At 34.7% G+C, this 144179-nt stretch overlaps 5 long non-coding RNA genes across 12 annotated transcripts; 3 read left to right on the forward strand and 2 right to left on the reverse strand.

The window, feature by feature from the left end:
- The first annotated feature begins 6060 nt into the window (after positions 1-6060).
- Positions 6061-83457, forward strand: LOC135301945 (uncharacterized). 6 transcript variants are annotated; one of them, XR_010363674.1, is made up of 9 exons: positions 6061-6601; positions 34265-34366; positions 37723-37797; positions 61947-62081; positions 63815-63901; positions 64475-64573; positions 66597-66667; positions 73372-75172; positions 79060-83457. It is a non-coding gene; the product is annotated as an uncharacterized LOC135301945 (long non-coding RNA). The 6 variants fall into 6 exon arrangements; XR_010363670.1 differs by having other exon boundaries at positions 37723-37789; XR_010363672.1 differs by lacking the exon at positions 63815-63901 and having other exon boundaries at positions 37723-37789.
- On the reverse strand, positions 47961-51755 carry LOC135301946 (uncharacterized). 2 transcript variants are annotated; one of them, XR_010363678.1, is made up of 3 exons: positions 51624-51755; positions 48944-48997; positions 47961-48119 (listed from the first exon to the last, which is right to left on the reverse strand). It is a non-coding gene; the product is annotated as an uncharacterized LOC135301946 (long non-coding RNA). The 2 variants fall into 2 exon arrangements; XR_010363677.1 differs by having other exon boundaries at positions 48089-48145.
- Positions 83458-84651: 1194 nt separating the features above from the next.
- LOC135301313 (uncharacterized) lies at positions 84652-101298 on the forward strand. 2 transcript variants are annotated; one of them, XR_010363064.1, is made up of 3 exons: positions 84652-89171; positions 89893-90103; positions 101021-101298. It is a non-coding gene; the product is annotated as an uncharacterized LOC135301313 (long non-coding RNA). The 2 variants fall into 2 exon arrangements; XR_010363063.1 differs by lacking the exon at positions 101021-101298 and adding an exon at positions 92482-92619.
- A 3167-nt stretch (positions 101299-104465) lies between these two features.
- On the reverse strand, positions 104466-106254 carry LOC135301314 (uncharacterized). The gene is made up of 3 exons (XR_010363065.1): positions 106198-106254; positions 105925-106087; positions 104466-104816 (listed from the first exon to the last, which is right to left on the reverse strand). It is a non-coding gene; the product is annotated as an uncharacterized LOC135301314 (long non-coding RNA).
- Positions 106255-108555: 2301 nt separating this feature from the next.
- On the forward strand, positions 108556-115544 carry LOC135301315 (uncharacterized). The gene is made up of 3 exons (XR_010363066.1): positions 108556-108639; positions 110447-110589; positions 115304-115544. It is a non-coding gene; the product is annotated as an uncharacterized LOC135301315 (long non-coding RNA).
- Positions 115545-144179: the final 28635 nt, after the last annotated feature.

Consider the following 144179-nt stretch of genomic DNA (forward strand, 5'->3'; position numbering starts at 1 on the left):
CCATGAACAATTAATTCATTATAATTTTTAGAGAACTGTGTAATATAATATCCTAAATTGCTGAACAACCTCTTAATATTTTTTCCTTTATAAAAAGGATTTCAAGTATGATTCGTCTCCTGATTTGTCAATATAGAGAAGGTTCTTCCTTCTCTCTCACTGGAATTGCCAGCAGTTGTGACTATCTGGCAAGTAATATGGACACTAGTGACCACACATGTAGAGATTACACTGAAAGGGGGTGGAAGGTAACAAGAGAGCTACAGCTCCACCTATAGCACCTGAGTATGTCCCACACACTCACCATCACATGGCAGCTGCTGCCAGTTTTTAAAAAAAAAAATCTGAAGGTCATGTTTTCTTCTTGGTCTGTATTTTGAAAATACTTTTATAGCAATACTTATCTTTTTTAACAGTAGAGAATGCTTTGGAAGCTCTAGACATTTGAGACTCCAAGAAAAGGAAAATATTTAATTTCTCATTGAATATTTCTATTACTTTCATTTCCGTTTCATTTCCCTATTGGATTTTGTTTTGCAAAGTTCTTTGTATGTTCATGGGTTTGCCCAGATCAAAATGGAAAAACTTTACTGAAATCTCAACTTGTGTTTATGTTTGCAAAGCTTTCCCATTTTGGAGTCTCTCCTTTAGTGTCATCTCAATTTTGGCATTTGCACCTGCCCTGGAATATTGTTATGAAATATTTATGAATCAGAAAACTTTTCTGCAAGCAATAAGAGGATGTAGACCTGCATTACAATGCATAAAAAATCTGCAAAAGGCTGCAATACTTAAAACTCAGGGTAATCATAATGAAATCAGGTGTATAAAACCTAATTATAGTCCACTTGGTCACCAATACAGTAGTTTCTAAATAATACAACACAAGATATATCCTCTGGCTGAGATAGAGAATAACTGACGATGAATAGCCTGTGAATGTTGGCTTAATACTGTTATTATTGGGTTGTTGCATTATGAAACTTCAATCAGTGCTATTTTCAAAAGCACATTTTCACATTTCACTAATGACATTAAGCAAGCAATAAAATTATTTTCTGTTCCTGAAAATAGTGACTAAAAGTATTTAAATAAGTTTGGAACTTTTTTGTTTTATCCTATTATGCTGTATGGTATTCAACATTTATTTAACTTTAATATTTTAAATTAATATACCATTAAAAGTTGTGGTTATCTCAAAAAAGATATGATAGAATCAACTTTGAATATTCATTGTTAATCTTATTGCAGTTTCTTTGGTAATTATGCTCACACAGTAAACACAGCCAAGATTATTTTAGTGGCAATAATTACTATTATAAAATACTCTGCTTTCATTTCAGATATATTTATTTTTAAAATGAATTTATATGTCTGAAAATGGTATATGTACTTAAATGAGTAAAAAAATCTAAACAAAGTAGGTTTATAGCTATCTTTTTAAAACAAATCCAATACATTATTTATTATGTCGTAAGTGACACGCAGAAACTTACATTTTAGTTGCACGCTGTAGTTTTCATCTTATTTCACTACTCTCTTACACTTACCTAGTAATACTAAATTTTTGATTCTCACCCAGAAATTTACAAGCAAACTGGTGGTATGATACACAAATGCCTGTAGAATTCTTTTAATGAGTAATAGAACTCAAATATTTCAGAAAATTTGATTATGTTTTATAGTGAAATTAACATGATGTGGCCTTCAGAAAATTTTTTTTTGTGAATAAGTGACTTAAGAGCTACTAGAGTCAGATTTAGGTATGTTCATGATAATGATAATAAACAAGAAAAATTAGATTATGTTTAGAGCAAATTTGGATTGCAAAAAAGTTTTCTGCAGCATAAGAGGAAAATAAGACTCCAGGTGAAATTCTTCACAAAACAATTTTATTTTTCCAATTAAAAAAATAGAATACCAGAAGACATTTCTTGGAGACCTGTACAGGGAGGCTGCAGTTCATATAACTGAGTCAGCTATGTCTATTTGGGACCATGCTGGTAAGTGGTAATATTCATAAAGTCTCATAATTCCAGTGTTTGATTCAGGCATTGTCTATTTCAGAAGGACAATGGAAACAATGTCAATACATGAACAAAGATATATCATTTATTACGAAGTTGCTTAGAGAGCATAATTTATGAAGCAAGAGATAAAAATTTTCTATTGAAAAACTTATTTCATCTAAGAGCTGAATCATGTTTTGGAGTGTACATTTCTAATTATAGAAAGCTTATCATATGGAGAACTATCATGTTGCTAATTTAGCTGCTAACTGAGTTAAGCTAGTGCAATCAATCAGAATTTCTGTGCCAAAATCTTCCTTATTGATAGCAAAAAATCCTTTCTAGACCACAATGACTTTAAGAGAATTTAGATTTAGCACAGTGAGGCTGGACAGCAATCTGGTTTTCTTTTGACAAAACTGGGCTCTGATATCTTGCATATTGATAAATTATGTGGGAATAGATATGAAGGAATTACCCACAGTAATGTATCACACATCCTTTTTAATTTTTTTGCTACATATATATATATATATATGTTGCTTGTGATTAAACATTTAGACAACATCTAAAATTGATAAACTTTTTCATTCCAATCTTGACTCCAATAAAACATGTGAAGGAGAGCAAATTCTTGGGTATTGCTGCTTTTCAGCTGGACCACGAATAGTTGGCTGTTCTTTAAATTTAATCTTGTTAAGTTTTCTTATTATTCTTAGAGTAATATTCACTGCTTTACATAGACTCTCAAAACTTTTTATCCTCCAGAGAACAATAAGCAACTTAAGCAGTCTTCTTGCTCTGAAAGCAAACCCTTTTGCTTACCACAAATGTAAAAGAAAAAGTATTTGGACTGCTTCTGTGGGCAGGCAAAAGGAGGTAAAAAAATTAATCTGATCGTCATATTCTAATTATGTGGGAGAATTCTGCTGGTTGTATTTTATGGTTTCATTATAATTCAGTGGTTTAGAAAGAAAATTACAGTATTTGATGTGAAAACAACTTTCACATGAATTTGCAGGAAGGCAAGTTTTGCCCTTGGACAGCTTTAACACTATTTCATAAAGACTGAACAAGTGTTACTCTGCTTTTCTATGATCCTTTAATTGTCAATTTTCCTAAAGTTGCTTTAATACCTTTAAGAATTTTTTAGATATGTGTATTTGATTTAAACAGTCTTTCTTCTGCCAAGAATACACCTGCCATCTTAGTGAAGTTGTCTGAACCCAGGTTACATTTAGCTGCTTTTTGAGTGGCATTTTCCTTTGTCAATGGTGAGACTGTACAGATAATTTTATCTCACAGGGTTAAAACACAGGGTATATTTCATCAGTTAAAGAGGTTGAGACTATCACCCCACCCTTTTCATAAAATCCTCTGTTTAATACCATGTCCAAATAAACTTTGACATCTACAGTTGATTTGTTTAACAAACTGAGTAGCAAATTCAGGGGGAAGAATACCAGTCTGACTCTTCAGATGGTCTTGGTGTTTTATGCGCTGTATCCTCTGATATGAGTGTCTGGAATAGGCCTTATTTGGATGACACAGGAAGCTGCTTTGCCCCATCTGCTTTTTATCTTCTGAAGCAGCATGCTCTGTCAGCACAGAGAATGCCATTGCAAAATGCCTTCTTCTCATGGATTTCAGTGGCTGGACTGGCAGCTGCACACTAAAGCAGACTGAGCACCTGCATGAACACAAGTGGGTATCCCCCACATTATAGAGAGAGCATATTATAGAGCTCTAATCCAAGCACTGCATAAATAAAGAATCCTGTAACCTGTCCTAAAATAAATTGCTGTAGCCTCTCTTAAAATACCACATGTATGCAGTGGCAAAGCCAATTGAATGCAACATAGCTGTAGCTTTATTAACTCCCCCATATTCCAAGCCATGATTATCTTTATGTGGTTTAAATGGATGTGGTAGAGAGTTGGATTGAATAAAATGCAAATATTATTTAGGTTACAGAACGAGTGCAGGCAACTCAGAAAGTGTTTAAGGATGTTGTTAGATCATGCAGAAAGAAAATTAGAGAGGCAAAAGCTCAATTAGAACTTAACCTGGCCACTTCTGTAAAGTATAATAAAAATTCCTATTAATATATTAATGGCAAAAGGAGGGTCAAGGAAAATGTCCATTATTTATTGGACATGGAGGGGACTATATTTACTGAAGACGAAGTGTTTACTGAAGATGAGGTATTTAACAACTTCCTTGTCTCAGCTGTCAAGAGTAAGATAGGTCATCCTCATGACAATTTACCTCCTAAGCTGGCAGACAGGGACAGGGAGCAGAATGGGCTCCCATATCCAGGAGGAATTTATTAGTGACCTGCTGAGCCACTTAGATGCCACAAGTCTATGGAATGTGTGCTACAGTGATGAAGGAATAGGCAGGCCAGATTGCCAAGCCACTGCCTGTCATTTGTCATCAGTCCTGGCTCACTGGGGTGATCCCAGATGACTGGAAGATGGCCAGTGTGATGCCTATCACACTGGAAGGGTCAGTGCCATCATAAGAAGGGGTCAAAAGCAGGATCTGGGAACCTCCACGTCCTCCTATCTATCTTTAATTGAGAAAATGTCAACACACTGCAAATTCTAACTCCTGTTTAATTATACTGCCAGGAGAGAAGTGACAGTATAAGTGGTATTTATTTAGACTGCCTCTACAGATGTTCTCTGGTTTTGCTTCCATGTATATGTTATCGCCATATGTATATGGCGATAACAATTCAGTTTGGCTGATACACAAACAGAACACCAGTTCTATATTTGTAAGCAACTATTCTGTATCCAGAAGCACTCCAAATCATTCAACAAACAGTGTAGATCTCAGAACTCTGATATGCAAATCACACTGTCCATAGGGGCAGAATTGTAATGAAAGTTCTCTGTTATGCTTTCTTGACCAAAATGGATTCATTGAACATCAACAGTGAGTTCTGCCAATAGCTTTCACTCTTCTGTAATCCAATCACATAGGCAAAGACTTCAGTTTTCTTGGATTTTGCTAAACAGCATCTCACCAAATGTTAGATATGTTTCTGGGGAACTGAAAAAAGAGTGCATTTTTGTTGGGATATTTCAATAAACATTTCAGGGAACCCCCGTACTCTGAGATAAAGTGAAGCATCCAAATATATATTTTCAAAAACCTCAGAGAGGAATTGAGCACAGAAAAGGGAAAAAAATCAATAAAAAATCCTCAATCCTTATTTTAACCCTCCTAGATTTGGGGCACAGGGCAGACTAATGAAATGTTCCTTTATGGGCAATGAACTTCTAGCATTTTTACATTATATGGTGTGAACCTTTTCTAAACTGCATTTAGGTTTTTCAGGTATCCAAGTCTGAGACCGACACTCTGCAATCTGGTGGAAATAATTCATTTCCTACATATATTTCTACCTAGATTATTTAAGGTCCATGAATTGTTGCTTTTCAGCAGATTATCAGCATGATCTTCTCTTAACAAGGTCTTGTTGGCTTTCTGGATACACCAAAACTGGACTTTGGACTGTAATGCTGAGCGGACAAACACATCAACCATATTATTCATTTCATGCTGCTTTCTATCAGGAATACCAATAGAGAAGGAAAGTGTGTAGGCAGATTTAGAAATCCAAAAATATGCATTTCAAAATAAAAAACATCTTCACAAGAGTATGTGTATATGTATTCCATATATTTCATAATGGCTGAAAACTATGATTTAAAGAAGTGTTCAACAGATGTATTACAATGACATCTGGTTAATTCTGAACATTAAGTATCTATCCAATATTCCATTGGGTAAAAAAATTTCCAAACACTTTCCATTTGCCTTTCATTTGGGAACTTCTCCCTATCTCTGAATCTTATAATTTATTCCCTCTCAGGTCTACAGGAGTAATGTTTCCAGTCTCCCTCCTGCATGCTGACCATCGTGCAATGTTGTATTGTGTTCATCAAGCGTTATTTTATTAAGTTGTATATTGGTTCGTTCTATGTACCCCCTCAGTTGTTGTGGTTCTGCCCTGGCTCTCTCTCTCTTGATCGCCCCGTCCATCTTGTCTTTCTCCTCCCCGTTGCCCTTAGCAACAAATGTATCCAGCCCTCAGTCCCTCCCTGGTTCCCTGTCCCTCACTCGGTGGCCCAACCCTTCTATCCAGAACCTTCCATCCTAGGCATCGAGTGATTGGATCAGGGGCCAGGGCTCCTCCCTTGGTCTTCCCCCATTGGATACCCTACACTGTCTGTTATCCTCTCTACACTCCTACCTTATTTCTGATTTGCTGCTCTGTCTATACCCACCTTCCCTTATAAACCCATGTCGGGACTCAGTCTTTGTGTTCAGATGTGGGTTCTGCGTGGAGTGCCTCTGGACTGTATCCCAGCTGGAGTCCGGCTCTTTTCTACCTCCTGCTGGACTGCAGTTCTCTCTCCCCTTCAGAATTCTCGTCCCGCAAGGCTAAAGCCTTAGGCGCTTTCTAGACCCGGCCCGGGATCAGGAGAGTGCCCCTGTGCTGCTGGCGGTGCTGGCCGCAGCTAGCTGGGATTCACCTTCGAGGTCAGCTGCTGCTGCAGTGCAATACCATGGAAGAGGTACAAAACATTTTTTTCATGTATTATCTGAGACCTGACTATCATACTTGAGCATTTCATTCAGCATGTGGATGCTCCCAATACAATATGGAGCTCCCAATACAATATGGAGCAATAAACATCTGCCTTACTATGCTCTAAGCACAGAGTCTGCACAGCTGGTAACTTGTGGAGAAAAATGTTCCCAAGAAAAACGTTGTTTCAGTAGGAATTTACATGCAAAGCAGCATCCCATATATTACACATATATGTTGCGTATATGAACATCTTCTGTGCAGCAGACTGTTTTAGTGTAGATATTTATCATTCAATTAATATGGAATTTGTTTGGTTTGCACAACCTACCTCGACCATCACATTAGTGACATGAAAGGAACATTAAAAAAGTAATAGTCAGTTAGTTTTGTACATCACTTTATTTATGGCAGATGTGTAGATCTGAACCCTGAGGGGAAAAGGTGCTGAAGGACAAATATCGGGGCACAGCCCATTTGCTCAGACCAGAGCAATGGGTTTTGAATAATTTCCACCATCCAGTTTTGGAGACTAACTGAGGAGAGTATTGTATTAATTTCCTCAAAGAATGTTTAGCATATGGAAATACGGAGTATTGCTTCTGACTTGGCCTCATTCACCAGAAACAGATTGAATTTTTTTATTGATTTTAATTGTACACAATACTGCTGTTACAAGAGAGAGCTCAAAGCAGTAGCATCTTAATAAGCAATGTCCTAATGCAACAAGCAGTATGCTCAAACTGCACATGCTTCTTTCACTTCTCCAATTGTATAATTCTGATCCAAATCTGTAAAATCTTAATTGATTTGAGCCTCAGCTATTTAGGGACCATTTATCTAACTATAGTATTTCACATCATTTGCTTTCACTGAGAAATCACATTCCCCTCTCTTTCTTCCAGCCGTATCATGTGATTCTCAGCTGCTCATTTTAAACTAAATTCCAGAATAAATATTAGCCTGCTGTATCAAAATTTAAGACACAACTTTGCAGATTCTCTTCCAAATACATTAAATTACAGCAAGAAAACTTTTAATCATGTACCAGAGAACAGAAAGAGTAACATTTTGATTTTATTTGGCTTTCTTCTCACTGGAGAAATCCAGGCAAAAAATATCAATGTTTAAGCATTCACAAGTCTTCCCTCAACTTCAGAATAATCCCACAAGAAACTGAATCTCTTTGTGTTTGCATTTCTGCTCTGGGCATGCATTCAGCTGCCTGAGGCTGTGGTTACATGGGCAGCCAAGCTCTTCTAATGGCTTGTGGCTGCCAAGAAAGGAAGCTTTGCACTTCTCTTGCTTTCTCTCAATTGCTTTTACTGTCTCTCCTTCTTTTACTTTCTTATTGCTAAAATAGACAAACAAGAGTTGTGAAACTGAGTTTATCATTTTCCAATGATATCTGCTTGGAAGACAAATGTCTGTTCCTCCTTCCTCACATCTAAAGGAGATTGTTATTCTCATAGTACCTGCAAGCCAGTTTCCACATACAAAGTACTAGTGGTGACAGTGAGTCAAAGTTGAGTGTGGCTGCTTTGTCTTGGACCTTAGTGAGGATAACTCTAAATTATGTCTAGCAAAAATACTCAGAAATGTGTGGGACACTTAGTGTATTTGGTGTTTCAAAATACCTGAATTCAGACAAATATAAACCAGAGTTTTTTATCAGGGGTATTTGCATTCCAAATATCTTCACTAATCCAAAATTGAACCAGTGTTTTTTACCTTCTCTACTTTAAGGCAGATCTAGTGAATCCATATCTAATATGATGCAGTCAATACTCCTCACCATTTAACTGTTTTGTTACTTTTTCCTCACATTCTTATAATTAACATGGATCTCAGTGTGTTGACAGGACTTGCAATTATTTCATTCCCTTTGGAAAAATTACATCCTTCTGTAGTTCTCGTTATCACTTTTTACTTTCACAGTTAAATTAAAAAATATATTGTTTCTTTTTCTTCTTGTTTCCTAACTTACTGGTATCTCTATATATTGACCATATGTTCCTATCAGGGGAATAAGAAGAACCAATATGTAAATTAATGGATTCACTAAGCATACACTACCTACAACCTATCTCTGAGGTTAGCCTACTATTTCTGTGAAGCAGTTAAGGCTTGTAAAATTTTGAGTATAGAGTTTACTTCGTGATCATAAATCTCAATCATTTCAAGTAAATTGAAAACTGTAGTTGTAATGATTTTATTGGTTTTTTAGAGAAGGCAGAGATTTGCATTTACAGGTAAGTGATTTTGGTTTTTTTGTAACATTTCTTTTAATTGAAAAATTTTAATATTGTTTGTACTCAAGTTATCTACAAGTTTAAAGTGGCCAAAAAGTTGTGAATTTAAAAAAAGGGTTCAAGGCCAGGTTGGCTAAGGTTCCGAACAACTTTGTGCACTGAAAGGGGTCCCTGGCCATAATAGGGGATTGGAACTAGCCATCTTTCCAGCCATACCATATAATGATCCCATTACAAAGGCAGGTGGACAGAAAGTGCGTGTTGGATTTAGTAGTTCAGAAAGCTCAGAATGTGGCAAAAAGGGATCCTCGTACTTTGTACTAGTTGTGGGATTTTGATCTACTGTGTGATGGCAAAATACCTTAATACTAAATTAAGCCAAATGGTAGCTGTCATCCTTATTCCTCCTCTTTACTCTGGTCTCCTTTGTATAAAATTCTTCCCGTAGCCATCGACTAGAGGATGAAATTTATCTGTTAGAAAAAGTGTATGACAGTCATCTGCCCTGCACTTTTAACCCCTGTCGTTCTTCCATCAGGTAGTCAGACAAGAGCAGTGGTCATTGTAACACCGGCACCCAGCCCCAGATTATGGCCCTGCTTCACATCTCAAAATTTTATTCCTTAATAGTCACCAGCAACTGGAAAACGAAGTTGAGTCTTCCCAGACACTGAAGGAGATAAAATCTCAATGATATCCCCATAATAATTTTGCTGTTCTAAATAACAGAATTACCTTTTAGCCTTTCTTGCAAATAGGGAAAATGAAATACACTTATAGCAAAGTACATACAAAAAAATGTTACATAGTTCAGAATAACTTCATTTTTTCAAACTGAATACAAAACCTAACAAAAAAGCTCCACAAAAAAAACCCCAATCAAACAAACAGAAAACCATATCACAAAACAAGACACCCAATTCACCCTGCATTTTAATTTATGTTATCAGTACCCAAAATTCTTATTATAAGCCACAGACTGAACAGATGAAGCTATATTCTAACTGGCCTTATTTACTATAAATAATTCAAATGTTCTAAAAGGTAAATAAATAAAATAATTTCAAATTAAATATTCTCTCCTTCCAGTTCTGCCAGGTAGCTGTTCATGGGTGTACATAATCATAAAAGACCTACCCAAATTTTTTAATTACTTGATTCATTGCATTCAGAAAGGAACATTGCAGGAAAATATCTATCCTAATATCTATCATGTGTTGTAAATATAGTCAAAATTGAAACTTGTTAGATTTATTAATAACATATAACTAACCACCAGTTTGTGAATTATGCATTCATGAAGTCAAAATGTAATATTTCATACTTAAAACACCTAGACATTTCTAAACCACCTTCTTGAAAATTCCAACATTCACACAGGCACACATGCACTCCCTTCAGAGTCCACCCGAAAAACACTCCCCTGACCTCTTTGACGATTTTTTTATTTCTGTACTCTTCTGCTGGAGGTGTAAGTTTTAGGCTTATGTGTGCTCATGAGTCTCTACAAAACAACAAAACATTCTCCTATGAAACCACTACCTCAACTTCAGACAGTAGTCCAGAAGTGTGGATTCTTATTTTGTGCACCCAAACTGTCATTGCTCAAGTTAGATATACACACCCATGATGGAAGGATTCTCAGTAAGGTCAAGGTATAGATTGCAGTGTCAGCAGGGTGATTTCTGACAGTGTCAAAAAAAGTTTTGACTCTTCTCTGCTGCTTTCTTTTCTCTTCCCACTATCACAAACTTACAAGCTTTTCTTGAAGTTCTTCTCAAGCTGTTGTCTTTAGTCTTAAACTGTTTATTGTGGCTAAGGGATGTCTTCTTAACCATTGTCAGTTTGGGGCAAACTCTCTCTCAGACAGTTTTGGATGTTCTGTTGACACTCACCTCTGTTGGCATCCTGGACAGCTGCCAAGAGGAGGCTGAGGAGGCACCCCCACAAACATTGTTAGAAGCACAAGATGTTCTCTCTCCTGTTACTACTTCTTCTCATTATCCATCATGTGTAAAGTTTGCCTTGCAGTGAAAATAATCACAAGGGATTACACTGCATAATTTGTGAGTAATGTTAGGATTTTAGTGGTCTTCCAAATTCATTAGTTATAAATAGTCCCCGGAAAACTGGCTTTTTGGAACAAGATGGAGAATTCAAAGCAATTGGATTATTTGAAAGTCTCAGTTAATTAAAGTAGTCAAACTTTACTCTAGTATTCCAAGTAATGAATGCAAGAACTTACATAGACATTAATAATGCTTTTCTCATTAATCTCATCACCATCTTGTGGAATTCTCAGGGTCTTTTCCCAGCAGGAATTTTCCCAGAGCCCTCCCCTGGAGAGACTTACCACAACATCCCGCTTAACTGTAAGGGCATATGCCATACTAGCACACAAGAACTAACCTTGTTCACTAAAGATATCTTTCTCACCATTTTCCCTTTCTTTGATTCTATTTTCTTTCTTTTTATTAAATATATTTTACTATTTTTCCACCTCATGAGTAGAAATTGCTTGTTTTCATCTTTTCTTCAGAAAAAACAAGAATAGACATTTTACTTCTAAAATAAAGAATTAACTTGGTTAGTTCAACATCCAAGATTAAACAAAACTATAATATTTTCTGCATGATTTTTTTTTATTCATTCATATTTTAATTTGGAGTCATTTTTATACAAAAAACCCCTATTTTTCAGCTAGTGACTTATTTTAAACACTTTTCCTATGTCTCATGTTGGAATCCTATTCTGCTTCTTAAAACGAGATGCAAATTTTCATATTGATTACCCTTGGAAATAATTTTCCTTCAATCTCTAGGAATTTTTATTAATCCAGGAAGTGGAGTAAGGAACTGGATTAATATAATTAATGTTGAAGAGAGTGATTCTAGTAATTTGTGAGAAACTCAAAAAATTTGTTCTTAGGTTCTGCTGACAGCATTTTGTAAACTACTAATTCTTTGAGTACTACTACTCTTTCATTTTCTTTATTCTCAATGTGATGAAATATGGTTGCTTATGAAATATATTAATTTTTCAGTTATATGACAAATCAGACACCAAGTTGGGCCAGAGTGTTTATCTGTTGGAGGGTAGGAGGATGCTGTAGAGGGATGTGGACAGGCTGGATCACTGGACCAAGGCCAAGAGTATGAGGTTCAGTAAGGCAAAGGTCCAAGTCCTGCATATGGGTCACAACAACCCCAGGCACTGGTACAGGCTGGAGTGGCTGGAAAGCTGCTCAGTGGAAAAAGACCTGGGGGTGCTGGCCAACAGCACCTGAACATGAATTATCAGTGTCCCCAGGTGGCCAAAAAGGCCAAAAGCATCCTGGCCTGTGTCAGCAATAGTGTGGCCAGCAGGACTGTGGTCGTGATTTCCCTCTGGTGAGGCCACACCTTAAGTGCTGTGCTCAGCTCTGGGCCCCTCACTACAAGGAGACTGAAGCACTGGAGCGAGTCCAGAGAAGAGCAAGTGCAACAAAGCTGGTGAAGGGTCTAGAAAGTAAATCACATGATTTGAAGAGTGACTGAGAGTTGTAGGTGTCCAACCTGGAGAAAAGGAGGCGCAGGGAGACTGTACTGTCCTCTATCTCCTGCCTACCTAATGGGAGGTTGTAGCAAGGCAGGGGTCAGCCTCTTCTGACAGGCAGCTGGTGTTGGTATGAGATGACAGAGCCTCAAGCTGTGTGAGGGGAGGTTCAGGCTGTACAGCAGGAAGAATTTCTTCATGACCAGGTTAACCAGGAAGGTGGGTTTGGCATCCCTGGAGGGATATGGCACACAGTGCTATGGTTTAGTTGATAGGGCATTGTGTGGTCAAAGGTTAGATAGAATCCATGGTCTTGGAGATATTTTCCAACCTTAAGGATTCTGTGATATATATACTGTAAGAAAGCAACTTTCTTAAAATAATTGACCTTTTTTACAGTTTTGAACAAGGGTGGGATATAAACTGTAATATCATATGAACTATAAGCATGATTCATGACTCATGATGAGTGAACTCATCAAGAAGTGTTGATAAGTGTCAAGTGTTTCTTCTGCAAACTCAGTGAATTAATTCTTTTCCAATATGATGATCATAGTTTAGGCAAACATTCCTCCACCCTCAAAAGCACTCTGACTTGAAGATATATCTTGTCTTATTTAATATTCATGTGAGATCAGTCTTGGATAATGCATGCAAGACTGGATACTCCTTTTACCATGTTTAAACAACAGATTAAATTTCTTCAAACCAGAGAGTAATAAAATAGAAACTTGAAAAAATTAGAAGTATTACTCTTACAGCAGTGGAACTTACAAGAGGAAATAACCTGCTGAAGAAAATTAAAAATGCTGTAGACATCACTTTTTCCTTTGTTTACAGTTACAGTAGAAGTAGTAGTTTGGGAAGAATAATGATTTTATGAATTATGCATGTTTGATAATGCCTAGAAGTTGAAGTAAGTTAAAGTGCAAGAAATTTACCTTATGTCGGTAATCTGTTAGTAGTACATTAACAATCAATATAGATGAAGACATCTGACAAACAGAAATATTAGGTTGGACAGGTGTTTGGCAGATCAAGAGCACAGACAGAGACCTGTGAGTCACAAAATGCTAGTAGGAGGCAGTTACATAATAAGGCAGACAATTTCATAAGAAATTATTTCACAGGAATACAGAGATGGAGGGAGATGCAGCATCTATTGATACTTCTTTTAAAAGGGAGAAAGAAAATAAATGGCAGGAATAAAAAAGAGAAATGAATAACATAGAGGTAATAGAGTGATAAGTGAGGTCCAAAATCAATAGTAACTGACATGCCATTTGCTCTGAATTTGACCACAAATTTTGATCAGAAGCATTAGTGTGGCTTTCATGATGACTGCTGCTTCTATCTAAATGGCCAGCTCCAAAACTGTGGAATCCTAACCCTAATCTGCAGCTTCATGCCATTGCCTCAGGTTCGGTCACTGGTCACCAGAGAGGAGAGATCAATGCCTGCCCCTCTGCTAACATTCCAATCTTGAGCCAATGTCTGAGTCCATGCCCTTTTTACTAGCTTAGATGCAGACCCTGTTTCACAGGATTGTTGGCACAGAAGACACTTAGTAAAGGTCTTGTCTGCAACTGGAAAATAAAAATTCAGCATAATATGTGTAGTTGAATTTTCATTTCCATGGAGATAAAAGGCTAAAGTGATAGCTGAAGGAAGATGAACATCTGTAAAAAATGCATAAATGGAAAAAAAGGCCTAAAGTAGATGCAAATTAAAAAAAAAGTTACTGAGAAGAACAGAACAAGTAGAAAAAATATATTTTTCTGCAGATAAACTGGTTTAATTAGATCATCCAAAGCAATAGAAATGTATTTTGACAACTGGAACTGGTATTTTCTTTATAGTATAGTCTTGTACCTTTTTTAATATTTTTTTACATGTCCTAATACTGTGTAGAATTTGTCCTCTCTTCATTCTTCCAAATCCCATGCATGTTTGAAATCCTTACTCTTATCATCCATATACCATATTGAAATATGGTTAAATGTGATTTGACTTAAGCTTCAAACCTAACACTCAGCACTATGTTGCTCAGTGGTTACTGGCTCATTTGCTCTAAGATATATTTATTTGAAAATTCAAGTTTGTGAGGAAAGCAAACTTGAACTGTTGGACATTGGTCAATAGGCTGCAGTTGCCTGAGCATGCTGGCAGTCATCCACAAAATTAGCCACGATATCCTGTTGACCCAGTTTGAATCCTGTGTTGAGATTATACATACCCTATTATTTGGTTTCAGCCTTGGTTTGGGGAACACCATTTCCAATTTATGCAAGGTTTAATTCTATTTTCACAGCTGTTGACTAGCTGTCTTCCTACTGCCTTTATCTTGAGGATTTTATCATGTTCTAGTCCCTTCTGATGCTTTTATTTGGCATTAGGAATAGGTTTACATCTCTTTGCCAATACTACATTTTAAGCCTCTTAAAAAATCCTCTCATAGGCCTTGTGAGAGCACAGCAGTGAGACTACTGAGAAATTTTAGGATCACATCAATCCTCCTTCTAATACAGTAGGGTTGAAGTTTTTCCCTATGTTCTTTAGTATCTATTTTATTCAGGTTTTTTTGGGGTTTTGGTTTTTTTTTTTTCTTTACTAGTCTAAACACCTTCTCAGTTAGTCCTGGTGTAAGTCAACTGCAATTTAAAACAGCAACAGTGTCTAATATTCCATGAGACAGTGTATGAAGAAAGTGTATATTCTGCTCTTCAGCTTCCTCAGTATCTGTTTAAAATCCACTGTCAATTAAGCCCTGGAAGGTATACAGAAGAATCTGGTAATTTTTTTGATAGACACAGCTTAATCATTTCACATGTCTACTCCCTTCTATAATCATTCAGGCAAGTGATTCCACAGAGGTCCAAGCAGAATGTTCAAGAACTCCAGCAGATTTGTAATTATTCTCTTCTTCAGAGCTGGTATCCATAAGCAATTTATACCAGCTGTTTATTGGCTACATTGTCAAGAGGAAGATTAGCTATTCCAAACTGCTTAGTCTTAAAAAGAAAAACCCACAGGGGAGGACCAAACCTTATAATTCTTTCTATAAGTAATAAAACTGCTGCCTTTTTCCTATAGATTTCTGACATATTTCCTTCTAATATTCTAGGCAAGTTATTTAAAAAAAAAAGCAACTTCTTTATATAAAATATTTATATATAAATGCGGACTATGGAAATAATAGTATTCTATTTGTTAGTCAAGGAATTCAAACAATTCCTTTGGTATAAAGATTTAATTTAATTCTACTTGGCATGCACATCATTAAATTCAATAAATCTTTTATAATATGAAATAAATTAAAATTTATCTGGAAGTTTTATATGCCTACTTCGAAGTCAGTTAACTTAACAGTGGTACTGTAGTACTAGACAACCAAAAAATTGCAGTAAGGGATTATTGCTGCCTAAAACCACCTCAAAGTCACTGAATAAAAACAATGAAATCATTCAATTAGTGATTGTTCTACTATCACAGTCAAACTCTAGCTGATTCAACTGTCACTTTTTCCTTATAACAGCTATTTATAAAAAATTCAGGAGAAAAAACTGAAGGCTAAACATTAACTTCAATGGACTAAGCATGTGCTTAACTGCTTTTCTAAATAGGTGTAGATTTAAAAACACATTCAGAAAGAAGCTGGAGACATCCTTGGCTGTTTCTCAGTTGAGGCTTTAATTATTAAATTTGCTTACATGTAACAGAAATTTGTTTCGTACATTTGCTTATATGTAACTACTACACTTCTGTTATTATGTAAGCATAGCTTTCCAGGAATCTAAAGTTCAACCAGTTTTAAGATGAAAATTACCTTCTTTACATAGAAAGAACCACTAATTTACTTAATTAAAGTGTGGACTAGGTGTTTTCTCTTCATAAGTCCGATCTGTAAATCAAATCTGCAACAGGTGCCCCAGATTTTTTAACAGTTGAGGACGAAGTATGTAAAATAAAAAAGTTTTGTTCATTATTCTAGCAATGTGTTATAATAGAAACTGTGGGAACACAGAATTTCTGTTCTGACTATCGTATTCTACCTCAGAATATTTCTGCTCTTCTGCATTTTCATGACCAAAGTCCCTGACCTTTCTGTCTTGCTGATTAATTTCAAATATGTTAAAATCTGGTCTAGAATTTTCTGGAATTGAGAAAATACCTGGACCCACTGGGACAGAGAATTACTTATATTTCAGTTGTGTTTCTCATTGGCATATCTATGACATTACATTTTTCTGTGCCAACAGTAATGAAAAAATGCTAGAATATTTACCAGCAGAAAAGTAACTGAAATAATAATTATCAAAACCTTAATTACAGCAATCAGTTGCTAGTAACATAATTTTTCAATTTGACAATAACTGAATATTGAATTGACAAGTGTGTAAATGTGTGTGTGCCAGTGTGTAAAAGGTGTTAATACCACCTTTGTCTGACATAGAACAGCATTACTCTTACAAATACAGATGTAATTTATATCACACCAAACTTGTTTCTGAGACTTGTCAGGAGATACCATATAACCAATGTTATTATTTCTTGGACCAATTTTCAGCAGATGTGACTACTTTCAAATTTGTTCATCAAAATGCATTTGGGTGTGCATGAATATTTTTTTCTCCAATGTTATTTGAAAAATATTTCAGAAACAATGACTGCTGATGTGGTCTTCTGCTGTCTTATGATGCTTGTTTGACAGGGAATGAATGTAAATAATTAATTGAACTCCTTTTTGGTATCAGATAAAAATACATGACTAACAAATAGAAGACTGTTTCAATAGTGAGCATTTATACATGAATATTTTTTATAAAGACCTTTTTTTTAATTACAATGCCTGGAATCTTAGGGGGAAATATATCAGAAATCCATAGGAAAGATGCAGTCATTTTATTACTTATAGAAAGAATTATGGAGTTTGGTCCTGCCCTGTATTGCTGATATTGTCCAGTGAAGATCTCCAAGAAAATAAATAGATGAACAAAATTACTATAAAATAGGGAGCTTTACAGCTTTATATGCAAAGCAAATAATGGAAATAGCATTCTTGATGATTTCATAAATCGACACACTCAGATAGTTTTGAAAATGTTCAGTGTTTCACCTATGTAACCAGTGACACACTGGAAACTTTGTGACATTTGGCTAAATAATTAAATAGCAATGTAAGATGAGTCTTAGGACACTGGACAAAGTAAAAAAAAAAGTTATGCCACCACTATGCAAGTAAGACAATTATTAGGGAAAGACTCTCTAATTTCACTAAGTAACAAGGTGAATTAGCAGTAATCAGCAAGTTAAAAATTACCAAGTCCATAATCAAAAATAAGCAGTGAGGAAATCTGAAAAATTTAGAGAAAATAAAAATTTTAAAAAAACCTCTAAATACTTTCCTCATTTTATATAAATTATTCACAGAATCTGATTTCAAGCAAGATTAATGGCTAACATTTAAAATAATTTCTGAAGTTTTATATTTATAATTTCCAGCAAGCCTTGAGACGTTAGCTACGAAGATCTCATCTCTATGAGTTTGAAATGCCTAAAATCACAGAGGCAATTTGAAATGTCCATTCATAAATAAATATGAAGTTAAATAAACAAATATAAGTTGTTTGACAAGCAGGAAAAATACCTGCTAAACCTCTTTCGTTGTTCATTTGTGTCCCGTATGGTTCATGCTCTGCTTTGTTTGTGACAACCCTTCCAAGGTAACAGCCATCCTAATGGCCAGTCAATAGCTCGGACATTACACACCTATTGATTTATGGGAAATCAACAGTCAAAATGGATTGCATGATTCTGGCATTTACTATCTTTTCACTACAGCCCCATATTTTCATAAAGCTTCCATCACTTTTTCAAATATAGCTGAAATTGGCCAGCTTGCATTCAGGAAGAGATGGAAGAAAAAAATATGGAAAATGTATGGATGGAACCCTTAAACTTGTAAAACATTCTGAGACTACTGAAGTTAATTAAAGATACAGGAAGATCTTGATAAACACTTCTTTATTTCTTTTTCTTCAATGAGCTGCTCTTTTGTTAAAAATATCATACTTTATGGAAAGATAAAAATAAGTGGAAGGTCACAGTAGTGTTGTACACATTGTACCAGTCCATCAGTTATTTTCCTCAAGTCACAGATGACAAATTTCAGTGTGATAATATTTGATAAGATTTTTTAATAGGTGAAAGTAAGACCAATGCTGGAAATAGACAACTGCTAAGAATATTACTGTATCATGCAAATTATTTGAGTTCCTTCGCATATGAATTTGCAAAAGCTTACAAGATCCTTGTTTCTAATATCATCGCAACTCTTCCCAAAGCATTTTGATACAACTAAGAAAAAAATGAAAAAATTATTTCAATGTTCCTTCCACCACATTTCTCAGATGCAATTATTTAGATTCTACCAATCAGCCTTGCTTCTCCTGAAGGGCACCTCTTCAGGAAGCACAGGATAACCTAACTCACTGCCAGCCATGAACTTATTGTAAAACAGGGAATTTATTTCTCTCATATTTTTGCACCTCTTTTTTTTTCAAAACTGAGTCTACAACACCCTTTTTTCTCAAATGTAATGTCCATTTTACCAACATAGAAAGTCAATATCACCCCACTCACCAGCTCAGAATTCCTGTTTGTCACTTTTATACTATGGCTAGGTTAGGAGATCCCTTTATTTCCTCTTGAAAATCTTTTTAAGCCCTTGCTCTAAATGGTATATTGTGCTATGCAAAAGGCAGATCTCTGGAGGACAGATAAAACTTCTCCATTTAGACTTCTAACAAAGATCAGGAAGAAACATTCTCAAAAAAGAAATGTAATCATGAGACAAATCAGTACCAGCTGTAATGAACACCTGAGACCCTTAAATCCTATAGGATGAAAATAGCTTTTTAGCTCCTTCTCTTACAATTTGAAAATGGGACTTTTGAGGGGAGTATTATCTAACTTTAATTTGATGACACCTGCAGCATACCAATTACCTGAACAGTAACTCAAAGCCATATCATGTTATCTTTTAGTTTCTTTCTAGCTTTACAAACAGTAGTTTATTGAAGGATCATTTTTCTGGTTTTTGGTGTGTAAACACCATAGGTAATTATGAAGCAAGTGTATTAGTCTACTGTTTGGGGTTTAGATACTTATTTGTATTGCAAGAAAAATTATAATCTTTCTAGTATAGCACTGTATTCTTATTTTGTTCATTGTCATAGTCATTGCCTTATGATCCAGGATTTTTATTTTTTTTTTATCTGTTTTCCCTAGTTCTGTCACTGATTGTAAAAGACAATACCAAAAATTAGGTGCTACTGGTAAATAAACAGTTAAAAATTTATTTCTTTTTGTTCCCTCTTACTCATTCAACTTGAATGGAGTAACTTCAAATCCATGAAGTAGTGTGAGAAACAGAATTAAGGCTTATCCTCTTCTTTTTCTTAAGCTTTGTTGCTAGCATCCACACTTTTTCCAGCACTAGATTAGAGAAAAAAAATAAGCAAACTGAACAGCTAAAGAAAAACTCCTAAACTTCTTAACTATTCTGTAACTAGTGATAGCACACAAAGCATGAAAATTGCCATAATTTGTTCTTCCATGTGTTGTAGTTTAATAGGTTTTCATTTGAATCTCTAGAGTAAGAAAGAAGTGTAATAGAAATTGTGTATAACCTGAGGACCAGAGTTGGAGCCAAGAATTTATGGAAATAATCACAGATCAGATGCCCTCTAGGGCTTGCCCTCTTTGCTAAATAGAAGAGATACTAAATTAAGTTACTTATCACCTAGTTATCATATCTAGTTGCTAGAGAATTTGTGAGGCAGCTTAAAAGCTTTGTAGTCTATTCAAGTCCGAGGAATGGAACTTGACAAGAGAAGGGCAAATAATGTCTAGGTTTGCAGTCTTCCTGCTGGTTCTCCATTTTTCTGTTTGAATTGTGTTCAGCCTTTAACTTTTTCAAGAGGATTTTTCTTAAAGAAAGATCAATGAGGGAAGGAAGGTCAGTCAGATATGAGAGAAGAGAAAATGAAAGGAAGAAAAGAGTGGAGAATGGCATCAGTGGGAGTGAGACTGAAGCAATGACTCCAGACAGAGTGGTGTGAGCTGGAACAAATAGCTAAGCCATACCAGGAGTGTTCAGTCTCAAAATTATGCATAACATGGATAGAGTCAGTGCACAAAGGTTCCTCGGTCAGCAGTAAGCACCAGGAAGCTGAATTACATTTCCAACATTTCCAATATTAAGTTTTTTCTACCTGAGACTCTCTGATCAGCGTGGAATGTTAGCAGAAAGGGAAAAGTGAAATGTGGCCACATCAAAACTGCCTTTAAGAATTACTCTGCAGTCTCATCGAGAGTATCCTGTTAGAATAGGTATTTACTACATAAATTTTAAAACCAGCTATACCTCAGGTTTCCCTTCCTATTTTTTTTTTCTTACATATCCATTTTAACAGGTATAGAGTGAAGGAAAGCAAGGCAAAAGAGTATCTAATATCTGAATCCAGGATTAGGAGCTAAGCACTTATGACTGAAATTTCAGCTCTCTTGGCATTGTATGACCATTCTTAGAGGTGAATCCTTTTGCTAAAAAGAAAATAGATATAACAGGTTGTCAGAGCAGGTCTGAAAAGGTAGCCTGGCTTCTAATATCTTTACCTTAATTAGGGCAGATACTGCTGAATGTGTTAATCTTTGTAAGGCCATTATGAATCTTATTTTGTAATTCTTTGGGCCTAGCAATGGTTATGCTCTAGAAAATTTATGGAATTCTTTTTTCACTCTCTCTAGATGCCTTTGAGAAGAAAGTCCCTTTTCTTCCATTGTATCTTCCATGTATCACTCAACGGCCTAGCTCAAATCTACATGCCCACATACAGGTGCAAACACTTTCCCTGGATTTCTATAAATTATTACAAATTATAAATTATTATATATTATAAACACAGAGACAGTTTCTGAAAAATGTGTTTGAAAAGAGAATAATATGTGTTCATGTTCTAAGCCATACTAGAAAAGAACAAATATTTTCAACATGTTAATAGCTTTACTGCCTCTGTAAGGAAATAAAACCTGAAAATTAAAAGGAAAATTATTTTTTCTCAAAACAAATCAAATTTTTCACTCAAATAATGACTTTTATGTTAAAGTTGTGATAACTATCTTGCTGCTGTCATGTTTCTCACCTTACTTTCATGTAAGTTGAATAATCTCATTCAACTTTTCACGTTGAATAATCTCATTTTCAAACCATTCCTGATTTATGGTTTCTTCACTACTTCAGGGAAGCTTGCTTGTTCACTTACACTTGGTCTTTAATAAGTGATAGCATTACTTTAAAGACTGTAAACAGGTTTTGCTGAAGAATCAAAATCTTCAGAAATATAAGATCTATTCTTCTTTTCTGTTTAACTGATATTAGACACTTTTTTGTTATTTCTATGTATTTTATTTAGTGATCCTAAGTAGCACAAAACTAGATATAAAGAAAAAAATCCATAGTTCAGGGCAGTTTTATTTAAAAATTAATCAATGCAGTTTGTACTTTACATTTTTAAACATTTAATATTGGACAGAACAAACAAATTTCCTTAGTAAACTATTTAGTTCAGTTTTTGATTTTGTTACAGTTCATCTGACTTTTAACTTTTTTCAGACTTTGATCTCATCAAAACATGAAGCAGATTTACATTTAAATATTGCAAAATATTTACTAATTTAAAATTCTATTCTAGAAATAGTTTTAAAGTCATGGTTCATTTGAACTCATTGACAAAAGAACTAATGAGAAAACAATGAAAGAAAGTAGAAAATATGTTTAAAAATCAGTTTGCAAAAAGGGTGTAAAACACAAACAATGGACATGCATTTCACAAGTCAGCAAGGTAACCAAGATACTTCTAAACAAGCTCTAAGTGAGATAGTAGGAGCCGTTTCAGACCAGAATAAATTTCTTCTGCTGACAGTACATTAAGCATTGCAGATACACCAAAAAAAAAAAAAGAAAAGATTACTACAAAATATCAATGAAATTGCCACTGTCACTGTTGAGAAGCTTATAAATACTAATTTTGTTTTTTCATATTTTCTTTTCTTTAAAATGTGAATTACTTAGAGGATTTCAGCAAATTTGTTTAGTGCAGTGCAAGTATTATTTTTGCTGCTTTGTGAGAAACTGGAAATAATCTAACAGTGAAAAACATGACACATGCAAGCATTTTTTGCAACCATATTTGCTCATATTTCTATTTATTCACTACATTCAAAAATTCTCCCAAATGGTAACATATAATCCACTAGGACTTTAGAAACACAATGGAAAAGCAAGTTAGAAAGGAAGTGGAGCATTCAATTTATAATGCATTCTTCTATTAAGAAGAATAGACACATTTAACATTTCACCTAAGGAATGTATTTTAAAAAAATGTAACTATATGTAAAATAATTCAAGATTAGAAATAAAAAACTTAATCCTATTGTGTATCCACATACAACTTTAACAGAATTAGGACTAATTGTATATCTTCTCTCTCTAATTTTATTTTATTTTTTTATGCTTTTGTATATCTATCTGTATATATATATCCTTTGTAACAAATTCCTTAACATATAATGTATGTTTTAACCTTTGGTCTGCTAAGAATTGTTTTTTCCATCCTGGATCCTGCTTTGACACTGGTCCCTAAGACCTCTAAGTCCATGTCTTGAATAGAACACTGTAGAGATGAACATCCATTGGATAAACATTAGGCTGCCTGATTCCTTCCACAGCTTGTTTTGTGAATGCCCTATTAGGATTACTTAATAATTCTGTTTAGATTCAATACAAGAGATAAACTTAATATCACACTGCTCTTATGAACAGCATTTGACACATTTACACACTATCACAATCATATAGATAGAGCAGTGACATCACTTACAGATCAATTGTTTTAGGAAAAAAAATCTGATTTAAAATCAAATTATCTTGGGAAAACACAAAAAATGTTTAAAAACCCCTAAAATATATTTTTAGACTAGATATTGATTTGAGGGCATCTGTTACATGATAGGGACATGCTTAAATCCCAGATTGCAAACCAGAAGAGCCAGTGTGCTGGGGAAGTCATAAATACAAAATCAATAGGAAACCCTAAGATTTCCTGGGGACATAGAGCCATAAGGACACACATCTGTTTGTTTCATATCCAGAGGCTGGAAACCTATCCTGGTATAGATCCTTTTTAAAGTCCAAGCCTTTTCTTTTAAAATAAAGCTGTGATATGATGTCATCTACTAGCAAATTCATGTCACTTTTCCCCCTGAAGAATGCTCTAACAAATGATAGGCCATTTTTCTCTAGAAACCTGCTTTACCTGACAGATTGAGATTTTCAACTATACAAAGGAGAATTCAAGATCCATTAGAAACACCCTGCATATGACTCTGTAACCTTGTGGGGTGGGGACTCATCAGGGAAATAGTCAATTATGGGTTTCTTGTCAAGTCTGCTCATCTTTATACCCCAGAATACTGATTATTAAAAAGCATAAAAGAGCCTCTTGAAGCAAAGACAGAATTTATGAACACTATAAAACTTGAATTATAGAATGATGTACATTCTAGGGCTTCTGGCTTCCCATCAATTTCTTCTTCTACCTCTGTATATTCCTATGAATCACATAAGATTCCCTGCAGAGTAGCAGAGGAAGAAGAAGGAAGTGCTAACCTGATAACCTTAGGCCTCTCAGTACTCTCTAAAAGTAAACCAAAAACACCTTCAGGAATGTGTGAATTTTAACCCCCTAACCTGAGATCATTGAACCTGAGTGTACAAATACTATAAATCCTAGATATGTTTTTAGTTCATTGTGAGCTCTATTGTCAGTGTCAGCCAGTTCTTAGGAAATGCATATTAAATGTCCTTTGGAGACTTTGGTACTTGGCTGCTTTTAGGCATATGACAGCTGCTGAGCCCTGTAGACTGCAGCAGTTTTGGTGCATTTCAGTGAGAATGTCACACTAGGCACTGGGGAAGTTTCAGTCAAAAGGGGAGACACCTGTGAGGTTTAAACATCTGCAAGATTAGACGTTTCATTGTCATTTATAGCTTCAGCCTGTAAAATCTGTCTATACCCTTCATTTGATATATGTCTTCGTGTCCTTGGGATACACAGATCTAACAATTTACCATTCACTGCAGAAGGGTAAAGAAAAAAATCAACAAAACACAATAGAAAAAAAAGCCTTTGAGGTAGAAATGAAAACAAAATAAAAATATGATCTGTTTTTTTTCAAAGCAAAGCAATATGTTACTTTTATTCCCTGGCTTAACAGAAAGTTATTTTGTTTGCCTAAATTGTTCAATCTCTTTTTTTAAGAACAAGCCAGAATTTAGCCTGTTTTTTCTGCCTAAGACAAGCAGTCAATTTTAATTAACTCAGTGTGCAGGAGTCTTTGGCATTTGTGGAAACTGGGCACACAGCCAATCCCCAAAGCATGTCTGATCAGTTTGCCTGGAAAGAAGGAAAGAAAAAGATGTTTGCTTAGAGAGCTTGGAATTATAGTCTGAAATCTCGACAGCTGGAAATAAAATTAATTACACAGTCCTGCCTTCTTTACCTATCAGTGTAAAACCCTTAACTTCCCTAAAACAACTCACGTGAGTACGTGCAAGGCAGTCTGCTCTAGATGTATTGTTTTCTACATGGGAATGTATCTACCAGCTTAGTATTCATGTTTGTGTTGAGTTCAGTATAACTGGACTACTTAATGCAATAATAATAATAATAATAACAACACTATGTTGTTTAAATTAATGCATGTCTGTGTGTGTGCTCATGCATTTTAAAAGATTTAATATAATTACTTTTGAGGGGACAGTTAAAAAGTCATCAACAATTTTCTCTAATACATTTTGGACTAGCTACATAAGATATCATTTTGTTGATAGATGTACATCAAAATTTTAAAGCGCCAAGGTTTTTTGTTCTTTTCTTTAATCTGAAATATAGAATCTTTTTTGTGTGCAACTTTTCCTCTACTCCTCTTATATAGCATCATGTGTATGAATGGTAAAGCAGCAGGTGTGAGAATATAGATAATTTATTTTACAATTGTCTAAACCTGGAAATAGCAAGGTAACCTTTTAAGATTTGCAGTGAGAGTTTCTCAAGGAAAAAAAAGTGTACTTCATCTCACTAATCAAATAGTCACACTTAGCTTGATGCAGAGAATTTTAATCTAAGAAAAAGGAAGTTTGTTTTTCTCCTTGAATGAGAGAAATCAGATTAAAATGTTTTGTGTACTTAACATTCCTTGCATTATTCAAATTCTTAGACAAAATAAATATTTACATTGTTGAAATTTAAAGCAAAGATTAAAATTGCTCATTGACACTATCAAATACAAACTTTTACTGGTTTTTTTAGAGCATTAAGGGACATTTCAAAAAGAAAAACTCCACCACTATAAATTTAAACAAACTAAATTTTGGCCATTATTTTAGATACTCAGTGTCTAACTTTTTAAGTTAGATGTTAAAACATTTTTCTTGATTTCACAACATTGTGATAAAGACAATTTTCATCAAGATACAAATGGAAAGAATGTGAAATGGAACATTATTAACATTGTATGTGAGTACAGCAAATGAAGAGCCTCAAAGTCTATAAGAGTCATAGTTTTCTTCTGGGTAGAGGGTTCAGAGCAAGAGTCCATTGCAAAGTTGGACCCTCAATTTTTGTCAGTTAATATGCACAGAAGCTTCAAGATCCAATGTTTGGCACTTCTGTTTGTGTACATAAGAAATTATAAAATTTTCCACAGGCTGTTTTAACATCTTTAAAATGAAGCTGCATTGAGAAATGAGATTTGGGAAATGGTATGTATAAACTTTCTTGATCCCCAGATGGGGAAAAGAAAAATGGAAGCCTAGCTTTTTTTTCTAGCTTTTCTCCCTGACAAAGATCTTGTTCTCTGAAAGAACCAGGTTTTTGTGACCTTTATGGTCCACAGTGCTGTGGGCTTACCTGAGATTCACGTTCAAGGTAATGGTATAAGCTTCATTACTGAAAGCTACTTAGTAGGACTTCAATTCATTCAACATTATTCTGAAACCATAACGTCACCAAAAAACTATCTTTTTTCCATAAATTCTACACGAAAAATGTTTTTAGTCCATGTCTCATGAGGGAAGTCAAATATACAGTTTGTTTCAAAATCACTCTTTCATAAACCTGTATTAGAAAACTGTACATCTACAGTCTACATCTATATCACTTGGTTCTTTGTCCTGGCTGTCTTAAAACTTGAAGGCAACATTCCATTTTGAAATGCAATAAATGTGGCAATCTTTTGAGAGGTGGAGTAGATCAGTAAGGTCACAGAACATTACTAAAATTGCCAATAAAGTTATTCTTGTGCTGTCTGGCAATTATCTCACACATACCTTAATCAAATCACTGTCAGCATGTACACAGGAATGTCTGTATGTTCATGTAGATTTTTTCCTCCAGTCTCAAGGATACCTTTCCCTATTTCAGCAATGTCAGACACTGCATGTTCTTCAGAGTAGAGAGTGTTTTGCAATATGTATATTTTTATAATTCACCACCAGATGATAAATTAGACATAAAGTAGGCTCATAGATCCATACGGAGATTTATATCAGGAGATCCAATGTAATTCACTAATATAGCAGCAGAGACTAAAAGAACTCCAGCATCACTTAATGTTTTCAAACAACTTGCCAGAATCTACACAATGAAGTTTAAGTTACACTGTTCATTAGTTATTTCCCATTGCTTCTCACATTATTATTATTATTATTATTATTATTATTATTATTATTATTATTACAGTGTTATTAATCTGTATTTCCCACTTTACAGAAAAAGATGCACGATATTAAGCTCAGGGTGCAATAGGTCTGCATAATGTATACCTTCACATTCAAAAATCAACAGGCTTTTTAGGAGATGAAGTAGAAGATAAAGCAAGAGAAATGTACCAGCAGCAGCATTCTGCACCATGCTTACTAGTCTTTTAGGTGCCCGTCTCCATAAAAAATTGTAGAATACAGTCAAGTGCATCTTCAGTATAGACTTTGTTGCCCTTTCCACCTTCATCACAATGATTAACAGCATGTGCTATTGCTAAATATTTTGCTACCCCAGTTATTTGCTGTCACAGACAACCACCAATTTAAAATGCAAAGTATAGCCAGTTTTGACGGATTCTTCTCAAGTAACTTTTCTGAGTCACCAAAGGACAACAGTGTGATAGAAAAATAAGTACATTTTCCAAACCAAAATGATGAGTTACTCTGCATAGCTTGGGACATTATTGTCTGCATCCATTTTTCTTGAGTTTTAAAATCAGTTTTATAACATTTAGTAGCTCAGAGTAACATCAAAATATAATCTATGATGTGGTTAAAAGTGAGGTGGTGTAGAACACAACACTCTCTATTAATCTTTGCAAAGGTTTAGAGTGGTTTCCACAAAATCTGTATTAAATTTTTATAGATCTCTTTTTACTGTTTTTAACTCCATTAAATTTTGTGAAGCTGTTCAAAAACATTCTTCTTTTTCTTCTTATCCTCAGCGCTTTCCTCTGACAGCTTTGTTGAATTTAAACTTCACAAAACTCTCTTCTTCTGAAAGGAGTCTTCTTGAAAGAGAAAAACAAAACATCCAGAGGCATATTTTCCATGAAATGTGACAAACCAGCCACAAAAGAAACATGTCTAGGAAGGAGGAGAATGCAGTGGTAAAAATGGGGCATTAACTTTAATAATTAATTTGAGCAATGTTGTACTTTATAGACATAAAGCACATGAACACCACCTACAAGAGCTGATAAGCAAAGTAAAAATCCATAACTGGTAAATTATTGAATTTCATGCCTCTATGGCTCAGTAAACAATCATCCAAATGTTCTTGTACTACTCCTAAAGGTGACCATGGACAGTGACTCCTTATATGTGCTATAATTGATAAACAAAGTTCTTAGTGAGAAAAAAGCAGGACATTAAGCTCTACATTTTTCACTTAAGTTTCAGAGAGAAATTAACTTTGAACTGTATTTTTGAGTAGTCACAGAAATGGCACTCTTTATTTAATTATCTGGTCTAAATCCAGCCATCTGATGCAGACTAGAATAAGTTATTGAAACCTGAATTATTTTCACAGGCTGAGATGACAAAACCCCAGTTTTATTTCTTTGTGGCAATGAAGATTTAGATTCATTACACACCAAAAACATGTAGGAAAAAGGAGGCTTTTACCATTTATTTCTTATGACAAGGAAAAATTCTCATGATTATGTGGAAAATAAATGCAAAGGGAAGGAGGAAAATGTACTGTTGTGCAAAGCAGTGTACTTTATTTTTTTATTAATTAAAATACTCTTCCTTGATTTCTAGAGCAAGCTTGGGAGAACTCATGTTAAAGAGCAGAATTCTTTAATTTATTCCAAATCACCTTGAGATGAACCTTACTCTTCCATGTACACAGATCCTCAGGACACGACCCACTAACCCAAAGTAATCAAAGCGTGTGATCTGCCACGTGCACAACAACTATCTGCAAATACCAAACATCAAACACTATTGGTACCTAACACATTAAGTATCTATCTATCTTTGTTTTTGGACAACAAAAAAATGTCATTTTAATGCAAAGGGAAGCAGGTCATTATCAGTATTCCATAGGGAGACATTGATTATCAAGCCTACATCTGATGATGATACAGATGATAAGGATCATTGGTCTACAGTAGACTATGATCAATCAGGAGCAATTATGCTGAAGTACCTGAGCTTCTACTGTGTTTTATAACAAGTGTGGAAAACTTCCATGCAGATGAATTTGTCTCATCTAATGATGTGGACTCCACACTCTTTAGATATTTGTGATACTATTAAAACTACCATTTTCTATGCCTTCTTTCAGTGCTAAAATCAAGGATTCTAATAATTTTAATTCATTTGTTCACAAATCTCTAAGTTCCACTGAATTCTTTTATTACTATATTTATTAGGAAAAAAATCAGAAGTTATACCCTTATTATAATTAACTCTTTTTCCCCTTCCAAATTGCTCTCATCTCCTAACCCCTGTGTTTCAAAGACATATGAAAACACAAGTAAGATTCTTTGCTTCCCATCCTCCTTTAAGCCTTAATATATTGCATGCAGGTTTTAATTTTTTTATCAACAGTCAAGCTAGCAAGCTTCCAGGTACATCATTGCTTTTCCACAAAGTTTAAAAGTTGTCAACTTTTTCAACTGCTCTATAAGAAACTGCTCTGGCCGTATTCCATCAGTTAGATGTGCATGTTCAGCAGTAAGTACTATTAAAATCTATTAGAAGTATTAAAGTAATTTCTAAAAGCACTAATATCACAAATATTACTGAAAGTAATTTCTTAAGCACTAATATCAGCATCTAAATTTCTTATGAAATTAATTCAAGTAGGCTTTCTTGGCTTACTTATATGGAAAAATTAGCAAAAAGGGGTAAGAACTGGAACAGTTCTTTCTAGCCATCCTCTGCCCAGTAGTGTATTCACTTGACAGCTTCATACTTGTGTCCTGAAAAAACATTTCCAAACACAGAGTTGGTGCTAGGTTCTTTCACTTTTTGTGTATAAAGAGTTCACTAAGTTTTGAATGTCTCTATCCCTTCAGCATTATGGGAATCTGATGTCCCTTCCCACAGTCATATTATTTCACTCAACCCACTCCCTCTCTCACCCCAGATTAATGTGTTTTACTAGCAGCTAAGCAGATCTCAAAGGAGACCCCAAAGAAACTGACGTGGGTAGCAATCCTTGTTTATGGTTGTATCAGACACTACCATGCAAATGATGTATTTCTCCGCATAATGTTTTAAGATAACACAGTGTCTGTAGAGTTTATACTACATTGTCTCATCTCAGTTCAGTCTTCAGAAACACAAATTCACCCTGCTCAAACGTTTAAAGTCTTGAAGGTAAAGGTAATATCAACTGAGTAATATCCATTTATTTGTATTCTTTTCAGCAAAATTACTTGCAGATATCATAACTCAGTCCACCACTCTATAAAACTTTTGTTCATAAGATAATTTGTTAAATTCCTACAGAAAATTTCCTGTTAAATTCAAAAGTGAGATGAGAAGATGATAAAATGCTTATATTCAAAAACTGGAAATTTATAAATTCAAACTGTGTAACATGAAATTACTATGGTAGCTAACAGGCAAATAACCTCTTTCTATCTCAGGTTGTATATATATTCTTTATCACAGTTTATGTATTCTGCTTACTGAACCCTCTCCATTCTTCTTGTTTCTCATTTTTACATATCAATATAAATCCCATCTCCTATCTATTGGGTGATTCTAACCAATTTTATTATGACACTAAAATAAATTATAATCTAATTATAAATAATTATGATACTTATAGCTCCTAGCAATCTAAAAAATAGAAGAAAATGTGTTGAGGGGGCCTGTCTTTTTTTTGTTTGGTTGGTTTTGGTTTGGTTTGGTTTTGTTCTTCATGGGGATTTTGTTCTTGGTGCATACTTCTCTTGATAAATCTTTCAACTACTTAAAATTCCACTTTTTATTAATATTTTAAGTCACAGATTCTATCAAGAAAGTATACTTTATGTTTTTCATAACGTCTTCAAAGCTCAAAAAGGGAGTTTATTTCAGTATAACTTAGTTTTCTTACTCATACTATTCTGTCATATTTTCATTTTGAAGAAGGAAAAAAGCTTTTCCATAAAGAAGCCAACTGACTTTATTATGGGAAATAACAAAGTATCTGGTAGCTGAGTTGTCCTGTTATCTGCATTTATCATCAAAACAGAGGGAAAGGTTAAGGCTAGAGAGGAACTAGCTCTGAAACATAAAACAAGACTAAGATGGAATGAAAGAACCAACAAAGCAAAATGCATGATGTGTCTAATTAATTGTTTCAAATTGAACTCCAAGTCCCCTGGCACTTCCGCTAAGACTTCTTCATGTTTGGGTTTTTTCCCATTTGGAAATTCCACCTAGAAATTGTGAGGGCTTTTAACAGTTTTCTGTGCTTTCTGGATGTTGGCTTGCTGAAACAAAAACATGAGTAAGAAGCTAATCCTGTCATGCATCCATGAAATCCTGAATCTCCACAACATTCCTTCAACAAGGATCTGTACAAATGTGGTAAATGCAGAACACTTAATACAGTGAATAGACAAGTCCTTTGCACAGAAGATATACAGATTTGTTATCCTAATCAGAAATACAGCTGCAGAAATACATGCATATATGTACATGAAACTACAAAAGGAAAATGAAAGCAGTTAAAACTAGGCTTTAATGATTCCACCTCCACCTCCATGTACAGTTCAGCCAGTAAGACCACACTTGATAACTGTGTCATACTGCAGATTAAGTGATTGTACAATACGGATATACATATTTCTATCCAAAAAAGTAAAAAATTATTACATTCTGAGAAGTTGCTATTACATATAATTTCAACAAATGCCCCAGAATACAAATAAATGTCTAACCTTTCACATAAATATAGAACTTCCTGCAGTTTCCTTACTTCTGATTCTCTGGACTTTGTCATAAAGAGTTTTGCAGACAGAGATTCTCCTCCTGATATTAATTTAGTGAAGAAAAATAAAAAGCCATCTCATTCTGTACATATATATGCATGTAAAACAGAACAGTCAGTATAACTGTATAGAAATTGGTATCTAAAATCAGAAACATTTTTTTTAAATACATCTTGATTCTCCTTCTAGAAATTAGTCATAAATAAATGCAGAAAACTAGGCTTCTTTCTGATAAAATCTCAATTTTATGGCAGAAGTAAAAGAAACAGGATTTTCAAAAGTTCTGGCTTTCAAATGAAGCTACAAAGACACAAGAATAAGATTCCTAAAAGATTGTAGTGGATTTACCCTGGCTGACAGAGAACCCCCAAAGCCTCTCTATCACTCCCCTCCACAGCTGGACAGCGAAGGGAAAATATTTAGCAAAATGTTAATGAATTTTAAATTAATAGCTTTAGGAGCCAACTTTTATTCATTTTAGTCAATGTTATATTTTCACCTCCCAATGTCTTTACGTCTACGTGATTTGATATTCTCATAATTCCTTTGCATTCAAGAGTTCAGTCTTCTTTTTTTAGTTGGCATGTACTTGATATCTTGGAAAATCAGCTCTGTGTGTGCTTGGATGCTCAAGAGCAGCTTTCAAATCAAATATAAGCTGATAATGCAGTTCAAAGAGAAGAACAAAGTCTATCAGCATACAGAAATTCATATCAGATAAACACATGTTGCATTTATGTTTCTGATATGCACAGATATATTGCTGGCCCTATTTTTGCTTTAATTTACCAATTTACCTGTCATCACTGAAGTTCCTCTTTCAATTTAATAGGAAGCAGACATTTATGACAGTATAAAAATGAAAAATGCCAGCAGTTTCTGTGTTCCCATTGAGCTACAAATTTTGTTTCAATCACTCATTATGGACAAGTAAGCATTGAAAAAATGCTCTGGTTTTCACTAACTCTTCCTGATACCAACTGCATCAATTCAAATGGTCTTGCATCTGGTTTTCAACTTGAATAAATAAAGATAAAATGAATTTTAATTTAATGTCTTTGTTAAATTTTATATTTCAAAGAGGAAAATAAAAAGGTTGAAATTTGTAATAGAAGGAATGATGGAAAAATAAATTATATGACCAAACTGAGAAAAGCTAGAGGAAGTAGCTAAATTGAAGAATGATAGGAACAGTGAAATGAATAGAACTTTGTGATATTATAGCGGTGGTTACTCAGAGGAAAAAAAAGGTGCACATTCAGAAAAAGAAAAAAAAGTAAAATCAAATAAGAAAAGACAAAGGAAAAAAGTGGAGATCAGAATGTACAAAAAAACCCAAACCACAGATTTCAATACACACACAAAAACACAGACAAAAAATGAAAGAAGGTGGTTTGTGACTTTCATTTTTATACTGTACTGCAAAAACTTTACTGCTATTTCAATTTAATTTGAAACCTGTATTTAAATGTATGAATTTTTCACTTTCATTTTATGATACACAGCTAACATCTGATTAGTGATTAAATCTTGACAAAAGCTCCCAATTTTGCTTGTAAAGAGCAAAGATGATTTAAAGTGATAAGAAAGAAATGTATCCTATTGACAGACTATCAGAATTGTGGAAATTTGAGAACTGCATATTTTCTACAATTTTTTATGTTCTGATAATAAACCTCAGGTAAGTTCAGCAACATGAAGCTTTTGATAATACCATAGTGACACTGCAAAGAAGTTGACTACATTGGTTCAGGGTTTACTTCCAAAAGCTAGCTTTTCCCCAGTGTTAAGTCAATTAAAAGCTGCTCAACTTCCATTTCATTGCAGTATGTTGTAATCTGTTATCTAGTGCCCCCCATGTGCTATATTATCAGGGACTCTCTACAGTGATTAGCTTCAAACATTTAATTAAAATGTAATTAATTTTATGCTTTGCTTATTTAGCAGAGTTTTTTGTGCAAATAATCTATTAGATGAGGCTTGGATTGAACCATTGTTTTAATATTAACAGCTACTGAAATTTCTGTAAACTGTGAACTGTGCTCTGGCAGTAACAAGCAGGACCCCCATGAATGAACACCCTGTCTATGGGTTGGAAGAGAATAAAGGCTGATTGAATTTGTCGTGAAGTTTCCAAAAATTATTGAAAGTCACATGTTAGAAATTTATTTTTTTATTTGTGCATACCCTGACCTACAGTTCCTTGTGATTATAATTGTAATCTCATTGATTTTTGTGTTTATTTTTATGCATAACAGGACCAGGATCACAGGAAAGACTGGCTGCTAGTTGTCTTTTTCCACATGAAGTGAAGTTAGCCTCCATGTTCTGTCAAGACACCTTCCCCTGATTTTGATATGGTAAGAGTGGAAGTGGCACAAGTAACATCAAGGATTTGAGACATTCCAAAAATCTATGTGAATGAACCCTAAACCCTTTAAAAATACAACTCAGCTGTAAACAAAGCTCAGCTGTAAACAGGCTCCAGCTTTAGATATTTTCATTCAAATTTGTCCCATGTACCTTGAAGCACCTGAGAGTTCTGTTGCAGCATCTCCTTTTTAGTTAGGGGGTGAAATGGGACAGCTCTTACTATGTAAGATCAAAGTTGCTTTCATCATCTTGGATGTCTTCCTTGCTAAAAATTAGGCAAGATGAGTCCAGACCAATGACTTTAAAGAAATTGGGCAAACCAAAACAGCACTTCTATTAAAGATGTACTCAAGGTATTTCCTGACTTTTAGACAGGCTTTTAAACAGGCTAAAAAATTTACTGTCCAGCTCAGAGATGCATGTTCCTGAGAACTCTTGTGGATCATCAAAAAAATTACATTATACATTTTTTATTAATTTCCTTCTATCTTCTGGATGCACTTTGCAATTCCACTGCAGGAAAACACTCCCCCTGGAGAGCTGCAACATTCTTCCATAACATCTATACACTTACACCTGGTTTTTTTCCATGGCAGTGCCTCCTTCAAGGAAGGCCAGCAAGTATACTGACTATGGAGAAAGTAAAGCTTTCAAATAGCTGAATAATCTGTCCCAGTTTTACTGGGCTGTTCTCAGAGATTATTTTTCTGAAGTGGCTGCAACCACTCCAGGATTTATGGACAAAAAAATGGACAAAAAAAACTACCCAATGTTGTGACTAAGTCTCAGCTATTTTGGTAGAACTGAAGGCAATATAAAGTGTGCACAGTTCCTTTGAGTACAGTTTAGAAGGCACAGTCTGTCAAGAAGCTGCCAATATTTTTAATAAATAGCATTTTACTTCACTCAGAGTCCTAAATGGCACCCTGTTAAAAAGGAACCCCAGGAGCAAGACTTTGGAAATCCAAAAACAATGAAAAGCACTTCATCCAGAGTGACCACTCTGGCAAGGGCAAACAGATCTGCCAGCATCATCATACACCTAATTTCTCATCTATTCATGTCACATGTCCCAAAACCTCATGCAGTATCTTTATCCTTCTCAATCACATCTTCCTGCTCCACATTTATCTGTTACCAGTTATGAGAACCTCCCCCCCCAATTACTACATGCTTGTTCAACAAACAATATTTTAGAAAATAATCTGAATATTGTGTGATTTTTTTTCCTCACTCAGTTGTAGTCCTTCTAGTCAAAGCCCCTTAACAAAAGCAGGTTGCACCAACCATCTTTTTCTGATAAACTCTGGGTTTAAGCTGACAGTGCACTAATGCAAACTGAATTATTTACTATTGTATGGCCAGACTGCCATGAATGGCAAATGAGAATGTCAAATTGAGAGCCTTTGTATCTTTTTCAGTAGCACTGGTTAGTTCCCAGAATGCAACATTTATTATAAAAACCCCCAACAAAACAACAACAATAAAACTGTAATTTTCTTTTCTGAGGAAATTGTACTGTGAAAACTTTTGACTGCAAAATACATATTTCAGTCATCAGTCCAATTCAGATTTCCAGATTTTAAAGTAATTATTATTTTGATTGGTTGACATTTTAGCAGCTTACCTTTTCCAGGAACAAAGCTTCTTATAAAGTTTGGGATTTGGAGAAGATTTTGAGAAGAAGGTATTCAAGATAGTAAAAACAGAACTTGAAAACTTTTTCCTTGTGATTCTACAATATGTCATAGACTCTTTTCACTAATTAGGAATATTACAAATGTAATATAACATTCCTTTAATCCTTGATCTACTTCTTTCTGCTTTCATTATGCACCCTCAATATTCCTTTTTATCATTTCAGTCAGTTGGCAAAGTTTTTACTACACTGATATAGATGCCAAAGTATACGAACATATACTTAAAATTTGATTAAACTTTTCAGATTTAGTAAATGACTAATTTTTTTGACTATATGCTGCCTCTGTTTAAAAATCAAGTTAATTATGCAGTGAACTCATTTGAAATGCTTAGTTTGAACTTTAGCTTTAGTTTAACTATAATAAGCAACATTACTATAATAATCAGCAAGTTTAACTATAATGATGAGAGATTATTTTAATTTAAGGTTGACACCGATATTTTTACTGCCTCTGCACATGAAAAAGTATTTAGAAACTATTAGTCATGATGTACTCTCAGGAAAAATAATTTTAAATTTTAATACATATTTAAATTATGTTGGTCAGGATCTACTTTTCCTTAGACTGACAAGGTGTCTCATCCTGGTAGTTGTTTGAGTTGATGAGGCATTTAAAAGCAGGCATAATAGTAGGTCTAGCAGTCTGACTGAAGTCATGATGCTTTTTGAATGCTTAAAATTAGCCACATGGTGAACTGTCTTAAACAGGATAATAGTGATTGCAGTTATTACATTGTCATTTACAGATATGAAATCACCTCTGACTGGAATTTTTAAACTGTCCAGACAAATACCTAAGGAGCATGCTGTTTAAAAAATATACTAATTGAGAGTAGTAGTATGAGGATGTAGATGAGCAAATTACTTTTTTCAGACTTTGAGATTATTTGATTGCATGAGACAGATGACTCGGACTCTGACTCTAAATCAGTTAAAATGTTGAAATATAAGTATTCTAAAGGTCTAAAAATATGTATTGTTTTCCAAAAAAAGATATTTAAGGTGTGCTTAAACAGTGACAATATTTATATTACACTAATCTATTAATACATACATATATTTCCAAGCCTGTTCCTTACTATTTTAGTTGGATATACTCAACTGATTCTATGACTGTAAAAATGAACATATTATGAGGAAAAAAGGTGGTTTTGAGACATTACATCATTGCATCTTCTATAAGATTTACTATTTTATTAAAATATTTTCTAATATTTTTGGCTACTGCTTTCAATCTACTAGATCCACTGAATTAACACAGAGATTTACTCTATAACAATAAGCTCACCCTGTTCCCAAAATGATTCTGAATCTGGATATGAAAATTAACGTTTCTAGCAAATTTTTCTGCCTTTCCCATGTAAACCCTTCATTAGGAACAGTTACATACAAGTTAATCTCTTATGAGAGATTAACATCTCCTCTAAGCAGAGTCTAAATTTACTTAGCTATGTCTATACTAGAAAGTAACTTGTTGCATAAGTGGATGAAAGCACTTGGTGCTTAGATCCATATGCTTACAACCATGGTTTCTTCTTCAGATTAAAATCAGTCTGAAACATATCTCCATGGGCATTTGGAAATTAAATTACCTTAGGGTGTGATGAATTATGCTCTAATTATGCTTATCCATCTCTGTAGGACGTGGAGAAAGTAAAAATACTACTTTTAAACAAAAAAAAACATATTTCAAGACAGCTAACGTCAGGTAAGAGGGTATGTACATTATAACTCTCACTGTATTCAAGAGAAACTTTATGTTCCATGTATCTGAATATGTTCCAAAAACCTGATTACATCGTTAGAGTCCTACTGACTCCACATAGCCCAATATCAACAGCCCAAGAGAAACTGTATTCAGCTCAATTTACCCACTGCCAGTGTTTACCCATATACAGGGTTTATTAACCCATTGCATTATAGTGTACTGCAGTTTTTAAATAGTGTGTTGTCCAATGGACATTTACTTTGTCTCCTGCGACATTTTTAATGGCAAATACTGCTTGCCTTTAATAGGAAATACTGTAGAGTTAGTCTTGAATCCTAGTCAGGTGTTTTAACATTTCAAACACATTGATATTTCTATGGAATTTTACCAGCTGGAATATTTTTTAAGAATACCTCAATTCATGAAATTAAACTGTTGCATAACTTTTAAGTCTATTGAGGACTAGCTTCTTAATAATATTTAACTCTGCTTCAGATTATATTGTGTCATTTGAGAGTTTTTCTCTTTGACTGCCTCTAGTGTAATTAAACCTTCCTGATACTTTGGTAAATCTTCTAGAGTTGAATCAATGGATGCTATCATCTCCTCTACTAAAATAGATTTGGGCAGTAATGAGATTTTTAAACCTCAATTTAAGTCATTAAACTCCTTTTCACTTATTTTTAAAGGCTAATGTATAACTATTTTTACAAGTCTGGAATGATTAATTGTAGCCTGCATATCTAAATCACTTTTAAATGAGATGCCTCACCTAGCTGGACAATAAGATGGACATTAATAATTTTTTTCCAATGCCTGTTAAGATTTTTCAGGCTCTATTGAACTTTGTGCTGCTGATGCCAGACCATTCAGTTAGCTTATGCAAGTAATTCTTAAGAGAGTTTGGGTGCATCTACCCTGGACTGCCGCTGCAGAACACAATAGGAACTTCCATCTTTTCTGGGGGTTGGTGTATATTATATAAGGTACAATTCAACATCTTTGAGCAGAAGTATGAGCCTTTTCCACAGCAATTGTATTGGATTTTAAGTAAGATTATTATTCTTTACAAATATTACTGCGGTTTTTTGACAGTCCTTATTCTAAGGAAATCACAATTTTGTATAGATGTTGGGCACTTACAGAGGGCCTGTTATAATCATCATTGGTTTAATTATCATTTGGAAATAAAATGCCATTGTCGTAATCACTGGTTAAACCAATTATTTATTACAGGAGAAAAAATGATGGTCTGTCATTCCCATTAGATATGTTTTTCAATGATGAAATAAGCATAAAAATGTATGAATGGACAGCACTACAGAGATCATTTTTTCTTGGAAAAATCTAAATATTTCTTAACAGTCTTTATATAGATATATTTTAAAAAGTAAGTGTTTGCTGTTAATGTATTTTAAATAATTTTAACAACTTATTTTAAAATTGAAAGATATTTTGTTTTCATAGTTTTCTCACTTGTTGTCTTCTATTTCTGTATTTTTTTTTTACTTCAAGTCAGTATTAGTGAGTTTTGAGAGTAAAATATTTAAATTCACTTTAAACTCATGAGTTTTGTAACACTTAGGGTTTTATGTAAGTTTCAGCATAAAAAGATATTAAAATCATTCCCTCTGAAGATCTAGTTCTCAGTTTTTTAAAGATCTATAGCCTACAATTCATATTACCTAGAATCTTCAGAGATATCTTTAGGCTGGGTAAATTGATTCAGGCAGGATTAAAAGATGTCCACAAGACGTAATCAAAGCTATAAAATTATTACTGTCAGGAAGACTCCAAGAAGAGTCCATTTCTGCATCTTTTTTAAACTGTTTATTATCAGGGTATCTAAGGCAGTGATGACAGGTATAGTATCAAGAGACTACTCAGAAAGGAAAAAGACAACCTGAAACTAAAATTTATTAAAAAAAAAAAAAGAAACAAACAAACAAAAAAAAAAAAAGAAAAAAAAATAAGCAAAAACCCCCACACAAGATAGCATGAAGAAGAGAAAATTTCCTAAAGGTTTCCTAAAATCAAAAGATTTTGCTTCCTCACAAGCAGCATCTTGTAGTATCAAAAAGTGGAAATAAAACAGAAGACACAACATGTTTCCAAATAAAAACACTTTATGTCAGGAAATGAGAAAAGCATTCTCTAATCTTGGTGTGTGTTTACTGATATTATGGTACGTTTTTTCTACAGAAATCTAATTCCACATGTTGGGTATCAAGTACTGAGGGGGCATTATTCAACATTTTTGGCCAAACAAACATTTCTGAATAAAAGAAACCACTTTTTTGGGTAAAAAAATATGAATAGTTGACACTAAAATATACCACTGTTTTATTTTAAAGAAAAAGAGCTGATAGGTTAGGCTTGCTTACTTTCAGTTGCTGGGTCTAGGAGGACAAAAACACTTTGATCACTTGTACACTGTGTTATTATCCCTCTGGTACATAGAATGTTTAGAGTTTCAAATGGCATCACTCTAGGTTCATAGGTTCTGTAAATCCAACCTGGTATAAACTTATTCTAGATAGTGATTGTATTGACATTATACGTACAAGATAACAATAGATTTCTCAAATGACATTGTATTGGACAAGTAGTGTTCAGTTCTAACAATAATCAGATCACTAATTTATATGTAAACTTCCTAAATACAATTACTTTAGTGTCACATGCCTTTACCCATTACCTTTACTGGTCTCATTTGAACTGAAAATTTGATTGTCAGCTTTCAGAGTCTCTGAAACATAAACCATTTGATTCTAATCTGTTTTCCCCAACATTTTAAGTTATAAGAAAAAGGTTATTTTGTTTTACAAATCTCCAATGAATTTTGTCTGTCTGCCACTCCAACTCTGTCAGCTATGGCTTGGCCTCAGGAGCCAACTGCATTCTGTATCTCCACTGAAAATGTCAGCCTGGTGTTGATCAAGTATAAACAATCCCCAATAGCTCTGTCCTTGGAGCCATGCCTTAAAATTGCTATTTCTGTTTACTGATTAATCGCCATTTGTTTATTTCAGATGCTGTCCATTACAGGGAATAGGGTTTGTATTGAGGAACCGTAGCCATAGGGATAGGATATGCCATATTGGTTTTGATTATGAAACATGGAACATCAAAAGAAATTATTTTCAATTTTATCAATATCTCAGAACGAGTAGGATAGTATAATCAATGGTGAATTATATAAGCCAAATTGGGAAATTGCTTTTTCTCTGATTAAAAAATACTGTCTTAACACAACTTTGCAGCTTGACTGGCTACATATATAAAAAATACGAATTTCGATACACTTCCTCTCAAGATTCTAAAATCAAATAGACCGCAAACCTATTATTTATTGCACAGAATGAAGCAGCAAGGCTAGTAAAGTGCAACATAAAATAAAATTGTTTGAACTATGAATGACAACCCCTGTAAGCATGTTGACACTGCATTATTTTTATTACCCTCTTTTTGTAAATACACATAATTCACAGGTTCAATAGCAGGTGACAGATTAAACATGCTGATGAATGAGCAAATGCAGGAAGATGTGTCCATGTGATTTTTGAAAATGACTCTACTTCTTTTTCATCTTTATGAGGAGCCTAGTTTTCAGAGGTCTTTTACAAGACCATTCAAACAGAAATATATTTCTAGAAATATTCAAAAGCACAATCAGAGAGCACATGGATAAATGTGAGTGCATATGCTCACTAAGCTCCACAAATATGCTGTTTGTTTTTTTTTATTGGAAAAAAAATTCAAAACAGTGCCTTTTATCATGAGGGATATTTTGCAAAAGTAGCTTGAAAGGCACAATTTAATTTATTAGGAAGTGGATAAGGGCAGGAGGACAGACTAAAAGGTCACAGAACAAAAGGGCAATCAAAGACTGTAGAGCTCATTCTATTCTGTCTTCACATGAACCAAGTATTAGCAAAAAAAAAGAATATATACTTTTCTTTAAAAACAGCATTTACTGCTTTAAATTCAGCAATTACTCTGTTTGAGTGTCAAACCTCCTTCCTCAGGAGTCAGTGCCTGGTCCAGTATTTCTCAGTATATTTGTCAGCAGTCTGAACGATACAACAGAGACCATGCACTAATGCGCAGTTTTGTTGATACAAGGCTGGGGGTAGCAGTAAATTTCTTGAAAATTGCATGATTTAAGAAAGGGGCAAAGTCAATCACATATGACAAAATAAAGGTGCATGAAGAATGGGTTTTGTGAGAAGCAGGGAACATTTCCCTACCACATGTAGTACTGAAGTCATAGATCAGAACAGAATAATGAAATTGTGTGCTGGAAAAAAGCATCTTCTTACTACAACTGATCACTTCTTACTGCTGATATTGCATTCTGCATTTGGTTTTGATTGTTTGTTTTGTTGTTTTGGGCTTTTTTAAAATACAGAAATCAATAAGAATGAGGATATGAATCATATAGTTGGTTTTATTTTTTTCTTCTCTAAAGTTGGAAATAAGAACTTTTAGCAACTTATTATACTATGAAATATTACCAGCACAATTGCTCTTACCAAGCACATATGTAACCTGAAACAGATGTTTGCAGGTATTGATTGTCTGTCATCACTAGCTGTTGACAAGTAGAGGATTAGAAAGGGCTTCACATGCTTGAAAAAATGAGACCGTTTTTTGATTATTCAAACCACCAAAGGTGGAAATCATTCTTTAAAGATTATGGTCCTAATCAATCCATTTTGAATGTGTTGAGAAGTTTACACTTAACATTCTATCCATGAGTATATTCAAATGTAATAACTAAAACCTCCAAGCCACCCAAGAAACACATTGAAATTTTAAACACACTCACATACTTTGAAAAAATTATTTGTTTCAGGTAATGTTACACAATAGCACAGTGTTTAGCCAATGGAACCAGAAGCAGAAGGGCTCAAAATTACAAAATTTCACCCTTTTTTTTATTTTCCTCTTCTTTTACAAAATAATTTAACAATGTGTGTTATTGCTTCATTGCAGCCTTTGGCATGCAGAACCTTTTTGAATAACAATGCTAACATATGTTCAGTAGTTCTGAACTGGTTTCCATCGTTAGAGAATACATTTTAATACCTATCACTCGCGATAGACTGCCATGCTTGGAATTCATTGAGGACAACACTAATTCAGTTGTCCCCCTTTCACACACACAATTACATAGGAAGATTCATAAAGGCTTGGGCCTTCTTCCAAGTGGAAAATCATCTAAAGCATCCTAATGTACTGGGAAATGTAAAAATATTCATTTATACAGAAATGGAGACTTTCACAGGAAGAGGGGCCCAAATAAATAGAAAATAATTTTTTAATGACATGTTATTCCTACATTTTTAAACTTCTCATCTGGGAGCTGTGCTAGTCTCTTTTTCACTGTTGATGAGTAAACCAACAGAATCACTTGATCAGCATTAAGTTCCACAGGGAACCAATGCTATAAAGGCTGTAAGAAAATAACCTGTAAATTGTTATGAGTTTTGAAACAGGAGGAATATTTTGGTCACCTCTGGGGAGCAGAAAGTGGACTCTCCATTAAAAAAAAAAAAAAGGACCACAAATTCATTACTTCCCTTTCAATGAAAATAAAACCTGGCTTACTTTTGAAGACTACTCACTTCTCACTTCCAAAATTGCTTTCTTACAAAAAAGTAATGCAATTCAGCTTCTGGTTTACTAATGTGGGCTATTGGTTTGGGCTTGTCTTTCCATCTTTTCCTGAATGCACACTGTAGCTCCTGTCACCAAAATATTATCTATATTAGAAGCAATGATTCACAGTTATAATTTTAAATATTCCTCCTCTGGTATAACTCCCCCACAAAACATTACTTACTTACTGAAATCATGTGTAAGTAGGCCTCCTACACGCTGAAGTAATTTCATATGACCCATGTGCATTTAATAGCATTCAGGGTACATGACAGAAAGCAGGCTTTCTGGAGTTTTAGAAATCCATCCTACACCAAGGAAATAAATAAAAGGGAAGCCTCTAAAGTTAGACAGTTCTGTACAATAAGGGTTAGGCATCTCTTACTTTTCTTTGAAAAAACAATTCCTGTATGGCAACCAAACCTCCTAGTAATCAAAACACTGCTTTAATGTCCTTCATGTTACGCCAGAAAGTCACCAGATGTGAGCTGTTCTGGAGCGGGTAAATAATGCAGTATTTTGAAATCCCATTGAGCTAGAAAGGCTCTCCATAGCTACGTTTTCCTTTTTATAGGAAGATGGGACCACTCCCAGGATTTCTGCTGACTGCAATACTACAGAGCAGTCATCAGAAATACCATTTCCTTCATATTTTAGCACCATATACTATCTATCTAGATCAGTGTAATACCATGGCCCACTCAACTGGTTTAAGGAAAGGTTCTTTGATATACTCTGGGCACTGCATGGGAGAAGCAACAAAATTCTCAGGAAGTTCAATAACAAACTTTTATTTCCAAACTGTAGAACATTAAGGTAGAATAAGGTACTTAGCAAATTTTAAAACAATATCCAGAAAAATTAAGGAACTTCACAAACTTTAACTTAGCCATCTTTAACTTACTCAGATAAAACAAGGCACTTATGAAAGGTATGGAGCAGTGGCCATCCCACCTATGCAGATCTTGCTGCTTTCCCTGACCCACTTCCCACCTAATTCCTTTGAGCCAGCCAACAAATCATCCAGTCTTCTACAACTGCTTTTAATCTAATTTTTGTGCAGCAACAAATATCCAGTTTTTACAAAGGTACAAAAAAATATTTATGTATTAGTTACAAAGATTTTCTACCAAGCAGAACATGATTGCTGCAGTAATTGTGTGAAATCAGAAAGGTAAATACTTATAATAAGAATTTTCCTCAGCTGTTTTTAACCATATATTTATAACTTCGTCCACCTTCTTACTAAGTGGCCTATGGCAAGGGAACAATCAGCAAAAGATAGGACTTTACACCATCTGAAATAAGATAATGGTTTTAATATTGGCAATATTTGAGGCCCAAAAACAATGTAAATCATGAGAAACAGAGATGGTAGACAAATTTGCTCTCCAAACATGATCTTGCTACTTATATAATGAAAATGTTAGCCCCAGAAACCCAAATAATCAAAAATAGCATAGACAGGTTTATCTTCCCACAAGCATTCTATTATTCATGCAATAGGTTAAAAATTATTTTGCATGAATGATCTATTTTAAATTATGAAAATTGCCTTCAATAATCTCTTCTTATAAAATTTAAAGCAAAGAAACCATAGCAGAAAAGAAAGCAGTTAATCTATTTTTAAAGGAGAATTGGGGAAGAACAATAGATGTTAACTATACCTGCTGACAAAATAACCCAAAGTGGGGATTATCCTGGAGAAGGGCAAACCTAAGTGCCCAAGACTTACAAGACACTAATGAAGATCAAATATTTAATATTCTGCTCATAACTTACAATAAAATGAATGAACAAAAAAAAAAAATCCAATTTGTAAGAGTCGGAACACTTTGTGTCATTCTCAAAGCTGAAGAGTTTTATATGTGGATCTGTAGCTCACTAATTTTGCAGTACTTCATAGTATAAGCCTTCAGTGTAGACAATATTTTATACAGACTTACCTACAGTATCATTGACTCACTAAATTGTAAAATAAACAAAACCAATTTTCTATATAAATGATATGGACATAATACCTTAGTATTATAAATAATAGTAATATTGTACAAGAAGAGAATATATAAAGATGTATGGATGATAAATGCTGATGATATACATGGAGAATCTTCTAGATTAAAAAGAAATACCTTGATGCCTTTCTTTTCTCATAAAATCCTGTTTACCTAATTAGCAGGTTGAATTATTCCCTAAACTGTGATATTACTTGGTCACACTAGCTGCAGGTTGCAAACAAATTGTAAGTTGCACATCTCCTGAATTTCAAAGCCAATAGCTGAGAAAATTGTGACAGCTGCTTAATTTTGTTGTCCATTCTCAATTACATTGTGCATAACTGAAAGAGGGTTGCTGATTTGAATCAACTATCTCTACTTTCCAGGTTTCCAAAGGGAAAAAAATGGGTCTAGCTAATGCGGGAAAATATTTGTTTTGAGCAGCAATTTTAAGATACTCCTTTATAATTGTGAAATTAAAAACAAATGTCAGTCAAGCCTGTTATTTCTTATAAAATAATGCATGGTAACCAGTTTTGAGCAGAAAAATCTTATCAGCATGTTTAATCTTTGTCTCATTTTAAAGATGGCTAAACTGGAAATTTTAATGAGTCTTTTCCCCTTTCATTGAGGCAAAATCTCACTGGCTTCACTGGCCATCTTCTGTATTTTCCTTATTCCTCATTTGTGAAACTGATAAAGTGAAGAATTTGTCTGAGTTGGAAATAAATGTGCCTGATCAGGATTAAATGTAATTTATAGCCAAGAGCAAATTGAAAATTAATCACTTCTAGTTTTGCCATTACAAAATTTATCAACTGTGATATATACTTAGTGTATTATCATTATTTTGGGGTTTTTTTTAAATTTTAATTTAATTATTTTCTCAGTATTATGCTCTTGTTTGGTCTACTCAAACAAATTTATACAAATTTATCTTTGTTTCTAATTTCTTACACTGTCTTAACAGTTACAGCTAGATAAAATCAAAACAAACTGGACTTTGTTAATAATAATATTTATGAGGGTTTCAGAAATGGAATTGTATGTCTCTGTTAATAAAAGCTGAAACTGCACATAAACATCCACAGAAACATCTGTTTTGCCCAGAGCATAACATAATAGATGACTTGGGTCGTCCAAGTCTGAATACCAAAATATGTAGTAAAAATATTGCTGGAGGAATGTACTGTTGTACAAATGCAGCATCCTGTTGCTTATTTGTTTTCATTCAAGTGTTAATGGAAAAAAGAGTAAAAGGATTGAGATAGTGCAATGTATTTTAAGACTTCAATATGTGCATTTGCAGCCAAATCAGCTTATCTTTTAGCAGTACATTTCTACCTTAAATCAAAATCACAGATGTTATAGAGAGTAGCACTTGCAATTCTGGGTTCAAAATAATGGACATCACACAGATAAGTACAACTTAGTTATTAAAGTATCTAGCTTGATTAACATATTTCAAGGCTGGATACCAATGAATAAAAATACCATCAGAGGAGGCATTAATATCAACTGCTATTGGGTATGCTTTACAAATCAATGTTAGATTTAATATTTGAATAATTTGGAAGGTGTTTTTTTACTCTCTTCTAACCTACTAATATATATTCCTAATTTATGAGGACTTTATCATAGCCTAACATCTCCTCCACAGTTAAGTTACAGAACGGCTAATGAAAACCTCTTAATAAAAATCTTTTTGGCTAAAAAAGATAGACACAATGAAAGTAAGAGCAGAATAAGATGTTATTCACAATTCCCATGCTGTTAAAATTTTCCTGAGATGCTATTTACACACTACATATTTTTAGACTAATGGCCACTCAGTAGATTGTTATATATTCATATATATTTGTATAATTCATACAAAAGCCGCTACATCAGCAAATATACTTTCATGGGAGACATCAGTGAAGTACTGGGCACTTTCAAAATATTACCTACAGTTTAGTTGCCTGTACTTAAGGTACATGCTTCTGCATGAATAAGCCAAATTCTCAATTATTTTCAGTTATGAAACTGACCATCTACTTAAACATAAAAGAGCCTTTTTCTGGCTTCTGGAAATAAAGAGAATTTCTGTATTTTATTCCAGAAGATTATTATGGTTAAAAGGAATGGAAATTTAAATTTTATTCCAGGAATCTATTCATTAATAACCATCCAAGCAACATTAATCTTACCTAATAATGATGACGGGATAGAAGAAAACACTGTACACATTTTCAAATTACTTCACTTTTATCTGATATCTAGAATGCTAATCAGTCATATTATGGCCACCATTATCAGTTGTATACAGAAATTTTTTTGTATACTCTCATACCTATTTCAAACTATTTAATGTATTTATTCTGCTCCATGATTGAATGGTCTGTGGGAAAAAAAACCAAAAACTATTTGAGGAGTCAAACCCTGAAATATATTGTATTGCAAACAATTCATTAATCTCTCACTGATTTTTTTGTATTTTATTGTATTAATATAACACAATTAAGCTGCCCTATGTATAGAACTACAACAGGCATTTAAGAAAATGTTGTTCCTGACCCAAGGAGATTATATTTTAGCAGGACTTACCTGTAGTATTTGTTTGTGAAGGAAGAATGTAAAAGGACAAGCTCACTTTCCTCTCTGATTATTTTTCACCTTTTTCTGAAGTACTGGATTTAGAAGATGAGCATAATGACTATTACAAGACCATTAGCAGCTAATCAGGTCTTATTAATATATTCAGTTATATTCCAATATTGTGTAACCCCCCCTTGATGCAATTTTTACACCTTAGGTCTGGTATTTTTTTTTCTTTCAGGGTGGAGCAGATTTTTCTAGTAGGCCACCAATGTGTCTTCTGTGGTTGCACATTTTTTAAAATAAGTTAATTAAGCCCCTCATTGCTGTTAGAGAGCATGGTGCTTTCTGTAGATGCAGATATTCAGGAGCTGCTGTTGTCTTGTCCCTGCTCTGGTTGTTTCTCCTGTTATCTGAAGCACCTGCTAGTTCACATTTAGAAATGTATTCTTGCTTAGCTGTTAGTTTGGCAACATTCCTGCTCACAAGGTTGTATGCTGGTGTGAAGAGGGAGTAAATACCATGGCTGAAAATAGCCTCTGAGGATTGACTTTCAAGCAAATGAAACTGATACACTAAATTCTCAGATGATGACAGTGAGTTAATGGAGTCTAGCTTTCAGTGTCATAAGTGCTATTTGAACAATATAGGAAGATTGAATAAATGACCATTTAATTTATGGTTTAAGTAAGAATTAAAAGGTTTTTTGAATGTATAAATTATGAATGTACAAATTATGCCATGATTTCTTCTTCCTTCAGTGATGCACACAAGCACTCTTTTCAGTCACAGAGCAATGATTCACCACTCAAACAGCAGGAGATAGCTGACAGCAGGAGATGGCTGACAGAAACTGTAACTTTTTTTCTGTCTGTGTGATCTGGTGAAGAAAAACAACAATCTTGTAATTGTTTACCTCAGATAAGCTCTTCATCTCTTGGTTATGACGCTGCCAGAGGAAAAGCAAGATCTGGAAAAGAGGACAAGAAATTGTACATCGTAATACATTTCCTGAAGAGATTCTGAAACAAAGATGAAGGCGATTAAGCCAGGTCTAATTGTGGCATTTGTGAAAAGCTTAAAGTATCTCAGTGATTTCAATTAATGTGATTTTCCGTGTACCTACCTTGTTAAGAAGCTGGAGAAGGTCTTTCACCACACAATGTTTCCATATTGCAATGGGGATTTTATCCATAATTCCATTCTTCCCTTATGTTTTACAGTAGTTGAGACAAAGAATCAGAGAAAAGCAAATATTTGCTAATAAGGCATCACAAAATGTAACAGCCACATATTTTCAGTCTTCCTAATTACGTACCAGGTTAAGTTTTGTTTTGCTTTAATGGGTTCAGAAGAATCAGAAATGAAGCTTCATTTGAATATTATTTTCTCTGACTTTACTGATGATTTGGAGTCACAAAAAAGCAACGTATTTTTGTCTCATCTTTGAGCAGCTATATCACAGGTGAATAATTTGTTGGCCTGCTGGTGCAACTCTGTCATGAACAATTTAGAGTGTAATGTTGTCTTTCCACTAATGCACCCAGCATTTCTGTAATGGTGTACTGTTATCCTCCTGCAAATTTAGATACGGAAAAAAGGAATAACTTTAATTATGTTATAGAATATTCACCATGATAACATTGATTACAGGGTTACTTTTTGTTTTGCAAAAGATATATCTGTTTTCAGATATTACAGAATTAAGCAAAATTATTTAATTACCATAAAATAATGCAAATAAATTTCCCTAGGTTTGTGCGGCAATAAGTACAAATTTTAGCAGGAGGAGATGGTTGCACATCTGAGTTAAGGTTTCCAGTAATATTTATTATTCATTGACCAAGTTTTTACATAATGTAAAGCTCATATTACAAATCAAACTTATTTTTGAAGTACTACTTTTCAGTTTATAATGAAAACGCAATTCATTCGTTTACAGTTATATTTAAAACCTTAGAAAACCCCAAATATTTTTCTCTTGGAAATACTGATCTTGTCAAAGAAATACTATTTTAAGAAACACATCAATGGAATGCTAATATGGAATGAGAAGTTTCCCTGGTGGTAATAGGCAAAATCTAATGCATTTTTAAACAATATAAAGAGTGAATAGTATAAAAAACCAGGTAACTCTTTAACAGAAAGCCTACTGTCTTTACAGATGATCAGAGACCTTCCAAAAAGCCTAAACTGAATCTGGACTGAAAACTTAAAATCCAAATACATTTGGTAAAATTTGGGAAGGCATTCACTACAGAATAATTAGCAGAATAGCCACTCCAAATAAGAAAAAACCCCAAGCAATCTCAAGCAAAATCAAACCAAACATTCCAAACATTTTCAGAAATGCATACAAAGTCTAGAATACATATATACTGGACAATTTAGAATATCTAAATGCTATACACACTGGGATTAGGGGTTGAATAGAAAAACAAACAAAAACATATACAGCTTATTGTTACTGTTTAATTAACATGGAATTTTCTTAAAACCAGTTAAAAAAATTATTAGAGACCTCTGGATGTGATAGGCAGCTGCTAACTACCACCAGAATAATTAATGAATGAAATCTAAAAATATTATTTTAACTGCAAAAGTATTCTCTGACAAAAAACTGTTTTACTAATATACCAAAATGAAAAGGCAACCACATTCAGAATGATAAAAGCATTTTAATACATATTCTTATTGACTCCATAGCAAACATCCTTATGAACTGCTTTACTTTTAAAGTTATATTTAATTATATAAAAATTAATTTTATTTAAGTGTGGCATACTGTCATTCAGAAAAGGTGGCTGTCAAAGTGGTACTTTTTAACTAACTATTTCAAAGTCTTTATTCTTTATAATGAAAAGAGAATTTCTTACTACTGGGAGTGGGGGAAATTAATACTCTTTATTTGTAGGGTTTTTCAAGGAAAATATCCGCTCTGGTTTTCCCTGGTTACACAACACATCAGACAGATAGGTTGTGAGAGAGAATATATAGAGCTGTTATAATATCTTGTCTGTGGGATTTGTTGTTACTTCATTAATAAATATTTCCTTTTTCCAAAGTGATAAATAAATAAAGGTAAAATGCAGTTTGAAACACGCAGTGAAAAGAACGTTCTCCTCCTAGTTGTACACACAATTTTTGAGTAGTTGGTCTAGGGGATTTTTTCAACCTTTATTTTGTCATAAGCAGTTTGAGTGGTACAACTCCACTACAGAAAAGAAAGGCTGGTAGAGGTTCGGCATTCAGAGACCACAAGGGAGCACCCAACTGCGACATTGAAATTGGGCATGCTCAAACCATGTCTTAAAGACACAGCTGTGTTTAAGTCCATGCAAACCTCACATATCTTTTTTTTTAAGACTTATACCCATGTTTCTATAAAGAAGATAAACTGAATTCTTAAGCATAAGTATGTTAAGTCCTCTATAGTTGGTTAAATCCCCCCAGAGGGAAAAAGCAAACACGAAGAATATGGAAAATTTTAACTCCAGAGATCTTCCAGTCTTTGTGAGTTATAAAGGTGAAGAAGAGAAGGAAAAAATAGTTTCCCTGCCTTCTCAATTGGTTGTTGAAAAACAAGGAGAAATTACATTGTTGTCTTTTCCACAGCACCTCCTGGACAAACTAGGAAAGTTGGGAGGAAAGTCGGGATTCTGTTGATGCTTGAAAAGGCTTTTGGTAGGTGCAGTAATTCCAGAGGGCAGTTGTTGGCTGATCTACCATTGTTCACAGAACTGTAAAGCAGCAGCATTCTTGGCACTGGCTATGTTAGTAAAACAGACCCTTGATGTAGCAACAGTGAATATTGCATGAGGTTGATTATTAATGGATCTTTTCAGTTTACATTGGCACAGAACTGGGACAGAACTCACATAGTTCAGCTAGGTATTAACTCATATTTCTTATATCACTTGTCCAACTAGTCAGATTCATTTGAAAGCCAGAAATTTGAATTTCTGCTTGTATTTTATAAAGCTTCATGTTTTGAGCTAACACATGACAAACAGTCTTACATATTTGAATTATTGCAGATTAAATGTACATATTTTGTTTTTCAGTATATTTTTCTATCTGAAGAAAGAAAAAAAATTATGAGAGATTAACCTTTTCAGAAGATGCACTCTAGAGTCCATACTGATGTATAAATATGGAAAAAGATATCTTGAATTGGTATTTTCATCATGTTCAGGGATTAAACTGCGTATATAATATTATGCTGCAATGGGAAAGATTCTGATAATCCCATTTCTTTTCATGTTTAATTTTATCTTTTTTTAAGAGAAGAAAGAAGTAGTGAAATATTTTTAACTACAATAATCAAAATAAACTGCAGTTAATTTATTTTTGCATCAGGAATGATAAAATATTTGAGAGTCCTTATTGGCCTAGATTCAATAAAAAGGTCGAGCTGGGTTTGGACATTAGCCTACTGCCTTAGTTCCTGCAGTACTCCAGGAACTTTCATTAAAAAATAGGAATGTATTTTTAAATCACGTTTGTCTGAAGAGGCAATTGATCCCAGGCTGTAAGAATCTCTTCCTGCAGCACAGAAACACTGAGAAAAAATGCAAAGACTTAGCAGCCTTCTTCCTAAGTCATGAGGAAATTGAAGGGGATATACTCCTTTTGAACAGGAAAGAGTTCATTTTCTTCATAGCAATTGTACAGAGATGGCTAAGCACTAGCCCTCTGATGGAAAGCAGTGAATGAATTCCTTATTTTGCTCATATGTGGGGTTTTTTTTGTTGTTTTTTTTTTTTTTTTTTTTTTTTTTTGCTTTGCCTATATAACTGGTTTATCTCAACTCATGAGTTTTCTCACTTCCCTTTCAATTCTCAACACAACCATATGATGAGAAGTGAGCAAGCACTTTTGTGGGGCTTAGCTGTTACTGGAGTTAAGCCGCAAAAGAGGCAAAGTGAGTAACTTGCTTGACATGCCTGGATGCCTTAGTATCATTACCTAACTCTAAGCATTTGAGAATTTTCAGAAAAAAACATGAAGGTGGCTTTCTGACTGAATCTCCAGCAGAAATTATAGCTGTTTGAAAATAAAGGCATTAAAAGTAACCTAATTCACATTTCTCTCTACCAGATTTCATTCTGCATAAAAGAAGTTGAAGTTAAAAAGTATCTTTTTCTAGTAAAAAAATAGATAGTACTGAGAGGAATGTAGCTAAGACTTGCCACCTTATGCATTTTGGTGCCATCATCTTGGGTTGTACCATCTCTTGGGATGAGAAGGTGCAGCTGACTCCAACTCCTCTCCTTTCTCATATATCACTGCCTCTCCTCAAGTACTTACAAACAGTTTGTTTCTGTCAAAATAACCCATTATCTATTATATCCGTTATATATCTATTCCTGTTATCACACAGTCTTGGCAAAGCCCTCTCCAACGACAGCTAATAACTTGGTTTGAAAACAAGCATCTTTGTCTGCTACACAGAACCCTCCATTTTCCCTCTCCATCACTGTTAGAAACTTTTTCAAAGGCAGCCCTGAAGTGTAAATGTTCTTTGTGAACATTAAAATGTCATTTCAGTGCTTGTCTGGGTATTATTGATTTCATCTAACAAGTAGGTGAAAGTCTCCAGGGACCAGTGCTGTGTAATTGCTGCTGTGACACAGCCAGCTAACACTACTCTGGCCAGAAGCTTTTTGATCATAATCAATACTGAGTTTGCTTCTTTCACGCTTAAATTTCCTTCAATAAAATATGGTCATGGATGACATCAAACTGGCAGGTTATATTATTTCCACTTTGACAGTCAGACCCTTATATCACCTCATTATGAAGTTTGAACTCTGAAGTGATGTGTGCCTGTTTTCCTTTATATCAGTCAATATTTTTTTTCATTCAGTACGACGCATGTTGCCTGATTTCCTAAATTAATTTAATTTTCAATTTCAGTAAATTCCTTAGGTTTCCATTTCTTGTTTAGAAACAATGGGAGAAAGCAGTAAAACAGTAAAAAACAGTGAGAGTTTGACATCTTTTCACAATAAGTATCAAATTAAGGACCATTTCATTTCTACTACAGCGAGTGGTAATGGAAATTAAATACAGATACATATTCAGCGAAGTGGTGTAGTAAGAGGGTGCTCATGAAATAGCCATATGTCCTTAGAAATAAAAGAGGGAAGAAAATGAGGTGTCCAAACATTTTTCCATGACAGAGATTGGACCAAATTTGTGTGAGATAAATTAAATCTCAGTAAATATCTGATAAAATTTTCTCAGTAAATATCTGATAAAATGTTTGTATTTATTAAAAAAATCTTCTTTTCACATTATGTCACCTGAGTCAAACTTGAAATTCAGGAAAACACACTTGTTTGCAGGCATGCTTTTAGAAGGAAGATTGTGTCCCTTAAAAAAATAGTGAAATGAGCCCATAGCATCTTGCCTTTACACTATCCATCAAAAAGACAGACTGAAAAACAACAGTTTTCAATGGATGAAGCAAATTCTAAGTTTTTTATCTAAAGTGCTCACGACAGATTGGATGATGGACCTTTGTCTCTGGATTTGGCCTGGATGTATCTAATGTTGAATCCTAAAGTTAGGATTAATTTTGACTCACACTCAACCCTCACTGGAGTCAGTGGAGAATGATGAAAGTATATGTTGCTCCAGATATCCATGCCTTTTGGCTGCCTTGACTGCTGAAGGAGCCTACCTTGACATTTACTTACCCTATTTCAGACACGAATGGGTGAACTTAGGCTTTTACATTGCACCAAATGCAAATTTGACAGTGGTGGGGAGGCATGGTGTCTGTATATCAGCTTTGAAAGGGTTATCTAAGGTAAAAAAACTAAAAGTATCAATTAACTACTTCCTTCACTACAGCTTTTTTCTAGAGCTAAAGACCATGGAGAAGATTCAAAACCCTCCATATGGCCTGATCTTCCAGGCTACTTCATAGACATGGAAAACAACATGCAAAAGATAGGTGCATGTTACAGTGTCAAATTTAGAAAAACAAAAATGTTCCTTCCTGCTGCATTACAACACTGCATGTAGTGCACTATCTTCTCACTATCAAAGTGAGAAGAAAATTAGGTAACTTCTTTTTTAGCTTCTCTTTGACACATACTGATAAGCTTACAAATCACCTTTTTCTGTCTTGATTTTTACTTAGGGATAATTAGGTATTCTTATTGCACATTTTATTACATGGTTGCCAAAGAATTAACACTTCTAAAACTAGAAAAAGCGTCAATTCTTACAAGGAGAATTACAATTATTTAAGGTTTGATAAACATCCTTTTAAAATAGTACACCTTTTGTCAGCAACGTGAGGATCTGAACAATAGACCCTTATTTTCAAGTATGGAATTTCAGTTTTTATCCTTCTCTGTGTTTTATCACCAAAAGTCTGGCAAGATGCTGGGTTTGTGTAAGACTTCGGAAGAAGACAATGGGGGGTACCTAATAATCTAATGTCACTCTTAATGCTGAACTTCTTTAATAGGTGATGGACATTCCTGCAAACAGAGCATCCTATATATGACACACTTATTTCTGTTTAAAAAGAACACACAATGAGAAAAGGGAATTTGGATAATTTCTTTGACAAATTCCAAGAGTCTGACACAATTATGCATGTACTTCTTTTATGTATAAAATAATGAAATTACAATTTTAGCGCATCAAGGTTGCAACATTACAGATCCCAATAGCACTTTGCTGTATCACAGAATCGTAGAATACGCTGAGTTGGAAGAAACCCACAAGAATCATCAAGTCCAAACCCTGGTTCTGCAGGGGCCATCTCCTAGAGTCACACCATGTACCCAGGGTGTTGTCCAAATGCTTCTTGAACTCTGTCAGGCTTGGTATTGTAACCACATCCCTAGGGAGCCTGTGCTCAATCCCCATATGTGCATGAGAATATGATACTGCTGAAAGTAATTTCTAATATTTAAAATTCCATAAGCATCCACAGTGCTTAGAAGGGCCTGGTTGCAATTCTTTTCTTTGAATGAGTTCTATCTTGGCATTTCTTTGTTGAGTATCAGTTAGTGGGAGAAATAAGTGTATTGTCTCCTCTTCCCAAAAGCTCTGGGGAAAGCAACTCAGAAACTTCAAACTATGTACTGCATTCTTCCAAACTAATCGGTTCAGCAATGCAATGTTGCTCATAATTGAGTACTATTTAGTGCATTAATTCCATTGGGGATTGCTGATAATTATACCCCAGTATGATTTCCTCAAAGATATCGTACAAACCCTTGATAAACAGCTGAGGAGAAAAATCAGGGGATTAAGTGTAATTATAGCAAACTGGTTTACTATTAAAATAATTGAATAAAAATTAATTGGATTATGTGTGATCTTCAACAGCTCCTAGAATTTAAACTTTAATTAAATTATCATATTTCTCATTCAGAAATGGAGGGGTTGAATATTAGCTGTTTTGACACTACCAAAACAGTAGTAAAGAAATACAAAATATTTCTGCTGTATGTAGTGCTCACCATTACTGTTTTACAGAAGCATAGGCCCACTATGGCAATACTGAACTTCTCATTCTTCACTTACATTCTTTTAAACTATTGCTTCCTGACGGAAAAATTCATGATAACTGGCAAAAGATTTCTTCTTGTTAAGCAATTAACAATATAACATCCAGTAAGAACAACCTGTTTACCTAATTTTCTCTGAAAGTTTTTCAAATGAAAATATGTGTTATTTCTTAGTAGAAATTACATTGTGTTGGACCATGTAGAAAAAAAAATAAATCTGGTTGCTTTTCTATATTATTAGACTTTGAATATTCTATTATTTTTAAATGTACCATTAATAAAATGTATATATTTGCAGTTCATTTTCCTCAATTAAGTTTTTTTTGAGGAAAGAAAAAACACTTTTTTAATGTTAAAATTACATGGAGGCCAGAAGATAAATACTTCATTTAAAAATGCTTTTAAACACAGCAAAAAACAATTGTTATTTGAGGTAAGATAAATTTTAAACAAAAATACATTTTCCCCTATATGCATTGTTATCCCCTATAGATTTATAATAAAAATAAGAATAACAGTAGGATTGTATGATTAGTTCAAACTAAATAACCCAACACAAGTGAACAAAAGTCTCCAAGAAAGATTTAACTTGAACATTTAGAGGAGTAAATAGTTTGTGCCTGTATCAAGTTGTCCGTATGTGTATGGGCACTGAGGGCTGCACACATCACGGTCGTTCTTTAGGGATTCGTTATACCTTTGTGCCATTCTTCATGGCTACCCCTAGATGCAGTGTGCATGCAGTGGGTCATTCTAAAAGGATCATAACTTCAGCAAATACTGTCTGCCTTTCATAAAGACAGGTTTTTTACATTATGGATGCCGTATAGTCTGATGTACAATCAATAAAGGCAAGGGTAAAAGGTAATATTGTGGATGACACTGTCTAGCACAATAAGACAGGGCCACTGAGATACTGTTGGAAAAAAAGAATAGAGGATATCACACATTCAAAGCATTGTTCAAAATATACGTGTTGTGACCTCTGTGTCTGTAAAAGTCTCTGATGATATAATGAACTGTCTAGGCTGAAGCAGTAAATAAAACTTGATGGAAGGTAAGACATAACTGGGAGTGGAGGCAATCAAGATTTTTGGATTAAAAATCTTTTCATTTTCTCTGCCATATTCTGAGCAGAAAATGCTGTGTGAGGGGGACTCCTGGTGTTTTAACTAGAAGTGAGGCCACTGAACCCAATGGCTTTCAACAGGAGTCAGGTGCCTACCACTGGGAAAAAAATTGTTATCTAAAAGAAAACCTACTATATTTAATGCACTCAGGCTCTTATTCCAAGCTCCTGTGAAGAGATAGCCAGTCCACCATGATTCTATCAACATTTCTATCACATCTATTAGGCAGTATTTAAAAAATAATTAAAAGTAAAATGCCACTTTAGGTTTTATAATGAATACAAATATTTAATTCACCTTATCATCAATTTGCCTTACTTGATCCATGTTTCTTCTTTTTATGTCTCTTTGGCAATTCCAGCACTGTAAGCCAAATATTCAGAACTCATCATCAGAACAATTGTCCACAGTAGTTGTCCTAAGCAAGAGGGGTAGGGCACACCCGGCATGTGTGCTGAGCTTCTTAAGCATGATGTGGTGTCCTAACAAGGTTAAACTGCGTAAACTTCTAGCCTGAATTATTCATACACTTAAATGCAATGAATAAAATATTTTACAGATTAAAGTCTGTGTGATCACTGTTAAGCTACTTCAGTATCATCTCCACACATCACTTCAAGTCCATCCGCCTCCTTCCAACACTTTGTTATCTGGCTCTTGATATCTGAGTGTTACTGACAGATAACACTGCAAGTGTGGAAGTGGAGGTACTCTATAACTTGAGAACTATCAAAACCTCCATGAAAATTAGGTCATCTAAAGTATAGTTGAGATAACAAACAGTGATTAAAATCAAGTAAGATGCTAATAATAAGAAACTGAGATGACCACATGCAATCAGTTCTGAGAAAAGGAGCAGTTAAACTGATTTAAGAATCAGACAAGTTTACTATATAGATATAAGATATGAGGTTTCTCATTGCATAGAAAGCTCGTTTTATAGGTGTAGATATGTCAAATTGAAGTAAAAACGGGGTTAATTTTCCTACATCATTTACCTGTAGTTTCTGGTCACATAATTGAGGGGAGGGTCAATTTGAGCACTTCCTCTAGAGTCAAATTTGTTTAGTATTTCTAATGTGGTCAATAAGATTTCAAAGTTTATGCCATACTCATGTAGAAATGCATGTAATGAGACTAATAAACTATCAAAAGCCCATGAAACAGAGCTTCTGAGAATGTCACAACAGTCCAACCAAGATATGATAAAAAAAAATGCATTAGCTTTTCAGAAGCATACTTGAAATAGAAGGTAAGACCCACTCAGGGTGTCTCAGAGACCAGAAGTGAAATGTATTACTTTGAAGATCAATTCAGGGATGAACCAAGAATAAAAACAACACACCTGGATAACATTAAATTCTTACAGGTGTTAGACATCATTCATCAAAGTAATTTCCAAACTTAGGTAGAGTTGTAAGCCTTCTAGAGACTCATGGAAGTACTACAGGTTTAACCGAGTTCAACCCTTGAAAATTCTATTTGTTGGCTGTATTTTGATGTTTATTAAACTAATCTTCAAATACCACCTCGTTTTATTAAAATTGTCATTAGAATCTGATGCAGGACATTTGATGTCTAACCAACAATGATGATCAAATTTAACTTTGAAACATTTCTTCACTATCCTCTAAAATATTCTGTCTATATACTTGGAAGCTCAAATCACACAGAAAGATTATATATTTAGCCAGTACCAGAAAGTGATGGTTAACTACATGAAAAACTATGTCCAAGTATGAACACCAGTTGTCAGCTTCCATTTGAAAGTGTTTTTTGTTTAGAAGACTCTAAGTGGTTTTACCAAGAAGGAGTGAACATTTCTGTGTTGCCATGGAATTAAAATATGTAAAAATATCACAATTATAAAAGACATCTGAAAATGGTTTAGATTAGAAAATGAAGAAGCAATTACAAAAGATAATTCTGAATTCGTAACTATATGCTCTTCATGATAACCTATAAATATTTATAAAATTTGCATTACTTTATCTAATTTATTGAATATTTTGATAATTTAGATAAACTGGCTTTGAGAACTGTGACCTTGCTGAGCTCATAGCAACCTTTACAGTTGAGTTATCACTTATTGAAAAATGGCATTATAATGAAACTGCTGACACAACCTTTACTATAGCAATGCTTCTGTAAGGAAATTTATAACAGGCAATCAAACCTCTGGGATATCTCAGGTGTACAGTCATCTCTTGATACATTTTTTGGCACCAAAATGATCAAAAGAGTGACAATTAAGACGTTTATATTATTCTAATATCTTATCAAAACAATGCTGGAAAGACCAATGAAGCAATTTAATTTTTAATATATTTTTGTAGTTTCTTTGGAAAATAAAAAATTATATAATTCTTGTTCAAAAGAAAAGTGGTCATTGAAGACTACAATTATCATTACCTCTTATTCCCACCAAATGTGTCATGGCCTAACATACCAAACCACCAATAAGATCTTTAAAAAATAAAACTCAAAGATGTATATAATACTGAATTTTGGCTTAAAAGGTAATGAGTACCAGTGCGAAAAAAGGGAAAATGTTAATAGTATGGTGATAGCTAAATATCTCAATTACTTCACAGACCAACATTTGGTATTGCAGAATTAGCATTTACACAAGGCTCATGTTGTACTTGTTGATGAGCTCTGAAGACATATTCTTACAGGCATGTCCTTGTCACAGACACTCAGGTTGAATAATCTGAAGACACTGCTGAACTTCATATAACATCCTGAATGGTCCACAAAATTCAACCTCGTGGTATGCTTTTTTGCTTTTATAACAGATCCCCACAAACTACAGTCAGGAAACACTATTTTCTGAAATGCTTTGTCCGTCACGTATTCTGTGGTTCTTTATAAGGATACAGCTTTTAATCTAGCAATATTGCACTGTAGCTATGATATTTTATGAAAAATCCTGTTAGGATTTTTCCCCTCCTGAGGAGCTGAGGGCCTCAGGAAAGAAATGTAAACAATAACTATCTGCTGCTGTGGAATGCAACAGGTGCATCTTCCATTGGTCCATGTGGATTATTTTCTATTAGTTGACCAATCACAGCCACCTGTGTCAAGGCTGTGAGCAGTCACAAGATTTTGTTATGCATTCTATTCTATTCTTGTTCTTTGTAGCCCTCTGATCATTCTTTTCTCTATGTTCTTTTAGTATAGTTTTAATGTAGTATTTTAATATAACATATATCATAAGATAAAAAATCAGCCTTCTGAGAAAATGGAGTCAAACCTCGTGTCTCCACACATGGAGTGTTCACCTCAACATTGCATGTTTTGGGTGTGATGTGACATTGTCTGTCCCATGAAGATGCCAAGTGTCAAGTAACTGTCATATAATTGATGAACTAAATCAGCATATTTCCATTTCTCATTGCACAAACCTTATCAAATTCCTAACCCTGAAGTAGATCCTGAGGGAAAAACAAAACAATAACAGCATAAAAGATAATTCTATGTAACTAGCATGGTTATTTTCTTTCATTTATAAATCAGTTTATATGAAGTTGAAAGCCATCATATTAGCAAATGATAAACATTCACTATGCCTAGAAGGTAACAAAACAATAAGAAGGTCGATTTCAGGGAAATAAAAAGTAAAATAAAAAAAAACCAGCAAACATTTCTCAAAGATTTTGACTCAAGACACATCACGTGAAATTAGACAACTGGCAAATATACATGTAAAAGATCTAAAGCTTTGCCATTGGTATTCTGCCTATTTAAAGATGAGGTAAAGTGACTTTTTCAACTAATGTATTTCACGATGTAGCTGAGACATCACTTCAAAGTTAAAAGTTCAATAACCAAAAGCAAGCTTTGTAACTGAAGAAACAACATTCAGAAAAAGAATGTTTTGTCACTGAGGTGAATGCTTAAGTTCATTTTGAGAGTAACACTACAGTAGATAAGTGTTATATTTGGGCTTTTGCAGTCCCTGGGGACATGTCAGTACTCCCAGGCATGAAGAAAGAAAAGACAGAAGCCATCTCTGATCCAGAAATAATTTACAAAATGCTAGTTTACTAGAAACACTCATGCACTAATAGCTTCTAGAACGGTCACGTGGGGACCCATTCTGTTTCAGCTCAGAGCATGAATAGCTCTAGATGGCAACCTTCACACCCTACAGGCATCCAGGGAGAGGGTGATTGACCTTGCATGATTTGCTGCTTACAGCCTTTTCTACAAAATTGGAAGAACTGACGACACTCTCTGTCCACAGAAGAGTTGAAGGTGTGATGGTGAGAACAGCTTCAAGAGTGTGGACTCTTCCTTCCCACAGAAAGAGAAGATAGGGCCTCCGTATGCTGAAACACAGTCTGTGAAAGCAGATTAGCTCTGTCTGTTTCAGGAAAAGGTAATTCACAGAGAGAGTTTTTGGCTCGGTGGGGGTACCTTTGCTTGGTTTATTTATTTGTTTGTTCTTACTGTTCTCTCCTGCTCTGTGTGAAGGAAAAAACACCTTGAATATAAATAATGTGAACAGGTAAGTAAGCCACTACTTATGGTGATTTTAGATAAGCAGTTATCCATTTGAAATTATTCTGCTGCTGACATCTGGTTGAAGGATTATCTGAGAGCTCACAAAGAAAAATCTTTTATGTCTAGGATTAAGTGATTCTTGGTCTATACTGTTGCAAACAGAAGCAAATCTGCAATCTTATTTCTGAGTCTTTGTCACTATTACATACCTGTCTGTCCTGTTTCACCCTCCTTTAAAAGATTTGAGAATGTAGACAGTAACAGTAGCCTACTGAGGAACATTTCTGAAGTTCTCAATCGGGTAGATGTTTTAAGTAATTTGAGGTTTTTTCTTCATTTAACAAACATGCTCTTGCAACGAAACATCAGCTTTACAAAATAGGCCCTGACATTTAAAGTGGATTTCTTCACTATTGAATATATATTAAAAATCTCTTTCTGGCTTTTGTTTAGTAACCCCAAGTTTCCATGGACCCTAAAGTGGGCAAGCAGAGAGCAAAGGTCTGTCAAGTGGGAGTAACTCAAGAGCTTTCTGTATGTCCGTGCTTACTTTTTCTGTCTACCTCCTCAGACAAATTGACCTGAGGCATGAGAACCAGCATTTATTTTGTTTGCAGAGATGGGTCAGAGGAATTCTGTACCAAGCAGCCTGAAAGCAAGACTTGGCTCTTCTGGACATAGTACAGCTGAATAAAAAGGAATACTTAAGTGTCATTGTAGAGCTTCTAGTGCTTTTGTAAGAGTCTATAGTTTCCATGCCCTGAAAATGCTCAGGGACTGAGAACTTCATGGATGAGGCTGACCATCACACAGTGCACTAGCAGTCTCCATTTGACACTAAAAAGAATGAAAAAAAGGTCACATTCATAACTCATGTGAGCTAACTGGACAGTTATTCACAATACAGTGATTTGACAGAAATACATGCAGCTTCCATATAGAAAAGGAGACTAATAATTATTCTTTCTGGATGTTTGCAGTCTTCTCTATAAAAAAGAAATTGAATGATCCAGATATAAACTGAGACATTTATGTAGTAGCTATATGTGTCTAGCTGGTATGTGTCTAGCTATATGCCTTTAGCTAGGTAAAAATGAAGAAAACTAATGTATGTTTATGTACTGTTCAGTATTTTTTTTCTCATTACACAGCAAACTGTAATGATAATTTTATAATAGAAAAACTATATATGTAATGCATGAGTCCAAAGATAATTACGCAGAGCAAAGGCTGAATAAAATGCATTGCAGCATTAGCAGTAGGACAATAACTGTAGATATTAATAGAAATTTGTAAGACATAGAAGATAAATGTGAGGTTAGCTTAAAAATTCAATCTTCATTATGCTGTTCCAGACTCTGAGTCAAGAGTTTGACTCCCTCTCTGTCTGTCACCCTCCTTCATCAATAACTTCTGTTAACCCATTGAAAACAAACCCAACAAAGGCATTTAGATCCTGAAAGATATTAAAATTTCATACTTGTATTTCACAACACAGTGAATGAAATTGAGTCATTTTTTTAAGCCTCAAGGTTTGAATAGCTAGCCAATAGAACAATTATTTTTTATCACTAGAGAATGTTGATTGTGTTCTTTTTATGTTGTCAGCTGGGCAGGAAAAGAAAAGGTGTCTGCTCTGAAGGTTATGTGGTTCAACTGGAGAAGATCCCTCTGGGAAGAGATGGCTCTTTCCCTGTAAGGAATGAAAGCTGAAAACATACAAACTAGAATCCTTCAGCATAACCTGGACTAAAAGTCTCCAAAAAGGGCAGAGAGAAGACATATTGTCTAACTAACACTAGCAGAAAAGTGATTTTTCAAAAATCCAGATGTAATTGCAAAAGGTTGCAACCATTTTCAAGACCTTTTCAAGCATGTGGTATGATAAGGAATATTTTTTTTCCAAAGTCTTACTACCATATCACAGCATTTAAATTACACTCATTCATAAGGTTTTTCTCATACAGATTATGTTAAATTAAATAGTGTTAAATTAAATGTATTCTAACCTCTAACTCCTTACAGTGTTCTCAGCATGCTCTGAAAAGGTGACTATGATAGCAGTCTGACTGAAAACCCACAGAAAAAATAATTTGGAAGCTTTACGAACAATATATTTCATATCATTGCACCTAATGTTGCAGAACGATTTGTCAACTAAATCCTGGAAGAACTGCCATAACATCTGGAAAATTGTAAAATGCAACATATCAGCTGGTCACACACACACAGATTGTAAATAATTATGATAATTATCTTTCCTTCTAGAGCTGTGTTCATTTCTGCCTTGGCATTATTAGAACTATCAACAAACAGGGAGCAAAACACCTCCACAAAATATGAAGAGAAGAAATCACACTGCCTGAAGTAGGTTTAACTAATAGCTCAGATAGAAAAATATGGTTAGCTGTATATGCACAAGTTTGTTTGTACCTCAGAAACAAATTTCATTCCAAGTAGAAGTGTTTCAGTGAAATAATAACCATCACAACTCTGTAGGGTCTTTTCAGTGCCTTTGACAAGGTGGCAAGATTGATAACAATTCACTTCACCCTGAAGAAAGTTCCCTGCCTGAAATTCCCTTCAGTCATCTCAGGAGAGCTGTAGGGCTTCTATTTGAAGGTGTATCCAGAGGCAGTTCTTTTGGATAAAGATACAAGGTTTTCGCCAACAGACATAATGGCAATATTTGAGTACCTTTTGAAATTTTTTTCCCAGATATAGGGCAAAATATTGTTATAAGATCTGTAGCCATTTCTATCAAGTTTTGAGTACAATCTGTTGATCATCTAATAGCACATTCTTTTCTTCTAGAACCCAACAGAATCTTTGTCACATTTTTCTTCAGAAATATTCTTTTACGTGAGCCAGAGATAGACACTTTGAGTTATGTTTTGTCCCAATTAACACAATCAATTTACAAGACTTTTACAATTAAAATTCTGCTTCTAACTCTTCTTTAATTGTGAGTCAATTCTTCCAACCAAGACACAGTATTTGACACAATCTTTATTTCCAACAACATGCCCGTTGTTCATTCAATCTCACGACCTGACATTGCCATTAGGCCATCACCCTTTTTCTGCAGTTCCCCTTTTAACTGATTTAATTCAATGTATTAACACCATCCTTAACCCTTGGAATCACTTGCAAATTCCAGGGCTTAAACTTCTGGGCAAGTTACTGCATCTTACCTTTGATATGCAGTAACTATTCATTTGTACATATTTTGCATGCAGCCATGCAAGTTAAAGCATTTAAGAAGCTGTACAATTAATGTTGCTTTATATATTTTCATAGTTAAATTGAGACACTTAACTTCCTGTTGTTAAAAATCTAAAACTGTATACATATATGTTCATTTCATTCATGATACATTTTTTAACATAAAAAAATAATCAAAACCTTCTCCTTTATTATTTTTTTAATCAAGTATTTAATGACCTTACCTATCTCATTTGAATGGTATCCCATATCTCTCCTTCAGACTCTAGTTTAGATTTTGAATTATCAAGAACTCATTGTTTTGTCATTTTAATGACCACCACTGGGATCTAACACATCTGCTTGTGGCATCTGTCTGTTGATTTTTGTTGATTGTTGATTGTCTAAACTAGGTTTAAAGAAGCACTCGGAAAAATCAACATCAGCGCTTCTAGAAACATGAGATCAAGAATGCCTGTGTTAGGGAGAGTATGATGATAACTCATGGGTGATCTGCCTTCTGACCTACTATTGTCCATTCCTGTCTGTTACTTACAGCTTTCCAGTAATATAGACTTATATGTTAATCTCCCATATCTTTCTGCCAAATTTTGACTTGTAGAGAAATAAAGCCCTTCTTTTTAACTTTTCCCACTCCTCTACTCTCATTAACATTGTTATCCCTTTTGCTGTCTTATGCTAAAGAGGTTCCCTTTTGTGTCTCTGACAAGAAATGCAGTGCTGCATTAAATCATTTAATTTTACATTAAATAATTCAATATATGACTTCAATGTGCTACTTTGTTTATGTGCATCAGAGGTTAAAATACAGAAGAAAAAGACAACATACACTGTACTAGATAACTTTAAAGGTTTTACTCTCCATCTGACTGTGCATGCAACCATTATTTATAGGCGAGAAGCCTATGCAAGGTAAATAATCTCCATTTGAGAAGGGTCAGTCTTAAGAAGAAAACCCCATGGTTTCAAATCCTAAAATAGGTTTGCATCTTTATTTATGAGGACTATTAAAATAACCATTCCATACTTTTTCATCTATATGAATGTGTGACATTGTTAAAAAAAGTTGGATCATTAAGACAATGGAGAACTGCTGTATAAATCCCCCTTAAATCTCTCATGACCCTTCTTGCAAGAGTATAAAAAAACCCTCTTTTCCTTTTAGGCTGAAGAAAAGTCCCCAAATCCACTTACATCTAAGGTATTTCAGCCCTATGACATAGCATGGAATGCAGGGTAAGGCATTTTTTTCTCTTGTCTCTGAATTTCTGGAAAGCAGATTAAATTCTGCTTTATGGCTCAAGTTATCACTGAACTCATTCATTAAATTGCATTTTAAAACATTGATTATTGTCTAATTTTCAATATAGTATGCTTCTTAATTCCATCTCTGTTTGAAAATTATTTAATAGACCACTCTTTAGCAAGGTGTGCAATAATTCTCTGCTTTGCTCTTGGGCTATTTATGCATTTTTTACATTCATCTCACTAACTACAGAACTCCATTCTTATAACTAAATTTACAAGGGGAAATAGTCCTTAGTGTTAATTAAATTTGCCACTTCTTGAGACTATTAATTAACTTGTGATCCACTTTGTGAATATATCATGGAATTCTTTGGTTTCCAAAAATAACAAACACATTATACTTTGTGAGATTGGAATGATGCATAAAATGTCATTACAAAAGCTGTCCACTGTCATCTTATAATCAGAAGTAATTACGTGTAATTTTTTTGTCTGTAAAATCAATACAAACCTTTTATTTTCCCAAGAAGGCCATTAGGTGTCATTACCATTGTTATCTGGAAATAGGGTCAGCATTAGCTTTCCATGTCTGACAGCAGCTCTTTTGTTAGACACAATTTTTTTCAAATGCTATGATTTGTACACTGTTCTCGGCAAATTTATTAATTTTACACATTTCCCATGTTCTGTTTGAGCGGATATTCCTGGGGTTGGATTCAAAAAGGCTTTTTTGGTCAACAGGAATAAACCAATGGCACAAATGGAAGAGAAGAATAAACCAGGGAAATCTTCATGCCATGCTTATAATTACTACCTTAATTTGTATAAACTGTGGATAGACCTGAATAAAAAAAGATACTAAAAAAACTCAATCTCCCAGTGTTGGTCATGAAAGATTTCAATTTAATTCAGTATCTTAAAGCCCCTCAGCAGTTTGTAGTTTTATTTCTAAAGGAGCAACCTGTCTTAATATCTTAACTTGGAGCAAACCTGCAACTAACAGATTATCCATTGAGTCCATTGAAACAAAGATTTGCTGTCAATCTTAGGGCTATAAATTACATCCCTATTTTAGAGGGTATCTTCACATCTCGAGGGCTTTAGGCTTAGCTCATAGACATACCTTATGAACCCTTTATCTAGAGGGCAGAAGTAAAGAGGTGTTACAGAATGGTCATGGATGTACTGAAGATGCCTGTGGAATAATTTAGTGATGGAAACAATCACTGGATATCCTTTGGTACTCACTCAGGTCTTTTTGGTCTGCTATTTTTAAAGAGGCACAAGAGATTGTGTTGTGTTCTCCATATCTATTTCTTCACATGCTTACCAACATTATTTTATGGATATATTAGGAGATGATAATCTGGTTTGTACTACAAGACCTTGCTAATTCAGAAAGCAGAAAATATTTAAATTTTTTAAAAAATGTCAGAGCAGTGGCTAAGTGGCTGAGCAGTGGCTTTTCTACCTGACAGAGTGCACACTTTACAGAGAATCTTACATAAATTAGTAGAGAAAATAATTTTACAAATTCTGTGCTCTTGCCTTCTTGTGTTCTTCATTCCACCTGCTTCTTTTTAGAGGGCTTTTATCTCTTAGAGGTACTATCAGAATATACAATACAATTATAATTAGCACATTTCAAGACATGGTTGCTGTACTGTGGCACAAAGAGTGAAGCTTGTACATGAGTACTTGCTGACCATGGGTGCTGAATCTCAGCAGAGTTGTTTTCTGAAAGGTCTTACACTTATTCACCCTTCAGAATGACACTATCTCAGCTCAGAAAGCTTATTCAAGCTGCTAAAATGTGTGATGCTCTTCAGATTTTAGGTCAGGTGTGTTGACATGCCATGGCATGCTCCCTTTTATAAACCCAAAAGAGCCTCTCAGGTATTTGCCAGCAGATTAACAAGTTACTCTAGTGTATGCCATAAAAAAATTCCTCTGCAACTGGAAAGATTTGTCTAAGAAGATTGAACAGAGTCATGGTACTGTGTCTTAAATTCCAATTAATGCTCCATACCTGAAAAATGAAAAGGGTCTAGTAGCAATATTTCACACAACCCCATGCCTATCATTGCATATAGCAGCAGAGATTTTCAAACCAATTTATGGGAGTAATAAAATTCTTTCATTTTCTTAATAAGCATCTAGACATGACAAAGGCAAGCTATTATTTCAATAACTAGGAAATCTTTTATGAGAAAAAATGGGAATTATTCAAGATTCTTTTCATATAGATGTGTTCACATGAAATTATGTAGATCTATACCTTTCTACTTTTTCTATAACAAAGTCTTATAGCAGGTGTAATTCACCATTGCATTATGACAGTTCATATTATTCCAATGTTTTGTAAATCAATGTGTGATCTAGTTCAGACAATGTCAAATCAGTGTCAAATCTGGTCTATCAGAGAAATTATTCTTTAGGCATATATATCATTATAATGACAAGTCTCTTATATTCATCTTTAGTGACCAAGATATGCAAGGATATCTTGTGTGCATCCTGAGGCAGCTTGCAATATATGAGATAGAGTAGATCCCAGATGTCATTTAATGTGCAGATATTCTGTATTTATTTTGTTACAAGCTGAAAAGTCACTTAAAAAAAAAAAGAGAGAGAAAAAAGTAATTAGATCGCAGACTTTGCAACAGAGCAGCAAGGAATTATTAATTTTTGCTCTTCAGATAGGAAATTTATCTATAGATTAAACTTGACAAGTTGTTTCACTGAATTTCTTGGGACCCTGCAACCTCCCTGGGGAATGTGCAGGCTGATTGGCCTCCCCACCCAAATGCTTGCTGGCGCCACAGAAACCTGTGTCCTTTGATGTCCCTTTGAGCTCTGCTCTCCTTTCTCAACCCTTCTGTATGCAGAAATGAAAACCTCTCTCAGCTAAGCCTCTCCAAAGTCACAGAAAATGGTCGAATAGTGTGACAACATCAAACCCTTCCTTGTAGATGCATTGATAGAAGAATAGATTTTTTCCTAATATTTGACATAAATATAGCATATACCAGAGAATTTGACTTTCACACTCTAAGAAATTTAAATTCTTGTGAATATAATAAATTATCTCCCAAGTTATATCCAAAAAATGAATGAAACATTATGAAAATTAATTCTTTTTTTAAAAAAATATAGCAATGCTTTAAAGCCATCCTTAGCAAAATAAAATTAAACATCAAGTAAGTTTTCATATAAAACAAAGTCAGTAACAGAATAATTTTTGGTAGTTTTTTCCACATAAAGCCTTTCCTTTATTACTCTGTCTAGCCACTCATGCCAAAAAAGAAGGGATGTAAGCCATTTTTTTCTCAGATTGTAGTGTTCTTTGCATCTAAACAGACAGAAAGCACACAAACCCTTCATTTTCTTGGCAAAGTAAAAAGGAAGAAGTATGATTGCTGCCAGTCTCTGTGTGGACATTGCTAGTAAATTGAGAAAAAATTTGAATGGACACAGAGATTGCCCTCACTGGTGAATGACTGATCAAAGCAAGGCTGAAGTCCACTGGAGGAATGAAAATAGGCCCTGTGGATTTGGTGTAGATTCCCTGCAAACATATTTTGGGACTCTTGGCTCTAAACAAAGAATTCCACAAATCCAAACACATCTCCATTCCTTAGAATTAAGTACACCAACAATAATGAATTGCTTTGCTTCATGGATCCATAAATATTTTTTTTAAATGGCACCATTTTCAGATGTGCTATTCTGTGGTGCTTGTAATGTACCTAATGTTGTTATGTGCACTATCTCTGCAATTTTGATGGGAGCAAAAGTCAAGAAATATGAAAAGTAGGTATTCCATTTATAGTATATTTCTGCTTCCAACAAATTGTTATTTCCTGTCTCCTCAGGAAATAATGTTTGCCACCATTTCGCTCTGATGTTAAGAAGATATTTCTCCTTTCATCCTTTCCACATTCATCAACAGATTTGGTTATTGCTGGAGGTTTTCCCCTTCTTTAAGCCTGTATTGGACAAAAATCATATCTAATGTTGCTGATTAATAATGAGACACTTCATAGTGAAGCCTCTGCAAAGCAGAAAATTGCACAAACAAGAATAATTATCTGTCACCACATGATAAAATCTAAGTGTATGAAGCTTCTTGTCAAATACAATCGACAGAATAAGTGATAGATTAATCTTCAAACAGTAAAAGTAAGCTACAAACCATTGCCTTCTCTTACAATATAAAAGCATCTCCTTTTAAACACTGTGATGAAGTGCAGTAAAACAAAATAAAAAATGGTAGTGGAAGAACCAGTGATGTTTCTTCTTCACTCAGAACACAGTGAACTGTGTTAATATTTTTAGTGTTCATTTCCTGTCAAGGTCAATTTAGTTTTGTTGCTATTTTTATGAAAGGGTAACATAGACAAAAATAAATCTAGCCACTTTCATGATTTCTGGAAGCTACTAGTGTTTCAAAATGTCATTTTAATTCTGAGGCCTGTAAGCAGTTTTTGCAATAATTACTTGGTTGATTTTTTATTTAGGCTATTTAAATGTTTCTCTCCTTCTTCCGAATGGAGAAAATATATATCTTCCCATGGACAAGTGCATAATACACTGAAAGGCAAGTTTAGAAAATAATTGGATTTTTATTGTTTAAGAAGCACCTATTTTTAATTTGCTTCCATTCTGAAATATAACTAATGTTCTTGAGTTCTTCAGAAGAAAATCCACCAGTATTTTATTAGGCCAAATATTTTATTTGAAACTCAGAATAATCCTTATTGGATTACTTGCATTACTTCTCGCATTATTACTTATAACATGCAATAAATAAATAAAAATTTAAATATATTCTTGACCTATGACATATTTAAAGAACTCTTGAGCAGTCATTTAGTGTATATTTTCTCAAAGTGTTTTGATATTCACTTCAAAGGACATTGAAATGTCATGGAAGCACGAGAATATACCTCAATTCCTTCTTATTTTATAAAATATTTTTATTGTCTCACAAGGTTTATTAATGATCTTATATTACTAATATTATTTGTATCATTATTCTTCAATATTACTGAAACTTTAAGCTGCAAATTTATTGTACCACTAACAAAAAAAAAAATCAATATACTGTAATTTAGATGCTGCAAATTTGAGTTTTAGGGGACATTTTGTAGCCTAGTCTGTCCTTTTGCACACCAGAATAACTCTATAAGAAGTTGTTGATTTAGTATTTCAGGCAAGAAAAAGATCTCCTAGCTCTGGCAAAATACTTTCTTCTAATTGATCTTTGCAAAATGCAGGAAGTTGCCTAATTCAATCCTTCAGTATTGCAGAATACTATCATTTTGTAAGTATAAATAATGCATGAATTCAAACTGTTAAAGACAGTACAGTCTGCAGACTCGAGTGCCAGACTCATATTCCTGGTAACTATTCACAACTTTCCTATGAACGTGCTGTGTGATGTTAAACAAGATACTTTCTTGTTTTCCTACTTCATTGACATTAAAAAAAAAAAAAAAAAAAAAACAAAAAAAAAAAACCCCACACATGAGATAATATTTACCCCCTTTGAGAAGAATTTTGAAATCCCTGACTATTGAATAGAGAAGAACTGGGGTCTGATTCTTTACCAGGACTTTACTGAGCTTTGTAGAAGCTGGGTAAACCTCTGGGCAAGCTTTATTACCTGTGCAGGTGTCAGACCTACCAGCACCAGCACGCACATTCTGAATGATACAGGAAGGGATGTATGAGCCCTGAAGGAACATCACAGAGACAGCACAGGAAGTTCCAGCTAAAAGGCTAAAATTACAGCTGAAACAGAAATAAAATTGAAGAGAGCTCCTATCAGAATTTAATTTGAATGTGTCTTATATGCATGCTTATAAAATTGTACCAATATGAACATTTGGTAAACGATGTATGTCATTATATTTTAATGTTGGATAGTGAAATTTCTGAGAATATTTAAGTACCTTAAAAAAAGTAAGTAGAAATTTCACAATCATGAACTGTATTTGCAGATACATACTATCTGTATTTGCATCACATACTATCCCTTCTATTTGCATGATACAATAAATAAATGTTATTTAAAAACTCATCAAACTTCTAAAACCATCTGAAGATTAATACTCATAAGTTTTTTTATATGCTAAATTAATTTATTTCAAGTTTATATATTTACAGCGGTATTGTTCTACAATGTTGAATTCCATTTCCAACCATTGCTCACAGTTAGTAGAGAACAATTACATTTAGGCTGATTTTTCTATTGCTGCATCATATGAGTTTTCTGTTCCCTTTGTGACAGCACTTTGAAATGGTCTTCCAAAATAAATTTTGCACTATTTCTGAAGGTTGACTTTCTCAGTTTTTAAGCATGTACTGCCTGTCACATAAAGAGGAGTTCAGGTGAGCTCTTATCAGTCCTTCCTGAAAAACCATTGATGATTTCACCAATATTTGCCTCCTATGAGGTAGCTCCTCATGCTACATTTCCCTTTTTCATGGCAGGTTTATAGTGACAACATAATATTAGTCATCCTTCTCTATCATATTCTATTGATGTATCCACAGATATGTATTTTTGTTTTCCAGTTTGTTTTTTTTTTGCTTTAGTGGTAGGTGATTTTTTTGGTTTTTTAACCTATTTGTTCCCAGGTACTTGATCTTGCACATTATAATCTTAAATTTTATCTGTTTTACAGGTTTTTCCAAGGTATTAGAGCTACCAACAAATATGTAGGCAAGATTGTACTTAGTAGTGGAATATGTCCTACATCCTAAGATGTTTCTTTATAACATCTCCAAACATGCCCAGAAGACTTCTCAGGTTTTCAGTGAAAAAAAATGTATTTGTTCTTGGAGGGACAGACTGTGATACATATTACCTTGCAAGCACTTTTGGAAACAGTGGTTTTATAAGCCATATAGAATTGTTGTGATTCAGAATGCCAGGGGGTAAACTAAAACAAAAACAAAGTTTTAGTTTTTTTGAGGAAAAACAAAAAACCCAGAAACAAAACCCCTAAACCACTATCAAAACCCAACAAACTAGCAAAAAAATCCTCACAAAGAAAAACAAACCCATAAACAAAGAAAACCAAACCAAATCAAAACCAAAACCAAAACAAAAACCAAGTCACACATTCCACACATTTCGGTTCCAAGCTGCTAAGAATTCATAACATTTTCACTCTGAGACCAATGAGAGTTTGTGTTCTTAAGAACATATGAGCAACATTCAGAGCTTCAGAAATCAATAGATGCATCCTAAAATGGAGAAAAGGGTTATGTTATGCTTTTATATTTTATATACATTTTCTGAGTCTCCAAGAAATCACCATGCTCTCCATGTAAAGCACGTATTTTTTGCATCCAATATACACTATCATTCACCCCTATCAGGAACCATATAGAAAATAACACCTTCTTGTTTCCACTTCTCCTTTCCTACACAGCAAAATGAATTTAGAGCAGGCCCCATTTCGCTTTGAAAGTACCCTTGCAATATTCTCTTAGCCTGTCAAGGCAATAGTTTACCTGATTCCATGTCATATGTTCACCTTTCTGACTTCTTCTCTATGTCCTCTCAGGACATTCTAAGGAACATATTGCTTCCACTGTTCTTGAGCATTCTTGTAGATAAAGTCCACATTTACAATGAAACACAGCATAACTACTGCATCTGCTTCACACAAGCTTAAGAAAAACCTCCCATTAAGCATGTTTCTGAATTTCTGCAGTCTCTGATTTCTTTGCTCATTATTTTTTAGAAATTCACAAAGCAAAGAGAAAATCTTAAGTGCTCTTCACATTATCACTTAGACATTCTGACTTTCTCAAGTCCAAATCCAACATATTCTGCAAAAATACAGTACAACCCAGAAAGAAAGTCTGCATCTTTGAGAGTGCTTCCATCCTTATACATAGACCTTGAATTTCCATTCATGCATGAATGTGAAGTATTCATTTTTTTTTCTCAGAGTAAAAAATTAGATAAAACAAACCTGCAGTGACAGTGACAAATTCAAAATATTTCCTAATGGGGATAACCAACATAAAGTAGACAGGTTCTCATTTATAAAAATAAATAAATAAATATTGGCTTGTCATGGGTAGATTTTATGGACACCCATTGAATCACCTTCCAATCAAAAAAAAAAAACCCATCCTTCCTGGCATTCCATAAAAGAGAGGTTTCTAAATTATTTCAGTTCACTTGTCCCTCAAGAAGCAACACTTTCTGCCTTGGGATTTATGTATTATAACCACTGAATTAAGAGAATCAAACTTTTTATGTTTTCCATGCATTCTTTTTTCTAACCTGGACATCAAAACTCCTTTTTAATGCCGTAAAAACATCCATTAACAAAGCAGAAGGACTTTATTCTCCCATTATGGAGATTTCTGTGAGAACTGCATCACTAAATTATTATTCTATATTTATACCTGTTGAGAAGGTCAAGATAGGAAGATGTCAGGAAAAAATTTGAGAAGAAAACAGAGGTAGGTGAAAGCCATGTTATTTGACTACTAATTGACATTACTTCCGTATGAAAAGATTCCACAAATTATCTACTGTAGACTACCTAATGATATTCTTACCACATTCCGTTGAAACTTAACAGGGCAAGTTCTTGAGTCAATGAAGCCTCAGTGGTTTGCTGGAGCACCATTTTTAATTAAATGTATGGAGCTGGCCACAACTAGCAGCAAGAGTAACTTGTGTGTGTGTCAAGACACTCCATGGCTCTCATTTGGCAATAGCAATGAGTAGTTGTTCTGCTTACAGCTTTGTGGCACTATTTTTGTTAAATTAGGTAATTTACTAAGTACCATCACTATTGGAACATACATTGAGAAAGTCCCATGGGAAAATAACTACTTGAGTTTCAGTGATTATAAATATACATATTTTATATAAATATATATATATATTTCAGCAGTTGTTTTTAAGAAAATTTGCAGCCCTGAAGTTTTTGTCATGACCTATTCCCCAATTGCTATGGAATCAACAATTTTAAGCTTGCTACAGAGAAATGACTGCATTTTATGCCATCAGAGAGCACAACTACATTCACATCTAACCACACCTGCTGAAAAATCTAAATTAGAGTTCATAGATTTCATAGGAAAATCTGACACTTTTCTTAAGCAGTAGTGAGGATTGATACACTTTGTGAAAATGTTTTTCCTGGCAGACTGCAAAGTAAGCCATCAAATTGTTTTAGAAATTGCCAAAACAGACAAATGCTGAGCAATATACTAGATTTACACTACCTAAGCTGAAGTGGCTATATATGAAGAAATTAATCATAACACTAAGGACCCTGTTCTGGCAACTCCTGGACATAGCAGTGGCAGCATGTCCACATGTATATTCACTACTATAAACCCTAAAACTTACGTCAGAGAATTGTACTTGTTGTTTATCATTTCTTTTACTGTATCATTTCTGGGGAGACAGTAAGACAAAATATGAAAGTGTAAAAAATCTCACTCTGAGAGATAAATAGAAAAATAAGGAAAGGATTTTCTTTATAGCAGCAGAAAAAAAAAGTATGGGCATGCCTGCAGTTATCAGAATCAAACCACTCCTTTCAGCATCTAGGAACACTTTATTTAGGAAGATTTTCAGCACAAAGCAACAGCAAGCATGGAAACAGTTCATGTTCTTTCTGACTGTGAGCATGTTTGCTACAGTCTTGTCACATCAGCTGGTAAGAGTATTTGGGCTTTTGACTCAATAGGAATGCCATATGGGTCAGAAGCCTCCAATTTCTCACTGTTTGAAATGTTTTCATTCCAGTAAAGAAGTTTCCTGGAGGCTATCATGAATAGAAACATGGGCAGATTAGCCTCTCATATTCATAACCACACTTTGATAGAAATAGGACAAAGTGTGTGAATCTGAAGTGTGCTGAACAGACGTAAATCTGCATCTACAACATCTAATACAGTTAGCGAATTCATTAGTGAAAAAAACAAATTGCTAAAGAAAATCAGAGCAAACTTGTGAAAGGTAAAAAAAGCCAGAATAGCAAGTTAGAGAAACAAGGATAAACTGAAGCTATATCTTCAGACATGGCTAAAAATTCTAACAATGTCTTTCTCATCTGTCAAAAGGGAATGCCAACTTACACTCACTGACAACATCATCCCTTTGGTGAGACTTGCAGGAATGCAGCCATAATATCCTACCACTACATGTTTTAGGAAAGGAGGCAGCTGAAAATAGATACGTTAAATTCACCTGCCAAAGTGCTGGTTTTACATATGACAATGTCAAGATCTTTCACTTCAGTCAAATGAATTCATAGTAGATTACTGACATCTAAATTGGCAATTGCAAGTAATTGCAACATATTTTCTCATGCTTCTTTTTTCTTTTTCTTCTCAAAATAATGAACATACACATGATTTAAAGATTATAAAATAGCTTAATAAACTATCTCAAAATTTCTCCTCAAGTCAGATTCTTTAAAGAGTGATTTAGTGTGAGTTCTGGATTTTATTAAGTGAGAAAGGGTATTACCACTGGGTTAGAAAAAATATGCATAAGTGAGCCCTTTGTTTGCACTACCTCCCTACACCAGACAGATTCTGACAGAATCATTACTCCCCTATTCAGCCTCTGAGCCCTCCAGCAGAGGTAACCTTAAAAAAAAACAAAACAGTGGAGAAATGCAATGGCTGATGCTTATCTCTGTCAGAAAGGTTCTCTAAGCAGTGTTTCAGCACTGTCTTTTGCCTCTCTTTATAAAGAGAGGCCTGGAAAGAAGAGCTGGCATCACTCCTGAACATGATGAAATTGAGAGGGACCTGGAGACTGGAGAAGTCAAGTGAACAGAAAATATACCCCTGCATCTGCAAAGGGAAAGATATTAGCCAGCAAGGCCAGGAAAAAGATTTAAATTATAAGAAAATAAAGCAAAATATGGCAAAATACATGTCAGAATGAAGACAGAGTTGCCATATGTGAACTGCAGGGTTGTTTTATTTTTGACTAATTAGTGAAATGGCCTTTAGGAATTTCTAGTAAACTTTCTAGGGAAAATAATCCCAAACAAATGAACAAGCCAGCCAAACAAAAAAAGACAAACCAAAAAAGAGGCCTCACAGTAAAGAATATCCTGAGCAACACTCACAGAAAAATGACGCAATAATTTACTTTGAGATTTTTTCCCCTCCAACCTGAGCATGTTTTTCTCTAGCATGTGGAACTGATATGACAAAGGTCTAACAAATATTTGAAATGTAATCTAGGAAGGAGAAACACTGAAATGGAATATATATTTAGTTAAAAATTCTTATTGAAATAATTTTTTTTAATATTAATTTTTTTGTTGTTGTTGTTAATTCTTGTGACATACACATCTCTAGGCTGGTAGAGCCCTGCAGATATGAAGTTCCATTTGAATGATAAAGACAAAGAGCGACTTGGGAATACAGGCATGCCCAGCATTGCTAATTAATCTTAAAATAAGCAGTATTCAAAAAAAAAAAAGCCAGCAGGGGAGTGGTGTACGTTCTGTGTGTGTGTAGGTTTGTGTGCGTGTGTCAACTTATTCAGTCACTACTCCTAGTGGCTGGTCATTGCTTCTACTAATCTTGAGCTGCAATTCCTTATTCACCTAACCTGAATACATGGTATCTCTTGCAAATATAAAAATAAAGAATGGATGATCCAAGTGAATCTTAGGGTGGCTTTCCACCATAAAAGCTAGACTGAAACCTAAGAAGCAACAGACTCTTAAAGAAGTCAAAAGATATCATGTGTGCTGTCAATAAACTGCTTTTTACTTACCAGACATTCTCAAGGGGTGAAAGGGTTTCAGAAAGAAGAAGCATGAATGAGTGTATAGGCACAAAAAAAGAAAAGAAACAAACATATGGTGTAGAAATGAAAACAAATCCACTGTTTAAAATAACACCCAAAGAAAGCAGACAGCTGGGGAAAAGAAAGAAAAACATAAATACAATACTCAAGAAGAAAAAGAAAACTCTCTAAAGAGAAAGATATTTGTATGATTGAAAAAAAAAATAAGGTTCAAAGCTGCTTATGCTTTTCAGAAGGTTATTGTAGGTATGGTATGTCAAGTTCTCTAACAAATGTTGCCCAAACTAGTGATGTAATTAACTGAGCTAAGAAGTGATCAGAGTAGGAAACTACTTATATCTGGGAGCTGGGATGAGAGCCTAAATAAGACAAATAGACATTATGAGAACACTTATTAAGGAATGGCTGTGAAACCCTATTGTCTTTATAAATATGAAAAAAGGTGGCAGGTATACTTCAAAATATTATGTCATTTCAAATAGTGTCCACATGATTTGCAAATGGCAATGTAAATTAACAAAGAAAATTCATGCTGAAAAATTTTGTATTTCAGGTTTAATACATATTATTTAGAGGGGGAAAAAGTATATGAATGGAGAAAAGAAATAGAGGAAAATACAAGTTACCAAGGTCCAAATGTAGACTGAACTTTCAGAATGCAGATCTATGACATTTCCAGCTTTGTGGGACATAAGGACTAAAATATAGCAACAAATAATATGTATTTTCTTATACATGAAATAATCTGTCATCATTCTTCACTTTATTTTACAATCAAGAAGTACACTCTATCTTAAAGTTCAGAAAATCTGTTTTGTCTAGTTATAACTGCTATGAGAAATAAAAGATTTTTAAAGTCACAGTCACTGACCATAAATGCTGAAAGGTGTGTGGTAAGCTTCAAATGCTCGTAAATATTTGCCTTTTCTTTTAGCCAGGTAGTCATAGCAGCGCTCATGATAAAAGCTGGTATATCTAGTCTTGTTACACAGATTCAGGTTTTTTTGCAATAGGAACTTTCCAGGCACTGGTACTTCAGAGGCCAGCCAGCCTGTATTAGCAGATAGCACTGTGAAGCTGCAGGCTAGGTAGAATCAGAGTAATGACTCCTATGATTGGCACTGTTAATGACTTTTCCCCTGAGTTCTTGCTCTGGCTAGTATTTACTATTTTTCCCTGTCTTCTCTGTCTTTTTGCATTTTACACTGCATCAGTAAACAAAAAAATTCAAATTGCAGAACACTACTTTTGATCTAACAAATTTCTCTATAATTTCTTTATGAATCCATGGAATTCATTTTCCTAGTAAGCCTGCCAACTACACAAAGAATGTCTTGATGTTGGACTAGAGGTAATATATGAAGACTAAACTCCATCGGAAAGCAAAGAACTTAATTATTTTTTCCTTTGCTTTTAACAAACAACCACTTAGGCAAAATAAAAAGTCTAGAGATATTAGTTCCTCTCTAGCAATGAAGGTATACAGTCAGTTTGTGCTTGAATGTTACTGAACTCCTTCTGAAATTACTACAGCTATGTATATTAAAGGTGGAGTGTCATTAAAAGTGGCTATCCATTTTATCTACTTCTAGCTTGCATAGGTGTTCAATCTAATCTTGTTATCTAACCAATGTGCACAGTCAGTAGGAGTTAAACACAGAGGAGGAGTCCTGTGTAAGTGTCTGAATAGCTAGAGATGCCTCACTTTGTCAAATGACAAAAGAGAAAATAAATTAAATAGCTTGACCAGATTCCAAATCTTAGACAACTAAAGTGAATCTCGCACTGAATATCTACACTAAACAAGAAAAATTCCATTGTAGTAAGTATCAATGTTTCTGTGACCAAATTTGCTTTAATTTAGTGAGAGTTTTTTTCCCTCTCCCACATACTTTAGAAGATGAAAATAATCACTTTTATTATACTGTACACCTTATGTTTCAACCATTGCTTCTTATAACAATAGTAATGTTATACAGAGAGTCTGTTTTGAGAATTGTCTTTCTTTTTTTACTGAAAAAGTTGGATTCTGCCTTAGCCATTCAAACTCTTTTGTTACTCACTGATCTTATTCACATATTAGGTAGGACTTTGGAAAAGCCCAGCATTACAGTTCAGAACTGCAGAGATAAGTCTGGAGACTTTGAAGATTTAAAGACTTTAAAAATATGGTCTGGTGACTCCTTTCCAGAGTCCACTGGGGTCACTGTAAATTTTTGCATGTATTTCAAAAGCCTTTGGATCAAATCACACTCACTCCACCTCTCATATAGATAACTATGCTTGTTTCAAAAAAAAGTTTGTAATATCAGATTTGAAGGAAATTTTAAATTGACCACACAGAGATACTAATGTCTCCAGACTGCCCACTCAAACTGAGAATATATGAGCTCCACCATGTTTCTGTAACGAAACTGGCTTTCTTATTTCATGGTAGAAAGAAATGTATGTTTAACATTCTGCAGATGTCTATGCAACGCATATCTGCAGCCAGAATGAATAATTCTAAAAGGCTGGTGTTTGAACACATGCTACAGCCCAGCAGAATTAAAGGTGAAAGTTCAAGTACTGCAATTTCAAACTATTGATCAATGGTAATTTTTGACACCCCTGGGTTAGTGATGCTGGCATATGGCAAACAAGCAAACCACGAAGGTTAAGTATGAATCATCAGTACAAACGTAATTCACCTTCTTCAGTTTTCTTAGATTTAAAAAACTTTTGCTGTTAGGTGTTTTCTCCTGCACAATTCTGTGCATTGCAGCAAGGCATATCTTGTAGACCAGGTCTTCTGAGCACATCAAATCAGAGAGAATGTTGAGAAAGAAAGCTGCTTGTCTGTTCTTACCGATTTGTCAGATAACCTGAAAAAATAATTATTTATGTATTACCACTATGCTTTATTACATCAGGGATGGCTCAAATTTTCTCTCATTTATCTTTACACTTTCAAAATTGTCATAAAAAGATTCCTTTGTCCTGCAGTTCTTTTGTTTATTACACTAGAAGGTACAGAAAGGATAATCTGTCTCTTAATGTGCTTACATACTAGATCTTGTTTAACTAAACATAATTTGGTTAATACTCATTGAACAAGGATATTCAGTCTTATACTGAGTGCTTCTATGTCATTATCATTCAGCATTGATTTATTCACTAGGATGACATTTAGGAACACTCCTTTCTGCACATTCCTGTCCTTTTGAACAGTATATAAGATCTGGATTGGACTCGGTAAGAATTTCAAGCATAATTCACCTTTGTCAAAATTATAGGAGAGAAAAAAATATTTTGCTTTCTTACAGTATCTCTGTAATGTTATTAAAAGTTCTAGTTTTATTCACTTTGTACTCTAATTATCTATATGTATAGTAAGACCGTTGCTGATCTGTATGAAAAAATACAGGTATACCATTCATTTTGTAAGAACATAGCCAGTAATAAAGTATTGTCAATGCTATTAACCGGCTGTAAGCTTTGTACTTAATTTACACAGTTCCAGGACTGTGATTTGTTAGACTTTCTCTGCCCGCAACTTTGTTTTTATTTGGTTTACCTGCAACTGTAGTTCCTCTGAATGAGCAAGTGTCTAGGCCTCATTTGTTTTACTTTTGTTTATCTTTGTATTGTAGAATTGTAGAATCATAATACAATTTTTATGCACATAGCAGCAGCAAGCAGTTATTTCATGTATAGTGAGGTGTTTATGAGTCTTACATGGTATTCTAGTATAGAGAAATACAGACCTGGATATCAGGAGAGTTAAGAAGAAGAGACAGAGGATGGAGCACTGAGAAGTGCAAACACAGGATGGTAAGAGATGGGCAGTCTGGCCCCAGAGGCCAAAAATCATAAACTACTCAGCCTCAGTCATTGAAAGAAATGCAGATCTGGAACTGCACAGAACTGCATTTAGTAATTACAAGCAGAACACAAGACTGATGTCAAACACACTGGAGTTCACTACTCATGGCACAGCTGGATTCCACCTGGAGCTTCAGAATAAGGAAGAAAGAGTAATGTGTGAAAGTGTGCAGGCAAGCACACAAAAATGACCCCTAGTGAATCCTAGAGTCAGGAAGGAACCATCAGCAAGAACTCCACATTCCTCCTGTTGATGAAAGACTCCGGATGCCAATGACTAACTTTAAAATCCCACAGCTAGAATTAAACCTCCAACCTCACAGCCCAGAGAAGAAGGGTGAGCTCATCAGGAAAAGATACAAAAACTAAATGCATGTATAACAGTTGAAGCACATTATTAGTGTTTCTTTACACAATAACACTTCAGTCTAGACTAAAAATTAATAGAGTCTAAAGATTTCCATTATATGAGCAATAAATTATTTTCATTCTTTAAATATACATCAGGTCTTTTCCTATAAACAAATTTGGAGCATAAAAGCTTGTGGCTAAACAATGCCCTGAAGATATTACCTTACTACTCATGATTAACAAAAGAATAATAGGACATACATACATCAGTTATATGATTTGGTTTCTAGAAAGTTAATTTCACCTTAGAGACATTTTAGTGATGATTTCATAATTTTTTCACTTGTTTTGCAATCATCATGCTTTAGAGGAAAGATGTGCTGTCACATCATAAACATACAAATTGAATTTGAGAAAAAAAATACCTTTAAACATATATTGCATGGCTTTATTTCAGTCTCAAATGAAAATAGGAACTTTTCCTTTTACCTAAACAAGAAACATATATAGCTTATAATTACAAAGTAAAAGAAGAGAGTTTAATATGTGTCTAAGAGAATTTTCAGCTGCAATTTATATTTGAAATCTCCTCTGGAAGTTTTAGGGCAGTTTTGGGGGGGGTTATTCTGGTTTTCTTTAAGGAATTTTATGTTACATCAGCAAAGAAGAGTTATTGACTAAAGCTGCAAGGAAGAATTATTGACTAAAGCTGCAAATGAAATCTGGGTTAAAAAAATCTGTGAATGAGAAATTAAAATAGTAATGTTTTTCCTTTACATAGTTTCGCCAGGGAGTAGGGGGGCGGGGGGGGGGGCAGGGGGGGAAGTAAGAGAAAAGGGGAAAGTAAGTCTTTTTTTGAACACACAAGCAGATAAAACAAACACAGTTCTTGTGTTTTAGGTAAACTAACACCAATGGTAGCAAAAAAGTGGATTTTTACTGGATAAAAGTTACAGTTTTTCATGTAATGATGTAAGCGTGTATATAAGTCAAAATCCAAATTTTTAACATTTTCTAAGGACCAGTGCATTCATCATAGTTACATGACTCTTGAAGCTCTGGTGTCTCATGTGCTGTGCCTTAGTAGTGTTATTTTCCACATGAAAATATTGGGGTTTCTTATATGTAAACTTTAAGTCTGAATATCCTTAAACATCTCTGTGGTGCATTTACCTAATGAATCTGATGCCATAGCTTTGAGGTGGTACAGCTCTATCCAGAAAAAAAATAATTAAAATAACCCATTAAAATAAAATACAAAAAATTTCAAAATATTGAAAAGGCTCTATCCTTTCCAGAATTCCAGATACACCTAACATAATTCATTCAGTAACCTTTACCATCGGCATATGGGGAAGTAAATTGAAAGTTATTTTTAATCTGTGTGGAGTTATTTAGGATAATTTTCTCCCAGCTCCTGGGAGAAAATTCCTAGCAATTTCCTTTTTCTGATTTAAGTATTTTGCCTTTTGAAGGCAGAATTTACTTCTCTTTTTCCTTTCATTAGAATCTTTACCCCTCAGGGATTCAGCACCACAATTTTCCTCTATTTGAATGCCTTCACTACCGTTTTGTAAAAGTGTCTAAGCAGAGGACATGGATTGAAGAAATGGCTCTTTCTACATCACTACAGAAGTGTACAGTGAGGATGACATTATATCCAGAAGGGTCTTCTGCCAAAAGAGGGCCATGTCCATTGAAAGCTAGAATCACATACACTTCCTCCCTTCCTCTGTCATTCAGTTACTTAATTCATGCAATGTGGAACAAAATCATCTGTACCAACTTGATCCACTCCTGCAAGCCTAAAGGCTAGCATATACTGAAAAGAAAAGAAAAAAAAAAAAAAAAAGGTGAATTACATGGAGAAAACAAGACATTAATCCCTACTCTGGACATGTGTCATAGCTCAAAATTACATCAGTAAAGAAAATGTAGTTAATTATGTGCAAGCAGCAATTCAAGGATGTAGGTGGAAGCCTCCAGTAGGTACCTTAACTGATGCAAGTCTATTTCTCCCACTCTACTGGCTTGAGTTTGACAATTCTACATTCACACCTGGGTACCTGCTTGAGGTCCTGCTCACTGCAATGCATAAATCCTTAAAATTTTACACACAGTGCTAACAGAACAGAGTTCTAGCTGCTTGAAACACTTTTTCAAAAACCACACAATGCTTTAGCAGAATCATGAAAATAGTGGCTAACGGACTGACAAAAGCTAAAAGTAACTGATTCTTAGGTTTAGTTCATGAAAGCCTGCTTTCCCATTTTTCTGTGTGATCTTCCCCACAAATATAAAGAAATAGATTAAACGCATGAAGAGTTAGCAAAGATAACAACAACCATCTCACATTGTGTAAGATGATTTTGAACCATATGTTTTATTGCAATTGATATAAAATCTCTCCTATTGTACTGCAGTGAACCAAATGGTTGTGTCAAAAAAAAACCCCTGTTTCCAGTGGTTTTCTTCCTTTCACTAGGAAACAGCCTAAAGCCAACCCTCTCTTCCATCTCTGTCCAAATCAACCAATAGAGAGAGCACACTCCTACCCTTCCTACACATACACATTATAATCTGGAGTATATTGAACCCATTCCAGTTTAAAATGTCCTGCAAGATTGTGGTTTCAAATGAAAAAAAAATAGAGAAATTTAAAAAAAAATTGGAAAAAAAAGGGGAACAGTGAAGAAAGAAACAAATAAATCTGTATCGCTGTTTCTCTTTCCTGTGAACCAAAATGTCCCTTAAGAGTACAATAAGAGTATTTCTGTCTGGAGTATATTCTGCTTTACAACCATCCAGAAACCGAAGGTTTTATAATATAAGGTGACTCCCTAGCCTTAGTTGATGAATGGCTATAATTTTCCATTGGACATCCTGAATCATCCAACTTGCCACAGCTAGGAATCTCTCTAACTCTGAATTGAAGCTATAATTCTAAAACGTAAGAGTCTGCTCTGAAAGGGTAACACATTGGTTGTGAATCCCTGACATTCAAGCACTGTCAAGGAAAAAAAAAACCAATCAAACAAAAAACAAATGCTATTTATTTACAGAGAAAAGGATTATGAGTGAGTTTAGTAATTTTCATGCTGAGCACAAAACCCTAACTGGGGTTCAAAAGAAGAATTACAACTGGATAAAGCAGAATGCAGGAGTAGGTAGTACCACAGATCTCAAATATAAAAGCATTATCAAGGATAGATGACTCAAAACAGGTCAGATATAATGACCTATATTAATAACATGGAGAAGTAGGTTTATTTGGCCTAAAACCCAGGGAGAAAAAATTCCACTCTTTTTCTTCCTTACAAATAGGAATTTGAAAGTAAGAGGCTGAAATAAAGCGATCATTGGTTATTAAAATTATGTAATCAAACTCTGAATTCTCAGGATGAAAAGGTAGTTAATATTTAATGTATTAAACACTGTAAAGCTCTAGCATCAGCAGAACAAAATAATGTTAAAAAACGAATATTTTTCCTAAGTGAAACTTGTTTTGGAGATCACAGTGAGGCTTACAGTTGTAACTCAGGAACTAGACTAATGTCTGAGAGACATCAAGAATAATGGCAATATTTTGTAAGATGGAAAAAAAAGATGAGGACTAGTAGTGAACTAGAAGTGAGAAGTGCAAATGTGTAATCAAGATAATCTTGTGAGAGGAGGGCTGTATGGTATAGTTAGGTCACTTGACTATCTTATTGAAGATCTGAGGTTTTTTGCTGGACCAAGCACACTAAATCTTCTGTGCCTTGACAGCTGCTGAAGGCCCTGGGGATGTGAAATATGCAGGACAAGTTCCAAAATATTTCAGTGCTTCAGTTCTTACCTCTACAGTAAAAAATGCTGCTTCCTTTACCTCTTCCCAAAACTCTAAGTACGCTTGTGTGTGTCTCTGAGATTCCTGCTGATGTTTGTTTCTGGTTGGACCTACAAACAAGAATGTGGCAGTCACATCCCTTAGCCCAGTCACAAACCCCCAGTTCACAGAGCAGTGGGCCGGGCTCCAGCAGCCAGACAGGATTGCTCTGAGCCAAGCAGTTGGATATATTTCCTATGAAATTACATGGAAAATCCCAAGTCCACTCAAGTAAGTGACAGAGATGCCATCACATGGGTTGAACCAGAATTTCACTATAATTTCATTTATACTAATCTTGTACATTTTCCACTAATTGAAGAATATTGAAATCCACACAGAATTAACAGAGAATAAAACAATCCTGATTTAAGGGAATGTGAGTTATTTTTTCCAAGTATTAGGACAGTAGTCTTTTTTGGCTATTAGCCATCTGGTCAGCTGTTTATTAATTCACAAAATAAACACCAGCTTCAGCTTGGTGAGTAAGGAATGCCCCAAGATCCAGGCAAGCAACTTGCACTTGGCAGATTTTTCATAGTCTTCAAGCCCAAATCAGGCAAATGAGAAAACAAACACCAAGTCTGCTTTTTCTCAAGTACCAACCAGACTTTCAGGAGACATAAGGTGTTATTATAAATTATGAGCCCTTATCTAGCATGTTCAAAATACAGTTGCAACTAGAGATATGTGGTGGGACTGGCAAATACTGATCCAGTTTACATTTGAGGGCAGTGAGAAAACCCTATTTTCCTAAGTGTCAATAACCTCATAGCCAACTCTATAAATAAGCACCAAATGGATTTTGTGGGATGGTTCGATTTCTATTAGATTTCATTTTCAAGTATTAGTGATGTCTGATTTACTTATTTTTACTTCCAGAAAATGTCATCTACTAAGAAACATAGACTTGTGTGAGTGCTGCACTTTAAATGAAAAATTAACTGAAGGTGAAACTCTAACAGCAGTTTTCAGCTTTTAGGTGACATTCAAAGCTGCATTCCAGCAAGGATCATTTTAACTTTTCTGCTGTAACAGGGACTAAAACTGTTTCCTGAAAGTCACACTACAAAGCATTTTAAATAATAACTTGACCCTTTATCTTCTGTAAATTTGCCAGGATGTAATTGGATTAGCCTAGAAAAAACCCAGCACTATTCCTGTCTATTGGAAAGATACAGGATTAAAAAACAGGCTAACAATTCTCAGAGTGGATCTGTGCAATTTCTGCTGCAACCCATAAAGCTTAATAAATTATTATTTAAGGAAAGAAAAGCATTGAAAATCTACACAGAAGACACATTAAAGTCATCTTTACAGTGGTCTTCTATTAATTACATTTTAAAAAATATATGTATATTAAATGGAGAAAGGGTATTTCCATCACTTTTAATTGCATTTCTTTAACTGCAAAGATGATATGTAGTATGCAATCTAACTTATTACAAAAGAAAACCAGTATATGTGATATTGAGTAGTTTCTCAGGATGTACTGGTTTACATGTAAAAAATTAAAATATGGATTCTGAAATACATTAAATTTCCACCGAAGTACTTTAATAGCTTAACTACCATAACTACAGAAGATCCCTGTATGCATTACTGTATCAAACTAATTTATTTGAATATTTTATATTAGGTAAATCCAGAACAAATAGTTAACACTTTCAAGACCCAGACACAGTATTTTCACATCTTTTGTGGATTACCATTTGGATAAAACTGTGGTTTTACACAGAAAGTGGTTGTGCAAAAATTTGACTAATACTTTCACCTTATATTCCAGGTTGAGAAGAACAGCTTGATTTATCTTTTACTTATCAAGTCTGCAAGTAATGCTGTGAAGAGGAACAACTGTAAATTATTCACTTTCTTTTTTATTGTTTCCACTATAAACAACATGTTTTGGTGTATTTTACCATTTTGATAATGCAAATCCTACACAAATGTGACTCCAGGGCCTTCATATCTTGGGTTCCTGAAATGAGTAATGTTATTTCATGGAAAAAATATCAGCAATAGGAAGTTTTCTGATTTTTTTCCCCAGATATGTCTCCCCTGCTTGGAAACAGTTTACATATACCAAAACATACAAAAACTGAAGAAAAAATGTGGCATTTTCACTGACTACATATACGTGCATCTGTCAGTATGTACACAAACATATACGGAAATTTGCTGACAGAAACTGTTTTTCTGTTCATGAAGCTTAGGTTTTGCTGCATTTGGGAAAAAAAACCCCAATTGCTGTGTCCAAAATATTTCGTTCAGAGACTGATGCTTCTTAAATTGATTTGTTCATTTTATACAGGTAGGAGATGAAGACCACATTGACATAATTCAAGGGAAATTAATATTAGAAACCTAACATTGTAAAGATAAGAAAGCTTGTCTTAGGCTTAATATAATTAAATATTTTTGCCACTTCTTATAAAGTACATTTTAGTAGGTTGGGATGAAGCTGCCACACAGGTGCTTGGACAACAGCATTCACAGGTCTAACAGATAGGGATTCAGTTATGAATCCCTATCTGTTGAAGTTTGATGCAGATGACAAGAAACTCAACACCTCCAGTGGCCAGGTAAGAAATGTACAATCATTTAAGCTTGAGGTTTTGAGTTTTCATTTGGTTCATTGGTTGGTTTTCATTTTTATGGGATTTCGGGGGGTTTTATTTGTCATCTGTTTTACATATATTCCTAGGTCTTAGTTCTCCTGCACAGGGTGTGCATGTGTTTTATATAATAAGATCTCAGAGTCATAGAATTTTTTTTTTCTTTTCTCTCTCAGTACTAAAGTACGATGCATGTCACATATGCTGGAAACTGGATGAACATAACTAGATCAAAACATGAGTCACTGCATTAATAGCTTGCTTCCAGGCATTACAGCAGTATCTTGGAAATTTAAATGCATTCAATCAACCCTACCAACAGGCAAAACTTGTTTTCAGTCTAAACTGTGTTACTGTGATACTGCACAGTTACAAGAGTCTTGAAGACAGATTAAAAATGAGAAATCTGAAGACTGCTTTTCCATATTTTATCAACAAGTCTACAGTAGTCTATATGAACACCTGTTATGCTCTACCTTGTGTGTACAAAAACAAACCTTGCCATATTTACCTGTGACATTCCACATTCATGCTGGTCTAACATCAGAACAATATTTGACCCTTTAAGGAGACAGAGTAGGGCAGATGCTTGTATTTCAGAATAAGTTAAAGCTACCCTACTCATAGCTTTTTCAAACTTAGACATTGTGATTTTTAAGCTGCTCTTTGTGTTGGGTCTGCCTCACAGGGCTTTGCATGGATGGCTGGAAAGATGCTGATAGCACACCAGTGTTCTGGCTGCAGCTGGGCAGCACTGGCACAGCTCAGCCCTGCCTCTCCAGTGTTCCCCCAGCTGGAGGGCAATTTCAAAATCCCTGGAGGGGACATAACCAGGATAGCTGACCCAAACTGACCAAAGGGATGCTCCAAACCATGTGACATCTGCTCAGATATAAAAGGTAAGAGAAAAGAGAAAAGGGGGGTGCATTCATTATTTACAACGTTTCCCTTCTGGAGCAACTACTTATGGAAAAGTCCAGCTTCCCAGCAAGCAGACCCACATCACTTGCTGATGGGGAGCATAGAATAAATCTTTTGGGTTTTTTCCCTTGCTTGCATTCACATGACCTACAATTTTGCTTTTGTAAGCTGCCTTTAACTTGATATACAAGGGGTATTTTTCACCTTATTTTGTCTCTTCTCACCCCACCCTGCATCCTGCTGAGGGAAGTGATAGAATGGCTTGGTGGACACATGGCATCCAGCCAAGGTCAACTCACCACAGTCTCAAAAATCTTTTATCATTTGATAACAATGGGATCTTTCCAATTGCAGATTCTATCATGTGAGCTATTGAAAATGCTACTTCTTGTTAGTGAAAGCAAAGAAACCTGAGATACTTTCAGCTGAGGGTAATTTTACTGTAGTCTGTTAAATTTTTACTTTTGTTTCAAAGCAATTTGATTGAAATTCTAAAGGTTCACTGTGGCTAAAGTGAAATGATCAATATTTTTATCCTCAAAAAGAAATTTAAAATTTCACTGTCCTAGCTAACAGTAAAAAAAAAAGTTTATTGAAAAATAAAATTAGATAAAAAACAGTCTGAAAAATAATTTTGCAAAGAAAATTCCAAAACCAAGCCTAGTAATTTATTTTTATGTCAAACCTGACTAGTATGAATATGTTTTAATCAAGTTGGCAAAAAACTATTGTGAATTCAAATGAATGCTGAATTTCAGGGGTTATACCTGAGTGATAATCGTAGGGAATTTCAAGATTTTCTGCATAGATATTCAAAGTTTCAAGGACCATAGAACAGAAAAATGAGACCAAAGTAATCTTGATGAAAATAAAAAGTTCATGGGGTAAAAAGAGCTGCTTCCTCAGAATTTTATTGGAGGATAATGTACCCAAGAGGTTGCAATGCACATCCCTCATTGCTATGGATACCAATCAGCAATTTTTCATAAAGACTGAAGTAAGAGAATAATGAAATTGTTAATGTACAAAAGTATTTAAAGTTTATAAATGCTTAATGGTCATATTGATACATTAGTGTAATAATAATATTATATTATTTATTTAAAATTATTTATTTAACTGCTTTAAAGGTGGACACTACTATGAAAAGGTTTGTTGTTACAGTAGATGCTCTCTTCTGCTTAGTTCTGGATTGTCTCTTCCCCTGTCTTGTAACAAAGTGTTTTAATATAACAAATTGCATCTCACAATAGATTTAATAATCTGATCAAAACATATTCCAAATTTAAACTCATAATGGCAAAGAACTTTGCATACACGTCCAGCTGAATTCCTCACCATTTAGCCTGTGAGTGCATGCAGCCATCATATTCATAAGTATTCAGAGTCAATGGCTTTGAGTATGCAAGCAACTCTAAACTGAATAATTTATATTTCAGTTTTCTGAAACACAGAGAAAAAAATATGTGAAAACTTGAAATCTGTAGGATAATAGGAGCAGATGTCTGATATAATGCCTCTTCTATAAATTAGATACTATATGGTATGACCATAATTTGGGATGCTTCTCTGTTCCCACATCATATTGGTGAATTTATGGTATTTACAGTGATGAGGTATTTCCATTTATATTTAATATGTGCCTATTCCTTAGTGTTATTCATTTTTCAGTGTGAATTAGACTAAACTGCATAGCTCCCTGGGTTATACTAGTCATTAGAAACCTAGTCATGAAAAATCCATTTGCAATGTATTGACCTCTGCAGTAGAAATTGTATGCTGTTGTCACATGCTTTCTCAGATGCTCTGTTAGCACAGAGAAGATAAATTTATTTTAAAGTTTTTGTTTGGGTTTTAGCTGTCATTCTTTTAAATTCGGAAGAAAATGGACTTTCAGCAGACCTGAGAAACCAAGCATGGCCCAGCTTCATGAGCTAGTGCCAATAAATATTAGTTAGACACTGCAGGCCTCATAGGCCAGTGCTGTCCTAGAAGAGGAAATATCCTTGTTAATAGTGGGATGGATCAAACTGAGAACATAAGAAATTCCTACGTGGAATACAGGAAAAGTAAAAAGAAAATGTATGTAAAAGAGTAAAAAAATGTATGAAGAGCAAAAGAGGGCATTTTTTACACTCTTCAAATTTCTTTTTTTTTTCCCAAAACTATCACAGCAACTATCACAGCAAACTCCATTTTTTAAAGTATCTTGCTGCTACATTGTTGCTGCTACATGTGTGATTACATGAGTATTGAAGCCCTTATCCTTTGGAAATATCAGCTGAAAGATCACTCTACATAGGCCAGCCAATACTGAACTGAACTTGATGTAAATTTTTGTTTGTTGACATCACAGAATCAAGACACAGTTCAGGATATTTGGTGATTGCTGATCCATGAACAACCAAGAAGAGATAGCAGGCAGCAATCAAGGGCTGTAAGTTCACACAGACCTGTCACAAGCTTGGATGGTGGCTGTCTCTGCTATTCATGATGCAGATTAATGCTATTTCCCCTTTGGTTTTGGGAGTACATTCACTCAGGAGTAACTTAAGAACAAAACTCTGTAGTTTTCCTTCTGAAGACAGTAGTGCTTCTTGTCTTTTGCACATTACCCTTCCTGAAAAAAACATTTTTTTAAATAAATGATCCTATTACTTTAATAGTTTCCATTTACATTCTGAATTTTCATTGTGTCAGTTGTCCGATCCCATTTCAATGGTGAAATCTGTGGGGCTCACGGCTATTTTCATGTGATGTCTTTCATGCCATAATTGATGCTTTCAGAGGAATCTCAAACCCTCAACAGACATCAGCTAAAATGTTAAGAGTGCCTCAAAGTCCCTCTGGTACTATATTTTATAACCATGAAAGAAATGTCATTATTGTAAATTCTCAGCCTTTGTCTGAAAATCTTGTACCAGTTCCCTTGAGCATCAGTTCAGTTAATTAATTCAAACAATTTCCCCTCTAATCTCTAAAACATTTTCATATTTAAGACAATAAATGGAACACTTAAGGGGCCCATTCGTTGTTGGTCATTAATATGCCATGGAATTAAAGGAATTAATGCTGGCCTTCGGTGACAGGAATAATTTTCATATGGTTTGGGCCCGTACAAGGTTAAAATTATGACCTCACAGTGCTCTGAGCAAATGAATATAATGAAATCCTTTGAATAGGACTTGCTACTCTTTTGCCTTTCTTGAAACCTAATTCAATACTTAGCCACATGATTTATGCCAATTTTGGAATCATATTATTTAATGATAACTTTAAAATTAGTAATTAATTTAGCAATGGATTGATTACATTTCTCTTGAACCAGTTCATGAGGTTAATGCAATAGGAGTCTGATGGGTCTGGTCACATTGACAGTAATTGGTTATTATGTTACATGTTAAGATAACGAGTCAGCAGTTGAGAATCCCCATGGGATTTGCAGGAGACAGAGCTTTATGCTTGCAAACCGCTTTTCCTCCCTTCTAACACTTGTTTTAAATAAATTACAGAATTAGTTTTGACCTTCAGGGTGATGTTTCATAAGGCTTAGTTTTAACTAATGTACAATAGCAGATTATAGCAATGCAGCAAAATAATTCTCCCACAGGAAGATCAACAAAGCCACTGCAGTCCGCTTAGTGCTGGAAGGTGGTATTTCAGCGCAGCTGTCAAAATAACATGCTGTCACCATAGAAAGCCACCAGTTACTTGACTCTATCTGATGTTCAGATTAAAAACCTTATGCTAAAGTCCAAAACATATATCAGTATATTTTGTCATTATTTAATGGAAAACTTTTCTATAATTTTAAATTTTATTATTCATAATTTTAAAATCCTGAATAACTGAACTTTTTGTGACCAATAAGTTGCACTGATCAGCTTCTATCAAAAACTACACTAAAGGACACAGAATGAATGAACTATTTGTGTGCTTTCTATCTCATTTTATGTATAATATAGCTATTGACAATTTTTTATTTAGTAACAGCACATAGGTTAACTTATGTTTTCAAGATTAGAAAATATTGAGAGACTAATAGATAAGCACAATACAGTGGAGTAAAATATATTAACCAAGACTCTTTTCATTTAGTTTCCCTTTGAAGCCAAATCATTAGAAAGTTTTTACAGCTTATGAATTGATTCACCACACTCATTGAGATTTTTAAAGAACGCTTTAAAGATATAACAACTTACAAGTATGCATGAAAGAAAACTGTATGCAGAGTACACATTCATATCTTAATGATTATATGAGCCTAGTTTATCACAGGTAAACATTTATAGTTCCAAAGAAAAAATTAAGAATTCCACTTTCAAATTTTTGAAATACTCAAGATAAATTGTTCAAATTAGTGCAACATGTAAAAATATTGAAATCTTGATTCAAAGACTGGAAATTAAAAAATATTTCTGAAAAGGAATGACACCAAATACCAATGTATTAGGGACAAGCCTCTGAGAAAAGTCTGCAGTCAGGTCAACAGAAATTAAAGGAAAGTGTATACGAAAATATTACATGTCATGTATCTCAAAGTACATCTTCTGAAGGTCATGTTTTCATGAATTAGATTAGGCACTGTCAGTTACTTCTGTTTCTGAGGCATAGCATCCGTCACATTCTCTTAGAAAATGTGCTACAAAATGACTTGACATGATGCACTGGAAGACATGGCACTTCAACCAGGAAATTTAGAAACAGTATTTGAGCATTTTCCACTTGTCTGAGAGACCAAACACCTAAAGATGACTGCCAGTCCTTACTTAAAGTTGGTCCCAAGTCTTCCAGTTGAGAGTGCAGGAAATTTGGTCTGATTTTTACTGCCAGAGCTATGTGAGGAAAATTGCATACTAACTGCTTTGGAATAGTGCTTTCCTATAAGCCACAGCCAGGCTCCATTCTAGTACCATCTAATTGCACCACAAAATTGCAAATATACTTAAGATTAGTGGCTTATGTATGCATCTGGATTTTTTGCCTTCTCCTTTTCTATTGAAGTTCTTCTGTGACTGAATACTTAGTACTGGTGAGTACATGTAGAAGTGGATAAGGGAATTTTAATTTTCCCGGAGTATTGTTGCAAAAGCCACAGTTGCAAAAAGCCACAGTTCAATTCCTCCAAAAATATCCCCAAGAGGATCTGAACTTCACTGCTTGCTTCTATCATGAGCACCTGGCATGAAATGAACAAATGTAATATTCCTGTGAAACATCAAGGAAAAAAAAAATCATGTATAATGAAAAAAATCAAACTAGAATGGGATCGCATACCAATTTAAAATGCATTTCTCAGGCATGTATATAGAATTATAAGCATAAATATAGGATATGACTTGCCTATCCTGAACATGACTTATTACCCAATAAGGGAATGCAAACTAAGTTCTATTATATAACATATATAGTTCATAAACTATCTTTATATAGACACATTTTCATACTATTTCTATCACAAAGACCACTGAGAAAAATATGTAAGCACTTTAAATAAATTTGCCACCATTTTAAGTAAAATTACACACATATTTTCACACCTATTTTTGGAGACCTGACATCATGACAAGACACTTCCAGACACTTCCAGGCTCTTGACTTCATGTCTGAAAATCCTCGCACCAATGAACAAAAAGAAAACATATTAAAAGTGCTATCTTAAGAAAAAAGAGGCTTCAATAACCTACCTTAAAGTATGCTATTGCTTTTCCTTAGATCAGGATTTTATTCTAAGTGCATAGATCTCTCACTATGCTCCAGAATATTAATACTCTTGTGAAAGTAAATGTATTCTCATCCTTAGATCTTTTAATCCCTACAGTATTACATTTTATTTCCTGGCTTATGCCCCATGCTTTTCTGTAAAGGCATTAAGTAGAATTTGCAACCTCAGATCATATTTCCTGATCCAAAGGGTTGCAGCCCAAATATGGCAAAAAAAGGAACTACTGCTTCTTCTCAGCAGTGCTTCAAGGGAATCTGTCATCATTAATTATCTGAGATTGCAGATAACTGATAATTATAAATATTTTCCTTTCTCTTCCTCTGCCTCTTCTCTTATCTACTGGATGTTAATTTTGGGGATTTCTAAAATCATTTCACTTCTAAGACTGGTGCGAATATTAGTACCCCTGAGTTCTCCTAAACTTTCTCAATTAAACTGAGTGTAGAGAATCTGGGCTAAATACCATAAAAAGTACCAAAGTGTCCAGACTATTAATAAGAAATCCTTTCAAAGGGAGAGTGAAAATCCCTATTACAGGATAGTTTATTTTGCACTGGACAACATGCACAAGAATACAAAAAAAATCTGAGTTGGGACAATAGAGAGATGCACCATTGTAGAGCTTTCGACTTAAGTACCAATACAACAATGATGGACAAATACTGTCAAATATTTTAAAGCAGAAATTACATCTTCGTAACTACTTCGAGGATGAAGGTTATATGTAGGTTATAGGTTGTATTTGAGGTTACATATGTTCATGCCTAGAGTCAATCCTTTGGGACAAAATCTTAAAATTATTTTTTTGTTTTTTCCATTAGTGTATCAAGAGAGGGCAAACCAGTTTGCTTCATTCTGTTTTGTTCACTGCCTTTACCACTTCCTGTGAAGCTTTCTGCATAATAAGCTCTCAGTCACACACAACCTTCCTGTATTCTCATGACATTTCAAAATTAACTTTCTGCAAGACATTTGTCCAATTTTAAAGAAGATTGTAAGCTTCTGGTAAGGTTAAATGGAGAAGAGTAAACTTGCATATTTCTTCACCTACATTGATAACCAACATAATGAATTCCATAGGGAGACAGGCAGCAAACTTACAGTGATAAGAGAAATAAGAGGAACCTATCCACTGAAGGGCTGCTTTAGCTCATTGGAAGGCATGGCTCAGTCTGTCTAAGTGCTTAGCAATGGCCACCAGAAGCAGCTATCTGTCCTGCAGCTGCAGCTGCTGAAAGGTTAGGTCAGTAATGCTGCTGTGGCATCACCCAGTTAGACCACAGAGGAGATGGGAAACAGGAAAACTCTTGTGAAGAGAAGATCAGCATCATCAAAGGGATTTTGGCTCTGAAATCAAATGCAATCATCAGCTCTCTTGCCTGTATGACCCCACATCTGCAGAGCTGTGCTTTCCCCAGCTCCTTTTTAACTGTGGTCCAACAAAGAAAGGTGTTCTATAGGCAAGGACTCACATGGGTGAGAGATGAGGTCGCTTCAAATATTTTGGATTGACCCTGTTTGGAGCAGTGGGCTGAAAATGCATCTCCTGCTTTCATAGAGAATCAGACAGCTACTGGGATGACCAAGATACTCCTGGATTAATTTTCTGTTTCTTTACTTAATTTTAATTTTCTGGGTTTTATTTAAAGTAAAAGAACAAGTTAATTGAAATGGGAGTGAAGCCAGACTCACATGTGTTTATGCTAATCCCTTTTGTCCCTCTCATTGTGATTTTTGAATGACCTAAAAAGCTTCATGATATCTTTAAAGCAGAAAAGCAAGCTGTGTTATAAACCTATTTTGGGATTAAAGGTCATAACTGTGAATGAAAACCTGAAATATGTACCTGATTAGTGTCTAAATATTAGTTCTGTTTGAAGAAATCCTCTTGTGTGCTTTTTATTAGTTCTTGTTTCTTTGCAAGAGAACCTACATTCAGTGGGAACCCACACTGTGCTTCATATTATTATTACTTTGTCAAAGTACCAAATATTTCTTGCGTATTCTAAACAAAGGAGGAAGGAACCATTATTTACAATTCAGCCACTCTGAATTTGCTTTTGCAGGACAACAGAAAAACAATTTTTGCCCTGAGGTATTTCTTCAATAAATGTCAACCTCTGCTGTCCAACTGAGGAGACTTCTTTTTAGCAACAGTTTCAAACATCTTTTTGCAGTGAAATTGTTTACTCAATTTATGTGTAAAAAATTGAGCCTTTCTCCTTTAGAAAACCTGTGCTCTCACTCATTTCTGAGTCTCCATTCCTCCATTTCTGTTTTATCACGTTGATATTGTTGAATTGTTCTTTAATTTGTCCAGTATCCCTGACAGCAACTAACAAATACATAGGTAAAGAGATAAAGAAGAACACTTATCCTCACCCTTGGAACTTCAGCAACACTCTTCCTTCTTATTCTGCATCTCACTAATTTCTGGCATTTCTTCAAGTTTCTACTTTTTATTGAATGTCTGCTTCATGCATATATTTTGCTATAACAAAAAAAATTTCTGTATATGGGAGTTTTGCGCCTGGACTACAGCTATTTTTTCAACATTAGAATAATAATTAATATTATTTAATACCACTGTTAGTTTTCTTTTACTATACTACTACTTTAATGTGCTTTAGTGTATAAACTCTCTAAGAACAATGCTTGTTACTAAATTACCTATATACTCATTTACATTGTGCATTAGATACTGTATTCATGGTTTCTTTTCACTTGCATTGCCCCAAGCACAAAAGACCTTTTTCGGTCTGAAAATGGTCTTCAGTCATATAATTCTTCACTCACATTGCAAGAATTTTCTTTCAGATATCTAGTAGTATTACTGTGATATTATTTTGCTGACATGCAGAGTAGTGTATTATTCCATTTTCTTAATCTAGGACTCAAACATCTACCTGCAATTAAGTAACTATAGTTACTTTGTTCCCTCATTCCTTTACTTCCTTCCTTTAAAGATTCAGCTTGTACTCAGTTGTTCTCCTGAGTCTGCTGTGCACTTTTTATATTTATTTCACCACTTTTTTTATAGGACAAAATGGAGTTTCTTAACATCAAGGTTAAACTATTTATACCTATTTCTTTATTCTTTTACCTATCTCTTTATTTTAACATTTCACTGCCTTACATAATTTTCCACTTCTGTATGATTTTGTGTAGTGCTTCACTGTATCTCTCTGGTAGCACTCTCCCTTTACAGCAAAGATTTCTCCCGGGCATCTCCACAACATTGTTAGGATTCTTTTGTCTTTGGTGATTACATCTGCCATTCCAGCTTCTGTATCTTTTCTTACAATGTAGAAAGCACTTTACACTAAGTCTTGCATTTTCTTCTGCATCCATAAATAGGAAATACATACACACTTATGAAACTGTCTTGCATTTTTCAATAGCACACTTAAATAGATCCAGTGTTTTTCTGCATATTAGAAAGTGAGTAGGATAAAAGTTTGGCAAGCCAAGACCTCCTGTAGTTTTAATCTACAACTCACTGTTAGATCATGTAGACATTATTCATGAAGCAAAACTTGAAGGGGACTCCTGCTTCTCTGGATGCACATCTTGATGGCAAAATTGTGGGTTGCCATTAAGATAGTCATATCCCACCACACATCTCTGCAAGAGATTCTATTCTCTAATCCCTAACTATAATGTTAAGTAGCTTAGTCCCAGAAGTACATAGGAAAACATGAATTTTATACCATCCCACCTACTGGAGTATACTGTCCTCAGTAAATTCCTCCTTTCACCTCCCATTGACCAACATTTATGGATTTCTCTTCAGGTTTCAGCTTTTCGTGAATTCTCCTTTCAATGAAATACCTCCTCCAAGGCACTCTGCAGGTACAGAGTGCATTTTTTTTGCAGAAAACACATTTCAGTCAAGCATCACAAGACTTCTGTGCACTTACCCCAAAATCACTATTCTTCATGCACTGGACAATGGGCCATGCCATAATTTCTATCAAGACACAAACTCTCTGCTAGACAGAAAAGGCTAAAATTTTCTTTCCTATAGAGAATTTTATGAATACACATGTCAGAGGGTCACATGTCATAAAACATTCTTATTAGCTGTACTATGTAAACCCACTGTAACCATATAACACTGAAGCATAATAGTGTGAGTTCTTAAGGAGATAAATGATGTCAAGCTTTATGTTTTCCTTGAAAAAATAAATTATATTACATCTTTCCTTGCCTAAGGGAATTCTGGATAAACCAGGGAAATGAAGAGAAGGATTGAAGATCTTAGTGATATGAGAATGCAAAATCTTTACTAGTTCTTTATTTATTAATATTATTATTGTTATTGTCATTTATTATGTTATTATTTATTTACTTATTTATTTATTTATATTTATTTGACTTAACATGTATATTTCATTATAATATGGTTCAGTCTTCAAAGCAGCATTTTTGCTTACTGATTTCTCTAAGGCTACTCATTTACTCAAGTTAAAATGAGAAGAATATTTCTATCATCTAAGTCACTGCAAAAGGAGGACATAACATTGCACTTTCACAAGGATTAACTACCAGTTGTCCAGTATTATATATTTACTTTTTGTCAGGGAGTCTTTAAGATTGACCCTTCTCTCCTAAAACAAGATATTAGATATAGGGAATAAGTTTTATGGTGGCATCAAAACAATGCATTCAACATTCTGTGAACATATTTTTTTCTTGTAATGTAGTAATTCCAACAATTTACTTGTTAAGAGGGAACTGGATCCATTAGATTTGGAGGAAAAGAGGAAAAGTGGAGGACAAATGATAACTACTGGAATATGTCTGTACTTGTGAACCAGGCTGCACAGCATGCATTTGTAAATATAATTTTACTTATTTATTAGATACATTATTTAGTTGTTGATAATTTTAGCTGTATTACACATAAAAAGCATCTGATATATCTGAGAGTATAGCTCAAGACAACATGGAAAATGTAGCTCTTGGCAAAGTACTAAATGAAATGCTAACAATACTTGTAGCATAAGGTGAAGTAACTGGTCTGAAATATGTGCTGCTATTTAGTTTATGTGATGATTCAGCTCTCAAAAACAAGGGCAATGGCCAACTCTAGAACCTCAATCCTTACAGCAACTATACATCAGTGTGTATACAGAGATACTGACACATTTCCTTTTATGCTCAACAGAAAATAAACATAATATCCTATATATGGCAAAGCAGAGCACCAGTGAAGATTAACCTTTTACTTACAATTGTTGCAAGGAAGGCCTATCATCTATAAGGAAATTGTCGTATTGATAATCAAGCACTGAAGACTTCTGGATAAGTGTATCTGAAGAGTACACCAAAGTGATTTCAGAGGACAGCATCATGTTTTTATGGTTTGACCATTCTCTGCATGTGTAATTGTAATACTGTTAAATTTTCTCTACCATCCTTATCAAATTAAATGGCAGAAAACCATGGTCAGTGTCTGTTTTTCTGAGGACCAGGAATAAGTAACTATTCTGCACTCATTCTTTCAACATTAAAGAGCTGACTCAATCATGATAGATTGCTTCAGCCGTCAAAATTCTCCTAATTTCTTAGACTTTCTGTCTGAAACAAAGGATTTAATTGAGGTATGAAGTCCTACTTTCATATAGGAAATGAGATTAAAATTTAATTTGTGAAAATCTAGTGTGAAGACACCAGTTTTGTATAGCACCAGCACACAGGCATTAAAATGTGCAGAAATTTGTTTTTACAAATGCACTGGTTACAAATTACTGCATTTTTGAAACTATAGGTAGGACAGTTGGTCACTACACTGCCCTGGCCATTATGATGCTACACCAGATCCTGATATATGTGTTCTCCTTCCTACCCCACCATGGTCTAAGAATGATGGGGAGTGGTCTTCTGGTCCAGAAGACACCAAAAAATACTTAGGCTTTATTATTTTATTTTTTTTTTTGCCAGAATCACCTCAATTTCAGAAACTTTATTCTGTAAAGCTCTCACCAAAAATTCTGGTATGGGAACGTACCTCATAACCAAGGCACCTTTGACTAACTTCCACCAGTAAGCTAAGGAAGTTCATTCAGAAATATTTATTTGTACTACAAGGTATGTAGTATGGAAATATGTCCTTGAATAAAATAGGTATGGAACATATCATTAGAAATATCCCTATAAAACACCAGAAATAATTGCTTACATTGTCAAGAGCACAAATCTAGACATTTTAGATAATTGACATCAGGAAAAAACCCCAAAATTTAGGTAACAGTGTCAGAGGTTTTTTTTTTCAATAAAAATGAAATTTATTTGAAGCTTTGCAGAAGAACATAAAGTAAAAATCATGGAAGTTCTTTTAAAAAGCAATTTCTGTATTTAAGTCACAAAGATGGAAATTTAAAATATTTTATGCATTTATCAAAAAAGCCTGAAGAAAGTGAAAGTAATGATTTCCACACCATGTTGCTTATAAACCTATGGAGAAAGGTCTTCATGTAAAAGCTGTCAAAGATGTGTGAATTTACTTGTTATTCTGTAATTCTGACTAGAGTTATAGTTCAGCACTTACATTAATTGTATGTATTGCTCCAAGTATATAAATTATTCTCCTCTATAAACTTGGTCCTTTTTTTTCTCTATATATGTTATAATTAAATGGCAAGGATATTTTGTAGTAAAATAAAAAAGTATATGCTTGTCCTGAAAAGGACCAGTAATAGCAACTACAAAAGGGTAAGGGCCAATCATAAAACATCCTCTCTATAATATTTAGGAACTCAGTTCCAGTTGGCAGAAGTGAAACTAAAGGCAATTAACACATCTTAAATGTTGGACCCAAAAACCTTTGCCTCTGCAATTATTCACAGAAGTCAATAAGAAAGTACTCATCAGAATACATCAGAGTGAGTAAAGGTTCACAGTCTGCCCTGCATAAGAAAGTGATTATCCCCTCTTAAGGAATATGAATGACCCATTTAATTAATCCTAGTTGTACCATGAATGGTACAACTCATGTGTGGTGGTGTTATATACTGGCAAAACATTTATGTTCAGGTCAGGGTTGGGACCCAATGGCTTTGCACTTAATAATATATCTCTCTCTAGATTTTGCTGAGCACAAAAATATATAAAGATCTGTATTGCTCCAGCTGAGCAGGCACTTTGTTATAGTAGAAAGACAGAGGAGATTTCTGTGCAAATGCCCCCAGCACAAAGTGGCTGAAGTGTGTGATTCCATCACAGAAACCATTCCATTCCAGATTCAGATGCTGAATCTTCACTAAATTATCCAAGAAGAAATATGAGACTGATTTCATAATCATAATTCAGTTAATTAATGAAAAAAATGTTTACTCAGTCTTCTTTTAAATTAATTTTTATGTTAGTAAGGTAAAGGCATTTTCTGGTCCTGAGCTTTCTTGTACATTGCTACTGCAGCTGATTTTTCTAATACTTCCCTAAACATAGAATATGCTTCTTGTTAGTGTTAACTTCCTGTGATAGCAAGAAAAAAATAAGAATATATAGACAAGAGGCAGAGAACAAGTGATCAGTAGACAAGAGTAATCTATGCTGGAATGAATATAACATTTACATTCCTCAGAACAGTATGAAACAGTCAAGGGTATCATGCTGTCTATGCTTTAAGACACAGTGAATCAAATAACTTTCAAGCTCACTACTGAAAGATCAGGTTGACAAAGCTGTCCCAGTCAAGTTGGCACAAGAAAGTTTCTGGAGTGAAAAGCAACTTTTAGTGCAGCAAATACATTGTGTAGTCTCATGAATCCAGACAAAATCTAATACAGAAATCGTTTACCCAAACATGGTTTTGTAATTATGGTCTAAAAAGCTTTCAAAACTTCACAGAACTCAATATGTTAAGAAGGTCACAACATGAAACTGCTTCCTAGAGCAAAACTGATATATACAAAGTATTTTCTTAGAAATCTTTTGTTTAAGTCATTTATATTTCTGTCTCCAAAGAGAAAGAGTTGCAGAAAATCCAAATCACTAGTGCTTAAAAATATGGATCCATCTTAGGCACCTGCATTGCCAATGAAATCACGATGTGGTGTCACAAATGACACAATCAGCTGTAAAGCTAAACAAAATGGACTTACTCATTTTGCTCAAATAAAATGAATGTTCATTCCTAGCCCTCTTAAATTCTCACTCCTAAATGTACTTCTCAGGGAAGGACCTAGTGAGCAAGAAACAAGTTAAAGCAATATAAGAAAAATTACTGAACCCCATTACTTTCTTATGCTTTTAATTTCCCATATTGCAAAGAGCTGTTTCCAAAGTACATATGTATCAAAGCTTTCATATATGTCCTGGCAAATCTACCATCTCTTGCACACAAAGAATCATCAAATTACAGAAATGCTGGTTATAAAACCAATGCAAATTCAAACAGAGATTTGTGTACACATAAGTTTCTCTCTATAAAAAAATTTCCTTTTTAAACACCCCAAAGAGGATTTGGTGTGTTTAAAACCTACAGGGGTAGCATACAGGAGTACCCCCTGCTACCCTGCAGAGGTAGCATAAGATTTAATGGAAAACAGGGAAAAAAATCTTACCCAAAACTACCAAACAAACAACAAAACAAATAACAAAACTCCCCAACCACACCCAAAAAAAAGCCAACAAAACCCCAATTGGGATAAAGTCTTTTACCAGCTGGCAACAATTTTCCAGATGACTGATGGTGAGATGTCCAGTGTGCCAAAACTCTGTCTCCTACAAATCTGCTCATCTGTGCTAAATGGCTGCTATTGTCAGTTTCTTTCAGTTACTTTCCCCATAAGCGAATTTCAGCTGGCAACAAGGAAAAATGTCTATTATTTTTTTTTATGAAGCTGATAGCATCTTTAGTACAATTGCACACAGCTGCTGGGGACAAGTAATGCTTTGCCAAGTGCATCCCATGATGTCTTGTTTCCCTCTTTTTGTGCATTGTTTCCTTTCCATTCTCTCTGCAATAAAAAGAAAAGAGAAATCATCAAAGTTGAGTAGAGAAAACTTGTTCTCATTTTTTGCTTATCAAGCAAGAGAATGAGCCCACCACTGAGAAGGGATGGCTGCAGACACAGCTTTCATTAGAAGAGCCTTTTTAGGAAAGAGAATGACAATAAGGAACACAAACATTTTAATACCAAGCCAGGTGAGGATGGTCAGGAGTTTATAGCATTGCAATAGAATTCACACGAAACTATATGCAACAGCAGACTGCAGCCATGGCCAGTTTGCTGTCACTTTAGGATATGTTTTTCATAAAGTCAAAAACTGAAATACTGTGGATGTTGATACAACCAGAAGAGTGGCTCAGGACTATCTTTTGAATGTCTGAATAAAGAAAGGGAAGGCTGCAATGGTGGTAATGAAGATGGATAGCTACAATAACCTTGGTTAAGTCAATGTTTCCTACAAACCCTTCATAAAACCACCTTGCAAAATTACTTCTGGTTTCTTTTCTGAGTTTAGCTTCCCCAGGCCAGTTCTCTGTGCCAGCTCTCCATCTTTGATAGCATAATTTTATACTTTCATTAGTTTATGAGGGAATAATATGTATCATTAGATTTGTCCCTAATATTGTCCTCTTAGCAAAAGCAAGAAATAAATTAAAAATAATATTGAATAAAAATCCAACCCACATTACTTTAAATTTGCTAGAATAGGCCATGTACATTCATGTTTTTAAAAAGCAAGTTGAGAAGTTTCAGTGAATACACTACAGAACAGCAGTACTACAATATTTTCTCAAGCCTAAAGGTGCTTTTGTAAATGTACTCCAAGCCATGATGGGCATGAAAGAAATTTAAAGTTCCTTCCTAATAGAACTTCCATCTTGTTTCAAATCCATGAAGGACTGATAGGCGCAGAAGCAGTGGAAAAAATTAAATTTGAAACTGAGAAATTTTTTTCAAATTTCTTTATTTTCTGAATAAATTTAATACACAGTCCAAGCTGCAGCACTTGACTTTCCATAATATTCAGGTTTCTATCTGACCCAGATTTAAATTTGTAATTTTGTATGCCAAGTATTTTGAGAAACATCCCAAGAACAATGAGTTTTATACTCACAAGAAGCATGGGTTTTGTACTCTTCTCTGCCCAAGAAGCTCAGTGATAAGAAAGTGTCTCTCAATCCCCCAGGTTTTAAAACCTCCAACATTTCTTCTTTTGTTTGAGAAAAATTGAATTAAGCTTCTTCTTTCAGAGGTTTGTTCTATTTACTCAGCAAGTCCTGAAATGATTAACAAGTATATAAACTTGTAAGGATGTGTGAGTCGATGCAGGCAACCAGAACAACCACAAACCACAGCTGAAATGCAAAGAATAAATATATTTCATTACCTCATTAACTGGAGCATCCTGAGGCATTACCTGTGCAGAGACAAGAAAATGGGAACACTGGAACTGTCAGGCTCAGTAATTTTTTTTCTCAGGAGCTGTTACAGTGCTGTGTTTTAGATTCAGAGTAAGAATGGTATAGATAACACACTTATTATTTGGTTTCTTGCTAAGTTGTGTTTATCCTAAATAAAGAATTTTTTTCTTGCCTCATGCTCTGCCAGTTAGAAGGTACACAATGGAAACTGGGAGTGAAAATAGCTGGGGCAGGTGACCCAAAGGGAACTGACCAAAGGGATATTCCACAGCACAGAAGGTCATGCTCTGTATATAAACTGCAGGGGAGTTACCCACGAAGGGCAGCTGATCTGATTCAGGAGGGAAGGTCTGCCACTGGTCAGTAGGTGGTGAGCAATTGCATCACTGTTTTATTTTCCTTATCAATACAATTGTTACTATAATTTACCATTATTACTTTATCTTATTTTATTTTCAATCATTAAACTGTTCTTATATACATACAAGCTTTATTTTGATTTCTCTCCCCATTCTAACTGGATAGCAGGGGAAGAGAGGGTAGGGTGGAGGGACCAGCTGCATGGGGCATCATCTCCAGCTAAGCTTAAAACAATGACACATCTTGTCATACGTGGAAACCAAAACTGATTGGGCTATACCTCTGTAGAACAAGCAAGTGGAAGCCTGGAAGTGAGGTTTCCATAACTGTTCTCTTTAGCACCAATATATGTGCATAATCACCCAGGTCTGCACAGACACATGGAAAAAGAGTCCTAGTGGTAATTCTGATATCATGCAATGAATGATAGTAGATCATTTCACATTCCATTAAACACAGAAGAAGGACATACTTAGCAAAATTTGCATTACATACAGTTTTGGTGTTCTTTTTTATTAAGTCAGAAATGCACAGGCATTTTCATATATTGAATATTTAAAATAAATAAGTGAAAAAATTATTCCCTTAGGCACACTCAGAAAATATAAGCATGATTAAATACAAAGGAATGTGGTTTCTATTGACCTCCCATGTGCTTCCCAAAAGGAGCATATTTAATTACTCAAACAAACCATTATGTAATTACAAGAAAGAAGTCCCATTATTGTACTTAAGCGTGATTTCCCTTTAAAATACTCTGATATTTTAAAGGGAAATCTTTCCCTTTATTTTAAAGGAAAATCAACTCTAATATGCTTTGAAGCTGAATTCTGACATTCTTTTCTTGTGTAATTTTCAGAAATCTAGTACATTTGTTCCAAAAACATATTAATGTCTTTTACCAAAGGCTTCTTCACAGTCTGCTAAAGCTTTGGGAAGTTTTCACGTCAAGATATATCTATTTCAGGGAAATACAGCAAGAATATGTCCAAATAGGAAACAACAGCTAGCCTAGGAGAAAATTGATTTTTAATGTCCATAATTCACAGAAAGAAACAGAGTTATGCAGTAACTGCAGGAAAAGCTTACACGGAGGCTAAATCATTGTAATAGTTGCACGTACAACTGTTCCAAGAGATATAAAAGGTGGTGCTTTAAAATACAGCTTCCTCCTGTTGCAAGTCTCTAGTCTAAACAACTGCCACTTTTACATCCACATTCACCCTCCTCTATGGGGTTTTAAAGATGATGGTAGAATATTCATCAGTCACAACCTCTCAGTATAAAAATGGTGGCTAACAAAGGCTGACTAGTGCCTCCTAGAATATGGTCAGTGTTTTCACAGCATGAAAAAAGATTTTCTACAACACTTGTAAATGATACATCCTCTTACTGCCTGAAAAATAACCACCATAAATGTTGGTGCTCCTTCTATCTCTGAATGCCCATAATCTGTGGTACAACTGCCAGTACCACAGTCCAAAGGCTCCCAGCCTGGTAGGAGACAGACCAGAATGTAACTGGTTGGACAAAACTCCTCACTCTCCCTTCCTCAAAGCATATTTCAGACACATCACATCATGTGCTTTTGCATTTATCTTTGTCTACAATTTGAAATGGAAATTAATAGCCTTCTTTATGGTATTCTACAGGTAGAATCCCACTATTAAGTATCATGAAAATAAGACACGTGAAATATAAACTCAAACCATCTCTATTCTGTCTTGATTAATTGTTCTCTTTTTCAGCTTCCCCATTTGGTAAGGACAGTGCACCTAACCCTTATCTCCTGAGTTTTTTCCTATTAATATTAATTTCAGGATATTTTTACTTGAGCAGGAAAACAAATGTGCAAAACATCATGGAAAGCAATAACCATGACTGCTTTATGGAAACCCTATAAAATAGTTTTGTTACTAAAAGTGATAATTTTTTTAAATTTTTTTTTTAGAAAATCATGGCCCTCCAAGTCTTTGCCGTAGTAGGGAAAAGGAAAGCTTAGCCACAGTAGTGACCAGCTTTTGATGACGGCCAGTAGTCCAGTACAGGTCAAAAACAGTGATAATATCTCCAGGGGAATGTACCATCTTGTGAAAGTGGATACAGCCACACACATGGAGTTACAGGATGGATATTGTCATATTAACAAAATGTCAGCCATCTTCTCCTGGCGCTTCGTGCTGTTGTGGCAGCCTAAGTGCCAGAGCTGGGGAGCATGGTTTATAACAGCAGCAGTTTGAAGGGCTTTCTGTCAGGGCTTTCTGGGAGACCTTTGCCAGGTGCAGTGCACACTGCTTCTGTAGAAGAGCTATGCATCCATCCCTTTGTATACACCATAAAGTTATTTTTGGTGCAAGAACAGTTTGCATTTAATATTTATATTTTTAAATATTACTTAATTTAATTCAAAGACTTAAATAACACAATAACCACATTCCTCAATGTCGCTTTTCTTTTAAATTGAAAAAAGTGTCTAGGTTTTGAATTCTCCCTTTACCCCCTTCTTTGCAAAACAATCCTTAAATTCCCTAATAAATCACCTGCTGTTGCAAAAGCTCCAGACATTGACTGTGGCTCGATTTCTCCTGTTCTCATTCTGGAATTTTTTTTTCTTCCCTTGCTTAATGGAGGATGGAAGACTTAATTATTTGAATTAAATTTTATATTCAAGCCTGATATAGTTTTATCACTGTCACAGGAACTCCAGCTAATGTTTAAAGGACTCCTTATAGCCTCATTATGTACTGAATTTTGAAACACATCTATATTTTCACACATCCATCTACTTTGAAGAATAGGAATGCTGCAGGCCTTCCTGCTCACAGTTTATTCACTGTTACAAAAATTAGTGCTTTGGCATATCAATTTATATTTTCTCTTTAGAATGAGAAATATAAAAATCTAAGATTGTGGTCTGAAACTATGTCATAAAACCATCTGCTCTTTGATAGCAATTCATTAGTGCTTGGTCTTGTACCTCCTCAGTTACTACTTCTCTGGCTCAGAACCCATTCCCAGCTGCATGACAAGTGACTTCAAGTTCCAGTATGTCTTCCTCTTTCAAACAGAGAAACATCATTCTTTCAACTACCAACAGTCCTGGCTGATTAAAGAGATGTAGATGTTATGCATCATAACAGGCTTCCTGTCACTTTTGAGTTTTCTCCTTTAGCCTGAAATTCAGAACTCTATTCTTGACCTCTGCTGCATATCCACTGCCACTGCCAGCTCTGGATTTTTGGCAGCCCTCATTCACACTTAATGACAGCACAGTGATCTTCTCCTTATCTACTGTGGTAACTGCTTTATGGAATCCAAGAACATTTCCTCATCACTGAATTGGTCATTGGATTCCTTTGCTGCATTTATGGTTTTATTTCTCCTGGACTGAATGACAAAATGGCTGTGCAGCACTCAGGTTTAGCTGCTTTATTCAAATGTTAGAGTGTAGCTCCATTATATTCATTTTTGCACCCTGCAGGATCAGGAGGACTCTTTCTTCCAGAATTCTGTCACTCTGTTCCTTTCCATTCCTGCTGTGCCTTTTCTCTACATTCTCTGATCAGCTGATACATAGTCCATGACTCAATTATTACCTTACACCATTTCCTGGCACTTTATTTTCATATATATTAGAAATATCTTTTATAAGAAAACAGTTGAAGGAATAAAAAGATGGATCAGACAAGCTGGCACTGTTAGACAACATTTAAGTTTCAACAGATTTCAAAATAAAATGTACTGTTGTGAAATTTTATGACAATATTATAATTATTGACAAAGCCATGTTAGTCTTTACTAAAGCTCAAGATGATTCTGAGAAGTGATCTCTCTCTGTTTTGTATTCACCAACAGAGTTTGCTGAGTGCGTTGCTCCTGACGAGCGTCACGTATGGGCAGGAGCTGCATCAAGAGCACAGTGAGGCACCCACATCTCCAAAGCACACCTGATCAGAGTTCCCCTGTGCCAATAACGCTGCCAACATTGACAAGAATTTGTAAGACATGACAAAAATCAGATTTTAGGAAATACATATACTTATATATTCTAACTTTGTGTCCAAAAAGATTACAGCAAATATACACTAGGTTTGTATTTATTAGACATATGGTCTACTCAATGAATTGACATGTGAGGTTTTTGTATTGTTATTTTAAAGACTTAAGAAGACAATTGCTATATATCTACATAGTATTCATTAATGGAATATAGATTCTCATTAATTTGTTTAGGAAAAATGCATATTATTCATCATCTAAATATTCTATAGCTAAAATTAAATGGTCAATTTTTAAAAGCTATACTTTCACATTAATTAGTTAGTTGTGACTACCTAGAAATAAAAGGCAAAATTCATTACATTAAATATATAAATCAGAGATTTATAAATTCCAAACGTCTTAATATTCACATTTCTTTCCCAGAGTTTTTAATGCCTAATATCATAAGTATCTGAAAAATTACTTTTTGCTTATGTAGATGGTAAGGTCTGTTCCCTGAGGATCTAAAACTGAATTATTCAGTGCTCTCTGACAACACTCAAGACAAATTAAATAAAATCAAAATGAATCCTGATGACTTTCCCCTTATATTCACACTTTAAAATAATAAGCCCTGACAAAAAGGGCATTATCATCTCATATGGCCCAATTAGGGAAACTAAAGCCTTGAGGCTGTATTATTTGCTATGGCAATTTCATATTGAACTATATTGGAATGATCTGCCAGAAGTCTGGCTATATTCCCAGCCTTAAAATTTATGCACAGGGATTTGTAGCCTGAGAAGAAAAAAGGACTTATAGGGGAAAAAAAAAAAGGTGTTTCGAAATAGTTTATAGCAAAATTGTGGAGGTGAGGTGTCACATTTAGCATACAGAATAATAGGACACACAATGTGCCCTATTTTCTTACAAGTTTAGTGACAGATCTGGTATGAGGAAGCCCAGACTTTTCCAAGGTGACAGCTAGCCAGTAATCACCTGGGATTAAACTAAAAATATTTTTGGTTTACCCACTTTTGTTCTGATGCTATTTATAATCCTTTTTAAAAATCTTTATCTGTACTGGAACTTTACCCAGTTCAATACTTACTTAAAAAATCACATTTTACATGGAATAACTACAGAAGAACAGTTTAGTGTTTCAAATCTTATAGGTAGAAAAATATCTGTTACTGGCAATCAATCAAAACACAGTACAGCAAGGCTTTGTCAACCACACACTTGTGTTCATAACACTTAATCATATACTTGAATGTCAAGTCTTTTGATTGGTCTAATGTTTTCTAAATATTTATCAATAGAAATCATAAGGTAAGAGACACATGTAAGTTTCTCTTTTTATGCTTTAGACAATTTGAATGATTCAGCCAACTGCTGGTTAATTTTTGAAATCTTTTTTCCATACCTTTTAATCATAGACAAAAAAGATGAACATTTGCTCAGGTCACTCTATTCACATATTTAACCATTAGTAGCAAAATGCAAAGACAAGTTTTAGAGAATTTTCACTGAAGAAGTGAATCCACCCTAGCACTATAAAACCCTGTCACATAAATATTAGATATTTTCATAATGTAGCGTCTAATGAATGCTAAAAATCAGACAAAAAACCTGAAACAATGAAATGTACATGGTATTGTTTTAGAAATTATACTTAAAAGGGTAAAAGAAAGTCGCCTTTAATAGTGATTCTGTATTTTTTCTTACATGTTTATATTTTAAAACCTTCATCTTGGTGAATGCTGACAGCAAGTTCTATTATTTGTCACTTAACCTGATACAGCATGTTCATGATATTAAGTATTATATAAAATCTAAATACACTTTGCTCCTCAGAGTCTACGACATAGAAAGACAAAAAAATGAAGAGTAAAAACAAAGGATACATCATAAAATAGCACTAAACTTGCTCCATTTCATCTCTAACATACATGATTACAGAGGCTACCATTTTTCCAGAATTCTAAGGCAAATTTCTATGTATCTGCAGCAACCTAATTGTCAGTATGGAACTCAACTTGTCAGTATGGGACTATATTGTCAGTATGAAACTAAAGTTTCTTAACTCAAAACTGCTATCTGCAATAAGGATTCCAGTAGGCTAATAGAAAATTTGCATTCTGTGATTTGTGACTTGTGTTTTGCCCTTGCTAAAATTCTAAAATGGAGACCAGTCATAAATTTCTCTTGATAGAATCAATTTATAGCATTTTATATCTCATACTATAACTTCAACACTGAGAGTAGCAAAAGACAGCTGTTTAAGGAACTCTAGCAATCTGATATGGAGAAATAGTTAAAATAAACATTTAATTAGTTTGTGTTAAAATATTTAATTAAATCAAATTAAAATAATATTGTAAAGTTAGAGTTTATAAATAAAGTCTCTCTTATTTTTTCTTATGCAACAATGGTAGATGTTCTAAATGTATGAAGTTAGAAGCTGAGGACTCAAGCTACTCAAGGACAGCTCAATGTTAATAAAAAATATATATGCCTGATGGCATTTTTTATCTTTTCAGGACATATATTAGAGGAAAAAAATATTTCCCAATGCATATAGAAATCAGGAGAAAATAATTTACAGGTTGTTCCTTAGATTATCGGAATCACTTTGAAGACAAAAAATAGAAACCATGTGTAATTCCTCCTTAACTACTATGCCTTAACAGTTTAATTTCTCATTAGTGTTCTACTGAGTTTTTTGACTATTAGCTGTAGCACTAAGAGTAGTGCTAGTAATAACACTAGCAGAAATGGCAACCTTCTAGTCCTGTTCACATACTAAGATTTTAATAGTTTTTACTTTATATACAAGTCAGATGACTCTTGTGCCTTAAATCTACATGTGCTATACAGTCCTATGTCAATTGGTCTATGAGGAACCAGATCGTCTCCAGGCTGATCATACTTAATATGTAAATAATATTACAAGCACACATCCTGTACACATTTAAGAATTCATCGTGATTTAGAATGCACTTCTGTTATACTGCTCTAACTTGGCAGTGGGCTGAGGAGAATATCACAAGATATCCCTCCAGCCAACAGGCAACACTGGCTTACCACTAATTAAACACCATTCCATGTAGTACAAACTCTAGAGTCAAACCTCATGTTTTGAAAAACAGACACACCTTGCCAAGCTTTGCCTTTCTTTAGTGAGTGATTTGCATACAAAATCATAGCAGTAAACTCTGAATTTGGCCACTGTTACTGAACATTGCAAACAATGAAATAAATTGATAGTGAACACCTGTCAGGGTTGATACATTTAAAAAAATGTATAGCCAAAATCTACATAAGACAACTTAAACACCCTAAAGATCCCAAAAACAGAAGACAGAGTAAGCAGAGAAGGCTTCTTGGAATACTAATTTAATGAAAAAAAATTTAAATTGCTTTAAAATAATCATCTCACAGATTGCCTGTAGCTGTCTCCATCATCTTATGAGATCCATAAAGGGCAACCTTTGTTTAATAGCAACATCTGACATTTATTGCTATGCCTCAGATAGACAGTGTCCCTTTCAATTTATGAAGTCATAAGAGCACCATATCTCTTTTTGGAAGAACAATGTATGGTAACTGGGTTTGTTTTTCAAATATCAAAACAATGTTTAAGCCACATCCAAGTAACTGCACAGCAGCTGTCACAGGGGATTTTCATGTAATAAAAATACTTTTTGGTATAACATGTCTGAATTTGACAAGAATAAAGCACTCTCTACAAAATAAATCCAAATGATAAAAGAATGTAATCAAAGTTTTCATAAAGGCAAAAACCCAATAGCTATATTGATTCTACTGGTGCTTTTTAGAGTTGGTTGTATCTAAGCTATAGAACTCCAGATGGACTCTCAGCAGAACGTTCTTTATATGGGTTTCCATCAGAGAAATTTTTCAAAGCAATATTTCATCTTGTGTTTCAATATATTGAAAGTTCCATGCATTCAAAAGTTATAAGAAGGCTTACAACTGCCTTAAAATTATTAAGATTTTATAAAATGGTCACTTTTCCATTTGATTTATTCTATGATTTCTGCATTCTTAGGGTTTATTGAATTTTTTTTTCAATATTTCCAGGGAAGGAATCTTTTCTCCAAATTAATTTATATTTTATGTCTAAATAGTCTTTCTTATATTAAATTATTAATAAATAGCAATACTGAATTGATAGTAGCACCTGTTGAACCTCCAGCAGGGCATTAAAGCTTGCACAGAAATGTTAGCAGACCTGGTCTTGATCCTACCATGAATGTCAGAGAGGAGGAATGTTAGGCAGCCCTAAATGTAAATGTGAGCACAGAAGGCTCCACCCTGTATATCACACTAAGAGGTCTTCAGCAGCAGTCCTTGTTCTGCACAGCTTCTGCCTTCAGGCACCCCTGCTGCTACAGGCATGGAAGAGGCTCCTGGTAACCTCACCCTTCTCAGCAAGTTATTCAATATTATGTTAATAAGTATATTTAATGTTATGAAATAGGGATTGTTTTACATTGTCTCTTTCACAGCACCATCCCTTTCACAGCCACACTTTGTGTGTAGGTTTAAGCTTACATACTTGATAAAATTGTACTAGAAGTGTGAAGTGTCAAGTATTCCAGCTTAGCATTTTCATCCTCCATTCTGGTCTTGTAATGAGGTCTTGTACATGAAATCACTGTGAATAATTACTAAGTCCTTTTTCCATTTATTTTTTTCCTCCAGAATTCAGAAAGAAATTTAAATTAGAATGAATAATTTTTTAGCAACAATTTCAAATTGTGCAATGTCTCAAGCCAAAACAATTTCAGAGTGATGTTCATCAGCCTCAGCAAGATCAGCACTGTAATGGGAACATTGCCTTCAGGTAACCTTGACTTTGTGAACAGAGAGAGCACCAACCTTTACCCATGCAAGTCTGGTAGACACCACCTCTGTTTTGTCTTCTTTAAGCAAGTACATGAAGTGACTCTGGGAGTTGGGAGATGACTGTATGCAGAAAATGCAAAAATTCACATGGGCACAGACAGGCACCAAGGCACAATAGAGCTGTGGTATTTGGGTTCACTTCTGAGTATACTTCACATCCAGTATCTGTATGCATTTTTTTGAGTAGTGTTTTATTCTAGGTGCTTTAAATCAAACATAAAACTAGGTGCAGATAGAATGCTATATTTAAAACAGGACTAAATTAGGAATGTAACTTTGGCTTAGTGACTAACTCCCAAAATACAAGTTCAAGAGCAGAAAATATCACCTCTTTTTATCTGATATTAATAAATGTAGAGAATGTTTTCATGCTTTTCACTCCATAGGAGTTGAAGGCCTCAGAATATACTTAGTCTACTTATCACTTCTGCACGTCACATTTATGGGTATAATCAACATAGTTGTTTACCTTCTGATTTTTTCCAAACTCACCATAATTCTTTCTGACATATATATGCAATATTACCAGACAACAACCAGCTCAAAACTGGTCAACAGTGTCTCAAAACTCCTTTATGTAAATCTCTATGATATCTCTATACCTGTTCATTGTCACACTGGTTACATATAACCACATCCTCCATGCATGGGACAGACCGCATGAGCACACCTCAGCAATTTGCTTTTGTTTGCTGTTAATCTCATATTTCATCCCTTCCATTTGGTTCCATACCTCCTCCTACCTCCTCATGCCCTTAACCAACCAATCATTTGAATGAGGCCAAATGTATTTCTTGGAAATATCTTTCAAATTTCTTCATACTTTCTGCCTCCTCTTTCTTTCAGCCTCTTTCAGCCTCAGACATATTGCCTTGGAATACAACTTTCTAAAGTACCCTGATACCTTTATTATGTATCCTTAGTATGGCATTCATAACTGCAAAAATATTCATTGTTTGTATCAGATGTGAAAATGGATAACAATTCAAATTAAAAAGGGCTGCTGTCAAGCTGTGGTAGGATTCACAGTACACTCTTATAGCCTGAATCACTTAAAAACATATGAAACAGAGGTTTTACTTGTTTGTTTTGCTTCTTTTCAGTTTTTTTTATCTAGATGCTAACCTGAAGACAGGGGAAAAACGCTATGTTATGAACATGTCTTGTAACAAGCAACAGTCTGAAGATGCTAATCTTATACTGTGTGACTGCAACATCATGAGCAATGAGAAATTATGGAAAAAGCCCCCACAACCAAACAAAAACTAAAAAAAGACCAATAAACTATATTAACTTTACATATAATGTATGGATTAGTGTTTAGCATTTCAGTTAAAATTTTAAAAAAGCATCGGCAAAGTGTGGATCCAAAACATTACCCTCTTGCCTGTCTAACATGCACACTTGCACATATGAGTCCTGGCCAGTCTGGATGCTGGATTCCAGGCATGTGATATTTTAGGAAAGAAACAGCTCTGTCATTATAGAGTGTTTCCTTCTCTTCTTCCTTGAAAAGGTCAGTAATGACAGGTCGTCCTCCAATTGCATAGTCTATTTCCCCTCTTGACCTTTTCAGAGGCAGAATCCATGCAAAACTTCTGAAATACCATGTAAGCTTGAAGAAAGGGTTAGAATAGGTTTGGAAGAAAGTGCTGGTTATCAAAGTCTTTCAAGTGAAACATCATTGTGAGACAAACGCTAGTATAAAAACATTTTCAGTGAAGTTTACTCTCTTTTAATCCACAGTGGGTTTCCTTTTAAACATTTAAGTCAAATTCTCACTACATGTAAATCATCACAGAAACAGTCCGAGAAGCAAGATTTATTTCAATTTTCCTTTTTTTAATATCTAATTATTTTGTATAAGTACACATGTTCAACACTGATTTTAAATGAATGTTAATGATAGGAGAAGAAGCAATAACACCTTAACAGGAAGTAAGTGGCATGATCAGCATATGATTTAACTTTTACACAAGCAGTGTTAATGATAGAGTAGAAAATAAAAAGTATAAATTAAATCTAGGAGGGGAGTTCTGAAGTAACTGTAGACTTTGTCCAAAAGCAGATAGTCATCCTGAGAATATTTACAAGTAAATAAAATGGTCAGAAGTATGAAGAGAGAACTTATTGTTTTCCCTATTTCTTATGTATTCTTTAGTAGAGAAGCCAGAAAATAATAGATTCAGGTGAAAAGGAAAGGAATCGATGTAATGTGAGGTTGCTACATAAACACAGAGAACCCAACCTGTATTATTATGCAGATCGCATGGCTTGTAAAGGCAAATATTCTTTTTTTTCCTTCATGTACACAAGGAAAGAACAAGGAGCCCTGATTTCCTGCTTAACTTCTGCCCTTTTTATTAATTACAGAGTGGATTTTTAGTTTGTTTGTTTTTTGGTTTTTTTTGGTTTTTTTTCTTTTCTCAGTGGCAGGGGTGGAGAGAGAAATATTCCTGGTTTGTAAAGGGATAATAGAATTTATATCAGGTCCAATGGAGAATAACACCCTCTGCTCAATAATGTCACCTGTTTTGGCAAAGGCATCTAGCTATTAACATCCCAGACAAGATGTCATTTGTCTGATGGGCTTACTTTTTTTTAAATAAACTGGAAGGTACGTGTTTGGCTAGCAATATACCGATGAACTTTATAAAAATATAATTAAAATTAGTGCCATTGAGTTAGGAAAAAAAATATTCTAATTTACTGGCAATGGATGCAAGAGAACTGTCTAAATGTCAGCAACTGTTCAGAGCAACATGATCAGTATATCAAAATTGCATATAAAATGATTTCAATATGCATGCAAAACTAGTAAGATTATAAACACTCCTAAAGGCAAGGCAGGAATGAGGAAGGCATTGCTAAAAAGCTGCAATGCATTTTTAAAAAATTTGTTATTCCTCAAAAATAAAACAAAGGAAAGAAATAAAGAGAACATTAAGACAGGAAGATATAAAGAAAATGTTTATTTTGTTTCTTCATCCCCAGTTATGGTATAGAGGAGAGAAACATGAACTCATCAGTCATTTAGAACATTTACCAAATGCTGCCAAAAGCTTCTTATTTTCACTACTGACAACATTTATTTCAATGACACATAGGCCTACAACTTGCAAAAATCTTCAACTCTTTTCATGCCTCAGAAGACTTCTTGCACGGGAGCTAGTGGGACTCTTTGACAGGACTATAAACCAGCTCAGAAGGGGGAAAGGGACAAAACCAGGCTCACCAGTGATGAGCAAGGTGACACTGTGCCAAAACTTGAGGTAACAAGTGCTAACAGGATCCCTCAATATGTTTCAGGAGGTGGTGGCTAGAAAGTACCGCACCTGAAATGTTTTAACATTAATGCAAACCACATGAGGAAAGAACAAGAGCTTAAGTCTGTGGCCAAGTCCCAGAGATCTGACATCAGTGGTATAAATGAAACCTGGTTGGATGATAACCTGTGACTGGAGTGTCCTGATGAATGGTTATATGCTCTCCAGGAGTTAGGCAGGGGAGAAGAGAGGGAGATGTGTCACTGTGGATAATAGAGTGATGTATGGAGCTCGCAGTTGACAAAGGCACAGTTGAGAGCCTCCAGATGAAGAATCAAGGGGCAAATGAATAATGCTGATATCATCATGAGAGCCGCTATAGACCTCCTAGCCAGGATAATGAGACTGATGAATGATTCTTTGAGGGATTAAGGGATGCTTCCCAATCAATTGCCCTTGTCCATAGGGTAGACTTGTCAGAAAAATTAACTGAGGGCATCATACAGTTGGTACAACCCAGGACAGAAGATTCCTAAGAAACCTGGATAACTTTATGGAACAAGTCCTAAGGGAGCTTGCTTGGAAAGATTCCCACTTTGATCTACTTATCAACAGAGGGATTTCATGAGAGAAGTGGAGACTGATGTTTGTCTTGATCACAGCAACCACAAAGTAATCAAGTTTAAAATCTCTGTTAGCAGGAAGAAGAGTTTTAGCAAAACCTCATCTCTGGACATGAGGAGAGCAGACTTCAGTCTGCTCAGGGAATCAGTGAGCAAGGTCCTCTGGGAAAATGTTTTTGCATGTGCTGGGTTCCAGCAGTGCTGGTCAGTTCTTAAACATCACATCCCAAAGGCACAGAAACAGGCAATTCCCAAATATCAGAAGACACGCAGGCTAGGCAGAAGGCCAGCATGAATGAACAAGATTCTTCTCTTGGGAATAAGGTAAAAAAGAAAGGTGTATGTCCAGTGAAGGCAAAGTCAGGTGACATGGGAAGAATACAGAGATGCTGCTTGCCACTCTAGGGAGAAAGCTCGTACAGCCAAGTCTCAACGGGAGTTGAAGCTGGCCAGTTGTAAAAAGAGTTTTTACAAATATATTAATGGCAATGGGCAATTGGTCTGTTACAGAGGCCACCTGCCTCTGTAGAATGGGAATGGTCATTTCACAAGCAGAATTGTCGTTCTCTGATCTGTTCTCAGCTCCATAATAGGAGAGCTGTCTCTTAATGAGGCATTTCTTGATGAGTCTGAGACGCTTACTTTAATTGAATCTATTTCTTCATATTGACAATAAAAGACTAGTCTAAAAGTCTAAACTTATAAATTTCAGGTGCCTACATTCAGGTAAATAACTCCCGTTGTAATTAATTTTTTCATGCTTGAAGTGGGCCAAAGTACCTAGATCAGAGAAGATCCTGTCTCTTACCTCTCTGAAGGGGGACTCATATGAGCAATGTGTAGTCTGAGTTTGGTCTCTCAGAGAGTGACCTCAAGGATCAAATCCAAAACCATACACTACTTTTCAGCAGAAAAAAGGTTTGTCAAGCTATTTGAATTCTATATTATGTGGATGTTAAAAAGTCTTCTACATTACAGAGACCTCACAACTTTTTGAAATAGTATGTTTATCCTTCATTTTAGTACGAAGTAAATACAAAGCAACTTCTATTTATTTTTGTGTGGTTGCTTTTCATTATTTAGTATGGTTTGTGTCATGGATCTTGATAGTCTGAATATAAATAAGAAGTAAAATCACCAGATCTCTACCAACACTTATCATATGAAGGTTTATTGCATACATTCATAACCTTCCAGTTGTCTCTTCTAAGGAGAAAATGCATACTGCCTCAGATTATATTCTTTTGTATTCTACAAATTTCTAAAGTATTTTATCTAATTATTTTTGCAATACAAGACTTTTACATATATTTTTTGTTATTTAGGAATGTTCTTCCCTACTTTATTGCTCCCACCAAAACTGCACCAGCACTTGCTTCCTCCTCCCACCTCAGCTGGAAACACAAAAGGCAAAGATCACAGGCTGAGACAAGAACAATTTACTTGAAACAGCAAAGAGATAAGAAAATGAACATCAGTAGCAACAATAGTAATTAAAAAGTATACAAAGAGAGGCTGGTTTACATGCAAAATGCTCACCAAGCCTGGTACAATAAAAAACATTAATGGACAGACCCTCTGCCTGCAAGCATTCCCCCGACCAGAAAAGGATGACTCTTTTTTTTTTTGTCAGAAGTGAGTCCTTTTTGCCCACTCTAGCAATGATATAAAAGGGTATCAAATAGCACAATGTCTTGCCCACGACCACCCCCACCCCCAGAAGCTTGGCCAGAACCAGGACACTAATACAATACTAGTTTATTATATAATTTTATAATTTTACTTCACTGAGATTTCTTCATTTATTCTACTATTGATAGCTATATAATAATTCTCTGCATGTCATTTATTCAGCTTTTTGACAGATCAGGAAGTAAAGGGATATTGGGATAAATGGCAATACTAAGGGAAAGACAAAAGTGATAAATTCATCTTACATAGATCTCTTAATCATGGTTAAATATTCAGAGCCCCTGCCAGTTTCTCTCTATCATGTGTCTTATACAGCTCAAAAAATGACCTTACATGCAACTAGATAATACTCCAATCATAAATATTTTTGTTTTTCTTTTGAGCATTGATCACACTTGTGCTACATGAAAAAGTTTGTTAAGAAACAATGCTGTAACTGTTAGTATACCATAAAAAAAAAAAAAAGGTTTTGCCTTCAATTAGCAACGAGAATTTTTTTGTTTGCTTTCCTGGCTTGACAATCCCTGATATGTTAAATCTGTTAGTGGCAACTGTGCTGTGCTTGTAATCAGGCAGCACACTAGGACTCAGAACCACTTGGGTGATACAGAGAAAATATGATAACCCTAAAGGCAGTGGCAGTGCTGCCACAGCATAGTGCTTTCCCTTTCTGAAGGTAAACAAAACATTGCTCCATAGATGCAGAGGGCACTGCTGTGGGACTCTGCATCTGTCAGTATTCACTTCTCATTTCATGCTAGAATTAGTTTAGAAAGAAAATAACAAGGCATAAGGCAAGACAGCTAATTTTACTAGCCTGTGCAAGGTGTTATTTTCTTTTTGGTTGTTTGGTTGATAAAACACTAATACTTAGATTCCACAGTAGCTCAGAAAAGACATAGAGGTTATAAGGAATGGGCTATTCCAAAATGTAGTTTAATATTAAAGCATTAGTTACAGTTTAAGTCCCATCTCATGGAACAGATTTGAAATGCTTTCATAAGATTTCAAACAAATAGATATCATCAGGAAAATATCACAGAATACTTGCTTTCTGAGACAACAATTAACTTTCCCCCCCCCAAAAAAAAACCAACATTTTCTGACATATTTTATTAAAATAGGTACCACATTGGAAGAAAACATTCTTAATTAATACAATAAATAGAATACTGTCTTCCCTGTGCAATGCAATCAAAGCAGGTGGAAAATGCTCATTTGACACCTCATTTTATTTTGAATGAAATTATTTGCTATTAGAAACATTAGACAGAAGATTAGGACATTTTATAGTGGCTATCAGTCCTTGTCAATTTTATATAGCAGGGTGAATGAGGGGATAAAATCTTCCAGGCATATCAGCATTGTGGAAAATGTGTGCGAAAATTTGACCTCCTGTAACACACAGACAATTAAAGTTTGCCATTGCACTATGCATACAGTCACACATAGTCATTGCTTACAGCTCTCTCTTGTTTTCACTGTTTCAAAAACTAATTTATATTTAAGTGACACCATCTTTCCACTTCCTCTTAGCCGCAAAAAGCACTAAAGAAAACCTACAAGAGCCAGAAAGACAAACTTACTGAGTGACCCTTCAGCCTGAGAGCTGGATTTGTTTCAAATTCACATTTCCAAAAGAAAAGCCAAGTTGATAAAGGCTAACCCTCTTCTTTGTTCCAGAACTCTTTATTTCTGATGCATGGAGAAAAAGAGACCTTCACAGATTGTCTTAGAACCCTGCCCAGGAGAGGCAGATAGTGTCTCAGAGAAGCAGTAAACACTCATCCTTCCTCTCACAGCTAAGCTGCCAAGACTTTAGTGGGCAGGGCACCAGGCTTTTTCCTCACTTGCACCCTCTGAATCACATTCTGAAGGACAATTCATTCTTTCCTTTGCCAGGGGCAACCAAAGATCCCAAAGCACACGTACCCTGTGCCAGGTGGTGGGGCTGCCAGATGGGTGTCCTACTACTTGAGGGGAGCAGGGGAGGGATAAGTTTACTCTGGAGTGACCCAACTTTCCCACAACCCAATACCATCTACCAATGCCTAGATCCCGGAGAATCCCAGAGGATCTTCATTCCTTTGGTACCTACCAAATCCATTCTGTCACTCCCCTCACCAGCTGGGCAGTATAGAAAAAATATGAGGAAAGGCTGGTTGGTCAAGATAAAGACAGGGAGAGATTCCTTATCAATTACCATCAAAAGAAAAACAGAATCAGTTTGGGGAAGTTAGGGGGTTTTTTTGTTAATAATCAAATCAGAGCAAGATAATTAGAAATAAACCCAAATCTTAAAACACCTTCCCCCCCACTCCTTAGCTCTTCCTGGGCTCAACTTCACAGAAGTGAATTGTTAAAAAACCATGTAAGCATTACTCAAAACTAACCCTTTTTCTCTCTTTTTCTTCCTTTCTTCCTCTCTCTCACATTTTCACTCTTGCTCTCCTCCCCCTCTCTCCATTTCTTTTGTTTTCTTTTCCTTCCTTTCAGTCTTTCCACCTGTCCTACTATCTCCACTTCCAGAAAAATAGAGATTGCAGCAAAGGATTCAGGAATCTAGCACAGGGGTACAAGGAAAAAAATCAAGCTATGCTAACTTTCTCTCTCCCTCTTACAAATTACACATTATAATTTGGTTTTACATCACAGGGCCAAATAATATGTGATTGCCTTACAGAGGATTTTACAAAAGCAATAGTAGAAGATAAACACATACAACACAAATGTCAGCATTTCTATAACCTAGATAGTGGTAGATCAAATAAATCAACATCATGTTCTTTTATATGTTCAGCATGGGAGAAATTCTCTTCCCAGTTGAGATGTTTGTGACTGACCGTGTAAAATGTTTTGAGTCATCACTTAATAAAAATACATATGAAATACAGAAGAAGTCTGGCTTCAGAAAACTTAGTTATCTGGGTTTTTTTTTAGTTAAAGGTATAACACTAACTGTCTTTGGATCAATCCTAGCACACATATATAGACAGAACTAGAATTAGCAGGTAAGGAAAATGTGATTGAACAGTGAAAAAAAGTAGATGAAAGGAAACTTCAGTTCTCACAGGAGACAGGAAAATGATAACCTGAGGATAGGCTGCAGTCTACTCTGGAAGATGTATAGTATGTCAGTTTATCACTGTAAATCAAAAGAGACTAGAGGGTGGTTTTGTGTAAAAATAACTATTTGCTATTGAAACTTGAGAAAAAACTGAAATACCAGTAAAACTCTTGATTTATGTTCTGCAGCCTTTGCACTACTAAAAAGATGACTTCTTTTCATAGAGAAAATACTAAACTTCTCTTTTAAAGCAATGGAGAAGGAAGGACTGTGCTCTTTGATTCACCTTTGCAGATAGGTATCTCTCCCCAAGCTCCCATTCTGCCCAGTCAACTCGGCAGAGTTTCTTCAGCTCAAGATGCCTTTAAAGATAGTTGAGGAACTTGGCACAGCACATGGAGATGTAGTGCATAGACACCAGGAATAATAGAGTGGACAAGACTGTAAGATAATTTCATTGACTTTATATAGATTCCCTCTAAAAGTAATTATAGAGTGACCTTTGGCAGTCTTGTGCTAAGAAGCAGGAATGGAGCTTGTGAAATCATAAGAAAATGATGGGAAAACCTCTGGCAGTGGCACTGCAAGAAATGGTTAAAACTGAACTGCTTCATTACTGGTTTCAGTCTCACACTCAGAATACGTGACATAACCAGAACTGAACAGATTTTCATGACAGTACTTAAGCATTACATTTCAGAACAAGGTCCCATTTTTAGCTATACTCTCTAATTTCTGCCTCTGAAGGATGCAGAAAAATACTTATACATGTGAACTGTATAACTATAATTTGTGTTGTCTTATTCTGAGAGTCTAACACCCACAGAATGAAACACTTCCCAATTCATATTCAGTCCTAAAGTTTTCACAACCCAATGAAGAATGTGTCTACAGCATAAGGGTTTCTGTCATTAATTTCTCTGTGCTGGTTTTGCACAGGACTAAGGAACATTTTCATCTGGCCCATTTTATATGGTATTTCAAGAGGTAGAAATCTCTTGGAGGATTGAAAGAGTATGAACAATTTAGCAAAATATTCAATTAATATCTAGAGAATGGTTTCACTCAAATCAAAAGGCTATTAAAAATTTAGTGCACTTTTGTTTAAATTGGACAGAAAGTAAGCTTATACCTTAGAGATAAGCTCTGAGACACTTTGATTCCTTAACTAAGGCATTTGGAGCAGCAGGATATTTAAGAAGTGGCAAGCTCATTTAACTTCCTTTTGGAAACAAGAAAAACATACTGTTTGTATGGTAACATTTTAAAAACTAATTTTATCTCTGCATTCACAGAAAATTTACAAGTAGTACTGAGGGACCAGTGATTACACCAGTAATTATTGCTCTATTACTGTTCAAATATAAATCAGGTGTACTCTGCTGTTTGAGAAAGTGTAAGATAGGAAGAAATAATATTTGTTAGATAATCTTTAGTAAGCTGACTAAAAGACTGCATGTCTTTTAATTCCTATTGCAAATACACTTATCCTTAGCCCAAACTGTTAATACAAGATGTAGCATTTTAATAATTCAAGTAGCTGCATATTCTGGTTGATTATGAAATGGTGTCTGACCTCAGATAAAAATTAAAAAATAATGTTCATACATTAAGATAAAACAGCCATCAGTGTCTCATTGCTCTTTATTTAAGGCTTAGTTTAGTTAATATTTGCTTGCTCTATTTATTTGTATGCAAGCTATAAAATAAAATGACAATTTAATGCATTAATGTAGTTATATCACAATGGGTGGCAAGCAGCTTGTGGAGATTAAATAACGTGCTTTATGCAGCAAGGCTTAGTCTAATTTGTTTGACAGCTGAGTTTTTGTACTTGTAATTGCAAATATTGCAAGTGGAGTTAACAATGTGCAGCAGTCCATGCATATGAGACTCAAAACCAATGTGAAGTGTCAAGTCCTTAGGATTCTGAAAATCATGTTGCCTTTTTTTAATCTTCGTAAATAAGATTATGTTTGGATGCAGTAATTAAGAGTTAATGCTATAGAAACAATCACATGCACTGCCTTGAATGGGTTCCTGTTTCATTTGGACAAATTATATTACTATGGATTTGTGCCCAATTTTATGTCTGCATGATCTAGTCCCAGTAAAAGTTTTACAATTGATCTCATTAAAATAAACAAAAAAAATTATTAATTGAATCATGCAAAAAGTAACTATAGAGGTAGTCTTCCTTAGAAGACTTAAAAGATAATTTTTTAATTATTGCAGCTTTGTTAGAAACAAATCTTAGGCTGCAGGCAAACAATTGCCAATGGTTGAGCTTTCAGTGGGGTAAATAGGGGATGGAGGGAGCTAAATGATGATTGTCACATCAGCAAGTACTTAATAATTTATTCTCATAGGAAGCTACTCCAGAGAGAATCCCAGACACAAATGTACAGGCATAGAGTATATATGCTAAAAATCCTGGGGAAAAAAGAATAAAAAAGGTAGTAAGCTAAAGTGACTGTGGGGACACACAATGGGAAACAGATCTGAAGCTGTTCAGTAGAAAGATATGAAAGTTCCAGGAAGCAGAAGCTACAAACTTGAGCTGCATTTCATAGGCACTGCAGAAGTTTCCATTAAGAAGCTGTTCACTAAAAACTTGCTCCTTTTTTCAGTTGCCTATTCTTTTAAAATTTAGATTTCTTGAAGACCCCTGCTGGAAAATCACCAATCAGTTAAGGAAGGAAGGCAAAGATATAGTTATTCCTTTAAAAATTACCAGTGTAAAGGAACAAACATTGTTTTATTTAATGAAAAAAAAGCAGCTGCAGAGAATATCAATATGTAGTGCCCCATTCAGAGGTTAGATAGCATGTAGCTTTACCTTTTTGTGTTAGTCATAGCATCTGACATCCCTACTGTCTTTTCAGTTCAATAGGTATAAAGAAGATATTAGGAACATGTCTCTCCACATCAGCATAGCACTAGTGATAGGAACAGTCAGCTCTAAATGTTTTGCTTGTTGCCTGAGCCCAGATATACCTCTGCTGAGAAGAATTTGTGATTTTATTCTTGCTGTATTAGATGAGTAGACATGGCTCATTCACTGTGAAAACTACAAATATTGTAAGGCACAAAATACAGAACAAGAACTGGGAAGATTCTTCCATTGCAAAGCAAAGAAAGGAAAAAGGAATCAGCAATTAGGTCATTGGTGGAAGTTAGGAAAACACAGCTGAATTCCTTCCTTTACATGTTCAAAAGTAGACTTCCAGATACTCCGCAACTTTCTGTAGATGCTCAAGAATAAATTTCCTTTAGGGATAATGTTGATTCATTACAAAGGTAGTATAGCTAACTAGTTTAAATCAGTTATCATATTTTATGTCTTAGAGGCAGGTGAGATGTATATCTGTAAGGATTTAAGGACTTCTATAATAAGGTATGAAATTTCAATAGAAGTAAGAGTAAAGCTGGGAGGGTAAGCAATGTACAAATGCCTTAAAACAGATACCTAAAAATGGATGTGATTCTTCAATGTAGACTATTCAAAATGCTTTAACTCTTCTCAGGCTGCTGGGAGAACACAAGAAAAAAAAAAAAAGTAGTTAGTGGTCATAGAAAGGTCTCTTTAATTATCCTATGGAGCAATACATGTAACAATAATAAAAGAAAAAAAGCTTTTGGATTTTTAGATAGTTCAGTCAGCTCTCAGTAAGCATTGTCCCACAAAAGCAAGTGTCAGAAATATTGAAGAGATTTTGTTCCCCTGAGACTCCATGAACATAGATGAATATCCTTTTTGAGTTACTTTATACTGCAATGTTCAAGAGCCTGTGACTTAATAAATAGACAGCTATAGGGGGTTGTACTATAGAAGTCTGTCCGCAGTAAAATTGTGGGATTATGCTAGGAAAACAATAGATCCTGTACTTGTCTGTGCAAGTACACACAAACACATGTCTAAATCACAACACATGTCTTTTGTTTTAATTAGTCTTTCTCTCTTGTTGCTGGAATTTTACACATTGCCATAGTGAATGAGCTCCAAAGAACCTTCTGAGGGCAAAGCTTTCATTTTCGTTTAGAATTTTCCACTGCAGTTAAGAATAAGCCTGGAGACAGAAGCTTAGTACAAAGATACAGAGAAGGGACATAACAGATGAAAAACTTTTTAGGGTTGCTTTGTTTTAATTAAACACTCATTAATTTATTGCCTTTTTTCCCCTTCTATTTTTTTGTTTTTTTCTTGAAGGTTCAATACAAAATCCTGGCCTCTTCTCCCCTGGCTGCAAAGTTCAACATGTTTAGCTCTTCTTTTCTGTGCCATTGACATAACTGTCAGTTGCTTCTTTGCCATGTTGAAGACAAGGCAGAGTCCAAGAGTATTCTCACAAACTGAAAGCACCCATCTCACTTTTACAAACTTTTTTACAAGCAGACTGCAATCTGCCTAGGCAGCCACCAGCTTTTGGGTAGCTCCAGCAGGCTCCCCCAAGCTCTGGAACCTGTGTGGATGCCCAGACCCAGCTGGGTACAGATGCTTCAGATGCTGTGAGACTGTGTTGTGACCGGAGTTTTCAAGCCTTTCAGGGCACAGATGTCAGGTACCTTCAGCACATCTAGCATTGCCCAAGGAACAGTATAAATGCTAACACATCAATATAAGCTAGAGCAAGGTGGCTGGAAAAGTGAGATTGTTGCTCTATCATCCTCTATAAAAATCCTACCTTAACAGTGGTTAGAACTTGATAATTAGCAGAGAAAAACTGATTAAGAGTTTCTGCACCAAGAAAATATTAGGAAGAATCAGTTATAGAATTGTTATTTCTATATCAGCATGACAGAATGTCCTTGAACTCGTGTGCTTTTTACTTTACTGTACTTCCATCTATAGCCTAATAAATATCAATCTCATCTAGAGAAGAAATTGTTTTTCTGAAAATTCAATGAAATTATGGTTAAACTGTGAAGCACTAAAAAAATACCTATTAGTCACTTTTTTTTAATCTTCACTAGCAAACAAGAAAAATACTTTATTCTTATTCTTTATTCTTATCTCCTAAAAATTGTGATTTCTACAGCAACTTACCTTCTAATTCATTGTTATGAACAGAAGATATCTCAAAGTTAGGTATCTAGTCTACAAAAGGCATCTAATTTCTTTTTATATAATACACCTTACTTAGTTATTAATCATCTTATGACAATCCCTTTGTTCTTTTTTATTCAGTTTGACATTAAACTTCTTCCTATTCTTATTCACATTACCAGAGTCAACAACTCTGCCTGTATGCCGATTCTATCCTTAGCGTGCTTACTCCTTGCATTACACTAATGTCACATTATTCTGACATGGTGACCTGCTAAGGTGAGGATTCAATCTTCCTTCCTTAGAAAAGAAAGTATTCTTTAGGGTCTTGCAGTAGAATCAATATTTCACAGTTAAATGAGAAAAGAAAAATGCACCACAGACATTTACAAGAGTTTGAAAGGAATTTGACAATGACAATAACTTATAAAGGTAGGTGTAAACAGTTTTTGTACTACTCAGGCCTGTGAGAATATTAGTCCTGGAAGGCAAATCAGCCAGGAGCTAGAGAATTTTCCATGGGGGGAAAAAACAACTGAAGTCACTCTGAAAAACTTTTTTGAACTATTCTTCTATTCTTCTAGACTATTCATCTATTCTTCTAGAAAGTTCTTCCCAAGGGCTGCCATGGGACAGTGGCACTCCAAGAGAATGACGAATATGAAAATGTTCATGCTCCACCTATTTCCTTCTATCAGCCAGACCTTGCACTTTGTCTTTGGATTGTGGATGAGCAGGATGTGATTTGTAACCATCTTAATAGTTAACTATTGAGACCTTGGTGACTGTGGCTTGCTGCTTGCTCTCATTTTTTTTCATGCTACTAAATGCTTTAAAAATCCTGGGTATGTACATCCTTTAGCACCTACTTCACTTTATAAAGTAAAGTCTTTATAAAAATGTCTTTTTATAGGAAATAATTTGGTATCACTGAGAGGAGGAGAAAGAACTAAACTTTCAATTAAAGTCTCAATCAAACTTTACTGTTTTTGAAGTCATCTAAATTGATTCCTTTATAGTACAGGGCTTTGATGCCATTTTAAATAACTTCATAGAAGAGTGAATTTGAAAAAAGAATCATGTTCAGTGCAGCTGAATGCACCTAAGGCATTAGCTGCACTGAGTAAGGATATTCAATGAGTTTTAACAGACCAGAAACCTTATACTGATTTCCAAGTATCTGCACTTTTCAAAAACTCTTGTCATTTTAGAAAGCTGTGGTTTCAGGTCAGATCCTACTATATTTTGCCGGTTTATGTTATGCAAGCACAGCCAATGGGTAAAAATTCAGCAGTTTACCTGTGTGCTTCTCAATGCTGAAAAATTCATTAACCAGTTAAACAATGCCATAATCTACACATATTAAAACATACAGAATTTGCCATCATTAGGAGCCTGGATGAAAATTTTTGAGTCTGTGGGAGGAATTTCCAGATTTCAGAGGATTGTGAAAGAAAAATCACAACATTTTTATGTTTTTCCTCCAGAACAGGGAAACTGTGCAACAATATCATTCTTTTTGGTGAGAAAGCCTTCAAAGTTCAGAAATAAATGTCTTCATCCTCTCTGTCTTTGAAGGCATGGCCACTTTGCTGGGGCTTTACTCTCTATCCATCGGTGTCTGCTTGGATAGCAACAAACTATACCACAGACACTTCTGCAAATGGTAGGGAGATTTCCTTCTCCCCTTAATGTCTGAAACTAATCTTCTCCCCTTTGAACTCCGTTAATACCTCAATACCCTTTTCTAGGCCTTTTTACCAACTGCCCTGCTAGCTGTCTAATGCTAGCAGGGGAAAAAAATATATCTAGCAATCTTTTGTTAAAGGAGGCGTGGGAGATGATGTTGAGAACCTATTTTTCTGCAGGGCCTGGCAAGGCAAGCTGCTTAAATGAGACTTGAGGAGGAGGAGTTCAAATGATGTTTGTGTGCAGGAATATGCTCAATTAAAATTACAGTATTTGTGGCTTCTTCTCCCACTGTATTCAAGAACCGCAGAATTCCCCTGATAATAAAAAAAAAACCAACAACAAAAAAAACCCCTCACATCAAAAACCCAACAATTAGAGAACAAGCCGAGATTATAGTTAGTATTTTATAGTGCAAAACACACTCTTTTAGGTGTCCACAGTGAGACAGGTGTTTAGCATGTCAAAATTACCATAAAAGAACCTACAAGTGCACCAAGGAAATGCTTATTGATATTATATCTCATTAGAGCTTTTTATCCAGACTGCTTAGTACAATGATATTCATCAGAAGCTCTGCGTCAAATGAAATTTATAAAAAAAAAAAAGTAGTGAAGATCCAAATTTTTTTTGTTTTTCATTCAGGAAGCCAAAATAGTCTTTAAAAGCAAGATTTACTGGAGTAAATGTTTTAAATACAGCATGTTTGGTTGAAAAATCTAGAGAAAAATAATTTCAGCTAAGTATATCTGAATTAAAAGAAATTTCTGTCTAAACTGAAGTGATTTATAATTTTAAAAAATCACAGGTTTATCATACAAAACATTTTCCAAAGAGGTTTCTAAACTTCATAAATAAATACGACAAAAGAGAGGGTGTTTTACAAAAATGTTGAATTACAGCATTTTAATCTTTCTCCAAGAAAACTTGATTAAAAAAACCAAAAAACAAACAACTGACCTTTACTCTAGGAGATTTCAAATGAGTTAATACAAAAACTATGATTTGCCCCTCATTTGCACACACAGCTGCTCCTAGAGAAATACATTGCAGCATGGAACTTTATATTTATTGGCATTTGAGCTCTCCAGCAATAAAAAATGCTGCTTGGAACAGAAGTGCAGAATAACTCAATAAATCATAATTTAAATTATTTTATAAGTTGCTACTACCCTATAAGTATACACTTCATTGAAAGTCATGGGATATTATTTAATTGGTTAGAGAACAATGCTAATGACACCTAGGATCAATCCCCATCTGGGCCATTCACTTAAGACTTGGACTTGATGATCTTTGTGTGTTCCTTCCAACTCAGAATATTCTGTCATTATGGTGAGACACTTGAAATGTAGAGTAAGAAGCTGTATAACAGTGTTCTACTCCATGGTAGAAAGGGATAATAATTCAGGAGGTATAGCCAAGTACATTGATCTTCACTGCCATCCAGAAATGAAATGCCATGTGCAGCAACTTTGTCATTTCTGTTCCAATATACCGCCTGTTCTGTGGTGCTGCCTTTTAGATTTTACAAGGGAAATCCTTGGTGATCTCCATAAGAATTTGGATTGTTCTAGATCTCCTCAATACTTCATTGTGATGAATTTCCATTTTTCTCTTCCATCATGATATTCCATAAGAGGCACATGGCAGCAATCTCTCTTTGGACTGAAAATATTTTCTGTTTATATCATAGAAGCTTAATCCTGCAAACATACAGAATTCCACTCTGCATCATTAGGACTCCCAGAAACACTGGATCACTGAAAAAGTTGTCTTAAATTTCATGGTATAATCTGGTTTCTACTCATATAATATGGTTTCATAATATAATATGTTTTCCACTCATCCAGAATCTGCTGAGGTTTCCTAGAGATACTTTAAAAGTGCCTGCTAAAACCATATTAAAGAATGCATGTCAGTTATGGCTGTGATAACACCAGTACTTTGGGTGGCTCCACCCACGCTTATCCAGCTCCCTGCAAAAATGTGCTGCAGGTGAAAAAGGTTAAGAATAATAAAGAAGATGATATGGAAAGTAATAATACTTAGTTGTTGGAATTCAGTCCACCTAGTTTCAGATACCTATGCCAAGCTAATATTTAATACCATCTGAACAAACAGAACATAAGTGTTTAAAATACATTGAATCACCCTCTGAAGTAGTTTTCTTTTTCAAACGTACTTTCTTCATCAAACACAGAACTTCTATCAATAGTGTTCAATAAATAGGTAACTTCTGGAGAACAGGACACTAAATTTTCCATTTCACCTATTAAAAAGGAATTTTAAAAATCACCTCAGGCATGTATACATGCCTTCCAGTGACCATGTTCAAAATATTCCCTGTTATTTCCATGCACTGACACACAGTCAGACAGACTTCCAAATTTCATCATAAGAATCTGGTCATACTCCTTATTATCCTCCTTTTTCATAGTCTGACACAGAGGAATTTCCACCCAGTTGCTGTAGCAATCAGCAACTTAGCAACCAAACCTTGCAAGGATGCAATTTTATGAAACTGTATTCTGCTTTTGTGTGTGCAGGTATATCTGAGCATCTGCCTCACTCCTACAAATGCATGCTCAAAAACTTTTAAATCTTTTAATCCACTAAAATCAGAATTTCAAATATATTAAATTTCATTAAATTATTTGAAAATGTGTGTTTCTTATTAGCGTGTGCACTGATGAATAGGTTGCAGCCTGAGCTCACTTTTTATGAAATATAAGAGCAAACTTAGGAAAGGTACAATCAAGGCAAATATCCTTAAGAAACAGAGATACTGGTTTCAGACTGGATGGGGCAGATTCCCAGCTGAAGAGGACAAGACTAACATATTTCCCAAAATTCTGCTTCATAGGAAATTTGCCAATTGAATTAATGATTTGCCAGTAATATTTTCAACACTTATTACTATATTTCTGAAGTTCTCCATAGCACGTGGTCAGCCAAGTTACTTGAGATAAAATGAATAATGAGTCCTAACAACACAATCAGTTTAAGAGTTGGCAACTGCAGTGTCATCTTATTCATCCAGGTGGAAGAAATAAAGCACAGGAAAGGATGAAGGAACCAGTCAATTTGGATACTTGAGACTATTTGGGGTTGGGCATTTTTCAGCTTTCTAATCACACCCCAAAGCTGCTGGTGCAATCAGAATCCCAAGAGAAAGACAAAAAGCAGTGCAAAGAGTAAAATTATGTTTGTCTTTCAGCTATGCCATATAAACAGAGAAAAAAGTAATTTTTCTCTTTCATTATTTCAATATAGGGTAAAAATAATAAAGTTAAAGACACACATACCAATTCTGTAGTAAAATATTAAATAAAATAAAATAAAAACTAAAAAACCAGAGGGAATCCCAGTCAGCTCGTAGCTATTCCACAAGCCAAAGAGGACAAAGTTGTTCAGTCTACCATTTAATGCAGATTATTCCTCAAGTCCTGACAGGGAGATAATGATCCAAAATGAAGTCCTAACAGTACTTATAGATTGGGTGCTCCTGTAGTTTTCTACATGTACTGCTTTATATGTTCCTAAAAGAAATCTCCTATAATATTTTGTAGAATTCAAAGTCAGAAACGTTCCTATAGAATCATTTAAATAAGGTCTAGATTTCAACAGCAAATATTTTCTATCACTCTTTCTTTATTTTCAATAAAATTTAATGATATTTAATTTTACTGCTACAGAAACACCTGAAAGTTATTTTCTTTTATTTCTATAGTAAGGTACTGTTCTACTTAATTAAATGAGATTCATCCCATAAAGGACTAGGAGAGTCTGCATAACTCACTGCACAGTTATAAGTTGTGTCTGACCTAGGTGATGTGCTAAGTTAGATGACAGCCAGACCTGTGATGAAGGTGAGGCATAGTTTCTTATTAAAAAGGACAAAAAGATTATTATACAGTACAGGAAAAAACATTTCCAGGCACCAAGCTAGCTAATAAGTATGCAGAGAAGGCAATCATTCTTCAAGAATGTGGCCTTTTAGTAGTGTAGCTGTGCAAAGCAGCTTGAATTGGAATTAGGTGGCTAGGAGGATTGCTTTTGTCTGTTTGCATATGTGAATTTGATGAGCCTGCAAGCTTCTTACAGGGAAGAGAGTGAGGAGAAAAATGGAATGAACCCCTGTGTCTTGCTTTAGAAGAAAAATGTGATACCGAAATACTATTCTCACTTGGTGTTGAATCAGCTGAAATACATTAATAGAGAATTATATCCAATCTTTAGTTCTCTATCTTCATGTGTTTTCTGGCTATTTTTTATGCAACCTGACTATAGTGCACAAAAGTCTTCAGAATAATTCTTAAAGAGATTGCAACTATGAGCATAAGTTGTTTTTTTTTAATAATGAGTCCCTTTTTTTACCTAATTTGTTAGATATGTACATCAGTTCTTGTGCAAGTGTTCTAATGAACAGATATCCACTTCCTTGCAGGCTCACAGCTGAGCATATCATAAAACTGTTGGGGTTCAATTCATCATGCCTGACTATAGTTTTTTTAATAGTGATGTAAAATAGAAAAGCAAATTACATGGGATCCATTTATGTCTTTAGACAGGTTCCTATGCTAATCCTAACACCAGTTTAGGGTAGCTGTTCAACTTTTAGTTAATACCTCTCTGGGATAAAATTGTACAGTGTTCCATTGTATGAATTAAAGCTTCTAAAAGATGTAGTAGACTAGAAAATTATTGGATACGACCTGTTCTGCACCAAACATTGTTTTGACTTACATTATTGTGTAAGAAGCAAAAAATATTTTTAACTAATTTCATCATAAATGAGGCACATGCAATTGTTAAGATGCAGTTAACTATGCATGGCATGCCTCTGAATCTTTACTTTTCAATCCTTGAGTGCTTTTTTCCCCTCCAGGATGCCCAATTAGAAGAATCAATATGTTCCCACCAGCTTGGAAAGCCATTTTTCTATCTATCCCTCACAGACAAAACAATGCCAGATGTAATTAGCTGAACTTCTCACAGTGCAAATCTTCTTCCATTTTTGTCCCATATCCAAAGTTCATAAACCAGCAAGAGAAACAACTGTGTACCTATTTCTAAAATAATCTGTCTTTCCCAAAGCAACCAGTAGGTCCTCCCTTGTTCTTGATCAAATAGCAGTTCAAAATTGCAGTGCTTCCAGCTAAATTCTGCCTGAAGATCCTGACAAATGGAAGGCAGTTTCTCTCTCATGCTACATGATGAGTAGTAACCAACATTACTACATGTAAGACAAGCATCTGCTTCTCAGACAGAAAGCTGGAGAATCCCTCTGAATTGTGGTGAAGCTGATTCAGGAGGCAGATGTCCTGCTGTACAGGTAAGATGTGTCCAGCTTGCACAGATGTTTGTGACTTTTTTAGAACAAAAATAGGTTTGATTGAACAAAAATGGGTCTGAAGTACTATCAGAAAATTGGCTAGAGCATTAAAACTATTTGTTTTCAACCTGAGATTCTAAATTCTACCTCTGTCCATAATAGTTTCCAATGAATGTGACCTGTTCGAAGTCATATATTGGCTCTGGGTCTATAAGAGAAAGACAAATTCATACAAGATTATACAAAGTAACAAATAATACAGGAAAAAAAAATTAGCTTTTCTGACTTCTCTGTTCTCAAAATAGAAGTTACAAGATTTAACAGAACTGAATGATAGCATAAGTAAAATTAATAAAATAATAAATAATTCTATAGCTAACACATATAAGACTATACATGTAAATTATATTTATGTATGGGTGTAATTTCTGAGTACTAAATATTATTTTAGAAAAATATTAAAAGAAAGAAAACAGATGTTGAATTATGCAGCAGTTGAATTATGGAGGGTAGTTACTATGAAATGTAATGAGATAATCTCCAGAAATTTCATGCTTTAAAGGAAAGCTGGAGGAAACTCATAAATGTTGGGTAGAAATATCTGTCAGAGTGGGCTTTTTTATAATCTTTAACCTTAGGGAATACAAAGATCTTTGGTTCTTCAGTATCTTATGCCAAAATTTGGTAGACAAATTTGGGTTCTGCTGATAGACTGCTAACTCAAAAAAAATTTTGTGTTCATGTGTCATATTCTCACCATGTGTTAAAATTACATCGCCAAAAGCTCCTGGGTTTTTGCATGTAATATCTTTTAAATAATTTACTCTTATTGAAGTACATAACAGGGATTTTTTTCCACATCCATAATGTTAACACTTTATGTTTTGCTTGAGTTTTTAAAACTAATGCAGGAAAAAGAGCAAATCAGTAATGTTGCTTCTCTAATGTATGTTGGATTAGTTGATCACACTGGAAAAAATTCTCACTGAAGTGTATGGGCTTTTGAATAAACGTCTGCCAACTTTTGCATAATAGACTTCCTTGCTGGTTACAAAAAGGGTTAATTTGAATTACTTTAGGCACTTCGAACATGCAGAACTCTTCTAACAAAACAAAGTCTGTTCTCTATATTGCCATCCAGGCAGGTATTTTTATATGAAAGGATACATTTTCAAAGCACTGCAAGGGTGGTATGTGCTAAAATCTGTTCATGTATAACAGGATTTGTTCTAATACTGCCTACACACTACTTTGAAACTATACCCCTCTGGTTCTTCTAGTTTACCACCATGGAAGGACTGTGACTTGAAAGAAGCTAACATTTGTGGAACAAAAAACTCACTAAGAAAACAAAACTAAAATGAAATTCGTAAATCTGAAATAAAATGGACACAGTAATGATAATTCTTAATTTTTTCTTTTACCTTATGGAAGTCTCTTTTAAATAAAGATCACAGTAGCTTAAAAGGATTTTCCTGTTCTACAACTTCCTTAGCACATGTAACAAATCAGATGGATGAAATTTGTTTTGGAAAATGATACAGATTCTCAGTGTATGGGAAGCAAGGTAATGGTATTGAATTTGATAAAGCTACATGGATTTAAGAGAATTTAAGAGTTGGTCCAAAGCCTTAAAAGCATTTACTTTCATAACTGTTCAGAAGAAGAAAAAGGTCTGGATTTAGCACATACTATAAAATAGAGCAAACAATATCCTTCAAAGTTCTTTCTAGTTTTTATTTTTGTTGTTGTCCTATATGCCATACAGTTTAAGATTATAAAATTATAAGATTATAGAAGAGAAATTATATATGTACATATACTTGAATGCATGTCATATCTATAAAAATATGGTATTGCACAGATCACCCTCACTTACTTTTATTAATTATGGGCTCTACATTCTGTAGACTCATCAAGAGAACCAAAAGTCATCAGCATCTTAGGAAAAGATGCAATGACTCCTTCCATATGGCAGTTTCTAAGCAGAGCTGGAATTCTGGTCTGCAGCTCAGCCTGGAAGCTGGGTAGAGAAACCTTGTCACACTTAAAGTAGAACTCAATCAGCTTTTTGATTTTTTGTTCAGGAAAAGAGGGCCAGGTTTGTGGAAATGCCAGCTACATAAGCAAGCAGGTTATTGAATACTACCCTTATATTCCTTTAAATTTGAGGCAGACTTCAAAGAAGAGTCTTCCATTTGTAACAGTATAAAGGCAAAGGAGAGGATTAAATGGTCAGGGAGTGGTACTGAACAACATATCCACTGTCACCACACGTCTTCACCTTTTGCTATGTATGCAACTGTCCCTTCAAAGACATGCAGGTGAAAAATAATATTGGTGTAACAAGAGCACAACTAAATCCTATACAGAAATATCACCATAAAAGTCACATTAGATCACTGGCTGAAACACAGTGCTAAAAATAATGTGTATTTTATAGCTTGTAAATCATGTATGCAATAGAAAATGAAAAGTATTTTGAAACAAAAAGTACCGACACATTAAAAGCAGATTTTCATAATAAGAAACAGAAATTGGTTTATCACATCCAACATATCACCATAACTTGTAGCATCCAACACGCATTACTTATGTTCAACAATGACTACCAGTTTCCAGAGGGAACTATTAAAATGTTTTTCCTTGTAAATTCTAAGGGGGGAAAAAAAGTACGTGTTTTAAAACCTTTGTTGTTGTTGTTAAGTTAATAAAGCATTTCTGCTCAGATCAGTTGTAAAACCTGTCAAGTGTGTATTTCGCTTTTGGACAAAAGCTCTAAAAGTTTTAGTCTCTGTTTCTGTATGTACACTTTCCATGTTTCTCCTGCTTATATCCTAGAATGCAGTTGGTATTCTTACCTTCATTGCCACCTCTAGGTCTTACCATGGTCTTACCATGGTGCAGCACCATGGGCTGCAGGGGAATCCCTCCCTCTGCACCTGAAGCTTCTCCTCCTCTTCTGCTTTACTGGCTTTGGTGTCTGCAGAGCTGTTCCTCTCACATATTCTCACTCCTCTCTCCAGCTGAAATAGCTCCTGCACAGCAGTTTTTACCCTTCTTAAATTCTTTATCTCAAGTGTTACCACTGCAACTGATGGGATTGGCCTAGTCACTGGTGTAACTGTACACTAGCCTAAGTTCTGTGCTCAGCCTACAAGATTTGGTTTATAACTATGCCAGTATTTTGATCATTACTGGTGAACCCCATGCTTGAATACTTCAGGGCATGTCCCCTGATTTTCAATCTTATCCAGAGCATAGCACAATTCTCTTGGGCTGTGCAACCTACCTACACTCTCAAAATTTAAGGAAATGAGTAGAGAAAGAAGCACAAGCAATGCTCAGCCTGTGGAAGTGTTCCTGTGGCCCACAGATCAGGCAGAGGTGTACCCTTACCCTTTTCAGTATCCTGAGAAATAATTCACAGATCCAAAAGATTAGTTCTAAATAGATGGAGTGAATCCACATGAACTCAGTTATCTGTTGTGGCTCCCCAGGTTGTCCAATTTCACGTCATTACCAGGCTGTGCCATTACATGAAAGGAACATTTAAACATTAAGTAGAGCATTTGTGAATATGAAAACCAAAGGCATGGGAGAATATTTGAAATTAATTATTAAGAAATTATGAGTTTTACACCAAGCTAAGAGTTATTTCACTTTACTAATTTCTAGATTGCTAGGTATCTAGTATAAATTAGAAACCCCTTATATTCAGTAAGACATACAGGCACACAGTAAGACTATCCATCTGTCTTAAATACCTGTTTTAGAATATTATTATAGCTTAAGAAATTATGACCTAAATTGTAGAGGTCTAAAATGTGGTTGGTTAAATCAGGTCTAAGATCAACTGGGACTTCCCAGGAAGCACAAATGTGAACAATATTTAAGCCATAGTCATATATTTATACTTTCTTCACCCCAAAACCTAAGAAATTATTTGATTCCAAATCAGAGTGAAAGCAGTTTAATTTTTACAATCAATTTTGGAATTCTGTAAATTCTTATGAATATTTCAGATAACATCTGTAATTAAAGCCACCTTCCAGTTCTCCAGGAAAAATCTTAAACCATATCTTAGAATAATTTTGAAAGCCTCATTTCTGGACTTGACAGATTAATTTATTTATTTGTGTCAAGTCCTTTATTCACTTTTTAATGGACTAAAACCTCATTTAGATGATGCATTTAAGCATCAAGCTTACTGACATGAATATCAATATTGCCTTCAATACAATTAGTTAAACTAGATTAAGTAACATTGAAGTAGTGTCAATTTTATCACACCACTATGGATCATACTATCAGCATTGTCAAAAGTTTTCAATCTTGCCTATTTTCATTAAATGATAGAATAAAAAGGAGATTGCATTAATAAAGGCTAGTGATCTTCATTTGTGTGTCCCACCCCTATAATGTATTAACAGTGCATGAGGCTCTGCTTCTCTGCTAAATGAGAAGAAAGCAAAGCCACACACCAGACCCTCACAGTAACATCCTCTACAGCAGTCAAAATAAGCATGTTGAGATTTTTGTTGTGTTTTCCACTGTATGATTAAGCTATTCTTTCCATTTACATGTAAGCTAATCACCCAACAAAACTGAAAAAAGGGTAATAGAAACAGATGGGAAGCCTTTAACACTTCCTGGCTTCTGACTACAAACTTTCTTATTTTCTGATTTAAATTCAAACGCTTCTCATTTTCATTAAACTCATCTTCTGGAATTTTAAAGACAGAAAAGAAAATTCATGGATGTGGTGGGGGATTCCTGTGCCCAGCCCTTTCTCAGGCCTGCTTTACAATTTCAGAACCTCCTGATAAGCCTTGACTAAACCAGCTGGGTGTGAAGTGGCCCTTGATCATACCAAATGAGCCATGAGTTGGGTCTGACCATACCAGGAGCTCTTGCATGGTAGATATGGGATCAGCCAGAAACATCAGCTGTCCAACCAAGGAAACAGGACAAACAATTATCCTTTGTTTTCTAGCAGGACCATAGCTTCTCTCTTAGGAGGATAGCCTGGGAGAGTTGGGCCTGTTCACTCTTGAGTAGAGGCAACAGAGAGCAGACCACACCAATGTCAGTGTCTGAAGGGAGCATTTCAAGGAGATGGAGCCAGGCTCCTCTCAGTCATGTCCAGCAATAGGGCAAGAGGCAACAGGCAGAAACTGATGCACAGGGAGTTCCACCTGAACATAAGGAAGAAATTCTTCAATGTATGGCTGATTGAGCAGTGGAACAGACTGTCCAGAGAGGGTGTGGAGTCTTCCTCACTGGAGATACTCCAGAATACTCTGAGTGCAATTCTGTGCTCTAGGATGACCCTGCCTGTGCAGGTATGTTGGATCAAATGACCCACTGTCATTTGATCCCTTCCAACCTTATACTTTCTGCAATTCTGAGCACAGACACAACCTCTTTTGCACAACAACAGTAAACAAAGTAAGCACAAATAATGAGACAGAAAAAGAAGGTTAGGATTTCTACTGCTTTACATCTTGAAACAAAATATTAGTCCTATTTAAATTTAAATTTTAAATTAAGATCCTCATTAGGAGCAATAAGAAATTCTTCTTCAAATTTAGGGCACTCAAATTAACCTTGGGAATGGGAAAAGAAATACACTAGGACATTTACAAACTTCCACATAAATTTGGTGAAGATTGCAGAAATAATGTTTTTAGAACACCCAGTTCTATAAGTATTTGTTGACTTTTACAGACATCCAAAACATCTTTCTTTCCGTTCAGATATGCATATTATTGCAATGAATTTTTTTGGAAATTAATAGCTAGACACTCACAGCAGCTCTGACATACTCCAAATTTTCTAATTCACCCAAAAGTTTCAAACAACAGTTCTGCTAGGCCAAATATATTTAATCACATAATTTAACCTTATTTTGCAAAACCTTAATAAATACATACAACTTTACACTTTCTTTTTTCCATAGTAGAGAGAAGTTTTCATTTATATATTTAAAATAATAGAATTTGATAGAAGGATTTTATCAATCCTCATTGAAACTAATAGGACTCAAGATCAATCAGATTCTATATTTATATCTGCACAGCTGGATTTTGTAAAGTATTATCATTGAATTAAAGACAATGTTTGACTAACATAGATAATAGGAAAGAAGAAAAAAGCTGCAGGAGCTCAGACAAGTGAGGTGACAAAAGATACAATAAGACACAGAGAAATGATGAAGAGAAAGGCATCTTGATTTTTACTGCTTTGATTTGTGCATTGCTTACAGCAGCAAAAAGCAAACAGCTAAGCAATGAAGCAAGCAGCAGCAAGAAGTGAAAGCAGTGAATACAAGCATCAATTTACTGTGGTGTATTCTGCTGACTAATAAAAGAAACAACTAATTTGATTTGGAATTTGCTGTGAAACTCTTGAATGGACTTCTCATTTTCAATGTACTGAAATCTTTTTTAAAAAGAACAGTGTTTGGTTTTTAGAGCAATGTATTTGTTCATTTCACTGGAAAGAAAAAACTGATCTTAAATTCAAACTGATCTCGTAAAGGAAAACTAGAGGAATGTTTTTCTGATTAGAAGCTATAAGTGACACACAGATCTGTATAATAGATTAGTTCAGGTCATATCTGTTTTAAACAGGGATTTCATAAATATCATTATTTAAACCTCTTGAACAATAAGCCTAAAAGGAAAGAGTCTTCTTTTCTAAACTACCTCCCCAGAACCAAAATAGAATAAAAGTTAATGCAGTTATCCTCTGGGCAGCTTTGCTGGCAAGCTTTATGGTTTGTGATCATAAAACATCTCAGTAAACTGAATTTTAAGTAGCTGAATTCTAGTCAAGAATTTTTTATCCCACTTAGGAATTGGCTCATAGTGACAGAATTTATTCCCCTTGTGAGCTCAAACATTGTCAGAGAGGAAAGGCATTTTACTTTCTGCTGATCTGCTTTTGAATATAAAAATCCTTTTACTAAAAACGATTATCTGAATCATTTAAGATATATACTCGAGTGCTAGAATTTCCTCTGGTTTTCTTTCTAAATAAAAACAATTGGAGAGCTGCTCTGGTCCCAACAAATCCATAAATATTCCTGGCAAAAATAAAGCTTAGGAAAAGGGAGGGGGAAAGCATGTTTGTTCTATTTTGGAGAGTATAAAATGAAAATTCAGGGCAGAGACTTTAAATATCCTCTTCTTTTCCCAGTAGAAGGAAAGTCTCAGTCTTTTATTATACTGTTCTCTCTCACTTTTTTTTCTAAGGCTGAAAATAATACATACAAAAACTTTTGTGTAATGGTTTCTTTCCATATAAAAGATCCACCAAAGATGCAAATTAATCTCTGTGCAAATATAACTTTAAAATAGGGAAAAGAGTCTTAAATTAAAGAGAGGGAATACGTATATGAATAAATGTCCTAGGGCTTCCAATTTATCACCTTTTTTTTCTTTTTTTGTCCAAAAAGCTCAAAAGTCTGCTGAAGTTTACTGGATGAGGAGTAATTAATTTATATATTTATTGTCAAAGGCTGGAGCTGAACAAAGAATCAATAGAAATAGCAACTCTAACCAGTACCAAATAAATATTTCAGTATATCTTATATATATTATATCTTCTTTCCCTGTGTCTTGGGGTGAGTAGTCAGAAAAGTAAGTTATGATAATGTTTTGCACTGGAGGAACCTGCCAGCTACAGAGTATAATGAGCTTCATGACAGTTCTCACACAGCCTTGACTTTCTGTGTTGGGTTAACCCTGTCAGGATGCCAGGATCCCACCAAGCCAATCTATCACTCCCATCCTGAGCAGTACAGGACATGGGGAAAAGGAAATAAGATGAAAAAAAAAATCAAAACTCCTGGCCCAAGACAAATGCAGTTTAATAAAGTAAAAGCAAATTTTGTACATGAAAACAAAGGAGAAAATAATTTTTATTCTGTACTTCCCATCAGCA

This window comes from Passer domesticus, chromosome 5 (assembly GCF_036417665.1).
Source record: "Passer domesticus isolate bPasDom1 chromosome 5, bPasDom1.hap1, whole genome shotgun sequence".
Taxonomy (NCBI): Eukaryota; Metazoa; Chordata; class Aves; order Passeriformes; family Passeridae; genus Passer; species Passer domesticus.